The sequence below is a fragment of the Argentina silus genome (assembly GCF_951799395.1).
Source record: "Argentina silus genome assembly, chromosome: 3".
NCBI lineage: Eukaryota > Metazoa > Chordata > Actinopteri > Argentiniformes > Argentinidae > Argentina > Argentina silus.
The window spans coordinates 4,272,448-4,387,788 of NC_139657.1; the positions used below are offsets into that span (position 1 = coordinate 4,272,448).

At 42.3% G+C, this 115,341-nt stretch overlaps 14 protein-coding genes across 21 annotated transcripts; 5 read left to right on the forward strand and 9 right to left on the reverse strand.

The window, feature by feature from the left end:
* Window positions 1-3,488: 3,488 nt before the first annotated feature.
* On the reverse strand, window positions 3,489-7,421 carry LOC310802662 (UDP-glucuronosyltransferase 2A2-like). Its single transcript, XM_083667153.1, has 2 exons — window positions 7,329-7,421; window positions 3,489-6,184 (listed from the first exon to the last, which is right to left on the reverse strand). Exon 2 carries the CDS (start codon window positions 6,154-6,156, stop codon window positions 4,564-4,566), a length of 1,593 nt encoding a protein of 530 aa, XP_083523279.1. The 5' UTR covers window positions 6,157-6,184; window positions 7,329-7,421; the 3' UTR covers window positions 3,489-4,563.
* A 1,179-nt stretch (window positions 7,422-8,600) lies between these two features.
* Window positions 8,601-11,754, reverse strand: LOC310801616 (neuronal acetylcholine receptor subunit beta-4-like; the record flags this gene model as incomplete). Its single annotated transcript, XM_083665682.1, has 7 exons — window positions 8,601-8,817; window positions 8,967-9,815; window positions 10,095-10,275; window positions 10,483-10,592; window positions 10,733-10,777; window positions 11,036-11,181; window positions 11,706-11,754. 7 exons carry the CDS (start codon window positions 11,752-11,754, stop codon window positions 8,644-8,646), a joined length of 1,554 nt encoding a protein of 517 aa, XP_083521808.1. The 3' UTR covers window positions 8,601-8,643.
* A 1,783-nt stretch (window positions 11,755-13,537) lies between these two features.
* LOC310802416 (ubiquitin-conjugating enzyme E2 Q2-like) lies at window positions 13,538-21,731 on the forward strand. Of its 4 annotated transcripts, none has more exons than XM_083666751.1 (13): window positions 13,538-13,707; window positions 14,332-14,436; window positions 14,748-14,870; window positions 15,727-15,783; window positions 15,957-16,115; window positions 16,225-16,309; window positions 16,519-16,579; window positions 16,702-16,792; window positions 16,889-16,947; window positions 17,368-17,416; window positions 17,630-17,725; window positions 18,106-18,172; window positions 18,297-21,731. In XM_083666751.1, the coding sequence occupies exons 1-13, from the start codon at window positions 13,549-13,551 to the stop codon at window positions 18,326-18,328; spliced, it is 1,143 nt and encodes a 380-aa protein (XP_083522877.1). In that variant the 5' UTR covers window positions 13,538-13,548; the 3' UTR covers window positions 18,329-21,731. The 4 variants fall into 4 exon arrangements, with proteins under 4 accessions (XP_083522877.1, XP_083522879.1, XP_083522878.1 ...); XM_083666753.1 differs by having other exon boundaries at window positions 15,957-16,100; XM_083666752.1 differs by having other exon boundaries at window positions 15,960-16,115.
* Window positions 21,732-23,903: 2,172 nt separating this feature from the next.
* scamp5a (secretory carrier membrane protein 5a) lies at window positions 23,904-30,397 on the reverse strand. Of its 2 annotated transcripts, none has more exons than XM_083666948.1 (7): window positions 30,365-30,397; window positions 29,271-29,353; window positions 28,849-28,968; window positions 27,904-28,060; window positions 27,551-27,652; window positions 27,028-27,145; window positions 23,904-26,084 (listed from the first exon to the last, which is right to left on the reverse strand). In XM_083666948.1, exons 2-7 carry the CDS (start codon window positions 29,275-29,277, stop codon window positions 25,890-25,892), a joined length of 699 nt encoding a protein of 232 aa, XP_083523074.1. In that variant the 5' UTR covers window positions 29,278-29,353; window positions 30,365-30,397; the 3' UTR covers window positions 23,904-25,889. The 2 variants fall into 2 exon arrangements, with proteins under 2 accessions (XP_083523074.1, XP_083523073.1); XM_083666947.1 differs by lacking the exon at window positions 30,365-30,397 and adding an exon at window positions 30,215-30,350.
* Window positions 30,398-30,569: 172 nt separating this feature from the next.
* On the forward strand, window positions 30,570-35,974 carry parp16 (poly (ADP-ribose) polymerase family, member 16). 3 transcript variants are annotated; one of them, XM_083665980.1, is made up of 8 exons: window positions 30,570-30,628; window positions 31,469-31,541; window positions 33,557-33,753; window positions 33,991-34,128; window positions 34,361-34,567; window positions 34,678-34,849; window positions 35,054-35,198; window positions 35,705-35,974. In XM_083665980.1, exons 3-8 carry the CDS (start codon window positions 33,565-33,567, stop codon window positions 35,838-35,840), a joined length of 987 nt encoding a protein of 328 aa, XP_083522106.1. In that variant the 5' UTR covers window positions 30,570-30,628; window positions 31,469-31,541; window positions 33,557-33,564; the 3' UTR covers window positions 35,841-35,974. The 3 variants fall into 3 exon arrangements, with proteins under 3 accessions (XP_083522106.1, XP_083522105.1, XP_083522104.1); XM_083665979.1 differs by lacking the exon at window positions 30,570-30,628 and adding an exon at window positions 32,932-33,014 and having other exon boundaries at window positions 31,441-31,541; XM_083665978.1 differs by lacking the exons at window positions 30,570-30,628; window positions 31,469-31,541 and adding an exon at window positions 33,038-33,280.
* A 3,954-nt stretch (window positions 35,975-39,928) lies between these two features.
* On the reverse strand, window positions 39,929-41,659 carry LOC310801617 (uncharacterized protein; the record flags this gene model as incomplete). Its single annotated transcript, XM_083665683.1, has 4 exons — window positions 39,929-39,988; window positions 40,231-40,426; window positions 40,558-40,645; window positions 41,326-41,659. The coding sequence occupies 4 exons, from the start codon at window positions 41,657-41,659 to the stop codon at window positions 39,929-39,931; spliced, it is 678 nt and encodes a 225-aa protein (XP_083521809.1).
* A 921-nt stretch (window positions 41,660-42,580) lies between these two features.
* On the reverse strand, window positions 42,581-46,474 carry eif3ja (eukaryotic translation initiation factor 3, subunit Ja). The gene is made up of 8 exons (XM_083665758.1): window positions 46,386-46,474; window positions 46,161-46,249; window positions 45,446-45,491; window positions 45,248-45,339; window positions 44,851-44,965; window positions 44,369-44,557; window positions 44,173-44,246; window positions 42,581-44,020 (listed from the first exon to the last, which is right to left on the reverse strand). The coding sequence occupies exons 1-8, from the start codon at window positions 46,405-46,407 to the stop codon at window positions 43,886-43,888; spliced, it is 762 nt and encodes a 253-aa protein (XP_083521884.1). The 5' UTR covers window positions 46,408-46,474; the 3' UTR covers window positions 42,581-43,885.
* Window positions 46,475-47,000: 526 nt separating this feature from the next.
* Window positions 47,001-53,202, reverse strand: ctdspl2a (CTD (carboxy-terminal domain, RNA polymerase II, polypeptide A) small phosphatase like 2a). The gene is made up of 13 exons (XM_083665946.1): window positions 53,049-53,202; window positions 51,586-51,795; window positions 51,269-51,404; window positions 50,840-50,986; window positions 50,333-50,563; window positions 50,071-50,164; window positions 49,835-49,946; window positions 49,517-49,603; window positions 49,331-49,393; window positions 49,145-49,224; window positions 48,698-48,824; window positions 48,504-48,599; window positions 47,001-48,332 (listed from the first exon to the last, which is right to left on the reverse strand). Exons 2-13 carry the CDS (start codon window positions 51,769-51,771, stop codon window positions 48,267-48,269), a joined length of 1,425 nt encoding a protein of 474 aa, XP_083522072.1. The 5' UTR covers window positions 51,772-51,795; window positions 53,049-53,202; the 3' UTR covers window positions 47,001-48,266.
* Window positions 53,203-54,148: 946 nt separating this feature from the next.
* sqor (sulfide quinone oxidoreductase) lies at window positions 54,149-58,710 on the reverse strand. 2 transcript variants are annotated; one of them, XM_083667022.1, is made up of 10 exons: window positions 58,454-58,710; window positions 57,857-58,092; window positions 57,475-57,645; window positions 56,983-57,036; window positions 56,641-56,835; window positions 56,299-56,508; window positions 55,887-56,070; window positions 55,681-55,748; window positions 54,958-55,136; window positions 54,149-54,666 (listed from the first exon to the last, which is right to left on the reverse strand). In XM_083667022.1, the coding sequence occupies exons 2-10, from the start codon at window positions 58,076-58,078 to the stop codon at window positions 54,609-54,611; spliced, it is 1,341 nt and encodes a 446-aa protein (XP_083523148.1). In that variant the 5' UTR covers window positions 58,079-58,092; window positions 58,454-58,710; the 3' UTR covers window positions 54,149-54,608. The 2 variants fall into 2 exon arrangements, with proteins under 2 accessions (XP_083523148.1, XP_083523149.1); XM_083667023.1 differs by lacking the exon at window positions 58,454-58,710 and having other exon boundaries at window positions 57,857-58,424.
* Window positions 58,711-59,317: 607 nt separating this feature from the next.
* Window positions 59,318-64,947, reverse strand: LOC310802576 (sulfide:quinone oxidoreductase, mitochondrial-like). The gene is made up of 10 exons (XM_083667024.1): window positions 64,929-64,947; window positions 64,207-64,433; window positions 63,592-63,762; window positions 63,261-63,314; window positions 62,964-63,158; window positions 62,623-62,832; window positions 61,656-61,839; window positions 60,087-60,154; window positions 59,767-59,945; window positions 59,318-59,628 (listed from the first exon to the last, which is right to left on the reverse strand). The coding sequence occupies exons 2-10, from the start codon at window positions 64,420-64,422 to the stop codon at window positions 59,571-59,573; spliced, it is 1,335 nt and encodes a 444-aa protein (XP_083523150.1). The 5' UTR covers window positions 64,423-64,433; window positions 64,929-64,947; the 3' UTR covers window positions 59,318-59,570.
* A 5,377-nt stretch (window positions 64,948-70,324) lies between these two features.
* atp8b4 (ATPase phospholipid transporting 8B4) lies at window positions 70,325-84,372 on the forward strand (the record flags this gene model as incomplete). Its single annotated transcript, XM_083665684.1, has 27 exons — window positions 70,325-70,352; window positions 70,855-70,913; window positions 71,178-71,291; window positions 71,463-71,561; window positions 71,669-71,730; window positions 72,025-72,097; window positions 72,541-72,611; window positions 73,217-73,299; window positions 74,988-75,146; window positions 75,305-75,393; window positions 75,710-75,906; window positions 76,330-76,538; window positions 76,627-76,670; window positions 76,949-77,114; window positions 77,742-77,930; window positions 78,322-78,437; window positions 79,366-79,530; window positions 79,742-79,853; window positions 79,987-80,092; window positions 80,422-80,566; window positions 81,137-81,320; window positions 82,034-82,257; window positions 82,361-82,444; window positions 82,923-83,168; window positions 83,319-83,457; window positions 83,547-83,677; window positions 83,965-84,372. The coding sequence occupies 27 exons, from the start codon at window positions 70,325-70,327 to the stop codon at window positions 84,193-84,195; spliced, it is 3,525 nt and encodes a 1,174-aa protein (XP_083521810.1). The 3' UTR covers window positions 84,196-84,372.
* A 1,184-nt stretch (window positions 84,373-85,556) lies between these two features.
* On the reverse strand, window positions 85,557-90,415 carry galk2 (galactokinase 2). Its single transcript, XM_083667188.1, has 10 exons — window positions 90,195-90,415; window positions 89,901-89,989; window positions 89,684-89,807; window positions 89,309-89,399; window positions 89,061-89,207; window positions 88,665-88,763; window positions 88,244-88,396; window positions 87,773-87,983; window positions 87,129-87,330; window positions 85,557-86,146 (listed from the first exon to the last, which is right to left on the reverse strand). Exons 1-10 carry the CDS (start codon window positions 90,242-90,244, stop codon window positions 85,939-85,941), a joined length of 1,374 nt encoding a protein of 457 aa, XP_083523314.1. The 5' UTR covers window positions 90,245-90,415; the 3' UTR covers window positions 85,557-85,938.
* Window positions 90,416-90,617: 202 nt separating this feature from the next.
* On the forward strand, window positions 90,618-95,520 carry cops2 (COP9 signalosome subunit 2). The gene is made up of 13 exons (XM_083667417.1): window positions 90,618-90,750; window positions 90,917-91,030; window positions 91,133-91,210; window positions 91,386-91,511; window positions 91,639-91,728; window positions 92,227-92,304; window positions 92,731-92,905; window positions 93,323-93,501; window positions 93,750-93,802; window positions 93,932-94,029; window positions 94,462-94,544; window positions 94,627-94,685; window positions 94,891-95,520. The coding sequence occupies exons 1-13, from the start codon at window positions 90,697-90,699 to the stop codon at window positions 95,033-95,035; spliced, it is 1,332 nt and encodes a 443-aa protein (XP_083523543.1). The 5' UTR covers window positions 90,618-90,696; the 3' UTR covers window positions 95,036-95,520.
* Window positions 95,521-96,424: 904 nt separating this feature from the next.
* Window positions 96,425-110,713, forward strand: cep152 (centrosomal protein 152). The gene is made up of 27 exons (XM_083665685.1): window positions 96,425-96,542; window positions 98,164-98,273; window positions 98,506-98,572; window positions 98,690-99,040; window positions 99,447-99,609; window positions 99,763-99,903; window positions 100,019-100,158; window positions 100,580-100,780; window positions 101,273-101,420; window positions 102,005-102,096; window positions 102,663-102,826; window positions 103,127-103,319; window positions 103,830-103,943; window positions 104,241-104,371; window positions 104,701-104,829; window positions 104,937-105,072; window positions 105,164-105,349; window positions 105,494-105,769; window positions 105,914-106,045; window positions 106,184-106,822; window positions 107,073-107,148; window positions 107,336-107,503; window positions 107,634-107,724; window positions 108,160-108,242; window positions 108,603-108,759; window positions 109,115-109,218; window positions 109,538-110,713. Exons 1-27 carry the CDS (start codon window positions 96,456-96,458, stop codon window positions 110,389-110,391), a joined length of 5,133 nt encoding a protein of 1,710 aa, XP_083521811.1. The 5' UTR covers window positions 96,425-96,455; the 3' UTR covers window positions 110,392-110,713.
* Window positions 110,714-115,341: the final 4,628 nt, after the last annotated feature.

The window sequence follows — 115,341 nt, forward strand, 5'->3', positions numbered from 1 at the left end:
ATGGGACCTTTAATCCTATTTCACTGTGAACTCATGTTGGGTAACATAGTCTCACTTGCAATCTGGGAAAAGCACTGGACAATCATTGCCCCTGTGAATTAAAAAAAAAAAAAAAAAAAAAACACTTCTAGAATAGTCCTTATAGCCTTGTTTTTACTTTGCTTTCTGCGATCCCTGGCCATGTCACATTTCAATCAGCTCATGCGCTAGGAGCATGAAATAAAAACATGAATCTGGTTCAATTAAAGATTGAACTGACCTGACTATGCTTATTCCAACTGTATGTCCATAAACTAGTATTAATAGCAGGTGCTGGAATTTTGAGTGCCAGAGCTATTTTACAAGAGGAGGTGAACAAATCTGCTGCCATCTACTGTACAAATAATATTTTACATCACATTCACAATGTCTGTTATGGAAGTACCTTACACATGTCTATTTGATAGATAAGTATACATTTTAGAGTCATTCTATATATAAGTCACATTATAAGCATCTTTTATGTAAGATTTATCTTGATAACTTGTTAGATCAACATCCATACACTTTGGGACTTGTGTTTCCCTCCACTTTAGCCCCCACCCTCATTCATGTCTCAGGGTGAATACATTTTACAGGGCACCATGCCTGTCATCCCCACTAAGCCAATCGGTTGTATAAGTGCAGACACAATGGGTACGCCTTCCTTTGATGTAAACCAATGAGACCAGAAATGTGGCCCTGTGCCTCCAGGGCAAACCTTCCCACAAAAACAGTTAACCATGCATCACTGGACTCTGCATGTTCACAAATGTGCACCTTCTACCAGACCTCTCAGTCGAACACATCTCTTTTTATGTGGCATCTAGTATGGAAAGGAGACAACAATGGCTCTCAAGACTGAAGACTGAATTTGGCAACAGCCCTCTGGTCTCAAATGTTGCTTTTGGCTTCATCCTCATGGGCTTGGAGAAGTTAGTGGAGCTGGAGTTTGAGTGTCCTTGCGATCCTAAATGGAACGGCTTGTTTTCGTCTGCGTTCTTTGTCATTCCTGCCGTGATGGCCATCATGCTGATGCTGATCATACAGGGTTGCAGGTACGACAGAGGGTGTCCAAGAACTGTGTCTATCTCAAGCCTTGTCCCACCCATTGTGTGGATGATCCTGCTGTTCCTCGATGGCCAGTACTTTGCCTGCGCAATGACAGACTGGAGTGGCAGATTTGTCATTGTTGACAAAGCTGCCCCTCAGAAATGGTGCGAGCCAGCCAATGATGATGGCACATTACATGAACTAATGGTTCACTCTCAGGAATTATTTGTTGAGTCTCAGGTGAGAAAAACCCACTGATTGTGTTTGGTTAAATTAATTTCATTTTGTTAGCTGTGGAATTCACAGCTAACAAAAAGGGGCTGCAATGGCTAAAAAATTTTTTTTGGATGCAATGCAAGGAAACCCGAACGAAATCAGAAAAATTCACTAAAGTGTCAGTAATGAATAACTCATCTTTGTGTTTACGTTGTAGCACTACTGCATGCGTCACATGACGGCACTGATTCTGACTGTGTGATGTGTTTCCGTGGCTCCCTAGGTTATAGGTATTGCTCTGCTCATATTCATCTGCGTGGGACTCATAGTGTATGTGATCAGAGAGAGCTGCCAGCAACAAGAGGAACTCCAGGAAGTCAACAACACCTATGAGATGACATGACCTTATCAACCACCATCTTGCCAACATGTGCTGTGTGAAATGATGAACGGTGCACACCAGTGGAGGCTGGTGGAGGAAGAAATCGGAGGACGGACTCATTGTAATGCGGGAAACAGAATGAGGAACGGTATCAAACACACGTGCCAGAAATCGGAGGACGGGCTCATTGTAATGTACCATTGACACCGTTCCTCATTCCGTTCCGTGCATTGCAATGAGCCCGTCCTTCGATTTCAACCTCCACCAGCCTCCCCTGGTGCATACAGTACTACATGTCACCTCAACAATGCCTCAAGATGGCAGTCCACGGAGGACAGTGTCGCGTCAGTGACCCTCTACCTTTTACCTGTAAAATGAACATGGACTTTGTGCTCTTCTGGAGCATGTTTCTTTGGAAGAGTTGTCTGTCTAGCATCAGAAGATATCTAATGCTGTATATAGGCATCTTATGACATTATCAGTCAGTGGCCAAATCCTATTTCAGATTTTCGAATATGCTGCATGCTTAATTAAGGGTATGGTCAGGATGATTCTGCTGTCCCTAGGTCCGCCAAAACCTAGCACAAGTTTGATTGGATAGATTCAAAATATGATGCTCAATCTCTAGTGGTGTCCTAACAGCTTGTTGCGAGTACAATCACATTTGTTGTATGTGTATAATAACTTCAAACATGTATGTTGGGTATAGCGACCAATAAAACTATTTTTCCTCATTTTTGGACAGGTCTGATCAGCACATTTTAGCATTCACCATTTTAACTTAGCTGTCACCCATACAGCTAAACGTGACAGGTTTTTTTTCCATTTACAAATTATGTTTATTTAGTCAGTGGTGTCTTGGCATGTGGTGTCAGCCATGTCTTGGCAGCTACCTCTCTTTGCCACAAAGCTGGTGGTCACACACTATCAGCGCTGGCACACCTTCTGAGGCCCAGCAAAGGCTGTAAAGGTAAATGTTCACAAATTAGTCATTCCCCCTATGATGTCAGGCACTTTATCAATGGGCACAGCCTCAGGGCTGCAAGGGACCTTTGATATTCTTGGCTTGAGGTGCAGATGAACAACTCCTGTAATGCTATGACGTCATTGCCCATTATGTTCACTATGTAAAAGCTGCACCGATTATCTATCTGGAGGTCTTACCATCTTGTCTTGCGCCATCCCTTTGTGATGTATTTTCAGCCTATCCATATGCTTAACCCTGCTCCAGAACCTTTGCCAGGCTCCAAGGATTTTCCACTCTTTGTAGTGCTGAATAGTTTCTGTTTCTGAGTCATTCCGATCCATCAGAGGATGTGCAGAGTTCTCATACATTTCTCTCCAGTTTGAGATCCTATGCAGTTTGTCAAGTGAAGGCAATTTAACAACGATGTAACCCAACATAGTTTCATCTGGCTTGTTTATATCACATGTGTCACTGGACTGTCTAACTGTCTATCTATCACCTCTTGCTGCCCGACTGTGTGCTTCCTTCTGCTCCTGATTTACTACTGGTTCGTCTGACGGTGTGGAAATCCTCCGGCCAGGAGAGCAGGCAGGGCAGAGAGTAGTGGCTGTTCTGCCTGGGTGAGGTCATGAGGTTCTGAAGGCTTGTGAGGTCATCACTGGGGTTTGTACGCACTCTGCATGGCACAGACCTGGTGCTGTAGCTATCAAAGCTCAGGGAATCTGCTCTCCTTCTCCGGGTTCTCATTGACTCAGAGAAAGCTCTCTCGCTGCTTTGAGCAGTGGTTTCGGACCTAGACAAGGTTGCCCAGGGACTGATGTCTGTAGAGATTGACTCTGCATCCTGTTTATGGTCTACTGTGACAAGTCCTTTATTGTTAACCTGGACAGTTGAGGACAGAATAATTACGACAAACAAAATATACATACAGAAACACAGGATGGTTGTGTTATTCATTCCAAAACTACAATTCAAAACTACAACTACAAGTAATGTTGTATTTTGGCACATCAAGATGGTAACAAATTGACTTACAATGGAAGATTTATTTGGGGACACAAAGCTTTCCACCTTCTGGGCAAAAAGCTGAGTTTTCTTCAAGAATACATCAGCATCATCCAAAAAGGATAGCACATCACCAGTAAAATCTGCATGTTTGGTATCCATTTCCTTACCGTAAGTAAAGAGTGAGAAATATTGGATTGGAAAAAAAGCTTTGCCTCATTCGATAGATTAAAACATTTCATATTAGACGAAACGTAGTGGAAAATTACATTCTATCCTTTGAATAAGAGCACTCAATGTTATTCTGATCAACTCAAGGACATTATGCAATCCCATTGTCATTGTCTCATTATCTCTCTAGAATATTACTTAAAAAAATTATGCTGTGAAATGGGCATACCATATGACTTAATATAATTGATACTAAGCAAAATGTATAATTACCTACTGTGCGGACTGTATGTATGGATGTACAGCATGTAGGATGTATGGAATGGTACTCATAACAGAAAATAACATTGCTCTGATATAAACTGCCTAAATATTTCCTTAAAATCATCATCATAATGAACATAATGAGGTCATAAAGAGTGGGTCTTTCAATATCCCTCTGTTACTGTATGAGCAGTGTACAGTACCACAGACAGTGGAGGTAGAAATCAGAGGATGGGGTCATTGTGATGCATGGAATGAAATGAGGAATGGTATAAAACACACATACTTGATACCATTCTTCATTCCATTCCATGCATTACAATGAGCCCATCCTCCAATTTCTACCTCCACGAGCCTCCCCTGGCCTCAGGATACAGCATTGAGTGCTAGAAAGGTGCTAGAAATATTTAATATCGAATACAGTCAGAAGAAATGCACGTTTTACTTTATTGATAATGCTCTGGTCCTAAAACACATCTGTACTGTATCATTCATTCTTTACTTTCTTCCTACAAAACATCTTACGGCACACAAACCTTAGAGCAGTAATGCAAACAAGTGTTATGAGTAACACCGTTGCTAGCAAAGTTGCCATGACATCAACGGAGTGGTATACAATCCAGGACATTTTGTTGGACTCTGTCCGCAGGTGCGGAGCCCCTTTGTGTCTCATAACAAACTCGATCCAGAACACGGCTCGATCCAGTGGTTTCATGGGCTGGTCCCGGTGCAGCCTAGAGAGCCTCTCCATGTTCTCCCTGTAGGACGGCTCGTAGAGCACTGCCTTCAAGGCATCCAAGAAGATCTGTCTGTCTACGTTGGCGATGTCCACTACCTTCGCAGCTCCCCTCACTGTCATCTTGGAGAGGTTGTCTGGCTGATCAAGGACAAGAGGAAGTCCAAGCAAGGGGACACCATGATAAATGGCCTCCTGAACTCCGTTGGTACCGCCGTGAGCAATAAACACTCTAGTTTTGGGGTGTCCCAGGAGGTCGTTCTGCGGCAGCCAGTCAACCAGTAAGGTGTTGTTACCCAGGTTTTTGGGTCTTGGACCAGTGTACCTCCAGATGACCTTCTGAGGCAGTTGGGCAAAAGCAGCAGCAATCTCCTCCGCTATGTCCTCAGGAAGCTGTCCGATTATGGTACCCAGCGACATCATGATAACCCCATGCTCTCCAGAACTCTGGACAAAGTCCTCCAGATCCTGAGGGAGAGGCTTGGAGGGTTTGCACTGAAACCCGCTAATGTAGACTATATTTGGCATAGTGGGTCGGGGAAAGTCAAAGACGAAATCATTCCTCATGAGCCAGATATCAGCTTCTAGGAAAAACGTTGAGTAATCTACATCAGGGCCAAAGTAACGGCTGACCAAAGGTTTGTAATTAGGTTCCGTGATAGACGCCAGTTGGTAAGTTCCAAGAAGATATAACAAAACGTTCATGACCCTCTGGGGAAAGGTCATCTTGTCTGTAAACTCTGATGCCACGAATGGAACATATGACAGTGGCGAGGGGGCAATAACGAAATGTCCTTCACCTTGTATCGTCCATCTGACGTTGAACACAAGGGGAAGACCGAGGCGGCGTGCCAACATTGTCCCTCCTCCAACGCCCGGGTCCGTCAGCATCAGGTCGTACTTTGCATCGTGGAGAGATCGCATTATCTCCTCATCTTCAAACATATGAACGACCATGTCACCCATGTTCTTGTGTAACTCTAAGAACTTCTCCTTCATCTTCATCTCCATTTTGATATGAGCCCAAAAACGAGACCAAAAAGTCATGCCCGTTCTTTTTAGTTCCAGTTGCTGAGACACAAATGAACCGAAGAACTCCTCATCAAATCCGGCAGAATTAGGGATGGTGATAGATGTGTAGTGGGGGGACTTATCCTTGATGTACCAGTTATCAGCTGGCCGTACCACCGTGATACTGTGGCCTTTGGAATGCAGCTCTTCTATGATGACGTTCATGTTCACCCAGTGGCTCCCATCTAATGGGAACACAAGGATTTTCCCGCCATAGACACTGGGTAGAGTGAACAGCAGTATAGCAAATGTAACCAGGGTTGGTTGATGCATCTTCAGAGTGAATCTTTTTGTAGATGTTCTATGGTAATAAAAAAGAAACAGGGGTCAATTAAAGGGCAAATTCATTTGTTATTCCATCTGAAATAATCACCTGCCTTTGTTGTTTGGTTGCTTATGACTCCCTATTTTGATACATCATTCAGGATTATACTGTTGTGTTCATCGGATGAATATTCTACTAATCCACTGAGTTTAGGGGATAAACTTGCCTTTGCGTGCCCTGGAAAAATAGGAGATAGCACAGTGGCCCTGACAGCTGATAACACTTTTAAATTGCATCTAGATTTGTTCTCCACCTCGCTGAGCAACTTAACCACACACACACACACACACACACACACACACACACACACACACACACACGCACGCACGCACGCACGCACGCATGCACACACACACACACACACACACACACACACACACAGATACATGCACACACACACACACACACACACAGATACACACACACACACACACACACACACACACACACACACACACACACACACACACACACACACACACTCCACCCCCATCAATTGTGCCACATCTAGGAGATCTATGGGGAAATTGGAGTGTAATAAAAAACCAGACCAAAACCTGTACAACAACTCTCTTTAGAAATTGCTTTCAGAAACCACACACAAGGCTTTCATTTCATTTGGTTCAACTTTAAATGGTACTGCTGTCACAAAGGAAAAAGTTATACTACTTAACAGAAAATGAAACTAAACTAAACAGAAAAGTTGAACAATACAGCAGTTCGAAAATGTACAGTATGCTGTAAGTGATGCTTAGTGCTGTGAAACATCAAATGCTGCACCTACACAAACATATTCAAAAAGGGTTCTTAATTTGTCACTTTGAAGAACTATTTTGGGTTCCATTTAGAACCCTTGTCGTGTTCCACACGGCACCAACAAGGGTTGCTACAGGGAGAAATAAAACATGTTTGGTGCTTACTGGAACATTTTTAATATGTGATATACTTTTATATATGAAAATTATATTGGATAAATAGCCTACATACAGTTAGTCTTACAGATCGACATAGAATGTGGTTCATATGCAACACGCCAGCCCATGCAACTGTGACCAGAAAGGATTTCAATAATAGCTTTGACATTTCTAACCCCAACCCTAACAAAAGAACAAAAACTTACCGAAAAAAATAAGTCCACAAATAATTTTAAATAATTTTAAACTCAAACAATTGTTTGTCCAACTTTCCAAGTTGTCACCTTCCTTGTTCAGGCAGTGGGTTTTGTACACTACAAGTTGAGGTGATGCTCCTCCCCTCCACAAACAAACTACGTAGCATTGCTGGTGAGTATGCAGTTACCTAATTTGTGCATCCATGTCCAAAGCTCACAGCTTCTGGAATGCAGCATAAAACTCCAGTAAGATTATGTGGGCAACTTGATAACATTGTTTATAAACCCTGTGTTTAGCTCCTCAGGTTCAAGGGCAAACATTTGGCTCACTCTTTTTTGGTAGACAAAGCAGGAACAGTTGTAGGGCAAAGTTGACGCAAGATGAATTATAACATGTCACTGAAGGACTGTGCTGCTCCTGGGATGGTCCCAGTTACTTACTTAACATTGAACAGATAATATCAGGCAGGCAGGTATTACATTTACTGTATTTCATTGTGAAAGAAGGGCAACAGTCTTGGCATGAATGCATAACACTCCATATCTCTCATATATTTAATTTCTTATCTTATATATGAACAGACATTTTATAATACAGTATGTGTCTTTTTTGTAACTGCAAGTCATGGCATGTCATAAAAGATAAACAGAGAGGTCAAAATACAGCTCACAATAAAAAATGTAACATTCAAACCACAAGTGCATTAATTCTAAATTGTTGACGTGTCTTTGTGAGGGTAATTATGTTGCTACAGTACATGCATAGGCTATGGGAAGATGGTAGACAGTGTTCTTTCCATGTCCCCCCCTCTCTTGGAAAACAGTTTTAAATGTTTAGGGTTACATGTTTAACAGTAGCTTGTGAATCCAGGCAGCAACATTTATATATTTTGTCAGTTCCATGTGACCCTCAACTGTAGCCTAGAAAGCAGTATGATTAAGTAGTATAATGACTAGACACTCAACAGCAGTATACATACACTATCTTTTTGTGTCCTACTCACCCCCACCCCCACTGTATGCTTAGAGTCCAAAAGTCCTCTCCCAAAGTGGTCTGTTTTACATAGTCCAGCAGAGGCTGGTGGAGGTAGATATCGTAATGCATGGAATGGAATGAAGAATGGTATCAAGTATGTGTGTTCTATACCATTCTTCATTCCATTCCATGCATCACAATGACCCCATCCTCTGATTTCTACCTCCACTGTCTGTGGTACTGTACACTGTACCACAGACACGTGTTTGAAACCATTTCTCGTTCCATTCCATGCATTACAGTGCATCCTCTGATTTCTACCTCCACCAGCCTCCCCTGGTGAGTCAGTCAGACCATGCCCCGTGGTGAGGTTTGGCTCAGTTGTTGGACCATGGGAACCACCTGGTGCTGAAACAAAGGCTGGAGGAAGAGGAAGAGAGTGCCAGACACACACACAATCACAAAGATCCACAGGAACATCCTGTCCACCACCATGGCCACATACTTCCAGTCCTCAATCACCTGCAGAACACATGGTGCAAAAGAGAGAGAGAGAGAGAGAGAGAGAGAGAGAGGAGAGAGAGAACAAATATTCAGACAAACATTTCCTAACTGTACCCAATCATTGAAGTAAAAAAAAGGAGGATAAAATGAATAAGAAATTCACTCACAGCCTGATCATCGTCATCTCCAATCATGTAGTCTGCAACATACCGCACCCCCTCCACCGCCTCTTGGACGTCTTGTCGCCCCTCCCACGCCGGGGTGGACCTCCCACGCCGATGCAGGTCCTGCACGGAGAGCAGCCCCTCAGGCACCCTCACATTCCTGTTCCTAAAGTAATGGTACCCTGAGGACGAGAGGACTGGAGAGGAGGAGAGAAAGCTGGAAGAAGGGGAGGCCGGATCAGCATGCGGGCCACCCCAGGCGTAGTGATCTGCCCCCGAGGCGCCCATCCCAGCCCAGGGCTGCCTCCGCTGACGGAGACGCTGGCGGGCTGAGTGGTTCTGGGGGCGCCTCATGAAGAGGAAAGCTGGGAGTTTGACCAGGAACACCAGCTTGACCCAGGGAGGCATGGTGTGTGTGCTGGGGGAGCGGTGGTGCACGTTCAGCACGCACACGCTGGTGACGATGGAGAAGGTCAACAGCACCATGGTGAACATCAGGTACTTGCCTATCAGCGGCACATCCAGCGACGTGGGGGGGACGATTTTAGATATGAGGAGCAGGAAGACGGTGAGGGCCAGGAGCACTGAGATGCACAGGGTGATCTTCTCCCCACAGTCGGAGGGCAGGTAGAACACCAGCACGGCCAGGGAGGTGATGAGGACACAGGGGATGATGAGGTTGATGGTGTAGAAGAGGGGCTTCCTCTTGATCAGGAAGTCATATGTGATTTCCACATAGCGGGGCTGTGAGTAGCTGATCGTACGCCTCCCGGGCAGAGACAGGATGTCCCACTCTCCACTGGGAGTGAAGTCATCCATGTTGGCCACTGCTGTCCTGAGGACCAGGTCCACCTTTAACAAACGAACCATGTTTTATTTGCCAATTAATCTTCAATCAATCAATGGTTTGGAATGTGGTATTTATGCACACACACACACCCCCGAGACAACACACGTGCACACCCCCAGGGAGAACAGAGCTCTGGGCTCTGGGCTCTGGGCACAGGGTCAGCCATTTTTCGACGCCCCTGGAGCAGTTAGGGCTTAAGTGCCTTGCTCAAGGGCACAACGGCAGTGGTACAGTGGGCACCTATGATACGACGCCAGCAACCTTCCAGTCATAGGACCCACCTCTGTGTGCCCGTACGTCCAGGAGCGGAACTTCAGGGTGCAGTTCTGCTGGTCAAAAGGGAAGTGTTTCACCTCGATCTTGCATGAACTCTTGTAGAGGGCCGGTGGGAGCCAGAAGATGGAGCCGTTGGACAGTACAATCGCGTTGGTGAAGATTTTCACCTCATAGGTGCCATCGGCACTATGGAGAAGAAGGGGAGGTTGAAAGAACAAACTCATTTGTAAGATTTGGGACGTAATATGCTGAATCAACATTTCAGGATCCAATTCCTTTGACTGAAAATACGTTGTTTTTAACGGATAGCTGGTGTCTAGCTGCATGTTTGCAGAGTAAGATTATTCATCTGGATTTTAAAGCATATACATTTCAGCTTGAGTTGATACTTACTTGTTGTACAGTACAATATCTGGGAGCCATATTTGCTGGGTCGGAATCCGAATCTTGTCAATTCCATCAAATTCTGAAGGGTCCCATGACAGCCTGTGATCAACCCAGTTCTGCAAAGTGAAAGTTGCTGATCAGCTAAGCTAACATAATGAATGCTGCACTGTGATGTTCGGTTAACAACAATGGCTGAAGGTTTCTGTAATCTTAGGTCATGATGTCTTACCTGTCTTACCTGTCTTACCTGTCTTACCTGTCTTAGCCAGATATTGGTGATCATTATTTGCTCCCTCGCATTCTGCAAAAATAGACATACTGTATGTATAACATATGACAAACTTTACATCCAGCTTTGTAACAATTCCTTTTTTTTATTTTTTATTTGTAGACAAGCTCCATGATAATAAATAGTAATATAGCCGACGCTTTTATCCAGTGAGTGCATGCAATTTTCAGTATATATGGTCCCGGTGGGAATCTAACCTACAACCTTAGCATTGTTGGCACCATGCTCTACCAATTGAGCCGCAGAGGACCATGAAAGAGCAAAACTCACCACACTGATGAGCTGTGCTAGGGAAACCTGCAGTTTGATGGTGACCTGTTCAGACCTGTTTACGGCAGGCCTGATCAGTTTGTTGTAGCGGCCTTTACCCAGCAGCCACTTTACCAACCGCTCCTCTGAGTTGACACCAAGTCCACCTGGAAGGACAACACCATAGAGCATATAAACCATACAGAAAATACGTATTATAAAATCTGACACTAGCCTAACCAATGCATGCCCAATGTGTATCTAAGCAGTTACATACTAATATTCAATGTGGATCAGTCGGAAGATTTTTTAATAACACTACATAATGAGTGCAAAGGGCTTCATTACAAAGTGTGGACGTCTTACAGTGTAATTTGAGATGGTGTGAATTGAAAGAGACAGGAGGACGTGGGTTGTTCGAAGTCGAAGATAAGCACACACTATGAACAAGGGGAAACATGATGAGGTATTGCCTAAGGATAAAGGTTGATTCCCATTATTTACTATAATATAATGAGCCGTTTCTGTATTTAACTATGATCTAGTTTTTCTGTAATCGTGATTGCGAGGAGAGATGACAGTATGCCAAAAGTTAATTTCTTGAAAATACTGTTATAAAATGCATGTGTTGTTATCTAGCACAATACCTGATAAAGCTATTATACTGTAAATTACATATTTGTAAACTTACGTTGAATCAAAGTTAGGATGCAAAAGCAGAGGCAGAGAGTCCGTGGCATGGCGGCATAGACAAGTTCTTTCAAGTGATGGATGAATCAGTCCACCACTGTCAGAGGAGCAGGCAGAATTGTACAACCAGTAGCTAATTATAGCATACAGGTTATGTATGATTAACTGAAGATCTAATTGCGGCCCTTCATCACTATACAATATTGAATAAATAAACAAATACAATTTGCATCACATACCCCATAAATGAAAGAGACAAGTAAAGTGAATTGGCAATGTAAAATAACCAAATCAGACCAAACTTAAACAACAGCAAATAAGTAGGATGGTAAGAGTATAGGTACAGACAGTTACAATAAATAAATAATGAATAAACAAATATAATTTGCATCACATACCCCAAGCATCTGAATTGTGGTCAATGAAACTTAAAGACATGGGAGCTCTTACTGCCTGCCGCAAAGGGGTCTTAAATCTTCACTGACCTGACAGTTCTGGGTTGCGTTTCAATGTGAGAATCAGTCATCCAAGCAGAGCAAAGACTTATCCCTGCGCAATTAGTCATTATAAATTATAAATCGCTCTAAATCAATGTGGTAATTGCACAGAACACGTTTTATTGTTACTGATAATCATATTAAAAAAAATGTTAATTGTATCTGCTGCGCTGCTCAATTCCTGCAGAAATAACCCAAACAAGATGGGACAGTTGCTACGCTAACGCTGTGAGACTCCCCCTGGGAAGTACACCACTATTGTATTCAAGTTACTATAGTAACTACATAGTATGGATTAAAAGGCCTTAACACACATAGAGATGCAGCAAGTATAAAATACTGATGTAAATCTAGTGTAGGAATAAAAATGCGACAGGCCTACACTGACATCTAGTGATGAGACGGCCACACTGCATTGAATGCTAAATGTTTCACTTGTCTAGACACTAGTATCAGACACAAGCCTTCTGCTCTTTCAGTCACATCGTAACAGTTGGCCATAACATATCGGGGACCATATGTGGCTGGAGGACACTATTATAAGGTTTATGATTTATATAGTATACGTTTGTTGGTGTTTTTTTTACATTCTCTGTCTCATATACATCTAATTGCCTGTGAGTCAAGTACGACTGTATTTGGACGTGAAGTGAACCCCATAGTTCCTTGTCTCTGAAGCTAAGGGATATGTGAGCCTTAGCAACTCTCATTTATCCCCGTGTTATTCATTCATAAGTTGGGAACTGTGCTCATGTGTAAAAATCCACATCACTGGTGACAACGAATTTAACAGTATTGAATATTGAAACAGAACAGTGACAGGTTTTGAGAAGACGCTACAGGACTACAAAGACGACACACTGAGTATGGATGAATGTCCTTTCTATTTTTATAAAAGTGAAAGAGAGAGAGAGGAATACAATGTTTATGGTAAAATAATAATAAGGCCTACAAAACAAGTCCCTTGTGTCTGTACCTAGTCGAAGTTATAATTGCAGCTGCAACCTATTTAGCTCCTTCTGTTACATTAATCTGACAGGTGATTTCCACTGTATTACCTTTCTGATGATGCTGATGCCCTTTTTCTAAGGCCCTATTTTATATGATGTTGAGATGCAGTCTCTTTGCGTTGAGTAACATGGCATTTTGGCAACAATTTCACATAATTGTACTTTATCCACAGTGCCCATCTCATGATGAAACATTAGGCAACAACTATTGTCTTTCCCACCCCAGTCCAGTCTTTGTTGTTGCTCTCACGCTAACGTGCGAGATTCAGACCAAACTGCGCGGTCGCACTGCCTCCACTTCCCCCTCCCCCGCGGCCTGGCTTGAGATGAGTGGAAGATGTCGGTTTCGGGTCTGAAGGCTGAATTGAAGTTTTTGGAGTCAATTTTTGACCCAAAGCACGAACGTTTCAGAATTATCGACTGGAAGCCCGATGAGCTCAGTTGCCAGTTCAACGTTACCGGGGAAAAGCTGCTGATAATACACTGCAACATCACGGTAAGAAAGAAGCTTGTAGCGAGCTAGCTCAGTGTCAGTACAAACACAGGCCATGGCGAGCGAGCTAGCAGCATAGCAAGCGACGAACATGACGAATTTGCAATTGTACAGACCGTCCAAGCCAGGGAGAGACGCATCAGTTATCTAATGTTTTAGCCAGCCACGTAGTTAGATATTTGAGTTGGCTTTATATATATTTATAGGATTTGGTTGACGATATTCAGTTATTTTGTATAACGTCAATTATTATTTGGGAAGGGTAGCCTACCAGCTAAGTTAGCTAACAATAATCTATTATAGCTAGCAAAATATCGCTGGTCAGCGTTAGCGTAGCAACTAGCTAAATGTTTTGAGTGTGGAAAAACTCAGATAATAGGACGCATTTGCCCGCAGGCAACCTATTATTGGATAGCGAATAGCCAGCCTGAGAGGCTTGTAACACAATAACTTGTCACAACACCACAATGTAACGTGACCTGGGAATTCGGTGTTGCCAACGCAGACTGAGAATGATGGTTCGACACGGTAGATTGCCAACATGGGTAGTTTGGGGCTAGTTGTCGGTTAGGGTTAAGACTATACTACGTTTTGACTGATGGTGTGTCCACCCATCTCATCTCTCAGGAAGCATATCCTTCAACGCCCCCAATATGGTTTGTTGACTCGGATGACCCGAGTCTGACAGAAGTGTTGGAACGCTTGGAGGATGTAAGGAAAGGCAGCACTTTGGTAAGTCACCTGTCTAGTTTTAGGAGGAGAAACCACTTGCGTAGTCTAGACTTGTTGTTGTTTACACCCGTTCACACGCACACATGCTACGTAATCTAGTTCTCATGGAAGGCATAGTACCTCTACCACCTACAACTGGGTCATGTTCACTGGGCACGAAAAATCCAATAACAAGAGTACAGAGATTTTAGTTATCTGTCCACAGAAACGGTTTGCAAAGTAGAGTGCCTCCTGAACAGGACCCTGTTTGATAGGGTTTTTTGAAGAGGGTCTGAACTCTTCCTTGATGTTCATTTGTTTTGATTTCACAGCTTCTCCAGCAGCTAAAGCGCCTCATCTGTGACCTTTGTCGTCTGTACAACCTGCCCCAACATCCTGATGTGGAGATGCTTGACCAGCCCCTCCCTGCTGGGCCCATCAACCAAGATCGCAAGGTAAGCCTAACATCATGCCAGACCTGAGTCACATATACCAAGAAGGGTCAATATCATATGAAATTCTTGCCTTATCCAATGACCCCATTTACACCTTGCCTTAAAATGTGTCCTGTGGTCGCGTCACGTGTGATCTGATGACGATTGGATTTGGCCAGCTTGCATTTACGCCTTGCAGTAAAAATGCGCAGTTTACCTTGACTTCCGTGTCAGCATTGTGATTGAATTTCGTTCAAATGCCCCTTCTCACAGCTTCTCTGTCGCGTGTCTTAATTGAATGTGGAGAATAAATTGAATAAAGTGTTTTTGTTTTTTTTCAAAACTACGCCCCGGGATAAAGGGGCCTCCACAGTAGCCAATAGAGGTTCATTGCTCTGAAACTGGTCATGTATGTAACATGTAATGGTCATGTATGTAACATGTAATGGTCATGTATGTAACATGTAATGGTCATGTATGTAACATGTGATGGTCATGTATGTAACATGTGATGGTCATGTATGTAACATGTGATGGTCATGTATGTAACATGTGATGCCTGGGGAGAAGGAACATTACTGGAACCACATGGTCTCCCTTAATTGAAACAGAATGTGGCTCATAAACTCTGTGCCCGGATTGCATTTTACACTTGTCCGCAATTCGGACACAAGCTCATCCACCGGTGAGGTGGTTTTGCGGATGGCAATCTGATCACAATGTGTTTTTTCTTTTTTTTTTCTTTTTTTTTTACATTTACACCTGACTTTTCACGGGGAATCCACAATCCACAATCGGGATGCGGACAGTATCTGGATACAGGATGCGTTTTAATGCAAGGTCTTAATGGGGTCAATGTCTCTGTCACACTTAATAGCATGGACCAGCAGATGAAGTCACATCTGAGGAGGAGGAGGAAGAAGAAATGGGAGAGGTATTTATCTATCTATCTATCTATCTACCTGTGTGTGTGTGTGTGTGTGTGTGCGCGCGCGCGCTTGCGCACGCTAGTGTGTACCTGTGTGAGCATTCAATAGTAACAAATGATATTGTGTGTGTGTGTGTGTGTACAATACTATATACAATGAAACTGTTTTCTTGTGGCAGCAGGACATCGAAGACCTTGACCATTATGAAATGAAAGAGGAAGAGCCAGTGGATGGAAAGAAGTCAGAGGATGATGGCATAGAAAAGGAGAACTTGGCGATCCTGGAGAAGATCCGTAAGAACCAGAGGCAGGACCACTTGAATGTAAGTGCTCATTCGGTAAGGTGCCTTTCTTTTTTTCCGGGGGGGAAATGGGAACATTTTCTACTCATTTTCTACGGTCTCGAGGGTAGCCTGGTTTTGAACATCTGACTGTCGCATGTTGCAGGGTGCCGTCTCTGGTTCAGTGCAAGCCTCAGATCGTCTCATGAAGGAACTCAGGGAGATCTACAGATCACAGAGTTATAAGACAGGTAAGTGTCTGCACTGCTCAGCTTGTTCTTTTTTTTTTTTTTTTTGATCAAAATGCAGTTTTCATGCTAAACTGTACCACCAATTCATTGCTATGTTGACTGTTTTCTGTAAGTGTCATCATCACCTTTTAGCTTTTGCTGAAAGCTGCTGGGTATCTTGAGAGCTGAGGAGTTACTGTAGTGTAAACCTGTGTCTTATCCATGTGCAGGTATTTATTCTGTGGAGCTAGTCAATGACAGCCTTTATGAATGGCACGTCAAAATAAGGACGTAAGTAATTATATGCTATTAATTTATTATTTATTGTATTAATTACTTAAAACATTTTGCTCTCCATTTTACATGTGACGTCTGGATAATTGTGGTCTAACTGTTCCGTTGACATTTTACAGGGTAGATCCAGATAGTCCCTTGCATAGTGACTTGCAGGTTTTGAAGGAAAAGGAAGGGGTGGACTACATCCTACTTGATTTCTCATATAAAGTGAGTGTGTTTTTGATCAAATTTGATATCTTTATCGATACAACCTTGAAGGCTTTTGGCTAATCTGTGGCTTTTGTTTTTTTTTGGCTTTTGCAGGATAACTTTCCTTTTGATCCACCTTTTGTACGGGTAGTTTCGCCTGTGCTCTCTGGAGGGTGAGTGCCCACTGAAGTCTGGGAATCTTATTTTATATCTCACATCCATGCTTTGATATAATACTGTCTTATTATTTTCCAGTGCATTTTACTGGTCAAACACCGGTTATCAATGTTTTTTAGTAACAGTCCCTACGCTTGATATAACGGTTCTTGATTGGTCTGATATTTAAAATGTTCTTCATTTCTAGAGACAGTGTCAACTCTCCTTCAATGCACTGATAAGCAATGGTGATAAATACTTCTCGCATTGTGACTGCCAATGGCACCTGGTCCTAGCATAGATTTCTGCTTATGATGTCTGATGTGTATAGATGATTCACTTACTTTAGACAAATGTACTTGTGTAAAAGCGTGTGCTAAATGTCAAAAATGTAAATGTACAGTGTAACATGGACTGTTCTCCCCTTTGTATGTCAGTTACGTTCTGGGTGGAGGGGCCTTGTGTATGGAACTTCTCACAAAACAGGTCTGAATACCAAACCCCTCATACAACACTCACCCCCTAACTTAACACAATATAATACAATCACTTTATTTTTCCGATAATGGAACTTCTTTTGTGGGATGGTACGTTAGGTGACAAACAAGTGTCAGCACCATCCACACCCACCTGTCTTTCCAAGTGGCGGAAGAAGCTGAGTAATTGTGTTGTTTTTGTTTCTGTCTTCGGTTCTACCAGGGCTGGAGCAGTGCCTATTCCATAGAGTCTGTCATCATGCAGATAAATGCTACCCTAGTCAAAGGAAAAGCCAGAGTCCAGTTCGGAGCCAATAAGGTATTGTAACACTTCAAACATGGACCATAACCAGAGACATCACTCTTTTTATTCTGGTGCATTGTCTTGCAGTTTGATGTTTCAAGTCAGGAGAGAGTACACTCATACTACTGTCATAGGCTTAAGGTGCTATTCAGAAGATATCCTCCGAAACAGCTGTAGCTGGAGCCCCTCTCTATGTATGGATTTCACTGACATAATGCTCGAACGCCCACCTGAACTCTTCTATCTCATTTTCGTGTAATCTATGGACTCAGATGCTTTTGTTTCCACACAGAACTGAAATGAGTAGAGCAGACATGCTTTGTTAGTCAAATGTGTCTTCCACCTATGCGAGTGAACTGTAAATCTAACACAGTGCATCTCCGATTTTCTCTCAGAATCAGTACAATCTTGCCAGAGCACAGCAGTCATACAAATCCCTTGTGCAGATACACGAAAAGAATGGTAAGTGACCCACCAGTCTTGTGAGTTGCCACTGAACCAGTTGTCACACACACATTAAACTCAAATGATTCTATATCGATTCAACACATCGTTTGTGACGGAGCCTCTTGTGTTTATTTTGCAGGCTGGTACACACCTCCAAAAGAGGATGGATAAGGAGCCACTCCTTTTATGCACTGGGAACATATATGTCCTTGGGTCAAAATTTTCTTTTTTTCTTTTTGAACTATTCTCCTCCCCTCTGACTTATCGGGAGTATATCATCTATCTTGTGGAAACCAACTGGCAAGTTCTTCCATCTCATTGGCCCAGTAGACAAGTGTTTCTCTGCCCCACCGTGGGCTAGACTCTCCTCCTCCTCCCGCATCACTTTGCTTTTCCCCTTGTTGAGGAAAATGATGTGAGGGGACCAGTGGTCCTACATCTTTTAAATGTGCTCATCTTTTTTAAATCTTCACAAAAGCGTTCCCCCCCCCCACCCCCCTTTAAGTGTGGAGAACAGCTTTTTCCATTTGCTGCTTTAACGGAAAGTGGATTTGACAAACAATCAGTTCCTCCTTCAAGTGAAGACGTACATGACACCAGATAGTCTGAAGAGAAGCTGCTTTGTGTCCACATTCTATCTTTTTAGCGCAAGCTGCAAGCTCTTAAAGCCATGGCATGGGATTTTAACAGGAAGCTGTGGTGACGGAGTTTAAAATGAAGATGCCTAAGATGAGCCACCTCTGTCACTTGTTTCGACACTGCTCTTTTCCTCATTTTGTGTACAATTAACTGGTACAAAGATGCATACGTTGTAAAAGAAATTATTATATGCTAAAATTGTACTCACTGGCTCGATTAATATCCCAGAAACAAAATATGAGCCAGGTTCAAAATGGTGAGGATGCGGGAGTCTTGAACTGAGGCTATTCACCACTTGCATATGTTCAAGCTGTTCTGTAGCATGTGGCTATTTTCTCAGTTACAGCATCACAAACATTGTTGGGCTTAAAGTAAAGCGAGTCGATTTATTGTAATGTACTATTGTTGAACTGAGCTCCACATGTCGTTTTGTGAATGGATTCACCTGTTGTAGATTTAACTTAAGATGGAACAGGTGCAGTGGGCACGGACTGTCCCATGATGTAGGAGTTCCTTGGTATGAGAGCAAAAGATTGGTCTCAAAGAAAAGGAAAGGTCTTGTGAGCAATGAGCATTGTGTTAAACATTGTGACCATCCCTGTTTAGAATGTAAAGACGTTTCGTTCCTCACAACTGAGTAGGCCATACCTTTAACTTTCCATCTACCCACACTGGTCGAACAAATTGCGTGGTTGAGCTACAGCTCTTGCCATTGACCTTGCTCTGTAGAGAGTGGTTAGCTCTGTGCTAACAGAATGAGGCCTTATATGTGCACTAAATAGATTACAACTTGCTTTTATTTTGTGGTGGGCCTGCTCGTGACCATTGTTGTATCTCATTTATGGAGCATACAAGGCTTTCATGGCACACAACACTTACACAAAGCCCTCGGGCTTCTGAGGAGGAGATATTGATAAACACTGTGTCCCGATGCGCTCTACCCATTCCTGCGCCAAAATTGGACAACATTTTCTCTCCAAATGATCACCGTAACGGTATATCTCTCTCTCTCCTCTTCAATACAATACATGCAACTGTTACTCTTGTCCCATTTACGTATGTACATCATCTATACCAAGAATACGTTTGGCTATCTCTTTTTTGGTGTGTAATAATAATAAGAATTACAATATTATATTATCTAAGTATAAATTGCTTATTAACTTAAATTTAGAATCTCCTTACCCTTTAGCTTTTGACATGCAATGTGGCCCCCGAATGCAGTGCTGTAGTCCCGTCCCCCGTCCCCCCTCATAACAATACAGATGCTTTACTCAACTGTGGGGTCTTCCTGCAGTACATTTCCCGCCACTTTCTGCAAAAGCAGGTTTGAACTGACAAAACTCAGGTAAACAAACTGTGTATGTTGGAGGGTATGTCTTCACAAATGTTGCGTGTAGTTTTATTGCCATGGTAACTCTTTGGTTTCCCCTTACCAATTTGGGCTTTTGTTCACACACTGATTGTTGACAAGGGGTTGACAATCTTGTGGGTTAAAGGTATGTTTCACTGTTTAAATATATATATATAATAATCCTGGTTTTACATTTAGCATTGGCTCTTATTGATTTGGTTTTATGTAATAATTTTGCTTCCTTAGGTACTTAATAGTAGCCATATTTAGTTTTGGCAATATGGTCCAGTTCATTATAGGAATATGTCTAAAGCACCATACCGATCCAATCCAAAAGTCACTTTATATATAATCCTCATTTTTTTTGTTTAGTTGTGAAGCGTCTAAATTCAAAAGTGTTTAAACCTTTAAAATAAAGTGGCTTTCGCAAGGAACAAGGAACAAGAGTAAGTCTTCAGAAGGTGGTGATAACCAGTTGGGTTGGGTGTGTTGGACAAGGTGTAGGGTGTGTTGGACATCTGTTTAGAATGAATGGGGCCCTATGACTATTTTGATCAAACAAAATGTGGCTACTAAAAACTCTGAGGTAATTAATTACAGCCCAGGTTAGTGTCAAGCCATGATGAAATGTCAGAAAGGTGGAAGATCCCATTAAGGCCCGTGTTAAATGTCCTGTGATGTGTTTCGAGCAGTGCTGGTCAGGGAGTGTAGAAGTGCCGTATTTCTGTTGGGCATGATTTCCACTCCGTGCTTTGACTTGTATCTTAACGTTAAAGTTATCTGTACATGTAAACACATTTTGTCTTCAGCCTCCAAAATACATCAGTTCTACTCTTTCTTTTTTTTTTGTTATGTTTTTGTTTTCAGAGATAGGGAGGACATAAATATCTTTCGCCTGATGGGAAACATATTTGCACAAAATGGCAAGAATGTGCCTAGAGAGGTCAAATACAATAACAAATCAAGTTCTTAACTTCATCTTTTTAATTCAGGAGAAAAGTCTTCCTGAACGAACTGTTTTAAACATTACTGTACAAAGGATGTAACAAATTTAAATCATACATGTTCTTAAATGTCTGGGGATGGCAGGGAGGGGGAGCGGTTGTTGTTTCTCTTATAGAATTGGCCAACAGGTGTGTTTAGCTCTAAATTACAAAAGCCTTGTTCCATTACTGCTCAGAATAGATGGCTAGTAATCTTATGACTTGCAAAGCCCTTTAGGGTGTAATTGTAAGACTCCGTAGAGTAATTTCGCACACATCTATGTAACCGCTTTCCTCCTGAAGCCAAGTCACTGGTCAGAGGGGAACCTTCAGAGATAGTTACACTTTGGATAGACAGTCATGCTGTGATGAATGGATTTGCACGCTTCTATAACTGGACAGTGTTTTGAAAAGGTTCATCTAGACCAATTGTGAATTCTTTTTCTGGCACCAGTATACGGTGTTCAGATGATCAAGTTTTGCACCGTTGGCATGCTTTGGGTTTCGTTTTATTTTTTTCCATTTCAAGATAAATTTTGACCATGTACAGTAATTTGTAAACTTGCATCAAGTTTATAAATAAAGAATTTTAAGATTATTGTTGTTGTTGTTATTACCATCTCTTCTCATAATACGATTAATCTAACAGACTAATCCTCATCATTTTCAGCCGTTACGTCTATGTATTTATTGAAAACAACAGGGGGGCATTATTTCACGGTTTTCTTAACTGATAAAAGATCAGTAGCTGAATTCTACTGACACTAACCTAGACCAACAGTATGAGGCTAGTTCCTGTGTAGGTGGCAGCAATTGGCCCACTGATTTATAAATATGCAAGTCCTCAGATAGATACACTTTTCTTTTTTCAGATTGGTTTCACCATTTAGAAATTACAACCTTTTTTTTTTTTTTTTTTTTTTTTACAGTTGTACACAAACAGTTGTGTGGACAGTATAATTGCAGTCTAGTCTTATGATTAACATCAACACAGACTTGACTACATATTTCTAGTTGTTGTGATTCTGTCAATTCAAATTTTTCACAACAAAGATTGCACCATATGGCCACTCAGTTGGTTGCCATGATGGCTCATTATTGTAGGATGTCTGCCATATTCCTCCTTGTCCTTGGTACATTGATGCTGATAGTTATTGACAATATAAAGGGTTTGGTTTGCTCCTAAACAGTAAAACTATTATTTTGTAATACTAAAAGTACAATTGGTCATGGCCTCATTGTGCCTTAAATATGTTTATTTATGTAAATTGAAAATTAAATTCTACAACTATAGTAGTCTAGTTAGGGTAACATAGTTAGGGTAACATACCCTAACTAGACTATGGTAGTCTAATTAGGGTAACATAGTTAGGGTAACATACCCTAACTAGACTATGGTAGTCTAATTAGGGTAACATAGTTAGGGTAACATGTTATACTATCATTGTTTAACCCTCAGGAGGAATCTACATGATACAAAGCCCTAAAAGCTCATGATGGTAGTTTGGTTTAACGGTATTGATTAATTATCTGAAATTACTATTTGAGATTAATGTTGAGACCTGGCTGGCTATCAGCTCTTTAGATTCAACCCAAAGCATAATAATTGCCTTATATGCAAAACATGCCCCATTCTGGCCCCTCCCACTCCTGGTCCCAGCACCACTATGAGGTCATGTCTCCTAGTGAATTCATCAAGTATGTGCAACACTAATAGCATGCAGGCGCAACCAAATTAAACTCGGACCAAAACACTCAAAACAATACAACTGAATTGTTAAAAGGGTTATAAACAAACAAAAAAAAACTCAGTGACACGGGATGCAACAAGAACTGTTTACTATCCATCAGGGTAAGAGCAAATAATATAAAAGTAATACACAAAAAAATCCTCTAAAACGTATTCTTCACTGAGACACGACCCCCTCGACATGGATATTACCCAACTGATCAGATCATGTTCTTATAGTATGTATCTATGTGTTTTATCCTGACCATGACAACGCATTTGACTTTGTCTCAAGTAATTATATAGTATATCTATCTAAATGTTATAGTACATGATACATCTCGAACACATACACAAGGGTACTAGGGCAAATTGGGTCAATTATAGAGAGCTGTGACACAACATGACCGACAACATGAAATATTGAATATAGCTGTCAAATGGACTGCAGTTCTTGTCTCCAAGTCTACAAAGCATTGCATGGCAAGCTGGACACAGTTGTAACATCAATAAACACACACACACACTGCGCCCTTTGTACACATGGCACAATGTTTGGTTTGATTCACAAATTCACCAAAACCACACGACTTACTACACATAGGAAACAAGCTTTTTTGTTCTGTTGTAACCTTTGCACGTACGACACACTAAGAACAAAGGCTTCAGTCAATCTAACTGAGTGCATATTAATGCAGATGATCATGGCCATGGCCAAAGTGACAGGATTATACTGGATAACTATGTAATTTTGCTGGTGCAATATTGTTTCATGGTAACATAATACTTTCATCAGGCGATGCCTATCACATTGCAACAGGCCCGTTTTGACTTAGGGTCACCCCTTTAGTGTACAGTACAAGTGGCTAAAAACTGAGGGCGTATCTGGGCTCTTTATAATTACTTTAGTTCATTTGATTCATTTTTATGTGGAAAACATATATGGTGAAAGCAGTGAGCACCGAGTCACATTCCACTGTCAGCAAATAGCACTCTGTGTAAAAATGCATTTCTTTGATGATCAAAATAAACACAGTAAAAGCCTTTGAAACCTTTTACCAATGACAAGGGAGAAACAATTAACAGAACTGGTTCACACTCTCTCATACATCATAGAAAATATACAGTAAATACAAGGTCTTTACAAAAATGTATTGGAGAAAAACAGAAAATGTCAAAGAAAATATTGAACATCACACAATCTGACGGGACAATTCACAGGTTTCAAAGTTACCAGCATTCATTTACATTATCTTCACATCTGTTTGAAGTCTAATACTGTATACACATTTTTGTAATATCCATCTATTATTTTAAGAATGTTTGAGCGTTAACTTATGATCAAGAGACACATAAGACAAAACAATTTTACTGCAATGAAACGATTGCAGAGATGCAGCTGTCTCTGTGTGTAAAGGTCGAGCCTCACAAAGCTCAGCCATTTTTTCCAGTTCAAAAGATGTTTTTTTTTAATATCAGTTATATTCTATGTTTTCCATAAATACCATATCACATCTACTCATGTACTAACGTTGACAGCCACATTATGTATTCACTCAAAGTCTAAAATACAGAAATCAGAGACATTATTGTAGTCATTTAAGCATTCGGTTTACATGGTTCACTTCAAGGATTTGTGAAAGGATTGACCAATGGGAATAAACATCCATAACATCTGACAATACTAAATCCACCTACGACAGCAAATATTTCCATTTCCAGTGGGACATTGGGAATACATGATGAAATTTCTATTCTTGCCTTCTGCCACTTAAAGAGGCATTTTGGTTAATTATATGGTTAATGTCTCGTGTTCAGTTGTACAGTATTGACTTGGAATGTTTCATCCTATGCAAACTTTAATACTAAATTGTGTGCTTCAATTGGTAGCATTAAACATCTACTAAACCTATAGTCAACAGAATAGTACAGCATATGCCTGCTCGAAACACTCTCCGAGGCGAGGCTGGTGGAGGCAGGAATCGGAGGACAGGCTCGAATGAGCCCGTCCTCCGATGTCGACCTCCACCAGCCTCCATTGCCCTCCATCATAACCTGAAATTGAAATTTTTTTAAAGAACTAAACACCCAGAATGGCTTATGTGGCAGACAAAGCCAAGTCGGACGACGCTCGGACGACGCTCGGACGATGCTAGGGAGTCTGACGTGTGCCTAAAGGTTATGGTAAAACAAGGTAGACGGCTATCGCGCCTTTCCTGAGAATCTAAGAAATACAAAATAAAATAATAATGTGAGAAATCCTTTTTAAAAGCGGTATCCTTGGTAACGACACGGTATTGTAAAAAGTATAAACAAAAAGCGTTGACGTCTTAGCTCACGCCAGAGACATGTAGTAAGTAAGTAAAAACATTAGTTTAATTAAACAAATACCAACAAAAAGTGGTCAAGCCTGTTGTGAGACTGTGTTACCTTGTATCCATCTTTTTTTGTTTGTTTTAACCCAATGAGCATTGCAGGGCAGTGAAGGTTGCTGGATGTACTTTGGGTGAAAAACGGGATGCTGCCGTATAGTGTTTGACACATGCAGCAGAGAAATAAATCTTATGTGGAATAAATTTGTCATCCTGATCTATGGGTACTGTATGGTTGATGGACTATGGAAGGGGATATGCGTGTGTTGTACTACATTATGTATTTGCAGGCAACAGTGTTATGTTATAACAGTGTTATGTTAGCAGGGTTGCTGTTACACTGAGGAAATAGTTAGTAGCTGCACTGCTGGGTAAGGAATTGAACTGTTTCCTTGTGTTGATGGTTTGAGCAGGTCAATCATTAATAACCATTAGATGATCTCCCTTAAAAATAACATTTTCATGAGGTCAAAGTTAGGTAGAAGTATCCAACCTATGTTTAATGATGCATTTCAAGCTAAATCAATGAATTATTTGACATTTTATCTTTAAAATCCCAGATATGGTGAATGGCACCTAATTCTTAGTTGTGTTATCATATGATCATCCCTTTCCGTCACCCTCACAGCCTCCCTGTCACCCGCCCTCCCGTGCCCTACATTGGGTCGTCGTAGTTGTAGGTTGGTGCTGCTGAGTACTGGGGCTGTTGTTGCTGCATGGCTCCCTGGGCCGCCCCCATGGCAGCCTGCTGGGCTGCCTCCTGGACATGGGGGTTCTTCCAGGCCCCAGTGGTCCATTCCTCCTGGGCTTTGGTCATGCTACCTCCACTTCCACGGTAGAAGTTGTGGACCTACACGAGTCAGAGAGAGAGAGATTGAGTGAGTGAGTGAGTGAGTGTGTGTGTGTGTGTGTGTGTGTGTGTGTGCGTGTGCGTGTGTGAGCAAGAGAGAGTGTCATATTGCCTGAAGTCAAAGTAAGGTCATAATAATATTCCCTTTATTCAAGACAGCATGTCCAAATCAGATCTCCTGTGACTATGCCCATCACTGTTCCTTAGAGTCCCATAGCTTACTGTACGTGGCTGAGGAAATGTACAGATGTGACTACCAAGGCAGACACTAAAAACTCAGATTAGGAAGTCAAGTTTGCAGAGTGAGTGGTTTTTAATCATCATTATGATTATGGTTTACTTTTGTTGAAGAGATACAGTGTATGCTTGTGTCGCTCGAGCGCTTTTCATTGAAAGTTGGTAGAGCATGGCGCTAACAACCCTTAGGTTGTGGGTTTGATTCCTGCTGGGGCCATATGTACCGAAATGTATGCACTCACTGCAATGTAAGTCGCTTTGGATAAAAGCGTCAGCTAAATGGAGTTTATTATTATATTATATTACGGTACCATGAACAGGCAATGGCATATGTGGTTAGTAGTTTCTGTTGCAGTTGCCTGTTCAAACTTTACACCTTTTTCTTTTTTTGTATACAATTCCTCATTCCATTCCATGAATTACAGTGAGCCTGTCCTCCGGTTTCTACCTCCATCAGCCTCCCCTGGCCTAAAGACCTCTATATCCCCACTACCCCCCGTACAAGTTTCTCTCCTGTATTTAAAAAAAAAAGTAATTCTTCCTTCTTCTAGCATTGTGACTGCCAATAGCCCCTGGTCCTAGCATAGATTCCTTTTTCTTATGATGGCTGATGGATAGATGATTCACTCACTTACACAAATGTGTTTGTTGTAAGTCGCTTTGGATAAAGGCGTCTGCTAAATGCCATAAATGTAAAATGTTGTACCTTGGTGAGGGCGATGGTGGACAGCACAGCCACGGCAGTGAACATGATGGTGGGGATCAGCATGACCACAGCTGAGCCAACGTTGGTGCTGAAGAAGGTGACGGTAGCCAGCCAGCCACTGGTGGAAACGGGGAAGAGAGCCAGAGAGTGTCCAGGGGTTAAGGACTGATTAATGATGATGATAAAATAATAACAATATAGCCAATACCCATGTTTTCTGTAACGATTTCTAGGGCATACTTGAAGGTAATTATCCCCAATGTTACATTTTGAAACAAAGCAACCCCTTATTAAAGTACATTTCTCCATCTCTGACATCAGAGGATTTGAGTTTTGCAAAGTAGAAGTTACAAGTTGCTCATTGTAATGCATGGGATGGAATTAGGAATGGTATCAAACACACGTCTTTGATACCATTCCTCATTCCATCCCATGCATTACAATGAGCCCGTCCTCCGATTCCTACCTCCACCAGCCTCCCCTGGTATCTAACCATGCATAGAATTATGCTGTAAACTCTTACCACACTCCCCAGCCTGGAATCCCTACTGTCTGGATGATGCTGATCACAACCTGGGCCATGAAGACAAAGAAGAACGCCATGAAGTTGAAAGAGCTATCAGTCCTGTGAAGAGAGAAAAGCACACTCAGTATAAAATCACGGAGGGCCCGCACACTCAGACGCTCCACCACAACGTACCTTTATTTACGGAAACTAAACAGACAATGTTTCCATCCTACAGTGTACAAGGATCTTCGTCAGGTCACTGGGAGAGGATACTCAAGACTTCTGTTATTGATTCAGCACAAGGGCAGAAGCTAAGTCATGAAGGGTGTGCTCAAAAAGCAATTGTACTCAAAAAGCAATTGGCTTACTTGAAGGCCTTGTAGATGGGCCGGAACCAGCACACGTAGGAGCAGGGGGTGAAGAGGATGAGCCAGAGAATGGCCATGCCGAAGTTGGTGGCCCCGCCCCCGCCGCACATCCATGCCAGGCAGCCAATTAGATTTACAGCCAGAGTGGCACTGTTCACTGTAAAGGCCACAGGTGTGGGAGGGGGAGGGGTGAGGGGCGGGGGAGGGGGGTGAGGGGCGGGGGTGAGGGTGGGGGAGGGGGTTAGGGGCGGGGGTGGGGGGGTTAGGTTTCCCATTCCATTTGGTCGTATTGGTCCTACTGCGGTTAAGTGTATATTGTCCCATACAACATAAAAGCTTTGATCTAGATCCAGCCAAAGTGAAGAAAACGCTAAACTAACGCTACTACCTAGTCAACACACAATACAAAGGCTAGGCTAAAAGGCACAAACTAATGAATAAGTAGCGTAAGTAATGAATTGCTATCACTTCTACAACTTTTTTCAGACAGGACTTACATTTATGCTTTTTCAAATACTCCCCAACCTGAGTGATAATGAAACAGGTTATGCAATTATCCATATTTACACTATTTACTACAACTAGTATTGTTGTCAAATCAAGTACACAGCAGAGGGAATGACAACTATAAACTAACTGATTGATAGAGACCAAAAACACAAAAACATTTGTAAAATGTTGGCTGGGTGCCAGTCTTTAATGATCTGCACAACTTGCTCTACCAGAATTCTTTTGTATTTAGTTCCCATAATATTTTGGGTAAAAACACAGGGGCGATGGGGTAAACTATTAATGTTGTGAGGCAGGCAAGCAGTTTTATCACACTGAATCTGAAAATGCTCTGAGGTGGACCATAACTAAATAGAAACCAGAGTCAACAAGCCAGAGAGTAATGTATTTGTTAGATGTCTGGAGATTTGATTAGTCAATCCTAGCAACACTCACAGATCCATAGGTAGTAAAGCCTCTTGCACATGGTGCGCCGGTTGTCTGGGATATCGTTGAAGTCTTGATGAAAGCATGGCCTCAAAGGGATGAACCGAGGCAGCGGAGGGAAATTGTTTTCTGTGGTGGAAGAACACAGATGCTTTACATCGCTGTTCAGATTACTGGTCATTTCCCTAATAGTCAAACTGTGAATTAAGGTAAAAAAAAAAAGAAAAATCCTATCCTTTAATTATCATTTAACCTTATCAAGCCCATACATAGAGTCAGAGTTTACCATGATTTACAAACATGATGTGAAGCAATCGGTTCCATGCCTACCATACTGTAATTACATAATGAGTAGTAATAAAAGGCCTAATTCATATCCATGTTATGTTGAGAAAGGGCTATGCTGGGACTTAAGGAAGGGCTGTGCTTACCTGCCATGGTGACAATTTAATATATTCTTCCACTGTGGATATTATCCAAACACCTTTAGGTCAGTTTAGCCTTGGAGAAAGAACTGCAAAGAACATAAGCCGTATAAGTACTTCAGTAAGAGAAATAAATCGCTTCAGATGATTCAATGCGTGGTCTAATAATCAAACATTTCCATGAAATTACATTAAAAACGATCGCTCTTCCACTACCCCCTTCGTTGAAATATGGAATTACCATGTAACATTTTAAATCATTTCGACAGTCCATGACTATAAGAAACTGTGCGGCCTACAATCCTGCAATCTGACAGCCGGTTTAACGGATAATGCCATTACCGGGGGATCAATTGTGTAGGCCTGGGTACCACAAACAAATATACTTTATATGTGCGACGGTGGAACTCAAGAATACTGCACGTAGCAGTCTATTGACAACAATTATGTTTCAATTCGCCATTTGATAAATTCCTTTACAACGAATGGACATACAAATCCGACATAGGCTTCACAGAGGTTGAGGCATCCAATATGAAGGGCATTTTTTTCTGTAGGCTATTTATCTTTGGCCACTAAAATAAACCACCAAAGCAGACTGACCATAAACGAGTAGAGACCATCAATGTTAAATGCAATGATGATAGTCCTATATTTTTTCCTATCTATTCAGATGTCCATTCATTTAGAATGATGGGAAGGATGCTGCCCCCATTTGCAGCATCGTGATCACTGTCTATGGAGAAAGCGCCCTTCAAGAGGAATACGACATGATTATGTTTTTTCAGCTGAATGCAAAATACAAGCCCTCGTACCTTAGGCTACCGCAACGTTCTTATGCACAGATACTATTTATTCACAGGATTGCACAAAACGCCTGCTCGTGCGTTTAAATCAAAATGAATGAAATAACAGTCATAGATTCTGCTAAAATGTAGGCTATGTCTTACCTTCTTTTTTTTATGCAGGAATGTTGTTACAATGCAACGCCTTTGAATTGCATTCTATAAATCGCTCGTCATTAAACACGACATGCGTTCATAAGAGCAGGCCCATAGAGGTATATTATTATCAATTCGATTAATTTAGAAATTCCTCACCGAAGGCTTGGGAGTACAACAATCACGTGACGTCACGTTTCTCCTCTTTACGCACATCCCCGTCCTACTAGGAATGGGTTGAGGAAGCTGATTTGCTCGCGTGGAAACGACCAACAAGAAAAGCGCTTACTTGCGATATTTGACTCCCTCGCCCTTAACTCCACCCTTTCCTGCCCCTCGGCAGCTCCGTGGACCGCGGCGGCGGCGCTGTCATAAGCGATTATCAAGACCTTTGACCACTGTCATCGGGTTTACGATTTTTAAGTACGTGTAGTCAAGTCCTGAGCACTTAGAAAACCTGCGACATAGTTTTCAGAAATGTCAAAACGATTGATCTTTCATTTTCTATCATTTTAAGCAAGGATCGAAATGAGGGCTGTGGTAAAGGACCGGTATGGTTTAAACATTTTATTGACGAGGCGACTGGGAGAATATTGACACATCAACTATCATCGAGGCTGCTCCGCTGTAAACGTTTATGGGATGCGTCATTTTCCCGCGCCAGCTTGTCTGTTGTTGTGTGGTCGACGCAGCCTTTATATACCGTTTCAGGCTCATGTAAAACCGCAGCCCACATCCACACTACAGCTACATGATTTAGCAGTATCTAATGGCCTTCTGCCAGCTAGATGTAGGCCTATCTGTAGAATATCTAATGAAGATGGATAAACAAGACTTACTGATAAGAGTGAGATGTGTAAATTATACCAGAGGCAGATTATAGGCTAGAGCCAGGGCAGATAATCATGACAATGTCCAGCAAAACGTTCAAGATTGCTAAAAAAAAATCTCTGATAGCTCAGCAACCTTAGGCCAACTAAGTAATCATTCATGATTTGCATTGCCTCAATTATCAATGTTAACTAATGCAGCAAATAGCCCAAGCTTGGCCTGCACAGCAGAGAGATATGTGGTTGCAGTTCAGTGAAAACACTTAATTTCATGAAAGCAGGAGATGGATTTGGGGGGGTTTTCTCCTCCCCACTCCTGTCCTGTCCTGTCCTGTCCTCTCCTCTCCTGTCCTGTCCTGTCCTCTCCTCTCCTCAATAGTCTAAAATAGCCTTATCTCCTCTCCTCTTCTCCATGTCTCCTTCCCTCCATCAGCAATGACATCACAGAAGTATCCAGGTGTAATTCCTGGTCGGCCTCATCCATATTGCTGTCACCCATCCTGAAGGTGAGGCCATTTAAGACTATTGAGCAGGGGAGGCTGGTGGAGGTAGAAATCGGAGGACAGGCTCAGAGAGAGAGAAAGAAAGAGAGAGAGAGGGGGTTGTGTGTATGTGTGTGCGTCAGTGTGTGTGGGTGTTTGTGCATGGGTATGTGTATGTGGGTCTCTTCCCATCACTTCCGGCCTGTTTCTCTCTCTCTGAGACCTGCACCACACACACGTGAGCACACACACACACGTGAGCACACACGCATGCACACAAACTCATAGACACACACACGCACGCACGCGCACACACACACACACACACACACTGATACACACACAGCTACTCTATACTCCTCACCAGAGAGAGACAGAGAGAGAGAGGACTCAATTGGACTGCACCAATGGAAGGATCAGTTACAGCTATCACAGCTTAAATTTTATAGCAATAGTATGAGATTTTGTTTTGTTTTAGGTTTCAAGCCATATTCTCTCAAGAAGCGACCCAGTGAACAAAACCAAATGAAAATGTGTTCAACCGGGCATCCAAGTGGTACTGATCCTATTCCAACACACTGCCACCATAGTGACTGGTTCCCATAGTGACTGGTTCCCATAGTGAAGTCCTGCTATTCTCACAGGACACGCCACACTATTTCATAAAACTTCACATTTCATAAAAGTCTCGGCCTCGTAGCAGATGTCCTATGCCCACATGCACTGCGTCCAAGGAATCAATAGGCCTATATGACACCGGCACAGCCCACTTTTCTAGAGGTATTCCATCAATAGATTGGGACAATTCTCACCACCCAGTTTCTGAACGAGGCAGGCAGACTGAGGTGATCTTTATAGGTAGACTCTGGGATATGACATCATAGCAAAAAGCATGGGGCGACGCTGCCAGCGACTTTTACAAAAGAAAATTGAGATGCAACAGACTAGAGAAGTCTTGTCCACAGCACTCGACCTAGTCTGGACTAGTCAGCACTGGACCTAGTCTGTATAATACATTTTTTAAAAAGAAGGCTAAAAATAAAGCCCATTGAAAATGAAACAATTACTTCTCTGCTGACCACGTATGTGACTTAAATGAGACTGAATTACAGAAACAAATCAGTCTGACACAGAGCATAACAGTTGTACTTATTCTATTTGTAGATAGATGTGTGAAGGAATGTGTTATCAGAGAATGCGATTGGCTGATTGTTGTAAGGCAAATCGTGATGCGGTTTGAGGTAATGTAGTAGGCCAGGATGTGCCGGAAGAAACAACATACTTTTTAATATAATTATTTCAGATGAAAAACCTCCTTCATTATCAAATTATTTGGTATTCATAACAGTAACAAAATAAACGTATGAACATTGACACACAATTAAATAAATATCGAGATTTTTTTTTTGCCCAGGCGAAGATGTCTGACCAAAATCGAGAGCTACGTCATCATTCCATGTCCGGATGTATCTGTACTATGGTTGAGGGGCTCACTGAGTAGGTTGTTTGTGTACATTTAATGTCACCCTATCAGCTAAGTAATGATACTAATGCAGATACTGGCACCACGGAGACAGTGTCGCATGGCTTGTCTGACATGTTTGCTTTCGAGCTATCATTCGGAGTAGCGTGTGTATTGCTTGTGTAGTGTGGCAAATAACTTTTTTTAATGTTCTTGTCAGAGCTAGCTCCAGCTGTTAGCTCTCTCGTGACGTGTATGTTGTTGCCCGTCAGTCCTGGCTACGTGCAGGGTTTCGGCCCAGGTGTGTGTGATATCTGGTCTAGGCTCGCTATGGACTAGCCTCGCAAACGAGGTTATCACTCAGTCATCGCACAGCTAATGATGCCTCGTAGACGAGACTGAGTGAGACTCTTGAAAGAGCTTGCAGCTAATGCCAAGTCGAGATTAGCTGGAGCAGTCTCGTTTACCGGGCCTGGGTTCCTACAGTCCTTATTGGGATCATATATAGGGGTCTCTCCATTTTTGAAACCCCCTGGTAACGTCAAACTGCTATTGATCTTATCTCATTTGTTTCCAGCGTTGGGAATGCAGCCGCCACTCCCACCCGACACCGTCAGGGAGCTTGTGTGCTCCTGCCTTCATAGAGACCCGGTCGCCGCAGACCTCCGCTGCAGCCTTTTCGTAGCTGCTGCCCAGAACTATAAACGGGATTCCCTGCTGAGACCCTTTCCCCCAAGATACATAGGTGGAGACTGCAAGGAGTTTGATGAGCTGGTGAGAAACTAGACCGAACACTGTCATTTTCAATATTAAAGGAGCAAACACTTGAATTAAACAATTAACTTAAACATTCAGATGCAGGAAACTGAAGCAATTATTTGAACATAGTTTTTTGTTGTTGTTGTTCAGCATCATTGTGTAGCACACCTGTCACTTTGAGCTGGTTGTCAATGTTGTCAATGCTACCAGAGCCATTGGTCTCCTGAATGAGTTCTGCTTCCCTTCCCTCAGCTGACAGACGTGAGCTCTTTGCCTGGTGTGAGGGAGCTGGTGAGGTTGAAGCCCGGGGATGGAGACCACCATCTGGCACTTATACACTGGATTCTGTCGTCGAAAAGCTTCGCTGTGAAGACGTTGCAGAAAGATGAGGTAAAGGCAGACACGTTATTATCACTTTGTATTGTCACTAAATATCTCTATTGTAGTTTTTGACTTTGCAGAAAGATGAGGTAAAGGCAGACACATTATTATCACTTTGTATTGTCACTAAATATCTCTATTGTAGTTTTTGTCAAAAAATGATTGTTTGACATCCCAGTCTGCCGAGTATGACAGTCCTGTCCCTTTCTCTGCTCCCCTCTTTTTGCTAAAAATCCACCAGTATGCCAAACTTTGTAACCTGACGGAGAGTGAGGGGATCTCAACACCAGTCCCAGACTTCCTGTTTGAGTTGGAGTACTGCGACCAGATGAATGCTAAGTTTGAGAAGACGAGGGCAGGGCGGGACCTCTTCTATGCGTTCCATGGCAGCCGTCTGGAGAACTTCCACTCCATCATTCACAACGGCCTACACTGCCACCTCAACAAGGTTAGTGCAGCATGTTTTACACAGTGATTGTAATGTTTGATCACATTAAAAAAAAGAATCAAGGTACTTGTTAGACTGACAGATGGTTCTCTCTGATGGCTTTCCCGTAGACCTCGCTGTTTGGAGAGGGTACATACCTCACCAGTGATCTCAGCATGGCTGTCCTTTACAGTCCCCATGGCAACGGGTGGCGTGAAAGTCTCCTGGGACCACTGCTAAGTTGCATTGCCATGTGTGAAGTCATTGACCACCCAGATGTGAAGTGCCAGGTGAAGAGGAAAGGTAAGTTGGCACCAAATCTAAATCTTAAAGGTCCAGTATGTAACATTCTAGCTTTCTAAAAGCTTCCAAATGGTTGTAATGACTATGTTTAACCGGTAGTGGTCAGGGAATGAGATGTACGTACCTGCTATGTTTTAAACAGATTCAGACAATGTTTTAATTGCATATTCTGGTTATTCAGTCATTTCTTTTAACTGGTTTCAGATTCTGAGACCATTGACCATCAGCGCTCAAGGGCAAGGAACAGTGAAGGAGGGGAAGTACCTCAGAAGTACTTTGTGGTCACCAACAATCAGCTGCTCAGAGTCAAGTACCTGCTGGTTTACTCTCAGAGACGACACCTCTCCAGGTGAGTCACTCACTACCTGTATGGCAGTTAGATATCAGAGGACGGGCTCATTGTAATGGACGGTATGAGGAATGGTATGCATTACAATGAGCCCATCCTCTGATTTCTACCTCCACCAGCCTCCCATGCTGCGTGGATGGGGCTGTATAAACAGTTTATACAGTTTACTGGATACAGTTTTGATATTTAATCATTTACTCGTACATCGCTGCCCCCTAGTGGTATCTTATAGTTTAGCAGAACAATGGTAGAAGGTGCCGGAATTAACTTTTCTGTGGCATGTTATCAACCGCTTCAGAGTTCAATCTAATTACTGCACATACCTTTGCTGTTCTGTACAGTTTGCTGTATGAGAGCTGATCCCTGTAGTATTCTACCTTCATCATAAAGCCCTCCGACGGTGCCAAAGGAATTGGCATGAGATATAATTATCCTTAATTAGGTTATCCAGAAGTCTTTGTTTTGTTTTGTTTGTGGATTTAATGCTTTGACTGATGTCATTTCAGACATTCTCCCGGCACTTCATGGTTGGTGCGACACCATTTTGCCCTCATGATGAGCCTCTACCTGCTGCTGCTCATATTCATCGGTGCCTTCAACTCCACCACATTCCTGTCCTTCTGGCACAGATTGTTCCGGTGACAGGACAGCAAACATGGACCATTCTTCTCATCCATTGTGCCTTCCATAACACAGAGATGGACAATCAGACTGGATACCTCAGCAAAGAGGACACACTATGCACCTTAACACCATTTTCATTTCATAATATTCCAACCGTGTGTGTGTGTGTGTGTGTGTGTGTGTGTGTGTGTGTGTGTGTGTGTGTGTGTGTGTGTGTGTGTGTGTGTGTGTGTGTGTGTGTGTGTGTGTGTGTGTGTGTGTGTGTGTGTGTGTGTGTGTATAGACACGGTTATCCCTGCTACAAGCTCTGCGCTGTATAACTGCAGACTCTATTTGCTTTAGGTAAATGTCACAGTTTTTACATGAAGATTTGATTTTAAGCCATTTCCCATTGTTGAAAAGAGATATGTCTATTCACAATTGTGGACTAAGCAGAATATTTATGTTCACAATTCATACTCAAGTATGGTATCTTAACAGCACTTACACAATGTGCTTGTGCAACAAGTAGCTAGACATGGGACAGTTTTTGTGGTTAGGTAAACAGCCTATCAGGTGAATGCTGTTTCCTGTGTGGATTCTGTCTCTCTCTGGGGATCCTGTCCTCCCAACCAAACCGGTAACTAATGTTACTAACTGATACACAGTAAACTGTAAACTCAGTGTTGGGATCTCAGCACAATCTTCTGTTGTTGGTGGATACTGCTAAGATGGTGGCATTTATCAATATTAGACGAATGAGTGCTCTGTCAGTATGCAGGAATAGGTTATGGCATAGCTTGGATGTTAGGATCTGGTGAGCCATGTTCCCATTGGGCGGCATTAAATGTCTGTCAACTCGTATTCTGAATGTAATCCATGTATATGTATTACTTTTTAAAATGTCATCTTGTGTTTTGTCACCCCATAGTTGGACCAGTTGGACCAGTGGAGTGCTTTCCATGGTTTTGGGTTAACATATGCTTTGCTATAAATGTGGGTCTTGAACTATAATCTCAATCACAGTCATTGATGTAAGTTAAAGATTGTTTAAAAGTCTACGTATTTAAAGAGAGCCAGTGTCCTCCGTAGGTATCTGGAGAGTACTGTATAGGCAAAATGGTAGTTTGGCTCTACACTCTAGTAATGTGGATTTGAGATCAAATGATGAATATGAGGCAACCGTACAGAATGCCATGTTTATGTGAGGTTATGTTCATGCACATCTGTTGTATCATTTAGAAATACAAGCATGTTATAAAAAAGAAGATTATTAAAACCAATAAAAGGCTATACTTTAGCCTCATATTTCATCTTTTGGTGTCAAATCTAAATTGCTGGAGTAAGAAGCCTTATTTTGGTTTAGGGCACTGTATGATATCGCTGTTTTCTGCTTGTGCTTTCCTTAAAGAAGTATTCATCAGATGTTTCCATATATTTCTTGGTACAGGATGGCCAGTGACATCTGTTTTCATATCACATTAAAGGTTATTTTGTATCCCTTATATTAGTCAATAAATCTTAATCAAAACGACTATATTTGTGTGTTTTCCTTTCTTGAGATGTCACTCTACTCTTTCCCAGTGCTTTTATCATAAAACATATAAGTAGGCAAATACTAGTGTGGTAACTGTGCGTTGTGAGACTGCTTGAAAGGTTCCTACCAATAATATAGAATTTAGTTTCTAGTGGTGCATTTTTATGACGATTCCAGAAATACTTCATTAGTAATGTTTGAATCATAATTTATAGTACCAAAAATACCATGTTGGAAATTAAAATGGTAATTACGTAGTAATAACCTATGAATTACTAGTTTATTTATTTGGAGCTCATTATAACAAGCACCACTATAGGTGCCACTTGGTACCAAGCAGATGCCAATTGTGTATAATTATTTAAAGTACGTGCCAGAAAGTACCTACAGTAGTACCACAGAACTTCCTAATCATAGGTAAAGACAAGTGTAAATAGTGCTATAAAAATGTTTACCAACATAAAAATTACTAATATAATAAAGGTCATGTTTAACTTTTCTTCTCTTTTCTGTAAACAATGGCTTGAGTGTAGTTAGTGTGAGATGAGGATGTTGCCCTGAGTGAAGAATCATAAAATCTGTGACACTCCTGTCTGTAACTTTCAGTGCTACTCTTACCGGATTGTGTGTCCCTCTTCCTCTATATACTCAAACTTTAGAGCTGTCTGTCTCCAGGACTCATTTATGGCAGTTGGCACCCTGAATGTGCCTTCTTATCCATTGTTATTATCAGTAAAAAACAACAGGAAAAATATATGGGGCTGATAAGACAGGCGGCTCTGCTTTGTAGATGTTACAGTCAATGAGTACTGAATTCTCAGTAAAAATTAAATTGAACAAATCTTTTAGTTTTTGCTGAAGTTCCTGAGGATAACTGACCCAATACATTAGTTTGTGGAAGCCTGTTGTGTAATCCTCTCTCGAATTACATGTTTATTTATTTACCGAAAACATTTTGTAAGGGGATTTAATTTGATATGATACAATTAACTTTTCCTCAAGAAATGTTCTAGTTTGTGTGCAGTTTTGCAGAACCTTCTTGCGTTTTAGTTCTCATTAAGAGTAGAAAACAAACATCAATAGAAACGCATACTCTCTCTTCCTCTTCTTGTGTGTGGGTGTGTTTGTGTCAACAACAAAAAAAACCTTGACTTTAATATGGTACATTGTGGATGTGCCTGTACGTTATTTTTTTTCAATTTTTTTCTGTCCTCTCACTGTGTGCAGATTTACTAAATGTTTGCATTAACACACACAGTGCACCGGTTATTCTCACTGAAGTAGCCTAGAGTACAACAACAGCAGCAATAGATATCAAAGCTAATTGACATAAACTCTTTTGTCACACTTTATTTTAAGATTTTGCTTTAAGTCTGAACCTTTATTTATAATTTAATTCATACTCAACATTGATGCATTTTATGCTCTCTGATGGTGCACTCTATCATTAACCGTAACTCTTATGATTATTTAACTGTTCTTTAATGAACAGTAAAGTTGTCTCTGATTCTGTGTGAACATTGCATGAAGGGGCAGTGCATCTTATTCATTCTTATCACCTGATGTAGTTTGGCTTCAGAGGGATGAGAAAATCAGAAGCCCTGATATGATGATTGTAACTGTGATAGCTCAGATTGTGGCTGATAGCTTGGCTGCTATGAAGTGAACCATTGTTTGGCGTGCAAAAATGTGTACGTGTGAAAGAATTACAAAGGTTTTTGCCCTGATTAACTACTTATTCTGAAGAAACACCTTTATGCAAACAAGACATCCAAAGGACAGAGAACAAACCTGCCTATTGTTGGTTCAGCTTAAGTCTAACCTTCTACTTGTTCCATTATGGCAGGCTCATAAAGTATCTGTTATTCAGTAACCATCAGGTGTAGGTGACTGCCTCAGGTGCACACTGCTTGCTGGAGGGGATTTGAGAGTTGTTCACCTAACCATCCCCTATATTCACCCTTATCAATCAATGTAGTGCTAAGGAGGTCACCCAGATCAATAGTGTTATTAGCACCCAAAACGATTCTTAACATAAGCAGGGTAGGTAAGGATGACAAATATCTAGACAACTGTATGAATCACAGTGCTATTTGACATATGCAAGTAGTCCATATAAGGCAGATTGCATTCACACAATAAGAAATTGTTTTATTTATGTATTTATTTATTTAACGTAATGAAGTAATTGACAACAAATTATCTTTTACAATAATTACCTGGTTGGTCAAGGAGTGAACATTTGATACAAATGAAAGGACAAAGTAATTAAGAACTGTACAACACTTTAAAAACACAGATAGTGCAAATCACTGCCAGCTCAGGCTGCTAACAACACACTGAGGGTCGGTTATAATTAGCAGGTTAGCTAGGTCAGTTACCATGATATCATTTTACATGTTCTGGAATTCAGTGTAAAGTGTTCTTCTATTCAAATGAATATCAAATCTACTAAGGCATTCATATTTAAAACAAAACAAATTACTGTCAAGTTATGCGAATACTGTATTTGAAAATAGCTGCCATTCAGTATCTGCTACATTCCAGTGAAGACTCACGGGGGCTGGAGGGTTCTTTCAGAGGCAAGGCGTCAGTTCACTGCACTGGGACAGCCGGGGACCAGGCACACAAAATACCCCTCAGTGTTACTCTGTTGAGAAAGGAGAAGGAAAATTCAAAATCGTTAATTAGTGTCTACAACAGTGCCGATGATAGGTGAGGAAATAGAATTCATTCATTCATTCACAGCTTCTAAGATACATCATCTAAGAATGAGAGTGTTTAAGGTGTAACAAATTCAACTCTCAGGGCTGTGCATTACATGTAAGAGAAGAAATGGGTATGATTGGTGTTTTGATTGGGCTAAGATTGGCACTTTGACAAGTTCCTCACCTGTAGGTTCTGGTGGCACACAGGGTGATGGGGCTGTGTCAGGTGGTTCTGCACACACCTCCCAAAGCGGTGCAGGCAGACGGGGTCAGAGGGGGCACATGTACGGGGGCAGGACGGGGGTCTCAGTACCAGACAGCTGGAGCAGGAGGTGTGCTGACAGGAGCCATGGCATCCCTGCTTCTCTAGGGACACTGACCTGCGGCAGACACGGAGGGAGTGCCATTCAAAACGCTTTACTAAACAGAAGAAAACAGGAGAAAACAGAAAACAGTCTTTTGGAGGGGAGGGGAGGGTGAGAACTGAGAGCTCCAGTCCAGATGGACTCACCTGGCTGAGCAGATCTCAGAGGGGTTGGCTTGGCAGTACTCCCACGTACACTCAGGGCGACAGGTCTCCACATCCAGGGACTCCAGCACTACCGTGAAAAACACAAAACACTGTGTAATACAATGAACCATAAACAATGGCTAAATGCATATACAGACGTAAAACGACAATGGGTAGTGAATGAATGGACCACTTTCAGCATCCCATGGAGATATTTTCAGCAGGTACAACATTCATATCTGTCTGATCTCGGATACAGTGGATATGATAATCTACAACAGAATTGAACTATAGAATTGACTATATAGATGCAATTTCTATAGATATGGACGTTCATTTCACCATGGCCAAGATAAGAGGTGTAATTATGTCTCAACTGTTAGGAGAAAGTGTCTTTGAATCAGAAGCCTTGACCGCATTATCACTTTTCGCATTATCACTTTTCACAGCTCATAAATAAGATTAACCTCACTGGTGCCAATTTCTCAATTTCTCCACTTTGCTGCTAAATTGAGTTGCATGTTAGGTGCATTATGTGCACATTGTAATGACTGAATGAATTTGCATCACTCAGCAATTTGCACCATTCAATCATGAATTTCAAGAACCATATACAGTATTATGGCCAGAATGAGAAGAATGGTGCTGCTCCATTGATTCCAATCCAGCACAGCATCATTAGAATGCCTGACACTGTCCTACCAGCCAGGACATTGTCCTTCTTGCATTGACTATAACACAGTGTTTAACATAATGTCATCTGTTTACCTGCTTTGCAGACCCCCTTGCGCTCCGTGTCTGGTGTACCATCTGCAGACTCCTGATAAACACACACCAGCCCCTCGTCACACTTGCCCAGGTATTCCCACGACCCCCCGCAGCTCTCTCCCGCTGTTCTGGCGCATGCCGGGCAGCAGCCACAGATGCCCGTGGTGAGGCCCCCCTTGCACTGGAGCCTGAGGGCCCGGCGTGGGGTGCAGTGGATGCGCTCACAGGGTGGGCAATGTAGCGCCTGCAGGGTCTGAGTCCCAGTCCCAGACAGTGTGTTCTCTGACCCATATACCTGCAGCGCTGCTGCTCCCACCACCACCAGTACCCACATCATTGTTTGACTCATCATTCTGGTGGTATCCAGAGGTGGAAGGACCTGTCGCCACCTTTTATACGTCAGTCCTCGGGTGAACACCACCACTAAGGAGACCTTGCAAGTTTATGAGCCGCCACCTCCACCCCCACTGACAGCCAATGGATGAGGGGGTATTACAGTAAGTGTGTGTAGTCTAAATCTGCTGTTAATTATCCCCAAGCCTTATCTTTACAATCTCTTCCTTTGTTTTCCAATATTTCTTTCTTTTAAGCCCTTTTAGATAAGTTTGATCCAGGTGGAAAGACTGGCCCCTTTGTAATACAAGTCACATGACTACCGAAAGGGGCAATTCAGTGTCTGATCAGATAATGACCTGTTTCTTACAAGGACGAACGGGCAAGATTAGGACATGGGCAGGTTATCTGAACAACACACAGGACTTTTCAGAAGTCTGCAAGCCCTAACTAGCTGTGAGCCTAAATAATACAAATGTGTCAAACCTTACTAGTGTCAATCGAGAGACTTCTGTCTTCGTGGCTTGTGGCCAAGTGGTCTTCTCTAAGGATGTCACAATGAAGCAATATCATGGCTACAAATCAATACGACTTCAATAAACTGCGCTACGTAACAATATCAAGAGCATGCATGCATGCTGCTGCTGCCATTACCTATTCAATAAATTGTCATATTGCTTAAGAGAACATTGACCAACAATTGTTCAAAGGTTCCAATTAGGGGCTCAGAAACCTGTTTCATGCAAGCTCTTCCTCTGGTGATATAAAACGGCACACATCACCCTTCGCAGTTACACTGCTTCTCCCTGCATTTTCTGCTGGCAGTTTTAAAGCTGCACATATGATGCAAAACATATGAACTGCAACATGCACAAAAACTAAGAATTGACACAAATCTATTTGCAGATGATTTTATTAAATTAAATACATAATAAAAAAAAACACTGCAGTCCTTGTCAGTTTCATTGCCAATCCAGAAATGTTAAAAGGTAAAAGAATATGCCAGTACAACCACCTTAATACATTTGGTCCATTCCTTAGTTCTCTTGCTTTACTTGATACAAGCCGTGCAAAGTTATGTCAATGTCACCAATTATGATTGTTCTTTCAACCCCTGGAAGTGATCACAGGTATAGTATGGGTAGTGTCTTGCAGGATGAAAACAATGCCATATTTTCTATTACTACCTTTTTTCTTTTAATGCTACATACCACACTGTTTCCGGCACTATAATTTCTCATTCTCATCAGAATTTCGTAATTCATCATACACTTCCTAATATGCTTACATAATCAGGTGATATTTTTGCAGGTTCAATATTTGCCAAACCCAAATGTGAAGACAATAAAAAACAATGTTCTTAAAAATGTAAATCCAAACTATTGGAGAGAGGTAGGATATGTTCAGAGAACAATCATCCTCTGTAGATCGAACACTACAAAGTAATCAAATTAGGTTTCCTACTTAAGTGGCATCCTTTCAACCACCATCTAAACATCTTGGTAGAGTCTAAGTATTCAATAGAAATATTTTAGAATCATGCAACTATGTAAACATATATTGTGTGTACCCAACATTTTCAATTGCAGTTATGTTGTTCTGAATTAGGTCAATGCCTTTTATGAGCATTTTCATCCAGCAAATACTGTCATGTCTACTCAAAGATAAATATTCCCAATTGAAAAAAAATGGGACAATCACTAACTGTAACTTTGCTGCCTACATTCTTTAAAAAAAAAGAAAAAAAAAGAGAAAGAAATGCATTCCATGTTGGAAAGCCATCCTCCCAAGTACAATCCATGGCGGTAATACATGAGAAAGACAATAGGATTTGCATAGCACACCAAATTTATTTCCTCCTACTTCCAGTCTTCAAACAGTAACAATGCATTTTGATGGGTAATTTCAGATAAAATTTAATTAATTTTAGAACTGGAGAAACAGAGTATGCCGTTCTCAAACTTAAAATTGTTGTGGGCAATACATTTTGAAATCCAGTCAGTCAGCCAGTCTTCTGAGAGCTTCTGTTACTTACTGGTCCATTTGAGGACAAAGTAACCATGATTATTTCTGACAAGGAGAAATAACCATGTTGAGATGCACTTCATAAAACTATTGAACACTTTTGGAATCATGTGTATGTGCGACATGAGGGCTTTCTAGGATGGCTTTGGGCAGTAGAGGAGTGGATGGTTTGAGCAGAGCTGAGAGGGAAAGCCAGTCGGTGTCACATGAAGTCCTCGTAGTCCTGTGCATAACCTCCTTCAAACTCTCCATAGTCTGCAAGGTCATCTTTCATCTTGGCTTTTTGACCCCCTCCAAGAACCGGCCCTTTCTTCTTCTTCTTTCCCTTATTTAGTTGCTAAAAAAGAAAAGAGAAAAAAAGAAAAAGAATAAGTATCTATATATATAAGATACAAAAAGAAAAAGGATTAGCATCTATATATATATATACACACACATATACACATACATACTGGGGATCATTTCTGGGGTTTTCTTTCAATCACTAACCTTTTCCTGTTTCTGTTTCTCACTGAGTAAGACTGTGAGTGAGTTGTGGATCTTCTTTAAGTCCTCCACCTCCACTGCACAAATCAAAGAACATTGGTTTTATAACTTCATGGCAAAACACCAACATGGAGCACCTTTGTCAAATGGTGTGATCAATAACATCTCACATCAATCAATGTCACACTTAAATACTCACATGAGAGGCAGAGGTCCCGAAACAAGGACTCTAGGAAGCTGGAATAGTGTACAGACTTTTCATAGGGGGATATCTTGTCCGTCAACAACTTCTGAAACTCTGTGAAGTCATCTTTAGAGGAGGGGCTTATGGCATCAATTCCTGTTACGTTGTTTGAGACGTTTGAGACGGCTGTGACGGTTGCGACACCTGATGTTGAGAAAAATGTATGTAAGCATTGATCAGAAACATTCCATTTACAACTATTGTTTCCTCAATTGGTAAAACAACAACAACAAAAAAAGCTTTTTTACAGGCAGATTTGTATTCGTCTTTTACCATTTGAACCTATTGTGCATTCCACATGTTATAGATCTATTCATGCCCACGAAAGAGAATGTTAAAGAAATTGTGTTTATTAGATGTCTGACAACATCGTGACAGTTCTATGAACGCAGCCGTTACTTAGCAACACAAGAATCTCTTCCTGCACGTCCTCTTACCAAAAGCATCCTTCGCCAGTTCAAGATCAGCCTCCTCCTGAAGTTGTTTCGCTCTAAGTTTCGCTGCTAATTCATCCTCTGGTGTGAGTTCTGCGCTTTCTTTGGATTCCTCTAACTAGCAAGCAAGTACATGAAAAATTATCATCATACAGATCAAGCCAATGACACATCATTCACACAACAAATCAAAACAATGATCCTGATCCAAGTCTAAACTAAATGACAGATGTGGTCGGTTACAATAACTATAAAATAATTCAAGACAGTACATGTCTTCAACAACCATCATTATAGAATCACAAATCATGAACTTGGCCATCACCCAAATAAACAGGAATAGCTGGCTAGCAGTATGCAAATAGTACACAGGTATGCATAGATTGTGTCAAACACTTACCCTCTTTCTCAACGCTTCACGTTTTTTTCTTTGTAAACTTTCCTTTTCTTTGATTTTGTCAATTAATTTCTTCTTCTCGGATAGTTTTGCCTCTGGAACATGAAACGGGGAATGGGGTAAGTATAGTTGCAACTCACTGGGTGAGAATGGGTAATACATTTAATAGAATTAAAAGTGGATGAAATGTGTTTTTGACACCTGTTTTTTTTTCACCCTTCCCGTCTTCGTCGTCATCCCAATTATCCTGCAAAGAGCAAATTGAGAGATAAAATAACATTTCTGTGAGGGAAGAAACAATCTTCAGTTACATCAGTTGATCCATTTCGAATTTCAGTAGCGTTGGCATAATAAGCCTAAATCTAATGTGCTCCCCTCATCAAATCTAAATCGGGGTGACAGCACCCCTACATTCCCGACGAGCTGTCACAAGAAGCTCACTAGTCGCTACACTGACAAGCCATATGGGTCAGCTAGCTACTTAGCTATCTGGTGTAGCTAGTTGCTAACACCGGCCGCTACTGTAGGGATTTATGACATAAACCAGTTCAAAAACTAAATAGCAAACGTTAGCTAGCTACGTAGTTTCCATAGTCGGTAAAAGAGCAGCTAGCAACGAACAATAGCCAACTAACGGCGTAGCCAACGGGGCCATGAGTTAGTTGGTGCCTGGGCCCACGCCATTAATGATGATGATGGACGTGTCACTAGAAACTTCTAGGCTGCACTCCAGCACAGAACCAGTCCAACATAAGTTAGCCTAACTTGAGAAGAGTTTAGCTCGGTGTTCGTGGGATTAAACTAGCTGGCGAGTTATCCCAATTCGGTTGCTAGTGCCACAGCTAACTCTTTCTAGTTGACATGAGGTAGCAGGCTAGTGAACTGTCAGCTGGCTAAGTTAGCTCGCTAGCGATACCTTCACATCATCCTCCTCGTCCTCGCCTTCCCATTTGTCCAACACTGCCGCCTTCTTGCTCGGCTCGTACGGCTCAAAAGTCTCGGCATCTATGGGACACAATACAAACAGGCATATCACTAATTTAAACTGTCATCATTTGTATTTAAGTTGTCCTATGTTTCCAAGCGAGATGTGACAACTAATTTTAAATGTACGATAATCTACAAACAAGTAGATTCTCACCCCAAGAATCTGCCTCCGCCATTTTGCCTGTATGTTTCAAGCGAATGAATTCCGTGGGTGTATTTGGTTGTTAGATCTTTGGTTCCGTGACAGAGAATGCACTGATAGCAAAGAGCACCTCTGCTGAAAAGCAGCTACCGCCCCATTTCTGGTAGGGGGTGGCCCTCTATAGCCTAGTCCAGCAAAGTGGCTTTTAGATAAAATGATGACTAAAGACCAAATGTCAGCTTTCATTAGAGGGTATTTTCAATCACATTCTAATATCAATTTTACCATTTAGAAAGTGGAAGCAATGAGTTCATAACCGCAGGCGTGAACTCATTCCACACAAAGTGCCTTTATTTCTAAATGGTACAGTAAAATATATATGAAAGTAACCTCAAATTAAAACTTACATTCTGTACTTTTGCCTAATTCTTATTTGATAACCCATTTTGCATAAGTACTGACACAAAATCAATATTTGTGTCCAAATGTAATTTCACTGATTATACAGATAAAGCCAGAGTGTAATTTGATGGAGTGCTGTGGGTGCAGTGTTTCCTGTAAACAGAATAATCAATACTGATGTAATTGATGTAGTCAATAAAGACCAATTCACTAATTTTCATTCATTGTATAAAAATGTATTTATGAAGGAAACCATGGAGTAACACTGAATACAACAGGAGTGACCGTCCAAGAGTCAACAACACGTTGAGTCTTTTATCTGCCAAACTTGAGACTCATACATAATAAAGATTCCACACACAAGACTAAGAACAGCATTGAAAACAAGATTTTTAGATAAAACATGTTGGCGATTTGCTGGTGCTACAATTTCAAAATTTCTTGACAGAACAATTTGAGGTGATAACTGTGTACAAAATTGACAGGATTTTACATGTACTTACATAGGGCTGGATGTTACGGTATTTTTTTTTTTAACAAAAAGTGCAGGACCGCTGAACCCCCCCCCTCCCCCCCCTCCCATCACATCCCAAAACAAGAGTACAGTAAAGGGGTTAACATCGTCTTGGGTGGAATCTCAAATACAAATTTTCTAAATTAATATCAGGCCATCCTATGGCTTAAGGGTACTCAATTGAAACCCTATACTAGTAGATTACATTACATAATAACCTTAAAACATCATGATTTCATAAACATTTCCTCCCAAAGATACATTTTAAAACCGCACCTTATTACAGAGACCACAACTGCATTTAATGGACTAAAGCAGACTAGAAAAGAAAAAAATTGCAGGCAGACAACAGGAAAGCAGCTCTGTAGCATCAACTTCAAACAAAACACACTGAAATATTTTTGTTGGTTTAAAAAGGCAGTCAACTAACAGAGGAATGCATACTAAAATTCATAAGCTAAAGAAAAAGTTTTAAAAACCTTGAAGAAAAAAAATTATATACATGTCATATATACACATGTAATTGGGTGAGTATATTATACTGGTTTGACTGGCCATTCCTGTTAAAATGAGTCTGGAGCCATGAGGTCCTAACACTCAAATACTGCATGACATTCAGTTCCATCAGTTCAAAACTGTAGCTGCAGATGAAATATCTTCCAGAACATCACCTGCTTTCAAGAATAAACAAGTCACTCCAGAAAGAAGCCAGTAAAATACAGAGGACTGCTCTGGGTGTACAGTTCTGTTGGAGTATACAGTTTAGTTTGAGTATACAAACATATACTTATACTCAAACATAGCTTCAAAAAATTCAAAAGATTGAGGTGTTTTGTACAAATTTTCAAGGATAATGGCAATGCTGTAGTTGTAGACAGAAATCCATTTAACATCCCCATTTGAGTCAGTTGATTCTTCTTTTTCGCTTCAGTTTGATGCCTCCATCTCCATTCCGTTGGATTCCATAGCCAGAGTTCTCAGTCTGGGGGAAGAAGGTCATGCAGACGAAACCGCTCTCGGACATGTGGCCTTACATCTTCATTCTGCAGAAGAAGGGAACACAATAATAAAAAATAAAAACAGACCAAAATGACAGCACTGACTTTCACCAAGAGAGGAGAGAGGAGAGGACAGGGTTACACTATACACTACTACATAAAACATGTTGCTATTAGATAGGTAGACGGACAAATGTGTTTAAATTGAGTACCCACCATCTCCACAAGCTTCTCCAGGAAGGGAACCAGCTTCAGGAGTTCGTTGTCATTTCTGTCCATGAACCAGCTCTCAATTGGAATCCCATTGGAGAGCTGTAATGGTTCAACAAAGTAGTTTTGAGTTTCAGTAAAATAACCAGTACTGTGAAAGCTACAGGGATATTAAAAAGAAAAAGTGAATGAAGGCTTACCTGATAAGCAAAGGCTTGAGGTGAATTGTCAATTATTATCGTCTTTGAAAGATCCCTTCCAAGAATGTTGAGGTCCTTGATGTAGTTTCCTTGTACACAAACACAGTGCTCACGAAACAACCTATGCCTGTAAAAGAGAGGAGAAATAACCATTACACTCTTGTCTAGATAATTCACATGGAGTGGATGTTCTCAGAACTAAAAAATAATGCACTACTTACAATGTTGAACCATATATGCCACAACCAATATCTTAAGCTGTTTTTCATGTCTAAACTTGCTTTTTAATGGAACAGACATTCACATCCAAATTAATTTTGTAGACGAATAGAAGACATCAATAGAAGATAAGATCCATTGTTTAAAAACTTGAATCTGTTCAGCTATGATTTACATAAAATCTGAAGCTGTGTTTGTATAGAACAGTAAACTTGTGCTTTCACTGACCTGACCAACTGTTTCTTGGGATCCAGGATGTTGAGCAACTTGTCTGCATACACTTTCTTAGAGGCAGTAAAGAGAATGATCTGTGAACAACAAGACAATGGCGTTAAATTGTGAGCGGGTTGAAGTTCGGTTTTGGCAAGTCTACAGTTGTCTGACACAAACTTGGTTCAATCAGAAGAATCTCACCTCATAAATTTGAGACATGCGCTCCAGGAACTCTCTGAAGAAGGGCCTCAACCGGACATAAACCTTCAGGAAAAAACAAAACAAGAAAAACTTCACTGAGACCATGTCCCAACACTGCCCCCCGGTCAGTGAGTCAGACTGCCCCTCTCGAATGACAATCGCAGAGCATGGCACAGGCAGCAGTACCTGGTATATGACGTCTTGGAAAAGCACAGGAAAGGTCAAGGCAGCATCCTCTAGTTCGTTCAAACTACAATGCACCAACGTTTCATCCTAATGGAACACAACAGGAAAGAGCCTCCATTTAGATAAGCAACGGTTAACTTTAAGATAGTTAAGGAATACTTCAAGGAATTTCTCAACAAACATCTCGAAATGACTCCAAATGAACCTTGTTGATCAAGTGGTATACAAACAAAGGCAAGCATCACTCCCAAATAAAATTACAAAATTTTTCCAAAGGCATGAGATTGCGAATTAAAACCAAGTTGCGCAGTTACTCACCAGGTCCAAGACCAGGGAAAACTCTGGTGTGCTTCGTGTTTTCAGAGGCAGTGCCGGTTTGCGGGTCATCTGCTCCTCTGTCAATGGAGGCACGTGCTTGATGAAGAAGTACCTGAAACAGAGCAGGCGGATATTAGCTTATCATTAGTTAGTTGTCATATCAAAAAATAAAATTAAAAAAATCTAACTAAATTGGTTTGTTTACAAGGTGACTAACTAAATTAAGTTCTACTCACGGATCAAAAACCTCCCACTCCTCCTCATATGTGCCCTCTGCAGGGGCTGCGGGTGGTGCATGAGGATAAGTGTTTTCCGGGGCACACCCAGGAGCTGATCAGGGGACAAAGGCACAAATTATGAGTAAACAAGTCTAACCTCAGCTCTGGCAAATTTTCATACATTAAGTCAAGAGAACAGAGATATTTCAAATGATCCCAGTTCAAAAGTGACCCTCACTCCCTGGCATGGCCACAGAGGAACCTCTGGAACTTCATATACCTGTTAGTGGGGGCATATCTGTTTCGGTGACAATCTCCCCTTCTTCGACAGTTGCTTCTGGGGCAAGTGGAGGCTGTGGTGGTAGAACTACTGGGGCAGTAGGACATGGGGAGATGCCTTCTGTGGATGTGGGAGTACTGGTGGGAATCTCTTCCACCTGCTCCATTTCCAACTGCTTCACAATCTCCTCAGCCTCCACAGCCTGGCCAGGGGAGTCCGACCCAGGAGTGGCTAGAGAGAGAAAGAGGGGGGGGGAGAGAGAGAGAGAGAGATTGGGGGGGGGGGGGGTATTTAAGATGGATGAGGAGAGGACATAGACATGAGATTTTGTTGAGAACATCTTGTAGTTAAAAAAATAGCAAAATAAGGCCTTGATCATCTGAAAATCTTTGCAGCGTTTAAATAGGTCTGAAATCAAGATCAAATATCCAAGTGAAGGGAGAACATAAGTGAGGGTCAGGAGTCAGGTCTTGGATGATGATGATGCACTAGTACAGAGTCTTATACCAGTTTTGGTTGCCGGTGAGAAGAAGTTGAAGACAGGAGAGAAGATGGTCCCCAGCAGGGTGGTGCGCGGTGGGCTGTTCAGTGGCTCCACGGGGGTCTCTAATTTACCATTTGGCTTTAGAGGCTTACTGTTGCACGTCATTGTATCTGAGGAGAAACATAATCCAAATGAGAAATTAGTTTAAATTCACTTGCTCAATTAGCCCAATTAAACACTTTTACATCCAGTGTACACATCTATCAGACATGGATTGAGCTAATTGCATTTTAAGATGTTTTTCTTTTTTTTCGCGTCTAGGATTAGACACGAAAGGCTTAATCTGGCTCTGGGGCTCCCTACTTCATAAACGTGAACAATTCTAAAACGTCATGAGAATTACTGACTTGGCAACATCTGAAATTAATCCTAAAGATTATCAACTGACTCACCAGCTTTATTTGGGCTTCTCCTGCAGGTCCTGGGAATTTTGCTGGGGAGACCTCCAGTCTGCGGCGAGGATGTTATCAGGTTGCTGTCAAGATTACAATCAATACGACTCCTCTTGGCTGGGATGTCCTGCTCCACCTGAGCGTAAGAGAGGGCAGAATAAGCAGGTAGTAAAACACATCCTCAGGAGAAAAAGAACAGACCAAGGTCAGAGACAGCAGAGCCTGGGTCAGAAATCACACTGTACATACAGCCTCATCTTAGGTTGAAAAGCAGTGGGGATTTGTGCCATTTTACGGAGGTTTTTCAGTTCACACACCTTGACAGCATTTCCCCTGATGAACTTCTTGATGGTGGAGAAGAGGCCCGTTTCATTTTTCTGCATCTTGCCTCTGCCTGTAGTGGGGGAAGACTCCACTTCACTGTGTTTCCGTTTAGCCTGGGACGGGCGGGCTGCACGGGCCGGGCTCGGCTGCTGAGAAGCCTTACGCACTCTCAGCCTCATCGTGCTGAGCAGTCACATGAAAGACTAATTGGGGAGAGAGGGGTACGTTTAGGGGTTCAGGTGAAAGGAAAGGGATGTAGAGAACACCAACAGAGCATGATTGAGCATCAACAAATCCATTCCAAATAAGTTGGTGTTAAGTTCAGCCTGTAGCTCTAACCCTAACCCAGCCTTTTTATATTAAAACGTAAATATCCATAAATTGGATAACTTTACCCTTTCAAATCAATCTGAATGGTTAATCTAGCTAATCAGCTATCCAATAATATGTGACCTTAGAGAGAACTCCAACCATATGGAAAAGACAACATTTTATTGATATTGATGATATGGTATTGACATTATGGTTTTGTTGCCGAGCTACATCAATTGCACAAGCAACATGTGCGCAAAGACAGTCGAAGTGCTCGCTAACGTATAGTGGGAGCAACAAATCTGGTTGTGAGCACTGAAAAGTGGGCGGTGTTCATTCAGCTGGCTAGCTAGCGTGCTAACTTAGCTGAAGTTGGCAATGGTCTCGGTTAACGTTAGCTGGCTAGCTAAGTGGCATAGCCTGGCTAAAATAACCGGACCAGATATATAAATTGCCTGGTGGCCAACGCTGAACCAAACACATATACGTGTACTAACGGTTAGCTAACTATTGTCTCAGGATTTTAGGTGGCAAGTCATGGCTACAATTTCAAGTCCACGGCGGTGAACATTAGTTAGCTGGCTAATTGACACTAGCTAGCAAACTGGTTGCGTTATGTAACATCAAAGTCAGTCGGCCAGCTAGCACGGGCTAACGCACAGAGAAATAAGTTAGCCAGTACTAGCTAGCTATGTTGATGTTACCGCTTACGTTAGTTAGCTAGTTTAGCTAAATTATTACACATTGGACACATTGGTGTGTAAGTGGTTAACTATCAATCTGGGTAATTTAAAATTGTGTGCCAGCGATGTGCCTAACCCCAGCAATGTTCATTTCGGAAGCGACAGCTACACTAGCTAGCTAACATAGCTAACAAAACATGCACAGCATGTTAGCTGTGCATGCAGTCTGCATGACAACAGAAAATACACAGTTCAATAGCTCACATATTACAGTTAGCTAATAACATCTTGCACGGATTTCAATGCGCAATAATTGCAAACGTTGTCTAGCGACTGATTTTAGTTCTTAGTTTAGCTACGATAAGCTAGCCAGCTAAATAACAAGCTAGCTCGCTAAATTGGTTAGCATGCTACCAGGGAAAACGGCAGCATTTTCATTAAAAGCATAGCTGATTACTTACCGATGATCTAAGAAACTATCAATAAGTCTAGCTGTTGGCCCGACAACTGGTAGCCGCAACTGGGCGACTACCAGGAGAGGTCTGGTTGTCGTTGTCGCTGCCAGCTGTGTAGAACCATAGACTATCGACTGGATCTTCAGGACGCCATTTCCCGCCTCATCACAAACACAGCAGCGGCGTTGGTTTTGTGCACCAGTTTACTCCCAAAAGACGCACTGTAACCGGGATGCCTCCTATATAGGAGCCGGGTGCCCTGTTACAAAGCACTGTTTGGCTTGGTACAAAGCTGACGACAAGGGGGATGCAAACCTATGTATCATTTTTACTGAATGCAAACATCGGAATAAGCACATGCATCCTGTTTTCAGGTGCAAAGGTATTTTTTTAATGAACAGGTATGACATGTCACTCACAGACATTATAATAATATCACCTGCTTTACAAACGAAAAATAGTATTACATTCTCAAATAACGTTATGAAAATGTGTTTCTAGACGTTCCAGCATGCTACTTAGTTGACAAAGTAACTCGCCACCGGGCGCCGGTGCAGATTTCTATTTCAAAGAGGCCGCTCCGCCCTCCCCGGTTTTGGCCGCTCACCGACACGGGCTGTAGCTCGGTCCAAATCGAACGCCACTACTGGGTGCACGCGATTTACACTCCATGAATGAGGCACATGCATTGGAATGTGGATTCTGAGCTTTTTAGAAATGTTTCACTTACAAGATACACGTACCAGTCCCTGAAGAGATCAAGTTGATGATACATTGTTCTTACGAGTATTAATCTCAGCTAACACATTATAAACTTAGAAACAGTATAGCTTGAATAATCGAATTGCGGAAAGAATTAGCATGGCATGATACGTATGCATTGTTGGCCAGTGTCTTAATAGGCTGCAACAACACATGGTGTGTCATACATTTGGGAATAAACAAAAGTCAATGGAGAAAACTGACAAGCTGGCTCGTCATGCCAGAACACGGACATGTGCAATACATCGTGCACCAAAGTAAATACCTTCATAAAAGCCCTCTGAACATATTGCAGATGTCTGTAATTTCTTAAAAGCGTTCAACATGTACTCATTCAACAAGGCTGAGGTCAAACATTCAATTTAATAACACAGGTCAACATTTCTATAAATCAAATTCTCCTCAAATGAGCCTTTCATTCAAATGAATCAAGTTGTATATCATTCAACACAGGCTATGTAAAACAAAACTGCCTACAGTACCGCACAGCACTTTTGCACATATAATACAGTTTGTGCTTTGTAAAGATTATTTAGAAATTATAATTATAATTATTTCTAATATCAATAATAAATGATCAAAATACCAGTGAATTGCTTATTTTATATGAATGTTATGGAATTGATTGCAGATTGGTGTTGATTGTCAATTATTTGCTGTGTTATGAACAACAGTTATTGGAATGATGAGAATTGAAGATAATGAATCAAAGACAGAAAGGTAAAATATGTGGAAAGTGTTGTTTTGAGGGCAGTGTAGCAAAACCTCTTGTTGGAACAGTGCATCTGAATTACTTGTTAGTGTCTACTTCATTCCGAGATGCATGATCTTCCTGTATGGTCCAGGTCCACCCCATAGCCCCCTTAGGGAGAAAGATAAGAGTTATGTTAGGACTAGTGGAGGTCGGTGGAGGTAGAAATCTGGGGGCGGGCTCCTTGTAATGCATGGAATGGAATGAGGAATGGTATCAAACACACAGTTTTGATACCATTCCTCATTCTATTATATGCATTCCAATTATGTTAAGATACCATTTTTCATTCCGTTCCATTCATTACAATAATCCTGTCCTCCGATTTCTACCCCTACCAGCCCCCTCATTGGGGCCAAAGAGTTACCAATCTACAGGAGTTTTCATGAAAAAACGACATACTTCAGAAGACCGTGCCAGTACAGGTGAGGCATCAGGTGAGCCTTCATGTGGTACATGGTTCTTCTCTCCTTGCTTTGGTCAATGGGGAAAGTCTCCAGGGGTCGGCCATCGTAATCAAACTCTGCCAGAATGACCGTGTTGTAGCTCGTCACCAAGGGGCAGGATGTGTAGCCATCATACTGCAAAAAGAGTGAATATGTTAATGCTGATATTACTGTGTTATTTCTGCAAGCCAAATAAAGAGGTTTAAAGGTGCAGGGTTTAAGTTTATTAGAAATCTGCCACCTCTGGCCACCGCCACGAAATTCAATTAGAAGTTCCAAAAAAACAACATCCTCTCTAATAATAATATCACTACATTGCTATAATAACTAAAATAATATCACAATATCGATTCAAAGAGGCAGTCACCAGAAACAGAAAGGTGGCCACCTTTCCACTCCCCTTGGACACCCCTGGCAGTAACAACATGTATGCAAACCAAGTGCCAGGTACGACACTCAGTTTTAGAAAGCGCTCTTTCCGGACCAAAACAGTGTTTGTAAATGAAAAATGATTTCCCATTCCTCGATTGCTACTGATTATACATAGTCATTAAAACCATTACAAAGCTTTTAGAAAGCTTGAATATTACATACTGGACCTTGAAGTGAAAAAGCATTACTAGGCATGACAGTTTTAGTTTGACTTAACCAAAGCATTCAAATTCTCAAAGTCGCTTACCTTCTTATCTGGCTTGGCGTTTTTCAATACTTTTGTAATGGTTCTGTCGAGCACAGCAGACTGGGCAGCTGAAAATAAAATACACAACATTCAAATAGGAAATCCTATCTACGTTGTCAACCTTGTAAATGAGTAAGCTTGAACCACAAGAGGGAAACAGCACTCAGAGCTGTCTTATCAAAACAAGGCAACCAATCAATGCTTACCCACTGCAGCACCTGTTTTAGATGTGGGCAAGCTGGTGCAGTCTCCAATCCCAAACACATTGGGATACTTCTTATGTTGAAGGTTCTCTTTGTCGACGTCCAGCCAGCCCGCCTCATCAGCCAATGAGCTCCCTTTCACCACCAAATTGGGTCCCATTGGAGGAGTGACATGAAGCATCTCATACTGAAAAAGCATTGTGCCAAAAGAAAAGCTTGATTCATTGAATGACATTGAGTTCATAAAAACGTTTTTATTTATTTATTTTGACCAGTTTTCTATTGTGATTTATCAATGGTTTACTTGTCACAGTATATTCTTAATTCCCACATCATAGTTGTCTCAAGCAATATAAGAAAAGATTGTTCAAGGAGTTGGGCGAAGAAAATGTTAGAGAAAGAAAGGACCATTTACCTCAAACACTTTGGTTTCTCCAGGATTGTCAAGATTCTCAAATACCGCTTCCTGCTTGTCAGCCCGAACCTCAATGAGGTTGTGCCTGAGGTTCACTTGAAGGTCACGACTCTTGACAATCTCCCACAAAGCATCTGCATACTTCTTGATCCCAAACAGCACTGGTAGTGATGTGTTGTACACAATATTGGCCTTTGACCTTTTCCCTGTCTTAGAGAGGATTCAGAACAAACTGTATATATTGAACAGCTGAAAGCTTAACACATATTGTTCAAATTCTATAAATTCATAGTAACACTTAAAGCTGCTGTATTTGATGCATTTTTAATCATATTGTAATACCTTTCTGAGATAAGCATCAGTCAGGTACATAATCTTCTGTGGTGCCCCAGCACACTTAACAGGGGTGTTGGGGAATGAGAATATGGCGTTGCCCTCTTTGAAGTTCTGAAGTGCGCTCCATGTCTTCTCAACTGTTTGCACAGAGTAATTTGAACCAATCTTGGGATGTTCAAAACCCTCAGGAAGGCCCTTGATCTACAAAGTCATCGTGGGGAGCAAAACTTGTCCTCATTGGCAGAACTTAGATCTCATACCATGTAAAAAGTTATTAATTGTTAATAAAAAACAACATTGAAAAAACAATATGCCATCAATTACGTCAACACCATTATGGTGCATTACCTTCTCATAATGAAGTTGTAGACCAAGAGCCACTATCAAATATTCATAGGAGATCTGTTGTAGAGAACGAACTTAAGCTCAGGTAAAACAAATATTATGTCATGCAGCTTACTGAAAAGGTGGCGATTGTGAAAATGGATTTAATCAAGACATTGATGTTCATTGATATCCCTAATGTCCCTTATCCAGCTGCATTTTACCAGATAACTTCCTGCCACTCCCCACAACACTGTCTATCTGTACATTAGACCAGGTTTCATACAATACTGATGAACATCTGCAATACCCAGGATGACACAACCACCGACCTTTGTCCTGTCTAGTTTGAGACCCAACCCAACAGTTCACTTTTATCACTTCAATAAACATAAAGAAATCGAATACAGTCTTTCTAAGTAAACATACCTCACAGTATCTATTGTGCCCAAGATAAGCAGAATTAGAATACACTGACTGACTGTTGTCTTCATCAGTTTGAGACTGTAAACATACCTCTATCCCATTATCTGTGCGAACAGTGTTCGTGTCAGGGTTAATTTCCTGAACTCTGGATTTCACCCACTTCACTCCAGATGGCACAACACTTGCAGTGGGGCGACCGGACGAGGCCACACTTTTCGCCCCTGCGCCAACCAGTGTCCAAATGGGCTGGTAGTAGTGCATCTTAAAACAAAGGATACAAAATACGGCTTGGTTGTGATATATAAGTTGTATGGATAACTTCTCTTCTTACTTCATTCATACATAAAGCCACAATCTGGGATCTGTTCCGCTGTTCCAATGATCAGGGTACAGGGTCAGGGCACACCAAGAGTCCCTCCATCAAGTAAGGACGCCCTGTTTGACAATTAAAAGATTAGTGGTAAATCCTTGCCTCACTAGGTTCCACAATGGCCACATTTCCAGCACCAAATTTCCTCTTCATCCTTGCACTCATTGTGATGCCTCCAGTTCCTCCCCCGAGCACGAGGATCTTGTAATGTTCTTTGGAGGACGCATGACTGCTGCTTGCGTGAAGGTGACAACTCGTGCCAATGCTCGCAGTCCTATGGCACTGCTTCCAAAGGGCTGGTTGCCGATGTAAAAGAGTTGCCATCCCGTTTTAGCCCACTAGATTTAAGTAAGTTAGAGAGGTTTACTGTACATAAACTGACAGGTCATGGTCAATTATCGCACAGACGGTTCGAGAACAGACAAACAGTCAGAGTTCGTATGTTTACAAAAAAAACGCAGTGCTGTGCTTCAAGCTTGGGGCCAAGCGTACTGCGCAGGCTACTCTATCTGCCTACTGCGTACTGTATCTGGCTGACACCCAGTTGTCCAATCCCACAGTTGACATCTACATAGGTAGAAAAAAATATGTGATACGATCTGAGCTGAATACTTTCGTTTAGGCTTTAATAACAAAACATAACCATCTCATAAAATATATATCAGCAACTTTAGCCATATTGAAAAAATGGAAACATACCTAATTTACAACAGCCGCGAAAACAGGATATGACTTGCAAGTTGCTGGAAACACCTCGAATGACACCGATTTCGCAAGACTGAACAACTATGCACACTGTGCACACTCCGCTGGTGCGTTCGGAAATGATTGTGCCCTTGATCAAGGAATTCCTTTGGTCCCCTAAACTAGGCTACTACTAGGCTACTCCTAATACAACCTTCTTCTCTTCTATGACGTTTTGAAAGGTCAAGAGGTGACACGTCACGCACTGTTTTTATTCTGAACGCACCCTCTCGGGAGTCATTTACTGTAACTGCGAAACACGCTGGAACCATGCCACGCTGGCCCCTTCTCCAATCAGACCAATGTTGACATCCTCTGGACATCGCAGGTAATGCGGCTGCTGTTTATCATAGCGTTCAACCAAAGATAATATTTATATATTTTAAATAAACCACTCTGGTTCAACAGTAGCCACTTCAATTATTTGACCAACCATGGATCAAAATATATATACTGGTATATACTGCGTTTGTTTGCAGACACACTGTTCAGTCAGACAACTGTCTACAAAAACAGTTTCTTCACCAGAATAATGAAATATGCGTTTCTTCCACATTAAAGGTGCAATCTGTAGTATTTTAAACTCCTCAATGGTAATTACTAAGGCCCACCATGCCTATGACCTATTCCTTATTTGAGGAATATGTCATAATCCATAATCATTGTTACCGATATCTCTGTAAAGTACCAGTTAAAATATGGAAAAACTACTATTAGCAAAATCAATTCCTTACAATACAGATGTTTACAATAATCTTTATTGTAAATACAAAAATATAATGATAACCAGTTATCAATATGCAATGTACAGTGGCTACCTTTGTGAATCTGATGACCTAATAGCTGTAGCAATCAAAGTGTGTTCTTCAAATGAAAATACTTCATCAATTCAATTACTTAATTCAATTAAACTGTAAAGCTGCAGTATTATGGACTTAATTGTACATCTCAAATGGTACTGTGATGCTTGGAATGTAAGAATCAAACATTATTGGGACAGATCTGTTTTGCCAATGTGCCAAGTACAGTGTAGCAAAGTGTCTATCTGGTTCAGTGGATCTGACCTGACACTCTATTTCATCCCAAGATGCATGATTTTCCTGATTGGCTCTGGTCCACCCCACAGCCCCCTTCGGAAAAGGAGACGAAAGATATGTTAAGACTAATTATGGGACTAAAGTGTTCCATTAAATATACAGTATATCGTTTGAATCATCATTTTCTGTCACTATGTCAATCTACAGGAATTCTCATGAAAAACTACATACTTCAGAAGACCGTGCCAGTACAGCTGAGGCATCATGTCAGCCTTCATGTGGTACATGGTTCTTCTCTCCTTGCTTTGGTCAATGGGGAAAGTCTCCAGGGGTTGCACGGTATAATCAAACTCTGCCAGAATGACGGTCTTGTAGCTCGTAACCAAGGGGCAGGATGTGTAGCCATCATACTGCAAAACAGAAGAATTATTCCACTGATGTGTTATTGCTTAGCCTTGGAGTGAAATGGAGCAAAATTGTGTTTAGTTCCAGGCTAATGTTCTCTCTAAACTTTGATAATATCAAAATTCATCAAATGTTATTTGGCTTACCCTCTTATCTGGCTTGTCGTTTTTCAATACCTTTGTAATCGTTCGGTCCAACACAGCTGACTGGGCAGCTGGAAATAAACGTCAACAAACGTCATACGAGGAAGAATCCCGATCCTAACCTCGAGGCTAACGGTTTCAGCGACGGCAGCGCGGCTATGCTAGCAACGGAAGACAAACGGGCTAAACTGACAAACTGGCTACATCCACCAGGTGGCCTCAGGCAGATTCAAGCGGACCAACAGCGTAACATGGAGGACAACAGGGCCATCAAGAGGTCTACTTCAGCAATAGAAAACAAGCTGACAAACATTCTTGAAAGACTTGACAATGCTGAGGGCCGCCTGACTTCCCCCCCCCCCCCACCACCCCCACCACCCCGCCCTGCAGTCTGAGGTGGAAAAGATCCAAATCTTATCTTAGTGAATAAGCATTTGCAATTTAAAAGTAACAAAGCTTATAAGGATAGCAATGGGCGTGTGCTTATTATTCAGGCTGAGATTCAGGGTAGCCCTTCGATCTTGGGCAATATCTATGGCCGAGTTAGAGTGTAAAGGGAGAGAGAGATGGGAAATGATGATCCAATATTGATGGGAGGGGACTTCAATCAGACCCTAGTAGCCCCTCAATCTCCCCCCATGTAGATCAGTGAATGTGTTGAATAGCACCTGTAAGGATTTGGGACTGGTAGACGTGTGGAGATTACTCAATCCAACAGTGAGGGATTCTACATTCTACTCCTCCCCTCACCAGCTATACTCAAGGATTGACTATTTCCTCATCTACAATCCACTCTCTCTTGTTCATGATTGGTAGAATCATTGTCTCGATCATGGTGAGGTAACCGCTTCAAGACCGCTTCACCCTCACTACCCCCCCTTATCCTAACCCTAACCCCGAGACCTCTTCTCCCCTGTTACCCCCCTGTACAAGTTGAGAAGATGATACCCGCAATTAGAGACCACAAGGGTGCACTTTAAACCAGCACAACAGATATCAACAAAGAATTTTGGGACTTTTACACAAGGCTTTATAAGTCGGAATCTAATGCGGTGAGAATGGATACTGAATCCTTTCTGGCCAGGTTAGACCTACCAGTGCTGTCTGATGAGCAGAAGGAATCACTCGACATCCCCATAACAGTCGAATAAATTCTAGAAGTGATTAAGGAACTACCCTCAGGGAAATCCCCTCTTCCAGATGGCTTCAAAGCTGAATTCTACAAGCACTATGCTATTGAGCTTGCTCCTATGCTGCTGGCCATGTATCTGGGCTCCCTAGGAACTGGCTCCCTCTCGCCAACACTTTCCCAGGCACATGTCTAAGAATAAAGAGCCATTACATTTGTGATTTGTCTTGTTCTATTTCCCCATAATAAAATACTTAGCATAATTTTTATAATAAATTCAAGATCCCCCCCCATAATCATAATTTAACAAATGGTGAAAACAGTGAAGTAAATCGTTATGCAGGTATGCTGTTCCAAATAAAATATGGTGCCTTGTGAGAGCAAAATAATCTCCTGTGTCAATATTTAGTGGTGAAAAAAGAAGGTAACCAAACAGTGCTTACCTACTGCTGCAGCTGTTCTCGCTGTGGGCAAGTTGGTGCAGTCTCCAATCCCAAACACATTGGGATACTTCTTATGTTGAAGGTTCTCTTTGTTGACGTCCAGCCAGCCCGCCTCATCAGCCAATGAGCTCCCTTTCACCACCAAATTGGGTCCCATTGGAGGCGTGACATGAAGCATCTCATACTGAAAAAGCATTGTGCCAAAAAAAAAGCTTGATTCATTGAATGACATTGAGTTCATGAAAACGGTTTTACCAGTTTTCTATTGTGATTCATCAATGATTTACATTTATGGAATTTAGCAGACGCCTTTATCCAAAGCGACGTACAACAAATACAATTGTCTAAGGAAGTGAATCATCTATCCATCAGTCATCATAAGAAAATCTATGCTAGGACCTGGGGCTATTGGCAGTCACAATGCTAGAAGAAAGGAAGATTATTATTATTTATTTATTTATTTGTTACAAATATATATATATTTTCAGGAGAGAAATTTGCACAGGGGGGTAGTGGGGATGAAGAGGTCTTTGGGAGGGACAGTTAAGATGGAGCCTGAAGAGATGGGTCTTCAATCTACGGCGGAACATATACCTGGTACATGTTTGTTAGAACTTTGACAATCTGTTAGAAATGCATAACCCTCTTCACAGTTGTATTTAAGAATATGAATATGTATATATGAATAGAGTGGAAACAGCAACTCATCTTATTTTATTATTCATGTATTAGTGTTATTATTATTATTATTATTATTGTTATTATGTATTCATTGTATTTTTTGATTAAATATGTTTTTAGGGCATTTCTGCTTTATTGGGATAGAGACAGTAGAGATTGACAGGAAGGAGGGAGAGAGAGGAGGGATGACATGCAAGATAGGTCGAGGGTCGGAATCGAACCAGGAACCTTGCGATTCTGGAACAATAGGGAATGGTATAATGTGACAAGAAAAATAACAACTTACCTCAAACATTTTGGTTTCTCCAGGATTGTCAAGATTCTCAAATACCGCCTCCTGCTTGTCAGCCCGGACCTCAATGAGGTTGTGCCTGAGGTTCACTTGAAGGTCACGACTCTTGACAATCTCCCACAAAGCATCTGCATACTTCTTGACCCCAAACAGCACTGGTAGTGATGTGTTGTACACGATATTGGCCTTTGACCTTTTTCCTGTCTTAGAGAAACATAACAACAAGCTGTACATTATCCAGCTTCAGTATACCACAGATAAATGTGAATATTGAATATTTTTGTTAAAAAAATGTAAATGAGTGTGTCTGATTTATACTATTTTGTATCATATACCTTGCGTAGGAAATCATCTGTTAGGTACATAATCTTCTGTGGTGCCCCAGGGCACTTAATAGGAGTGTTTGGAAAAGAGAATATGGCGTTGCCCTCTTTGAAGTTCTTCAGTGCGCTCCATGTCTTCTCAACTGTTTGCACAGAGTAATTTGAACCAATCTTGGGATGTTCAAAACCCTCAGGAAGGCCCTTGACCTACATAATCATTGTGTGTGAGAAGAAAAGATCTCTGACAGAACTGACATTCATATAATTGGACTCAGTAAAAAGTAAAAAGTCAACAATACGGTGCATTACCTTCTCAAAATGGAGCTGTATACCAAGGGCCACAATCAAATATTCATAGGAGATCTGTTATAGAGAAGACATTGATGTAACTTACTTCTTATAAACACAGTATGCAATAGAACATACACATACAATTTGGACATTATTGTCATGAATTCTGGTTAAGAGCCTAAAGGGCATTACAGACCTACTGCACTATAGCAAGAGAAAATTGATCCAGAACTACAAACTCATGCTTCAACCATTCCATTCGAGGACAGTATCTATTGTGCCCAAGATAAGCAGAATTAGAATACACTGACTGACTGTTGTCTTCATCAGTTTGAGACTGTAAACATACCTCTATCCCATTGTCTGTGCGAACAGTGTTTGTGTCAGGGTTAATTTCCTGAACTCTGGATTTCACCCACTTCACTCCAGATGGCACAACACTTGCAGTGGGGCGACCAGATGAGGCCACACTTTTCGCCCCTGCGCCAACCAGTGTCCAAATGGGCTGGTAGTAGTGCATCTACAGAGGATTGATATTGATATTAGACGATAGAGGATTGATATTGTCAGCATCATATACTGTGTGTGTGTGTGTGTGTGTGTGTGTGTGTGTGTGTGTGTGTGTGTATGTATATATATGTATATCAGTGGAGGCTGGTGGAGACAGAAATTGTAGGACGGGCTGCATTCCCATAAATGCACAGTAACACTGTTCTTGCTTCATAGCCTACTCATGTGACTATGAGGATATGAGTTGTTACCTAATATCCCTGTACAGTAAGTCATTGTTTTTCTGCAAACATAAGATATCTGCCTTATCACCGGTGTTGTAACAGGAAAACCAAAGTTTACATCCAGAGTGGATATTTCCCCCAGATTAAAAACATCAGGAGTCAGAATGACAAGCAATAATTGCAGGCCTATTATAATTCCTACATCACTACATCAATAGTGACAATCTTGCCTCACTAGGTTCCACAATGGCCACATTTCCAGCACCAAATTTCCTCTTCATCCTCGCACTCATTGTGATGCCTCCAGTTCCTCCCCCGAGCACAAGCATCTTGTAATGTTCTTCGGAGGATGCATGACTGCTGCTTGTGTGAAGATGACACTTTCCGATACCAACAGTCCTAGGACACTGCCTCCAGAGAGCTGCTTGCAGATGCAAAAGTGCCATACTTCTCAGATCTTTAAGGGGAAATAAATTACATTTTGTTACTTTCACATTGTTATTATTATGTTACATTATTCATAGATGTGAAACAATGATTAGCTTAGCGCAGCAATTTTCACTCATAGGCCTACTGCATATTTTCTTTCACGCATGTTTGCAAGATCTTCAAAGTGTAAATACAAGCGAAGTTTGATTCTGCTATGTTAGAACGACGCCTATATGCCCTTCTACGAAATGTTTTCGTTTTCTTGTTTTACTTGAAATTAATGAATTTAAGCACTTTGAATTGCCTCTGTGTATGAAATGTGCTATATAAATAAACTTGCCCTGCCTTAAGCCAATACTTTGACGTCCAAATGTTTGTAGCAGCCGAAACAGTTATAACAGCCTAATAGGCTGTAATTCCGTAAAATACAGGCTACGACACAGGCAATGTACCTTATAAATGTGATATCCATTATCTAAAGAAAGCGCATGAAAGCAATACCCCTTGAACGTTGATTACTTACCTCCTTGCTTGGTGACGCTTGTCAGTTGTTCCCAAAACTACTGTGACACGGGTAGGACCCATTTTGACTAAGGGTCAGAGACTTTGAACCTACTTGGTGTCCGTTCAGATTCTGTGTGGCGTAGTTGCTTTTAATGGCCAAGGGAGGCCTACTCGTCACAACTCACACAAGTGTCTTCGGACTGAACGGGAATTATTTTATCACCACACCTCTTCACTCTTTTCCCTTGTGACCTTTCCAACCGACCTCACGATCTGTTTGACTTCAAAGTAATAGCCTGTCACAAGAACAGAAACGAGGAGTCTCTCGTAGTTTTCCAAATGCACCCCGATTGCACAAGAGTAGGCCGCGAATTTGGATTGGTTGCAAAAGAAATCTCATGTCATGTCCTGCAACTTTCTGTAAAACATGAAATTCACTTTATGACCCAATGGCTGGCCTGGACTTGGACGGGTCATCCGCAGTAGACGCCTACTCATGATGTCCACACGATGACAGCATTGTTCAAGAAATAATATCCACACACTCAACAAGTGAAGTTTTATTTCTTTATAAGTGTATGCATGTTATTTGTATGTATTTAATGTAAGCATGGCTGCTAACACATATGGCACATGTTCCACTCGCGAGGGATTATTTCATTAAAAATGTATATTTGCTTTCAATCCATGATGAGAGAGACTAAGCATCTTAAAACAAATGTGTAAAGAAATCCACTCAATCTCTTGGGGAGACCAAGGGTATGGAGAACCAACTGGAGGGCTTCAGTTTTAACACGGGGACAAGTTCAGTTTGTGCTCCCACTTCTCCATCTCTCTCTCTCTCTCTCTCTCTCTCTCTCTCTCTCTCTCTGTCTGTCTGTCTGTCTGTCTGTCTGTCTCTAGCTATTTTTCTACTTTGCAGCTCTGAAAAAAGTCTTAGTGATAAAATTACACTGAGGATGAATAAAGCATCAAATCAACAACTGATCAACACTTTGATATTTTGTGTAGGGAGAAAAAATAAGCGTATAAACTGCGTATACATAACTTACTGTAGGCGTATCATCTATAATAACAATCCGTGCTCCTTGCCGTTTTGACAGGCTGATCTAATGCGACACTGGCAGAGAGAGAGAGAGAGAGAGAGAGAGAGAGAGAGAGGGAGGGAGAAAGAGAGAGAGAGAGAGAGAGAGAGAGAGAGAGAGGGAGAAAGAGAGAAAGAGAGAGAGATAGAGAGAGATAGAGAGAGAGAGAGAGAGAGAGAGCGAGAGAGAGAGAGAGAGAGAGAGAGAGAGAGAGCGAGCGCGCGAGCGCGCACACAGATTCGGCCGGACTGGAAATTAACTGGAAATTAAGCAACATGCCTATTTAGCAACATCTGTGGCCTGTCGATTAGAGCTGAATGGACAATGTTGTCGGTGAGTGATACGAATTTTCATTAAATTCAAGTGTTTGTCGAAAATAACGGACCAGGTTTTTAATCTTCATCACTGCCATGTAAAACATCTGCATTTTTACAATTTAACTATCACCGATGTTACCAAGTACAAAGTGCTTCCCTCTGTCACATATGTGCAAGTTATCATTATGAATATTGAATAACAATTTGCAGCATGAGTGTCGGCTAGTACAGAAGATGTGTGTTTACACATTTCTATGGTGGAAACCAGTTGGGAGTGTCATGTTGACTGTTTAAACTATCATCATTTTTATTGGTAAATATGAAAACGTAGAGCACAGCAAGTGAATCCGTTTGTTGTGTGTACTTTCATAAAGTGGAAGTCATGACCAATGATATTGAGAAAGGATGTTTCCAAGAACTATGGATGTGAAGAAATCAGTGAGCGATTTGAAAGCCCTCCAAAAGAGTTTTTTCCAGTTTGCACCTGAGAGAAATTCGTCTATCTTGGCATGGTCTGCATAAAATTACCGATTTTTTTTTTTTTTTGATGACATTTGTCAACCAACAAACGTGTATCTGATTCTGCACATCTATACATTGTTTTAAGTTATTGGAGAGCAATAGAATTTAAAATACTCTACTTTCATGATGCTCTAGGGGACAAGTCACATACTGAATGCACTATGTAATCAATACAGACGTGACATGTATGTAACAGAGGGAGGTCCTTGTAAAAGCAAAGACATAATGTTGAAAAGGAGCCAGCAATTAGATTTTGCTTACCTGTTTACATGGTGCTGACATCAGCAGGGCTTGTGTCTCAGAAGGGAGATGTGCTGAGGAAGCCTATTAAGTTTCCACTGTGTAGAGCTCTTGAGAAAACTGCCTTTTGTACAGTATTAAACCCTCGAATTAACAATGTTCACTGTTGAGTATTTCACTTTAAGCCATTTAGGGATGAAAATAATTGTTTCCCATGAATTGCTGCCTGTATTCATACTGTATCCATTTCCCTTTGTTTTTGTACGCAATTCCAATTGGTAATATCTGCGTTTTCTCCTTCCCTGTGTAATGTTACTGTAGGCTAGTTTGATTTCAGCATGATTTATGCACACTGTCCTCAATTGCCATTGTTTTCTTTCGGTTGATTTTATTATTTCTTCTATTATTATTTTTTAGGGCATTTCTGCTTTATTGGGATAGAGACAGTAGAGAGTGACAGGAAGGATGGGTGAGAGAGAGGAGGGATGACATGCAAGAAATGTCGAGGGTCGGAATCGAACCAGGAACCTTGATGCGGTATGCACATTAGTGTGCTACGCCACTAAGCACCCCACATTCACATTTACATTTACATTTTAGACATTTAGCAGACGCTTTTATCCAAAGCGACAACAAGTACATCTGTCTAAGTAAGTGAATCATCTATACATCAGTCATCATAAGAAAACCAAATCTATGCTAGGACCAGGGGCCATTGGCAGTCACAATGCTAGAAGAAGGAAGGGGAGGTAGTGGGGATGAAGTGGTCTTTCAGAGGGACAGTCAAGATGTAGCCTGCAGAGATGGGTCTTCAGTCTACGGCGGAAGATGGGTAGTGACTCTGCAGTTCTAACAGCAGTACCACTCCAATAACCATATTCTTTTAACACAAGCAGTACTCTTGTTATTTTTGCTTAATGTTTTTCAGAGAAACCCTTGGGTACAGCTGGAGGTCCCCTGATACAATGGTTTATTGGAAGAGAGATATTTACATCGGTAAGAACCAGGGGAGGCTGCTGGAGGTAGAAATCGGAGGACAGGCTCATTGTAATGCATGGAATGGTATGAGGAATGGTATCAAACCTGTTTTCGATACCATTCCTCATTCTGTTATATGCATTACAATGAGACCGTCTTCTGACTCCTACCCCCACCAGCACCCCAATGGTAAAAACATCTGTCTGTTTCTCATGCTCTCTATTTTTAGATTTAAGTGCAAGATTTAAGTTTTAGAAAATTCATGTGTTGCAAAGGAGAAGTTTTATTAGATAGGATTTAATTGAAGATGTCAGCATAAACCTTCTTTACTGACTGGATAGGATAGTTGCACAGAAACCTTACAAGATTTTAGGGTGATTTTCTTGTTGAATTAGGCCATTGGTTGCAAACAGATATAATTCTAAATAACAAACAGTTCAATTTTTCATCGGCCGGTTTTCGAGCACTTTCCATTATTGACCAGATACAACTGTTTGCCTTTTATGGCATAGTGTGAGAGCAGGGTGTGAGAGATAAAGTGAAACAGGATGCCTTGTTGTGTGTGTGTGTGTGTGTGTGTGTGTGTGTGTGTGTGTGTGTGTGTGTGTGTGTGTGTGTGTTGTGTATCGTTATGTGTCAGTGTGTGTGGGTAGGATACCTGTAATGAGTATCTGCCACTGATACAGCCTAACGCCTCTGCGACCTTGGTGCAACACATGGATCATTGAGTGACTAGCCCAAAGGCAACCACAACGGGATGTATTCCTGCAATTCACATTTTTCTCACTGGGCCATACATTCGAACTGGTTGGAGATTATTGTGTCACCTTTTTTCTTGTTCCATTTGGAGAAGGATGAGAGGAGGGATGAAAGTGAAACCGGCAGGTACTACATGACCATTGCCGGATCTGAACACTCTAGGTTCTTGCTGTATTGATTAATATGGATGAATACCAGGGAAACGCAATGATTATCCTCAGGTTATGTTACAGTAACGAGATAGGAGTGAATTTTATGCTGATAAAGCCCCAAAGTGTTTCGATTTGAGCTTGAGAGTCTATGTACGTTCATGATAGGCAGAACATAAGTCCCTTATAATGGGAATGAATGGCTCTGCTAGGCTTGATGGGATCCGTCCCTGAATTGGAGGGCTTTTTTAATGGATAGGTGAAGTGTTTCCGAAAAACACTTTATTAATGCTGTAGGCCACGTAGGCCACTAACCAAATGCGTAAAGATGCTTCAGATCAACAACAATAGGGATTCCTCAATTATTAATCTTCTCAGCAATGGATAGCTTGAGGAAGCCAACGTGTTGAATGAACAGGCCTCTCTCGTGTTGCACTGAGCTGTGTGTGTGTGTGTGTGTGTGCTCTTCCTCCATGAGGTGAACCATTATGTATAATTGAGGAATGATTGACCCTCTTTGAAAAACGTGTTTGTGAATTTGAATTCTGCCTTCAGCTATGAAACGGCTGATGAGTGAAACACAATTGTAAAGTTAGGTGATCTATTAGTGGATTATAGTGGTGTTGTTAAACTCAGGGGTGTTTTCATTGTGGGTTTACCTTGTGTGATCCCATGTCCTCTAGGCATTATTATAGTTCCCTGGAATGCTCTCCAAATGTAGCCAAAACATTGTGTGTGTGTGTGTGTGTGTGTGTGTGTGTGTGTGTGTGTGTATATTTATCTGTCTGTGTATATATTGGCTTGTGCGTCTGTATATATATATATATATATATATATATATATAGGCCAATGTGTGTGTGTGTGTGTGTGTGTTTGTGTGGGTGTGTGTCTTGCTGTTTTTAATTATTGATTAATTATGGAATATTTGGGGTATTTATGAACCGAGGTTAAGCATCCTGTTCTATAAATCTGTTTGATCTGTCTTTGTTTAGTGTTAATTCCTTAGCGCTGTGGTAAATTCCAGGGCTGTTACTACAGATGAAAGCTTCAGTTCTCTCTGAAGAGGGCAAGTGCAGACAGCTTCCACATGCCAGACTCAGTGAGATTACCTACCTCAGAGAGCATAACCAAACAGACGGTCAGCAAACACACCTCGTCTGATGGACATGATGGACATATATTTCTCTTTAAACTTCAATTGAAAATGGTGAAGTGGACATGCATTAATGATGGCCTATGGGCCTTATTGTCTGACTAATATTATGATATTGTTCATACAAGAATGACAGTTGGGAAAAGAGATGGCGGAGAAATGGCTGTGGATGTTAATGCCATGGAGAGAAGGCTGGAGCTGGTGTGGTAAAGATGCTGGACAAGGTAGAGCTGCCAGGAGGTGTAATTGGGGTTACGCTTGATGGGAAAAGGTGTACTTTTCTGGAGACAATAAACGGTTATAAGTGTATGATGTTGCCTGGGTTTGAATATCTACCTACGGTATGCAGCTTTCTGTACATTTCAGTGCTATTTCTGTCTCCTTACTTGAAGATAAGCAAATGGTTTGCTTTTGTAATGATTTCATTTTCAAACTTCTTTTCGATCAAGGATTGTCTATGGAATTGCCAAGTATGTTGTTTGGTTCAAAAGATTGAAACATAATGTCAATGCTAAAGTTCTACAGGTTTGCTTTTGCATGGCTATGAGTTCATACAATGAACTGTTAATGGTTGTTAATCACAAAAGTGTTGCATAATGTTAAGTTGGTTTAAACTACATCAGCAGTAATAAAATGTACTTCTTGAGTATACGCACATAGTATATACTTTAGGTTCCTGAAATCCTAAAATCTTACCCATTGCCGCAAAAGGTTGTCATGATTTGTTCTTGTTTGCTTGTAGAGGAGGAACGCCTTGTGAGAGCCAATGACAAGGACTACAATGACAAGTTTCTATACGCTGTAAGTGAACCATAAAGCTTTTCCTGTCTTCAATGAGATTTGTTCTGTAAAGATAGGGTTTTACCCCAATGTTTACAAACAACAGGAACTTAAACAAACACTATGTAGCTCCAAAATATGTTTAAATCTCCCATGTACTGAACACCCATATACAAAAGAAAACATACACACAGTTGTCTTAATTGAGGGTGGATTTTGGCAGTGGGATCACAGTCATTTCTTTAATGTCGATTATGTTGACCGTCTTGAATTTACTTTTCCCAGGACAATCACATCAAAACCTCAAAGTACAACATCTTTACCTTCCTACCTATCAATTTGTTTGAGCAGTTCCAGAGGGTTGCGAATGCATACTTCTTAGTGCTTTTGATGCTACAGGTACTGTATACCATATCATCCTATTCATTCAGAACCATTATGTTTCCATTTTCATGAAGATGTGATGAAATCCTATAAATTACATCAACTTGTGTACGGCTATTAAATGTTAAATGACAGAGTGTTCTCGTCTTGGACAACGCATTGACACAGTTTCCCTTGTATTTGTAGCTGATTCCAGAGATCTCCTCTCTGTCCTGGTTTACTACCATTGTGCCTTTGGTGTTAGTGCTGGTAATCACTGCAGTGAAAGATGCCTCTGACGACTATGTGAGTACTGGAGTGGGAGTCGTTTGAATTACAACAACTACAGTATCTTCTGTTCATAACAATTGCTAGCAATGCATTACTACTAAATGACACCGTCTGTATTTCAGTTCCGCCATAAAAGTGATCGACAAGTCAATAATCGGCAGTCTCAGGTACTCATCAGGGGCAGGTAAGTTGAAGTAGATCTCTGTACGGTCCACATTTGGCCACTTATAAACTGTCAATAATCGGCAGTCTCAGGTACTCATCAGGGGCAAGTAAGTTGAAGTAGATCTCTGTACGGTCCACATTTGGTCACTTCTAAACTGCACATGGAGATGTGATGGAGAGTTCACTGAATAGAGGAAATGTCATGCTTTTGTGCTTATCAGAATGGTGATTTCAAGTATTCTATCTAACATTCTTTAATCACCTTTATTCTGACCACTGTGGGTGTTCTAAGAATTCATGTGTTCTGTCGTAGTTTGCAGAATGAGAAATGGATGAATGTTCGCGTGGGAGATATCATCAAGCTGGAAAACAATCAGTTTGTTTCAGTGAGTGAAATGTTTATGGCAAATTCAGTTAGATTCAAATAGAAAAGTCACACTTTTTTTTAATACACACGCAGCATATATCACCAGTGACAATTTAAGAATTGTATTTTTTGTTTGATTTGAAAAAGTAACTTACAGTAAAACAGTGTAGTTATTATGCTGATAAGACATGATTTTGTTGATAATCAGATAAATCTGACAATTGATGGGGTATTCTGTAGCTTTTGATTTCAGCAATGGTGCAGACCAGTGGAGGCTACTGGAGTTAGAAATCGGGAGAGCAGGCTCATTGTAATGCATGGAAGGGAACAAGGAATTCCTCATTCCATTCCTATTCCGTTCCATGCATTGCAATGAGCCCGTCCTCCGTTTTCTACCTCCACCAGCCTCCACTGCTGCAGACAGAGATTGATTTATTGCCTTTGCTCCCCTGGTCCCCACAGGCAGACATATTGCTCCTCACTAGTAGTGAGCCCTATGGACTCTGCTATATTGAGACTGCTGAGCTGGATGGGTAAGACTCTTTGATGATATTGCACGTGTCTGCATAGTATTTGGCTCTGTAAGGGCACTGGCACCACAGGAGAAAGTGTGTATCGTTTATGTGAGCTGTGTGATATAACACTTATATGTAATACATAGTGCTAAGTAGATTTCGGTGATAAATAAATTAGATTAGGCTCTTGCTAATGGCTGCAGGTCTCATATTTAGTTGATGTGTGAAATGTGAATTGCTTTTGAACTGAACACACAATGCTACACAAATGAATCATCTCCCACCACAACCGGCACTCAGCGTTCCACTATGAATGCCTCTGGTCCCCCATGGACCAGGATCTACCCCTGCCAGTGGAGGCTGGTGGATGCAGAAATCGGAAGGACGGGTATTGCATGGAATGGAATAAGGAATGGTATCAAACACATGTTCCATTCATTCCATTCCATGCATTACAATGAGCCCATGAGTCCGATTTCTACCTTCACTAGCCTCCACTGACACGTGTGGTTGATACCATTCCCCATTCCATTCCATGCATTACAATGAGCCCATCGTCCGATTTCTACCTCCACCAGCCTCCACTGACTCCTGCATAAATCTGTCTCGGTTTCTCTGCACAGAGAGACCAATCTGAAGGTTCGCCAGGCCTTGACCGTGACATCGGACTTGGGAGCAGATATTGCAAAGCTTGCTGACTTTGCAGGTAAAGATATCTTTCCCTTGTATTATGTATATTAAACCGCTCTGTACCACATTGCCTCCCTTCGCTTGTCTTCCTTGATTTTATGCCATTGTGGTCAGGTCGACCTTGAATAAGCAGCTTTGTGACAGACTCCCTGCAATTTGATCAGATACTTGAGCATCCATTTGGAGGCAGGCCAATTTGACATAAGTAGAGGCAAAGGTTATTTTCTAGGGGTGAGTGTGTGCCGATATTCTGTTGCAGGCATGGTTAATGGAGTCTCTTTGCTGAGCTGCACTTTCCAGTGTAATTACAATTTAGTGAAAGAGCTGCTCTCAATAACCTTCACACTGAAGATCATTGTATGTACAGTATGTTTGCTGTTTGTGTGTGTGTGTGTGTGTGTGTGTGTGTGTGTGTGTGTGTGTGTGTGTGTGTGTGTGTGTGTGTGTCGGTGTGTCGGTGTGCCTGTGTGTGTGTGTGTGTGTCGGTGTGTCGGTGTGCCTGTGTGTGTGTGTTATTTGTGACACTCTTTTTTATATTGCACAGTTTGAAGTTAAGGTTTAAATCAGTGAATTCATTGTTATAGTCACACTTTCACTTTACACTTTACAAAGTTGATCTTATATCTGTCTATACTGTAGTAGCACTATTACTACCGCCCAATATCCAAGCTATGTTGCCTTTCCAAAGTATTAGAGTCCCATGTCAACTCCCAGCTAAGAACCTTTTTATCTTCCCGTTCTATTCTAAATGTGCACCAATCTGGCTTTAGACCTGGTCATAGCACAGTCTCAACGGCTACACTTGTCTTAGATGATGTGTTAAATTGCCTAGATCAGAAAAAACATTGTTGCTGCCTTATTTATAGATTTCCAAGACATTCGATACGGTTGACCATTACCTACTCATTCAGAGGTTGTCTGAAATAGGCCTGGCTCAGGCTTCATGTAGCTGGTTAGAAGATTATTTTACGGACAGAATGCAGTGTGTCTTAACTGATGGTGTTAAATCAAGTTTTCTGGACGTAACAAAGGGTGTCCCACAAGGATCGATTCTTGGTCCGGGTCTTTTTACTATTTACATTAACAATTATGAATTACCTATAAATAATTGTAACCTGCATCTATATGCCGATGACACTGTTATATATGCTATTGCCCCCATGATTGACCAGGCTCTTTCTGAGCTACAGTCTGCATTCGCTGTCTTGCAGAGAGCATTTGTTGGGCTGAAGTTGGTGCTTAATGCTGGAAAAAACAAATATATGTTATTTACCAAATCACAGAAAAATTTAATTTGGGTAGTGCCCCCTAATTGAGCATGTTCCTCTGGTCTCTGGGTAAATCCGCTTTTAGTTGTGGTGCACCTCACTGCTGGAACAATCTACAAAAAACATTTCAGTTGTTTGTTTTGATGCCGCACGGGCAATTTATAAATAATTTTAACTCATTAAATAAAAAATCAATCAATTGCCATGTCATTACATACAGTAGTAATTTAGTAATTGCTTTGAAATTGCACAGTAAAGGAGTTGCATTCTTGTGAATGCAACACAAATAAGGAATACGGGCTGCTTCTGTTGTGTTTGTGCTTTCCTTGTCGATCGTTCCGTACAACATTTACTGTATATCCGGAGTAAACAGAGACGTCTTGCTGCTGTGGTGATTGATGTCCTGTGGTGAACATGTGTCAATTGTCCTCCTCAGGGGAAGTCATTTGTGAGCCGCCAAATAACAAACTGGACAAGTTTCGGGGAACGCTCTGCTGGAGAGATAACAAGTACCCTCTGGATAATGAAAAGATGCTGCTGCGCGGCTGCGTGCTCAGGAACACTGAGTGGTGCTTTGGAATGGTCATATTTGCTGGTATGCTTGGTCCTTTTGCTGTGTTTACATAGTCACCTGCGTCCATGCAGTGAGACCTCTCTCTGAGTACAGCTCATTCATACAGTAGCAAATTCGAGGTGGTTGTGTTTCTTTCGTAACACCCTCCCTCTCAATAATTCTTCACCTGCCTCATTCAGGGCTTCAAACCAAACTGATGCAGAACTGCGGAAGGACTAAATTCAAAAGGACTAGTATTGATAAGCTGATGAATACTTTAGTTTTATGGGTGAGCACTTTCTTGCATTTCATGGTTGTGACATCTGCCAGGGGAATTTGGAAATGCTATTTATATCTTCAATCCAAACGAAGCTGCGGTTCTTACATTTTGAGAGACAGATTTGGATCCCTGTTAGAGCTATGCATGTCAGCTACAAATCCTTCATTTTTATCCTGTGAAGTCCTCACAAAAGAAACTAGACTTTCTGATGATGCAACTCTATTCTTAGTTCATATACGTAGTTATGACAACCAATCAACTGAGTTCTGTACAGGGAATATTTTTGATTAGAATAGAATACTTACTTGTTGATCTCTGCTTTCAGATCTTTGGCTTTCTCATTTGCATGGGGGTTGTTTTGGCCATTGGTAACATCATCTGGGAGCAGAGGGTTGGCAGAAACTTCAGAGTGTATATGCTCTGGGATGAGCCTCTGAGCAGCGCTGTGTTCTCTGGATTCCTCACCTTCTGGTCTTACATCATCATCCTCAACACAGTCGTGCCCATCTCTCTCTATGTCAGGTATGGACAGCAGCAACATCACAGCGTAGCCTCTCTCTGATCAGGGGAGGCTGGTGAAGGTAGAAATCGGAGGACGGGCTCATTGTAACGCATGGAATGGAATGAGGATCGGTATCAAACACGTGTGTGTTTGCAACGCTTTGTTCTCTGGGTTCCACACCAATGGTCTTACATTGTCCTCAATACAGTCATGCTGGTATTATCATTACCATTCCTCATTCCATTCCATGCATCACAATGAGCCTGTCTTCTGATTACTACCCCCTCACCAGCCCCTGCTGCTCATAATGCTACTACCTAAGATCCTACCGAAATGAACACAAAAGATACGAAGCATACAGTCACTGTCATCAGATCGTTGCATTTCCATTAAATGGTTTTCACGACAGTAGAGCTGAACGGTGAGTTCTCTTCTGTTCTCAGTGTGGAGGTTCTTCGGCTGGGCCACAGTTACTTCATCAACTGCGACAGGAAGATGTACTATCGCCAGAAGGACACTCCGGCCGAGGCTCGCACCACCACCCTGAACGAGGAGCTCGGTCAGGTGGAGTTCATCTTCTCAGACAAGACCGGCACCCTCACCCAGAACATCATGGTCTTCAACAAGTGCTCCATCAACGGGAAGACCTACGGTATGCGTCAGAGGATTTAGAACATTTGATTTGGGAAGCGGTCTCAGCGTAGTGTTTAATATGAAGGGTTTTCCCTTTCTTTCCTCAGGTGATGTCTATGATGAATTTGGCCATAAGGTGGAAATTACAGAGGTACAAGTATGAATAAGGAACTGGATAACATGGATAACTACTGTATCTATATACTGCATTTAGCTAATAATATAATATTATTATATATATATATATATATATATATATTATTATTATTTTTTATTTATTATTTATTATTATTATTATTATATTATTATTATATTATTATTATATTATTATAATATATATATATAATATAATAATATAAAAGTAATATATCACACAATACTATAATGTACTGTATGAACCTCCCTGTCTTCTGGTCCTTACACCTCAAGAGGACTGCCTGTGTGGACTTCTCCTTCAACCCCCTGTGTGACAAGAAGTTCAAGTTCCATGACAGTAGCCTGGTGGAGGCCATTAAGCTGGAAGAGCCCTCAGTGCAGGAGTTCTTCAGACTGTTAGCCTTGTGTCACACTATCATGTCTGAGGAGAAAAGCGAAGGTACAGTAGATACTGTAAAAGTACATGATCTAAAAACAATTCTATGTTTGTTGTGTTTGTTTTTTCTGCATGTGTGTTGTTGTTTCTGCTTGGTATACAGTATATAATATGTTTGAAGTTAATACATTTAAATAAAAACGTATTAAAAAAAAAGTATAAAAAGAAAATCAAAGGACAAGACTTATTACCATGTGCGTCATCTCGCCAGAGAATCTATATATATCCTGAGAAGGGCTGTGATCTAACTCAATCTTCATTAATCTTCTCTTGCTGTTTAAGTTTTCTCAGATAAGAGTGATTCATGCTCACTTTAATCCGACATTGATTTTTACAACACCCAGAAACTCCCTATGGTAGACCTCAGGGCAGGCTGGTGGACACAGAAATCAGGGGATGGCCTCATTGTAATGCATGGGATGGAATGCATGGAACACGTGTTTGATAACATTCCTCATTCTATTCCATGAATTGCAATGAGCCTGTCCTCTGATATCCCTCTCCACCTATGGTAGAGCCACCTATGGTAGACCCTATGGTAGAGCTAGATAAATGCCTTACACTGTGCAAAAATCAATCTTTGATGTCTTGTGATGTTGTGGCCTGCTTTCTGGTTCCATTTCCATGAAGGGGACCTTGTGTATCAGGCCCAGTCACCTGACGAGGGGGCCCTGGTCACGGCTGCACGGAACTTTGGCTTTGTGTTCCGAGCCAGAACTCCGGAGACGATCACGCTGTGTGAGATGGGGAAGGCAGTCACCTACCAGCTCCTGGCCATTCTGGACTTCAACAACGTGCGCAAGAGAATGAGTGTCATTGGTTAGGGGCTTCACTTTTAAAAGCAAAGCTCTCGTTTGCTCTCTCCAAAACGTTAGCGTCATTTTGAAATTCATGATCCAAATTATTTGCTGAATATGATTTTCAATATTCGACATACGACATACCATCAGGATAAGATGCATGCTGACTGAATTGTATAGATTATATTAATATTAATGTTGCGCATCTACCTGTTCAATAATTCTGTGAGGTTTATGAGTGCTGTGTAACAGTAACTGAACCCCCAGACTTGAAGTACTGCATCTGTGTGCCATTTGGGTTCACAGCAGTCTTTGATCAATAGTTTTCGATCTGTTCGATCTGAAAATGCCAAAGCTTTGAAAGTCACTTAAAGGTAATGAGTTATATCTCTGTCTCCTTTGTTTCCCAGTGAGAGACCCAGAGGGGCAGATTAAGCTGTACTCTAAAGGAGCAGACACTATTATCTTCGACCGCCTGGACCCATCAAATGAAGACCTCATGAATACTACCTCAGAGCATCTGAACGTAGGTCCTATTGTTTTAAAAATATATACTAAACTAAATACTAAAGGAAATGGGAGGAGGTCTGTGGCCTTCCGTCCTGAAATAGAACAGTCTCTAACTGTGATATATTTAGACACTTGCGGTATCGGTAAATCACATCCCCAAGCCGAAGATTACACTCTACAGCGGGGTGTTTTTTTTCTAATGCATTTATTTAGTTATATGTACTTTTTACATTTTGTACGCACTGTACATTGTGTGCTGTTTATCCATGTTTTTAATTTGCAATGGAAATTGCTAAGAGAAATTTAATGTCCTCATCATTCAGAGAACCAGTTGTGTTGTCATGTTTCCAGCTCATGCAATAAGGCAATATGTTGTCACCTGTGTCTAAAAACAGAAGGTGAAGTGTTGGCTCTGACAGCTCATGAATTATTGAATATTCACATCACAGTGGAAAATAGATAATGCGGCCTTCAGCAATAAATGTCAATGACTACCGATCAACCTTTGACAGGATTTTTTTTTTATATGTCTTATTATTCAGTTAGTGTTATTCAGTTGTCAGATGCAGTTTACTGTGTGCTAGACCTTTATGAAAACAATGCCTCATCATAATGTGAAATGTAAAATGCAGACAATAATACTCGGCCACACCTTACATTGTTTCTCCTATACCTGTGTAGTAACTATGTAATTACTCGAGTAACAACATTGTATTTACTTGCGGTTACATAGTACATCAATAATTTATTTGTCGTTGCATAGTAATGGAGATGAGCTGCACCACTGATACCATGATTACCTTATTAGGTGTAATAACAGTGTAATAACATGTTTATGCAATGTTGTTGTTACACTCGTGTTACTACACAAGGGTGTAGGGACAGCCTAATGAGAAGTGTTACCTGTTGCCCACACAAATAATGATCATTTATCTTCGTTGCAGGAGTTTGCTGGAGAAGGACTAAGAACATTAGCTCTGGCCTACAAACACCTGGATGAAGACTTGTTTGAAGAGTGGATGAAGAAGCTTCTCTTCGCCAGCACTGTCATTGAGAACAGAGAGGACGGCCTTGCTGTTCTCTATGAGGAGATAGAGCAAGGTCTGATGGTAAGACTGAGCAGGCGGTCAGGGCTCATAACTTACAGTAGCTCATAACTACTACATAACATCATATCTTATAAATGGAGGTGTGGATTAGTGCTGACAGTTGTAGCCTACCACTCCACAAAAGAAGTACCCTCATGGAAAAAAAATACAATTGGGATAGTATTGTTTAACTGTCAGCTCTGATCAGTTCTTTCATCCTCTCTCTCCTAAGCTTCTAGGCGCCACGGCAATAGAGGACAAACTTCAGGATGGTGTGCCGGAGACTATTGCCTGTTTAACCCTCGCTGACATCAAGCTCTGGGTTCTCACCGGGGACAAATTAGGTAACCATGGAAACGGATTGGTGTAAAAAACAAAAACAAAAACAACAAAAACCCTGTTTCAATCCTTGATGTCATCAACCCTTATAAAGAGCGCTGATTACGGAGTGTAACACATTTCTGCTGATCGTTGCAGAGACGGCGATGAACATAGGCTACTCCTGCAACATGCTTCGGGATGACATGAACGAGGTCTTCATCATCTCAGGTCACACTGCGTCGGAGGTTCAGCAGCAAATCAGGTAAGAGAGCAACATGTTTCACATGTTTCTCCCCCAGCAGCATTCTCTCTCTATACGTCATCCTTTCACTCCCATCAGCACAAGTTGTTATCCTCTCATCAACAGCTATCCCCAGAGGAAATCTATCGCCATGTCAACCGGTCTCAACAATTAATTATGGGAATTGAAAGTGTCCCACTTCACAACAGTCTGTGCCAATATACTCTGTGTTTTTTAATTGGAGAGGGGCGGGGGGCTGGGGGGGTCATTACTTCCACTGTGAACGGCTATACGTGTGAGGTGATACGGACGTGATCTCCTGACATCTGTTCTCATCACATCCTCCTCAGGAGTGCTAAGGAGCACATACTTGGGCTAAGCAGGGTCAGCAGTGCTCTGGATGTGGAGAAAGCAGACGTGGGCTCCACACAGGACTCCGTGTTTGAAGAGAGCATTATTGCGGAGTACGCCTTGATCATCAACGGGCACAGCCTGGTAAGATAAAACGTAACGTGACGTTGTCTCGAGAAAATCACCCGTCTAGTAACACAACGGGCCTGTGTTAGTAAATGGACGACATAGTAGAAACAATGTTGTTTGTTGAGTATAATCGATTTGTTTGTTTGTTGTTTGTTTTGTTGGCGCTCTTGCGGCGTTGGTTTTTCATTTCCCCAGTGCTGTATCCACATCAGTTGAGTGTTGGTGTGTGTGTGTGTCTGTGCTGTGCAGCATCTCTCTCAGTGCCGCAGAGTCTGCAGAGTCTTTAATGAGGAGAGACCTGGTGTGCTGGGAGTCCCCAGCTCTGTCACATCCCTTTCATTAAGACACACCACCCTGTAGGAGACGACTGCTCCCTCAGGCTTCCCACCGACACAGCTTCACTGCTTCCCACAGAGCTGTGTGTGTGTCTCACACTTGTAGCACTGGTAAAACAGCTACACTGAGCTCAGCTGGCTCTGTAGGGGGGCTGGGATCTGACACTGTGGGATGGTGTAAATTATGTTCTAACAGGTCTAATGTGATGTGACCCCCCCTCCCCCATCAACCCCCACGCCCTCCATGTAGGCCCATGCCCTGGAGCCAGAGTTGGAGCAGATGCTCCTGGACACGGCCTGTCTGTGCAAGACGGTCATCTGCTGCCGGGTCACACCTATGCAGAAGGCCCAGGTGGTGGAGCTGGTGAAAAGATACAAGAGGGCCGTCACCCTGGCCATAGGAGACGGGGCGAACGATGTCAGCATGATCAAAAGTAAGACATGTTATGTTATGCCCAGATTTCAATGCTCACTGTACCGCGGGGGAGGCTGGTGTACAAGACCAGTACATCAGGGGAAGCTGGTGGTGGTAGAAATCAGAGAACGTATTGCATGGAATGGAAGGAGGAATGGTATCAATCAAACACATGTTTGATACCATTCCTCATTCCATTCCATGTATTACAATGAGCCTGTCCTCTGATTTCTACCTTCACCAGCTTCCTCTGATGTACTGGTCCTGAACATTGCGCTAATAACACTTAGGTTATGGTTTTGATTCCCGCTGGGACCATATATACTGAAAAATGTATGCACTCACTTCAGTGTGAATTGCTTTGGATAAAAGCGTCAGCTAAATGGCATACATATTTATACTGTATCTCCCAGCAGAATAACACATTAAATATGTAACACAAAGATAGAGCCTTCCTCATAATGGTGTTGCAAAAGGAATGTGAAATGCAATCCATATGACACTTTGGCTGCACATTCAATACTGTTTACGTAAGATTTTTTATCTTATTTATAGCAGGGGAGGCTGGTAGAGGTAGAAATCGGAGGACGGGCTAATTGTAATGTATGGAATGTAATGAGGAATGGTATCAAACACACGTGTTGATACCATTCCTTATTCCGTTCCATGAGACCGTCCTCCGAATTCTGCCTCCACCAGCCTCCCCTGACGTATAGTTTGTCCACTTCTCAGCTGCCCATATTGGTGTCGGCATCAGTGGACAGGAGGGCATGCAGGCCGTGCTGGCGTCAGACTACTCCTTTGCCCAATTCCGCTACCTCCAGCGCCTCCTACTGGTACATGGCCGCTGGTCCTACTTCCGCATGTGCAACTTCCTATGCTACTTCTTCTACAAGAACTTTGCCTTCACCTTGGTGCACTTCTGGTTTGGATTCTTCTGCGGTTTCTCTGCTCAGGTATGGGTTCAGTACTACATGAGCAGCACACCTTGGAATGTGTGGTTTTTTTATTGTTTAGTTTTTGTTGAATTTATTGCTGCATTTTATCTTCTCTTCTCAGACCGTATATGACCAGTGGTTCATTACACTCTTCAACATAGTCTATACATCCCTGCCAGTGCTGGCCGTGGGCCTATTCGATCAGGTAAGAGACTATCCTATGTAAACTATGATGTGTATAGAGAAGTCATGAGCTATAATGACTCCTAGGAAATACCAACACAAAAAATAATAATACAGTATATGATGATTATAAGACACTTCTTGTCTTTTTTTATCATGGACTAAAGTCCATTTATTTTTCCAGCAGTTTCCTGAGCCATCTGTTTCTTTTCTATTTGGTTTTTCTTTTCAAGACACTGTCCAGTCTCACAGGTGAATACTTAAATTGCCCCTTCAGGACCCTAAACCTCTAACCTCCTCTCCCCCAATAGAAAACCTCAATAACTACCTCTTACCTCACCCGACCTTTACCGATTATTCAATACCATAGTATAGCGCACGCACACACACACACACACACACACACACACACACACACACACACACACACACACACACACACACACACACACACACACACACACACACACCACACTACTCACCTTCGTTTTTTTCCAAAGGATGTCAATGAAAAGAACAGCAACCGGTACCCAAGCCTGTACAGACCAGGTCAGCTCAACCTTTTGTTCAACAAGAAGCAGTTCTTCCTGTCTACGCTGCAGGGGATGGCCACCTCTTTTGTGCTGTTTTTCGTTCCCTACGGAGCGTACTCCCTCACCGTGAGAGACGACGGCTCCCACGTCTCCGACCAGCAGGCATTCGCTGTTACCATAGCGACATCCTTGGTCATTGTTGTTAGCGTTCAGGTAAGAGCACAAACAGAAAATGCCTTCCTCTCGGAAGAAGGCAGGTGAATGATTAAGGAAGTGATGTCAAACGATGTACCCCCCAAAACTTTCCCTTTTCAATCTTTACTTTATGAAATATAAATATGGAACTGAATTATTCCGTTACAGATTGGACTTGATACAAACTACTGGACAGCCGTAAATCACTTCTTTGTGTGGGGTAGTCTGGCTGTCTACTTTGCCATATTGTTTGCCATGTACAGTGATGGCCTCTTCAGCATATTTCCAAACCATTTCCCTTTTATAGGTGAGTCTAAACACAAACACGGTACACTAGGTGACTGTACTGTAACAATATGCCCAGCAGTCAAGAGGATTTGTTCTGTGTTTCTCCAGGCACTGCACGCAACTGTCTGACACAGAAGAGTGTGTGGCTGGTCATTCTCCTCACCACTGTGGTGTGTGTGATGCCTGGGATGGCCGTCCGCTTTCTGAGGACAGACCTCTACCCAACTCAGACAGACAAGGTAAAGGCTATATATATATATATATATATATAAATAAAAAATCATTGTAGATTTGTTTGCTTGTGATAATGTTAAGAAATATAGTTTCCATAGTATTTCTTTTTAATTATTCTGGCAGCTGCTCTCAAATTGAAAGCACCTGTGAAGCACCTGCTGTTGGCTCAGAAATTGAATGTCAGTACACTGATAACAAACATGACATTTTGTGAGGCAGCCCATATCTGGCATACGGACAGGTCAATGGCCAACGGACAAAGCCATTTTGCATTACTGTCGTATTCCCACAGGTGCGCGGCCTGCAACAGGCCAGCCGGAAGCAGCGGCCACAGGAGCAGAACCTGAGGCGCGTGCGAAGGACCAGCTCCCGCCGCTCTGCCTACGCCTTTGCCCACCAGCAGGGGTTCGGAGAGTTGATCACCTCGGGCAAAATTAATAGGGTGACCGCTGCGGCTCCCTCACCTGGGAGAGTCCAAAACAGCTCTGGCTGGATTCGAGAGCATGTTGAAGAGGAAGAGTGAGATCGCCTGTGTGTCTGATGAAGGCACAGGAGCCTCAGACAGCAGCAGTAGAACTGAGCAGCCTCTGGACAGGCAGCACACACAGGCTGAGGGATCAAGCTGATCTCAACCGTCACAGCACCAGGGGAGACTGGTGGAGGCAGAAATCGGAGGACGGGCTCATTGTAATGTGTGGAATGGAATACGGAATGGTATCAAACACGTGTGTTCCATTCCATTCCATGCATCACAATGAGCCCGTCCTCCGATTTCTACCTCCACCAGCCTCCACGGCACAGCACATAGACTGACAACACCAGCACACGGACCCCAAAGAACCAGCCCAGGGATGCATGATGGTAGTCTTATTTTCCTTCAGTTCCAGTGATACACAACCTCATTCTCTTTCTGATCACAAAGCATTGATTTGTGGATATGGAGATCTTGTGGATTTTAGTCAAATGTAGGTGCAAGAGTAGACTTTTTCAACTTTGATGAACTTTCATCACTGAACTGTACTGAATCATGTACAGTACTGTAAGCCTGCAACAACAATGGTGATATATGTATGTACATAGTTACTTGAGGCTGCTCATTTCGAGCATAAGTACATTTTAATCATTGTTGGACAATTTTTTGCCAATGGCATTGATCTTGGACAGACTTTTCTAATGCCAAATGTGTTGATACATTTTTCTGGTTTGCACATACATTAAACTCGTCATCGTTATGAATGAACAAGGATTAGGTCAACAACTACCTCAACAAAAATGAGGTTTATAATGCTTAGGATGAAAGAACCTTCAGTACCTGAATGTTCTCCCAAGATGCTGCACACTTGAATAGGGGATAATTGTGCCTTTCATAGTTCTTACGGTTAAGGGTTAAAGCATTTTTCATTTGTCTAAATATAACCTTCCAGGGGCCGAGGTTGTCTTTGTAAGTGGACATTTCCCTTCATTTACATTTTCATTTTCAGCTGTGTCTCAAAAAACCTCCATGCCCATGTCATTCTCTCTAATGAAGTGGATATGGTGAAGATGATCAAAGCAAATGCCTTTGCAATCAGCTTTTCCCTCTTTCACGGTCACCAATACATTGTCAAACTGTCTGAGAAACTGTTTTACAGACTGTAGAAGACTTATTTTGTATGAATATGTTACTGGTACATTTTTGAGTGCTGAAATTCAAACTATGATCCATCATGTACACTTGTAAATGTTATGAAAAAAACATAGTTATGTAAGCTCATTGCCTTAGAACCCCTTGTTTTGATGCAGTATCATATTTTAATTTTACAAGCCTACAGTATGGATACGTCTCTCTGCCAATGGAAATGGGTTTTTTTAATGGCTGACGATTTTTATACCGCACAAAATATACAACTTGTTAATGTTTTCTTCATTGTCTGTGTTTGTGGAAATAATGCAAGTAGAACAGTACGTATACATGTATAAAATCAATTTACAGAACCCTTCAAAATACTGATTACAGACAACAATATCGATAGAAGGAATGCATAGAATAAGTGAAAAAAAAAATCATTATACTTCTTTTTACTGTAGCACAGTCCCTTAGAATATAAAGTACAGCAAGTAAATTTCCCTTTCTTATGAAAAAGTTGATCTTGAATCATTATTCATTCATTATTCAATTATTTGTAATTGCCCTTGAAATTCCAAAATCATCCACCATGTCACCTTGGCATATGAGAGTCATGACTATGGTGTCAAAAATATTGAGCAGGTGAAACCTGAACGCATTTCATTCTTCAAGAAAAATGGCTGCTCCTCCACCAGGCTTGGACATGAATAGACTCTGTTTTTCCAGCACTGCTCGTCGGGGATCAGGTGCGTAGTACAACTCCCGAACCGTCTGCAGAAAAGACTCCACCTTCTCACTGGGCACCATGGAAACAGCACAGCCTCCCCAGCCTGCTCCTGTGAGCCGCGCACCAACTGCCCCTGACCGCCTACAGCAGGAGGAAACATGAAAAACAGCACACAGGCGTCATCAGTGATCTGTATTTATCTAGTTAAGCTAGAAAGCCCATTTATTTCACTATATAAACATTATTCATGAAACAAACAAAACATTAATCTTTGATTAGAAGAAACCATTGCATATCAACTGACTTTCAGTCACATTCATTTGATGGCAAATGAAGCGGACTATAATATAACAAAGCCTTGTGGGCACAGTGGGGGCTCTGCTCTGACCCTACAGGTTGTTACAGTGGGGGCTCTGCTCTGACCCTACAGGTTGTTACAGTGGGGGCTCTGCTCTGACCCTACAGGTTGTTACAGTGGGGGCTCTGCTCTGACCCTACAGGTTGTTACAGTGGGGGCTCTGCTCTGACCCTACAGGTTGTTACAGTGGGGGCTCTGCTCTGACCCTACAGGTTGTTACAGTGGGGGCTCTGCTCTGACCCTACAGGTTGTTACAGTGGGGGCTCTGCTCTGACCCTACAGGTTGTTACAGTGGGGGCTCTGCTCTGACCCTACAGGTTGTTACAGTGGGGGCTCTGCTCTGACCCTACAGGTTGGCACAGTGGGGGCTCTGCTCTGACCCTACAGGTTGGCAACACACTACACGTTTCTATTTGGGGGGGGGGGGGGGGGGGGTGTTACCGGTTTCCAAAAAAGGTTGGACGGGGCAGGCAGGGAACTCACCTGGTTGACATCAGATTGATTGCATGTCATCAAAATCTCAGATTTTAAGGACTTTGACTTGAGGTCTAAATATCTTCTTTTTTTTTTTACATAATTGCTTATTTTGAACCAAAATTATTGTATATTGATATATTTATACTTAGAACTAAAGCTATTTTCAGCTTAAGATGTTCGTTTTTGACTTTAAATAACCTCAATAGACAACCACGGAATATCAGTGACATGTAACATTGAAATGGCATTGCAATAGTTAAGTGATCTGAGGCATTCTGCTGGACTTACAGACACATTTCCACCAGCTGGTCCAGTTCAGGGCAGCTACATTCATACAGGTCTCTGCAGCTCTCATGGCTCTGTTTCATCAGGTCTCCTAGGAGCTCTACGGCCCCAGCAGGTGCAGCATCACACACACTCTTGAACCTGAGCACCCGTGCCGCCTCGCCATACACATGCCTGGCACGCTGGTGCAGCTTGAAGTGGGCCACTGCCAAACAGAGGGAAAGAGGACGAGTGCAATTGTTATAAATATGCTCTATTTTTTTAGGGTATTTCTGCTTTATTAGGATAGAGACAGTAGAGCTTGACAGGAAGGATGGTTGAGAGAGAGAGAGGAGGGATGACATGCAAGACGTGTCGAGGGTCAGAATCGAACCAGGAACCTTGCGATTGTGTGGGATGCGCGTTAGCGTGCTACGCCACTAAGCGCCCAGACTAGTGCAATTGTTGACAGTAAGTGAAATCAGTCCTCTTTACCAGATTCAGTAAATACATGAGTCTCTAGAGATTCTGTTCGCTTGTAAGAAAAACAAATACAACTCCACATCACCAGAGATAGATACTGTTAATGGTGTACTTTTACAATTGATTTTAAAAATCGCCTTAGGTCACCCCGGGAATGCTGAACACAACCAGTAGTTATCACTCACCATGCTGTGTGTTGGGGCTGAGGAGGTCTTTACAGAGCTGCTCTGAGGTGATGCCAAGGGCCTTGCAGATCTCCTCTCTGCTGTAGGGCTCAGGGTGCAGCACCTCGTCCACCAGGCCCAGCATCTCCTCCAGAGAGGCATCCAGCTCAGTCTGGACCTGGGCCAGTTTCAGCAGCCTGCTCCACTCCAGGCCTCGGGCCTTGGCTAGAATCTGAGATCACACCAGCCCCCTCAGTTCACACTGCATCCCATCTCACTTCACTTGATTAGCATTTGTTTTCATGTGTTATTACAAAACTCTGGGGCACTTACTCACAGCAACTCTGGTGTGAATGTTCTCTGCCTGGCGAGAGTGGCATTTGCATTTCTATTTCCATTCTATTCAGTCTGTAGCAACACAATGCTGAGAACATTGATATTGATGCAGAACGATGACTCATTACTGGGATTACAAGAGCACAAATAAATCACCTTAGTGGCTATCCGGCATTCCACCACACGGATGTTGAAGTGAGAGGAGGCGGCCTTGTTCATCTCCACACAGCAGTTAGAGATGACAAACACGGCCCCATCAGGGAGCCTCACATCAGTGGCCCGCAGAGGGTGGAACTCTATCAGCTTCGCCTGAGACACCACGGCAGACAGATCAAACCCTTACAAACCGGTCAAATTCGACTGTAGCTATTCTGAAATTCGTCCGGAAATGTGGAATATATTGGTTTACACTACAAATGAACACAGAATATTGCCCTTGCTACAAATTGTGTTGAATGTAGGTTTTCTTCTAGGAATGTGGTAACAAAACTGCTCAACGGCAATTACAGTATCATTGTTAACATGTGGAGTATGACTTTAACTGTTCAGAGAGTCATGGATGCTGTTGATTACATACAGTTCCTTCCTCTGCCAGGAATGAGATGGACTGGTCCATGCCCCCTCCTTCTGTGCCAATGTAGTGCTCACACTTGGCACAGATCTCAGCAAGCGCCACCTGGAGGACAGAAGAGAGGCTGCGGTTTATGCATGAAGGGAAGATGCCTGTGAAATACTAAGGAGTCTTAACAGTCAGCAGAAACAATTTTCATAGCACACAAAATAACAACCATTCAATTGTTGTTGTTCAGACCAATATGTGGACACATTTAAATTGAATTGTTAACCGTCCTAAACAATTTACTGTACAGGAATTCTAGGGTTACAGTTTTGAATCAGCTCATGATTATTGAGGATTAGTCACATTGAATTGCAATGACTTCAGACATTCACATTCACATAATACTCATTTTACCTTCGAGAGGGAATTGTGATTAGCCTCCATTGTTAGGAGACCAGCACAGCACACTAGGGCACTGGAGCTAGAGAGGCCAGAGCTTGCAGGGACAGTCCCGTCCACAACACACCGCATTCCAGCCAAAGGATCCATCCCCAAGTGCTCCTGTTAACAACAACATGATATTGTGCAATGCTCTATGTTCATGTCTGAAAAGGTTAATAGCAAATTGCATGGCGAATTGAGATGATTAGGGTCTACTTTACCTGAATGCCTTTAACCCCACAGAGAAAATAGTAATGCCATTGAGGGTTATCTCTGTCTATAGCAATGCCTTCAGTGGAGACAGTGAAATCCCTGCAGGGAAACCACAAGTGAAGCGCCAGCATCAGGTTTATGAGATTAGTGATTAATACTGAAATGTGTGCACTCACTGCAATGTAAGTCGCTTTGGATAAAAGCGCTGGCTAAATGGCATATATTATTATTATTATTATTATTATTATTATTATTACAGTGATTCTTAATTACTGCATATTAAGGGCACTGAAGCTAAGACAAATGCATGATGCTTGCAGATTTTACTAATGAATTGTATGATGAGTCTAAAGGACATATTCATATTCACTATCGAATCTTACTTGTATTGGGGATTTGTGTTGGCCAACTGGATTGTTCGAGAATCATTGACGGTGACAGCTGCCAGAATACTCTGCTCAATAGCCATTGGGAGCACTGCATAGCCACAGTAGTCAATATGTTCTCCTAATAACGAGATGATGAGAACAGACATGTTTTAAAACACAGGCTATTAGGAGTATGTGGAGTGTAATGTAGACATTGGTAAAAGGATGATACCTATTAGATTTACTCTCCCAGGAGCACGTGCATAAAAGAGTGGAGATTCCCCATACTTCTTCTGGAAGACCTCTTTTAAGTTTTTCAACCTGAAAAAGATTAAATGAAGAATGTATTAAATACAAATCAGAGCAGGAGCAATTCAATCAAAGGTATGGGTTGACTAATGAGTACTGCAGGCTGCTGGTATAGTGCTGTCATACACAATAGCATATATGGGACTTTTGGCAAGGCAACCCATTACATTTGGAAAACAAAGTGCAGTACAAGTCAGTTACCAAGCATATATCCCACCTTTCATTTGCAGTTATCACAACCTTTGACTTCGGAGGATGTGTTGACATTTTGTACTCAAATCCAGAACTTGTACTCAGCCTCCTGTTGAATAACCAGCAACTTCAGCCAGACAGAGCAGCAGGACTGCATTCAGTGCGGTAGAAGATTGAATCCCATCGCCAATATTATCAGCTGACTGTCACACGCGAATCCCGGATATTAAAATGCTGTTCTACGATCAGCTCTACCAACATAAATCGTCATGTCACGGATTTCAACACAACAAAGTAACTGATTCCCGACCAGCCCAACGCGACACGATGGAACCAAACGCAAGAATACGGAAGAGTCTGAACCTGGCGTGTTCGGGGGGATCGGGCTGCGTCAAAGCGTTGCTGGGGGATGACGTAGCAGCGTGAACCCTCCCCCTCGCTCTGGTCTTGCTGTGTGATGAAAGTAGCTGCTGCTAGTAGTAGTTAGTCGTTTTAACAAACTTCTGTCTGGGTATTAGTGGCGCAGCATGTCTGATATGGAAGATGACTTCATGTGCGATGACGAAGAGGATTATGATCTGGTAAGCACACAAAATCATTGGGATTGTGTTACTGTCAACTGCTCCCTAGCTTGCTGCTAGCTGGCTAGCTGGCTAGCATATCAGTATGTTGTTGATGTGTCAGTAGCTAGCCAATTTCATCACAGCACCTTATCGCAGCCACCTTAACTGTATTTTGTAATTTCAGGAATATTCAGAGGACAGCAACTCCGAACCCAATGTTGACTTGGAAAATCAGTACTACAACTCAAAAGCTCTGAAGGAAGATGACCCAAAAGCAGCTTTATGCAGCTTTCAGAAGGTTAGATTGTACTGTCCTCCTCTGGACAATGACAGTTCTTATCATGAATGTTGACATGCAATAAAGGCTCTGTTATAAAATGGATGCCTCTTTGATTCCCAGGTGCTGGAACTTGAAGGGGAAAAGGGAGAATGGGGGTTCAAAGCCTTAAAACAGATGATCAAGATTAACTTCAAGCTGGTAAGCACCCACATACAGCACTGTACATGTCAGTAAAGCAACATTATTAAACATTCACATCCTTCTTTTTGCAAAATTACAAATAAAGTGTTGAGAAACACAACTAATCTGAGCAGAAGAGAGAATATTAACATTATCAACATTACCTTGTGTTGTCTTTTTATATGTTTTACAGACAAATTTCCCTGAAATGATGAATAGGTACAAACAGCTTTTAACCTACATTCGGAGCGCGGTTACGAGAAACTACTCTGAGAAATCAATCAACTCCATCCTTGATTACATCTCTACGTCAAAGCAGGTATCGAAACAAATTCATGTGTCATAATGACTCAGTGTCTCAGACTGATATGTATTCATTTTTGGAGGTACGTTCAAACTGTGAAGAATACACTGTAGGCTTATACTTTCACATTGCATATTTACAGATGGACTTGCTGCAAGAGTTTTATGAAACCACATTGGATGCATTAAAAGATGCCAAAAATGACAGGCTGTGGTTTAAAACCAACACAAAGGTATGATGAAATCTGAGGCAAACCACTTTACATATGATGATGATTATGATGATGTGCTGTTTATTTGATCAATTCTATACAATGCAAATCAACTATGGCAGAACATGTATGGTTCTTACTTGATACTTTGTAGTTTCCTATTCCACTCATCCCACCCCCCCCCCCCCCCCCCCCCCCCCCTTCCCTCCCTGTTGTCACTGTGCCCTATGTTTTTCTCCCCTCTGGGGAGTTTTTCCTTGGCTTACTTTTTGAATCAGAATCAGAATCAGAATCAGAATTCTTTTATTTGGCCAAGTGTATTTGCACATACAGGAAATTGACTTGGTGAGGCTGGTGCATGGGACATTGGGGGTCTATGGTTCAGTGTTACAGTCGTTCTTATTGGTTGTATTGTATTCATTGTTTGTATTGTTCTTGTTGTAAAGCACTTTGTGACAGTTTAGTTCGTAAAAACGTGCCGTAGAAATACATTCGCTTGATTGGTTGATTTGAATTTAGCTTGGGAAGTTGTACCTGGAGAGGGAAGAGTACGGAAAGCTCCAGAAGATTCTCAGGCAGCTGCACTCATCATGCCAGGTAAAGAAGCACTCATCGATGCAATACCTAAGGCCCAGTCCCATTTCTTATTTTTACCAATACAAGGGGTGTATCGGGATTGGGCCTAAGTCTTTTCAAAGAGAGGTTTTATCATTTAATTAATTAAATAAATAATAATAATCCTTCCTTCTTCTAGCATTGTGACTGCCAAGGGCCCCTGGTCCTAGCATAGATTTTTTCTTATGACGACTGATGTATGGATGATTCACATACTTTAGACAAATGTACTTGTTGTAAGTCGCTTTGGATAAAAGCATCTGCTAAATGTCAAAAATGTAAATGTAACCATATTTATTAAGCCAATATCGTTACATCTGTATGCCTGGTTGTGGTAATTTAGAATGCCCTGAACTTCACCGTGTGAACTCCATGCTTTTGTTCCATGCTTTGGCTTGGTGTATGTAGACGGACGATGGGGAGGATGACCTCAAGAAAGGAACCCAACTGTTGGAGATCTACGCCCTTGAAATACAGATGTACACGGCACAGAAAAACAACAAAAAGCTGAAGGCTCTCTATGAACAGTCCCTGCACATCAAGTCGGCCATCCCTCATCCCCTCATCATGGGAGTGATCAGAGGTAAAGAGCAGAGACATTTTCCATGTGCCCATGTACCCCTTATACAGCAGTGGAGGTAGAAATCGGAGGACGGGCTCATTGTAACGCATGGAATACATTTAATAAGGATAGTGATTCCATTATTAGACTGCGATCAAAGGCAGAAAGTTAACCAGCTAACATGATGGCTGTATAATCCAAGGGAGGCAGAAATTGGAGGTCGGGCTCATTCTATTGTATTGGTGTCACACGTGTTTTATACCATTCCTAATTCCATTCCATGCATTACAATGAGCCCGTCCTCCGATTTCTCCCTCCACCAGCCTCCCCTGTTATACAACATGTTAAATACTGCAAATAATAGTTGCACGGTAAGTTACCCTCGAGCAACAGGATTCAGGGAAATGATCCCTTGCCATGTTGTTTGTGCTGTTTCAGAGTGTGGAGGGAAAATGCATCTCAGAGAAGGAGAGTTTGAGAAAGCTCATACAGACTTCTTTGAGGCTTTCAAAAACTACGATGAGTCCGGGAGTCCTCGGAGAACCACCTGCCTGAAGTACCTGGTTTTAGCCAATATGCTGATGAAGTCTGGAATCAACCCATTCGACTCCCAGGAGGTATTTTACACAATGACAATAGTATAGACAATAATAAAAATAATAATAATAATAATAACAACAGCAATAATTGGCTCCTAAAAATTCACTCTGGAAAATACTTGCTTATTCAAGCAGGTTCATTTCCATTCCAACATGAAAGTAATACACTATATTGTATATTGTAAATCATATTGGTAGTAGCTAGCTATTCCTCAATTTCATTATTTTTGACAACATTTACTTATTCGGAAATTTGGTTCCGCTAGGCAAAACCGTATAAAAACGACCCAGACATTCTTGCTATGACAAACTTGGTAAGGTAAGTCTGTGTATCACATTAACCTTTCTGACACTACAATCTCTCTACTGGAATAGTTTTGTTTTTGTTATTTATTTACACGTCATACGGTATGCATAATTGTTGTCTGAATTACTTTTTTCACCCTAGTTCCTACCAGAACAATGACATCACTGAGTTTGAGAAGATTCTGAAAACGAACCACAGCAACATAATGGATGATCCCTTTATAAGGGAACACATAGAAGGTATGTTTTTTTGATGCGTTATGTTTAGAATGGGACGTTTTACACATACTGAGACTGCACTTTTTATTTATTTATTCGATTTTCTAGATAATGTATTCAGTTATATTAATGCACAAGCAGTGTATTGGTAATCAAAAGCTTTTTTTATATGAAAACTGTCCCTCCTAAAGACCTCTTCATTCCCACTACCCCCCTGTACGAGTTTCTCTCCTGTAAAAAAAGAAAAAAAAAGTAGAAGTAATTCTTCCTTCTTCTAGCATTGTGACCGCCTATGGCCCCTGGTCCTACCATAGATTTGTTATGATGACTGATGGATAGATGATTCACTTACTTAAACAAATGTATTTGTTGTAAGTCGCTTTGGATAAAGGCGTCTGCTAAATGCCATAAATGTAAATGAAATAACCTCTTCCCTGGCTTTTTGTCTTTCAGAGTTGTTACGAAACATAAGAACACAAGTGCTTATCAAGTTAATCAGGCCTTACACAAGAATACACATCCCTTTTATTTCAAAGGTAGGTTCACTAAGTTCTGTATGTTCTTTTGACAAAGCATTCTATCTAGATACATGTCTAATATAAACCTTGTCTCCTATAGGAATTGAACATTGATGTCGCAGATGTTGAAAGCTTGTTGGTGCAGTGCATCCTTGACAGGTTGGATAAAAATGATTATTTATGTGGTGTAACTTTGTTTTTAATTCATCATTGATTACGTAATGTTTCCTCTTCCAATGATTCAGTGATTGTACTGTAAGTGTTTGGCCTCCTATGTTATGAGTATATAGGCTACAAAATATGCGTGGACATTTGTCTGATTTGTTTTTGTTCTGACTTCATCCCGTCCTTTTGTATTTCCCAGCACAATCAATGGCAGAATCGACCAAGTCAATCAGTTGTTGGAGCTGGATCACCAGAAGAGGGGAGGGGCCAGATACACTGCTTTAGACAAATGGACGAATCAACTTAACACTTTAAACCAGGCCATCGTGAGCAAGCTGGCCTGATCAATGCATACATACCAGTAGAACATTCTCAAGATGACAGTGGATTGATGCAGAGTTCAATGGTAGACTAGCAGTCACCCATTGATAAAACGGAGAAGGTGCTGGCCAGTTTATGTTTCACTGTTTCTGTGTCTGAAGACCGACAGATTTAATTTCCCCGAGTGAATAAAACTGGAAATCGTACGATCAGAGAGAAGACTTTTTAAACCGCACTTATTTACTCTTCCTTTTTATTGAAATATGTTTACCAACGCACATTCCTGTCAATGGAAATGTGAACACACTTGAAGTATAACAAGAAACTTGAGCTGAGCAAGATGATGCCAAAACCAGCATGCCCTGTTCTGCAAAATGTACAGTGTACAGGTTGCGCTCAAATCAATATCTCATCAATGGAGCCTGCAGATCACAAACAGTACAGTGTATACTCAGTACCTCAAATGTTTTGTTACTGAATACTGTATTAAACGGTGTTAATTGCCTCACGTTGTGTGTGCGCCGTCTTTGTTTATTATTTTTTTAACTGTTGAATATAATGCAGATTAACTTAATTTTTATGTGACTAGTAAAACCCCACTCATCCCCGTAACGTGGAGTGGGCAGCGCTGCAACATCTGGAGGGACGGCCGCGCCTGGTTGGCTCGTCGGCTCGTTGAAGAACCAATCAGCTGCCGAGCGCCTTGCCGCTGTTTAGGCGCGCGAGCTTTCAAGGGGCGGCTTCCAAACACGGAAGTCAGTCAGCCAGAAATAGCTAGTTAGTCAATAAGCTAACTGTTTTTCTTACGCTTTAACACCACATTGTGCCTTTTTGGGCTTATTGGCTCATGGTGACACAACTGCACTTCTATCAGACTATAGAGCTGGGGCTGTGAAAATTAGCGAAGTCGCATGTCAGACTTTGTTTTCTCTGGTTGCCATGCAGGGTAGCCATTTATGATTAGCTTGCTAAAGAAAGTTAGCTTACCAACTGGTCAACTAACTTGCCGGCGAGATCTCTGACTATCCTGCAGTTTGTATAGCAAGTAGCCCGTCTTCTAAGTGAATGTCTTCACTCAGGTGTCGGCTAGCTCCCTTGCAGTTGCAGCACAACAACAGCTAACCTCGGACATCCTTTCAGCTCATTCATAGCTAGCTGCGAAAAGGTAAGTTCAATCACAGCCCTTTGCTCTGGCCGAAGCGAGTGGGCGGTTTGTCTCATAGGAAACGTTATCTGGCCAGTGTGTGTTTACTTTTTTGCCAACCAGCCAATTTTGTGGGGTAGTTGTCTTGGTGTTCTGAATTTGATCAAGGTGCACATGCTGCTCTGTCTTGATGCTGTGATTAAATGCAAATCATCTCAGTGTTATGATGCTAACCAAAATCCTGTATACGTTTTTCTGTTTTAGGTCCTGCCTCACAATTTGCACACTCCGACCTGATCATGTCCATCGACTTTGACAGCGCCGCCCTGCAAACTCAACATGAGGAAGAGGAGTACGACCCGGAGGACTACGCCAGAGAGCAAGAGGTGAGCGGATTTAAATCTGACCCAGTCTGGTGGATGTTGACCCCCACTGTGAATGTTACATTGCAACCAAGCTTTCAAATACTATAATATATCCAGTGCAAAGCTTCCTTCCAGACCTTTTGTGTTGCATTTGTAGCCTACCTATGTTGTGTATATAGTAATTAAACCGCTCTTTAATGTTGTGTTTAGTTTATTTAAAGCTAAATTACAATACTGTTCTGTTTACCCACTTCATAGGCTACTATCTGTGTATCTATCATTGAATTTCATCATTGATGTTGAACATAATTTACATAGACGGTGATATTACTGAAAGATAGTGGTTTTACCTTATGTCCTTGTAGCTTGGTAGAATCTTCCTGTGAAGGGCCCTTCTTTATGTCTGGTACATCTACCAGGACCAGATTAATTTTAGCCCTGGGATAGGCTATTTCTTTCTTTCTTAATACTCACCCTCTCCTCTTTTGGTACTGTGTTTGTATTTGTGCATATCAACGGTGTGGGGAAGCCCGTGGGGTGTAACCTAGGCGTTTACCTGTCAGGTACTCTGCCTGGCCTCCTCCAACCAGATGTTGGCATGCTGTTACTCACCTCTTAGCTATCTGCCGGATCCAGAACCTGTGCTCTAATTGGTTCAGGTGAAGGGCCGTCAGGTGTGTCGCACAGAAACTCGTTCAGCCCTGTGTTTTCCCTCAGTTTAGAGCGTTGTTGCATTCAGCTAGAGCACACATGTTTGGAACGTGTGGCTATTGAGGCATTGAATGGATTATCAGTGGACAAGATTACCTTGAGAAAATCAACTGGAAAATATATATATATATTTTTTTTTTACATCAAATGGACATTTGTGCTTATGTTGTATATATGTGCTGGATACATGGGCTCAACAAGTCGGTCAAGTGGAAAATGTTTGTCACTGGTAATCAGTAATGTTTCTGCTCCAGTTAACCAGCATATATGGTCCGTCATCCAAACAATAGGGTGCTCTGGGACTAAAACAACAAAAATGCTAAGGGTGGCCCGAACATGCCATGCACATTTTGGATGTTTCACACAGACAGTCGTCTGTGCGAAAGACTGACAGCTTGTGGCTCAGTAGCTGAAGTCGCTGTGCCTTCTCAGTTGGTAAATGCTCGAGCGGGACATGGGTCCTGTGGTTGAGGACACAGTGGAGGCTGTGAGACAAATTCAACAGTCCTTATGGGAAGTAAGTCCAGCTGGCTCTGCCTGTTCTGTCATCCAGGGCTCTCTGTAGTGTCAGTGTGCATCAATAGCTGTCAAGGAAACCTGTTGTGGAAGTATTGATTGACAGTGATTTATTCAATCTGCTCCTGACATTGAGGACAGTTGGTGCTGTTGGGCAGTTGGTGCTGTTAGAGAATGGGTCAGGAGGAACTGAGCTTTTCTGTTTTTTCAAGGCTTGTCATGCATTTGTTTCATTGTCAAAAGAGAAACTATGACTAACTATTTTTTTTTATTTTTATTTTTTTTAAAGAAAGTAGTTTCTCCTACTAGCTCCTGTGGCTGCGATTGAGCGCCTGCCCTTACTGTTTTTCTGTATACTGTATAACCCTGTTGCTGAGCAACCTGGGTGAGTCATCACCACGTGTTTGTTTTGCAGTTGCACAAGCTACTAACAGACCTTCCGGATGACATGCTGGAGGACAGCAGGGACGACTCCTCTCCAGAACTGGATTACACTGCCTGCAGCAACCAAGACACCGGCAACAGGTACAACACATTTAGATTTTGGCACATCTTGGTAGAACAGGCTAAAAAAAAAAAAGTTGGCTCTGTTGCCTCTAAACACGCTTTCCTGGTTAAAGGGGCAACTTGGGATCCCCAAAATATAAGCCTGCTTTACTCCATTGTTGGTATGTTAAAATCTCGATCTTACACACTTGGTTGGACTGAATGGTGTGACCGCATACCATCCTTGTTTTATTTTGTATTGGTCTCTCAGACAACAGCCCACATGGAACCAAAACGCTGAGTGGCCAGATCAACAAAGACCTGCCTCTCACGAAGAGGTAAGGTGTTTCACTATCAGTGTCTAATGTTTGATGTTATGTCTGCATGTCTAGGCCGCACATTAAGAGTGCCAATCAATGATGGAAGGAACTAATTGAATTATGCTGTCTTTTTAGAACTATGACGATAATTATGACCAAGGCTCCTACCATGGTGAGTATCCTTACGAGGATGGGACTGCACAGGTCAATGGTGACGACAGTCACCCTCAGCAGGGTCAACCCCTCCCCCATGCCTGGAACCAGCAAGGCCAGGAGTACCAGTACAATCAAGGGGGCTATGCATACACCACTGTGGGTACGGACATGTCTGCGGCCAGCAATGATTTCTCCACTGAGCAGGGGTATGAGCATGAACCATACCCACATGGCGCCGTCAACCCAGGGGTGGAATATCATCAGGGAGTTGGGGGACAGAGGAACGAGCAAAACTACGGGGATCAGAACCACACCAGAAAACAATTTCAAGTGAGTGAGGTTTATCTTTGTGTTTTGGACTAAGCATCGCCATCGCCATGACAAAGTAGATTTAACTTTCATAGGGATGTTCGTTTTCATATGGTTATGTTATGATCAAGGAACCTAATGTGACTGCAAGGTTGTATTTTGTCAGCAATGATATATTGAAATTCAGCCATAGCCAGCTGAGTTATCACAACAATACGGTACATTTACTCTCTACGCTATGAACGTCTGTACGTCACAAACAGCAGAATGTTAACAGGAGACATTTGTCATGGTTGGAGACTGACTCTCTTTTGCTAGCAATCGTAACGATGACGGTATGGTTTGGAGACGCCTGTCTAACATTCTGCAGTTTGTGTCTTTCATAGCGTATTGATTACGGGATCTCATTGTTGTTTTCCTCCTATAGAAATTTGACAGTGGGGGATCAGGGGACAGACAGGTGGATCATTACAAGACCAGCTGCAACCCATACCAACCTGCCAACCAGCCGGTAATGTTCAACTCCGAGGCCCCCCACCAGAATGGCCAGTTCGACCAGCTGCAGAGAGACTTCCTGGACTCAGTGCAAAGTGAGTCTTCTCATGTTGTCTTTGCTGAGGTTGAGGACACAAATTGGCAGATTTTGGAAGATGTTAGAGTAGATTGATTGACAGTTCTGAGGGTGGCTTACTTTTGTATTACCTTTTAGACTCAGACACATTCTAACATTTGCTGCGTTTCAGATTCCAACGACAGCCAGCAGCTTGCCCAGCAACTGATTTTGAACAAGGCCCAGCTGAGACAAATTGAAGACTTTGAGCGCAAGCTTGAGGATTCGAGGCGCAATATGAGATACCTTGAGCATCAGTTTGCAATCGTCAAAGGTACGTTGCTCAAAACCGTATGCCTGCTCACAGGCTACACGCCCATTCCATTGACCCCCCCCCCCCCCCCCCCCCCCCCCCCACAAGTATATCCTCATCTGTTTTATTTCGTAAGATGAGAAGGAGGGTCTGGCGGTGACACTGAAGGAGTCCAGTCGGGTGCTTGAGGAGGCCAAGGGGCGAGAGGTTCAACTGCTAAGCAACATCAAGTCCCTGGAGCTGCAGGTTCAGGCACTGACTGAAAGAGATCATGAAGTGAGTGATCTGGTCATTTAGATTAGACAGTAATGGCAGATTCAAGACTGAGAACAGAGACTGTCTACACTGTCTAGACTGACTGTAACAGGCAGTTTAGTTACAAAGAGTCAATGATAAAGTTTGTGTCTGTGTGTGTGTGTGTATGTCTGTGTGTGTATGTCTATCTGTCTGTGTATGTATGTCTGTCTGTCTGTGTATGTCTGTCTGTCTGTGTGTATCTGTGTGTGTCTGTCTGTCTGCCTGTGTGTCTGTCTGCCTGTGTGTGTGTGTGTGTGTCTGCCTGTGTGTGTGTGTGTGTCTGCCTGTGTGTGTGTGTCTGCCTGTGTGTGTCTGCCTGTGTGTGTCTGCCTGTGTGTGTCTGCCTGTGTGTGTCTGCCTGTGTGTGTGTGTGTGTGTCTGTCTGCGTGTGTGTTTATAGCACTTGAAGAAACAGAGGGTGGCAGATGCGGAGGTGGACTGCATTAAGCAGCAGATGATGGAGCTGTGCCGTTCTGACAGCCTGTCCAGGGCGCGGGAGAACCACGACAGGGACCTGTCCTCTGTGAGGGAGCAGCACGAGGCCAAGGTCTTAACGCTGCAGCAGGAGATCGACGCCTGCACTCAGGCCTTGGAGGAACAGGTCGGTCCGCTGCACGCTCAAGCCACACACTCAACACTTGAGTGCAAGGATGTAGAATGAGATTATAATGAATGGCATTCGTGGAGGCTGGTATGGGTAGAAATCGGAGGACGGGCTCATTGTTATGCAATGGAATGGAATGAGGAACGCAATAGAACAATCCAACACAATAGAAATGAGCCCGTCCTCCAATTTCTGCCTCCCCCTGGATTATACAGTCATCATGTTAGCCGGTTAACTGTCTGCCTTTGGTCACACAGTCCAATACTGGGATCACTATCCTCATTAAATGCTAGGAAGAACATATAAGTAACATTTTCCAACGAGTCCAATCTGCCAGGACGCCACGAGCGAAAAACACAAACAAGGCCTCGCAGGTCGGGGGTCATTTTCTGTGCGTCTTTACTAAAACGTAGTCAAGTTGCCGTGTAAACATTGTGTAAACATTGTGACAACAAAAGGCTGCGTGCTGCTCTGGTATGGTGTCGGCAGGGGGACGCTGGCCAGAGGCTCCGGCAGCAGGTGAGGCAGCTGGAGCGCCGGGGAGAGGAGGAGCAGGTGGAGAGGGCCGGCGTCATCAATGCCCTCACTCAGCGCCTGGAGGAGAGCCAGCAGCAGTGTGCCAAACTGCTCCAGACAGGTGGGTGTTTGTGTTTCCACTGTCGCCACCTTGGGGGGATTGCTTGTTTATGTCGTATTGATGTCATTTTAACCTGCTGCTGCTTTGCCAACAGTGCAGATTAAGGGAGTGAATGAGAACGGAATGACGTTGTGTGTGTGGGGACTGGTTGAATACAAATGCTTGTGTATGTAGCCCAGTCTTACAGTGTAGCCCAGTCTTACAGTGTAGCCCAGTCTTACAGTGTAGCCCAGTCTTACAGTCTTACAGTGTAGCCCAGTCTTACAGTCTTACAGTGTAGCCCAGTCTTACAGTGTAGCCCAGTCTTACAGTGTAGTCCAGTGTAGCCCAGTCCTAGAGTGTAGCCCAGTCTTACAGTGTAGTCCAGTGTAGCCCAGTCCTAGAGTGTAGCCCAGTTTTAGCCCAGTCTTACAGTGTAACCCAGTCTTAGCCAGGTCTTAGCCCAGTCTTAGAGTGTAGCCCAGTCTTAGAGTGTAGTCCAGTGTAGCCCAGTCTTACAGTGTAGCCCAGTGTAGTCCAGTCTTACAGCGTAGTCCAGTCTTTGCATAAGCCAATACTTTGTTTTCTCATTTTGTGTTTCCCAGGTTCAGTGCAGGAGATGAGCCAGATGCAAATCAAGCTACAGCAACTCCAATCTGCCAAGACCATGAACGAAAACATGAACAAGGCCTTGCAGGTTGGGGACATTTTTATGCCTTTTTTTAATGCATTTGTATGCCTTTTCCCCCAAATTGCCTATTATTTGGCAGGATTCCATGCATATACTGCACATGAACAGACTCAACGGCCAGCGGAGTTAATAATATATAATAATACGCCGTTTAGCTGACGCTTTTATCCAAAGCGAGTGTATGTTAATACCTTGACCCTGAGCGCAGAGAACAGAATCATTCCATGACAGAATCCTCGGTAAAGAAGCCGTTGGTAGATTTAAATCGACGAGAGAACGACCAAACATAAGTACCGTCTCTTTTCCATGACGGTACCAAAAAACAATATAATATAATAATATATAATATGCCATTTAGCTGACGCTTTTATCCAAAGCGACTTACATTGCAGTGAGTGCCTACATGTTTTCATTATATACGGTCCCAGCGGGAATCAAACCACAACCTAAGAGTTGTCAGCGCCATGCTCTACCAACTGAGCCACAGACCATGAACAGGGTTGTTGGTAGAGAATTTTAAAGGTGTGTTAAAGGGAGCTAATCCCTCCCTCCCTCCCTCCTGATGTATTAAGGAGGACGTGAATGACCTGAAGGAGCAGATCACTCTGTATGAATCAGCAGTGAAACATGGAGTCATAACGCCGGACACGAACGGGGACTGGGAGAACCAACTGTCAGATTCCTACGTGGACCTGGGCATCAAGAAAGTTAACTGGAAAAACGGACGTCTCCACGGGTATGCAGTGGCACATTTCAGCGTTGCGCCCCTACTTATAACACTGATGATATGATTTGAAGTGTCTGATGGTGGAATAAATATATGTATAATCCTCATCGATTCCATCTAACAGTAATGTTGCGTGTATTTTGTATATGCCTGCCTATGGCCCCTGGTCCGAGCATTGATTACTTTATCTTATGATGACTGATGGATAGATGATTCACTTACCTAAACAAATGTATTTGTCGTAAGTCGCTTCGGATAAAGGCGTCTGCTAAATGCCATGAATGTAAATGTGTATTTTTGAATTGGCAGCGCCGTGCTGGCTGATCTGTCTGACCCCAAGCTGCCCAGAGAGGAGGTGTTGAGAGAGTTGAGGACAGAGCTGCAGCGTTGCCTGGCCAGTCTGAAGGGGAAGAGGCTGAGGATCAGTCAGCTGCAGGAGGAGCTCCAGCTCTCTCAGGGCCGTGTGGACGAGCTGCAGACCCAGCTGGACAGAGACACCATGGTAAGGACCAACACAGACGTGTACAGTACACAAGGTCTGTAACCCTCCCCCCTCCCCTTCAGTGATACCAGCATGGTACCTTCTGTCACTAAGCACCCTCCTGAATAAGTCAATGAGCTTCAAATAGTTTATAGCTTCCTGGTTAAATGTCCTGATTTACCAAATCTAGATATTTCTTTATTGGACTAACAACCAGTTGCCTGGCAACATGCTCCGTTGGTATAACGTAAACAAACCTTTTGGCGTTGGCCTATAGAAAGTGTACCCCTTCATCTATGTACCCCACTCTTCTAATACACCACTCTGACCCATTTTTTACATTTACATTTATCAAAAGCAAAGTATATTTATCTAAAGTAAGTGAATCATCTATACATCAGTCATCATAAGAAACAGTCTATGCTACGACCAGGCGCTATTGGTAGTCACAATGCTAGAAGAAGGAAGGATTACTTTTTTTAAAAATATTATGCTGAATGAGTGTGTTTCTTCTCTCTCCATGTCCTGCAGGTCAGGAAGAACAGTCTGGAGAAGCATCCGGACCAGTCCCACATGACTGCAGCTTCACACACAGAGCTCTTGAGGCTGCAGGAGGACAAACAACGTTTACAGGAACGTGTCGAGGTTGGTTGCTGGCCTGGGTTGGCTTTATCATTTGATCAATTGTCTTATCTGTTTTCCTGTTAACGGAGCACCCATTACCCAGTCCAGGTCTTGCTTTTTGGGGGGTCTGTGGTCCGATGTTAGTTAAAATTGTTTGTATTCTATTTAGAATTGTTCTTGTTGTGAAGCACTTTGTGACATTTGTCTATGTAAAAAGTGCTATACAAATACATTTGATTGATTTCTTTTAATAAATGAGCCTGTTTTGTGATGAATTGTCAAGATGTTTTTTTTTCCCCCCATCTGTTCCCAATCCAGACACTAGAAGAGAGGAACAAGGAGCTGAAACTGGGCGAGGAGAAAGTAAGGTCTGCCAACTCAGAGCTGTGCAAGAAGATGAGGGAGATGATCCAGGAGCTGGACCAGGAGAAGCAGGAGGCCGCTGAGAGGTAGGTTAGCTGTAGAATGTGGGTGGGTGGGTAGGTAGGTAGGTGTGTGTGTGTGTGTGTGTGTGTGTGTGTGTGTGTGTGTGAGAGAGATGTCAGCATTGTATCACATCTCTCTCTCTCTCCTTCCAGCATTGTGACTGCCTATGGCCCCTGGTCCTACCATAGATTACATTGTCTTATGATGACTGATGGATAGATGATTTACTTACTAAAACAAATGTAGTTGTTGCGAGTCGCTTTGGATAAAGGCGTCTGCTTAAATGCCATGAATGTAAATGTAACGTCTCTGTGTACTGATGACGAGTGTGTGTCCCTGATGTGGCGTTCAGGTCCGAGAGGACCCAGCAGCAGTTCAGGGATGATGTGGTGAACCGGGTCCGTGCAGAGCTGACCCTGGAGCACACAGAGCAGCTTGAACTGCTCACAGCTGAGCACCAGCTGCAGATCCAGCAACTACAGTAAGAAGAAGCCATACGGCTCGGCTGCCTCAAATGTAGCCTCAGGATCCTGAAGCTCTCTCTCGTATTCCCCCTATGTGGAGTCACATCCCTCATTCTCTACGCAGATCCAAACTGTCTGAGGTCACGGAGGAGATGCTGACCGTGCAGGAGTGTTACATCTCCGTCTGCAAGGAGAAGGACAGGCTGGACGACAACCTGCAGAGCAGAACGGAGAAGGAGGCCGAGATGAGGGAGAACGAGGTGTGTTGTGCTACGTCTCTCCTTCCTATAAAGACGGCGCGGGAACAGAGGATATCGGTTTTGATATTTGTGGTGTTCTCGTCATTCTCAGCTGAAGATAAGAGAGGAGAGCAGGACAGCGCTGGAGGAGCTGAGGACGGGCCTGGAGGCCGAGCGCCTGGCAGCAGTGACCAGCCTCAAAGCTCTGTGCTCCAAAGAGAAGGAGACCGAGGTCCAACAGCAGGTCCTCTCCCGGGTGGCCTCGGCCAAGGCTACATGGCAGGCGGAGCAGCAGAAGGCAAGAGACGTGTGTGTGTGTGTGTGTGTGTGTGTGTGTGCTCCCTCCAGCTGCTCTCCTGTTGTCATGTGTATGTCAGCTCAGTACTGCCCCCTTATGGACGAGCAATGGTACACCCCTGTGATTTGTTTCCCTTCTTTGTAGATGGAGAGGGCCTGGGCTCAGAGGCTGGAGGAGGCAGTGGAGGAGGCCAGGATAGGGACACACACCGAGACCCTGGAGGAGGCCTCTCAGACAGACCCCACGGAGCCCAGCAGCACTGAGAGCTTCAGCAGGGAGGAGCTGGACTCCAGGCTCAGCGCTCAGAGACTCCGGCTGCAGCAGGAGGCAGACACGGCCAAGCGCAGGGCAGTGGAGGAGGCAGGGAAAAGAGTGCAGAGAGAGCTCCAGGAGAAACACCTAGGGGACATGGCCAAACAGGTTAGGGGCATTTGAGAGTTTGTTTTCTGTTATATTAAGTTATTTGTCATTAATTTATATGGCATGTCCCCTTGTCCCCACATGTCCCTTTTGTGATGTGTTGTTGGCCCTCTGGGAATCATTGTGCTTGGTTCTCTCTGGCAGGTTGAAGGTGCAGTAACCAGGGCTTACAGCCGCTGGCTTGAGGACTTGACATCTCTCCCAGAGTACAAAACCAATCTCCGGAGAGAGCAAGAGAAGTGGGAGAAACAGCAAGACCAACATGTTGAAGAGCAGGTAGCTACAACAGTCACTTTTCAACTGAATTATTTCCATTTCCAATTATTTCTCCATTCCAGTGTTCAGATAAAAAGTAGTGACGTACTTTGCTTAAAGCTAAAGCAGATTGTGATCATTTGTCTCTGAATGTGTCAGCTCTCCCTGGCCCTGAGGGTGGCAGAGGACCGGTGGCAGGAGAGGCACCACAGAGCTCAGCTAGAGGAGCAGGGTGAAGGAGCCCAGAAGGTAGAGGAGCTCCAGGAGGAGGTGGCGTCTCTGCAGAGCCAGCTGCAGCGTGTGAGGGAGGAGCAGGCTGCCCTGCTGAAGGCCGAGCTGGCTGTGGCTAGAGCAGCCTGGAACAGGGACAAGCAGCAGGAGGTCTCCTCCATCCAGACCCGCTACCAGCAGGACCACCGTAACCAGCTGGAGCAGACACTACAGCAGGCCAGGGAGGAGGCCGACCGCCAGAGGAAGGAGTTGACTCTGCAGAAGGAGGCTGAGCTGCAGCAGGCTCTGAGGGCCAGAGAGGAGGAGTGGAGGGGCCTGCAGGAGAGCAAAGGCCAAGCCCAGAGGCAGCAGGGCAGGGAGGAGGCGCTGGCTGAACTGCAGGCTGGACTAGCGGAGGTCCAGGCCCTGCTCCTCAGGGAGACTACCCCCACGGAGCGGCAGAGTGGTGGGGAGGGGAGGAGGGCCAGCCCCACCGCCCCAGAGGGCACCATCAGACATATCCTCCAGTCAACATGCAAAGACATGCTCTCTAAAGCAGTAGCCAAGGCCAAGAGGGAGTGGAAGAAGGTGAGTGTTGTTGAAGGTTGACCTCGGCATAGGTCACCTGAAGTTCGTAACGTTTGTTCACAATTTGTTTGTGAAGTTGCCCTAAATGGGTCTGGTTCTAATCTGTTCCAGACAACAGATGAGGTGTACCGCCATGTTGATATGCTGTACTGCATAACTGTTGATAGTCCTCCCTCAGATAAACACTATCTGTACTCCGAAGTGTCCCTGATCTGACACTGTGTTTATGGACGCGTTTCTCCCTCCTCAGATAGGTGACGACAGGCTTGGTCGTGTGCTGAAAGAAACCCAAGAACGCCACGAAAAAGACATCAACCAGATCCACAGTATGTTAGCTTTCATTTAAGCTTCATCTATTCTACAAGTATTTGTATTCGATGTATCAGGCATTGTTAAAACACATGTTTAAAGTACATTCAGTATAATTAATAACACAAATTATTAAATGAATCAGATTGAACCCCGTTGTATTTAGGAGTAACACGGTTGTTGTTCACACGCGTTCGTTTTCAGACTCTGTTGCGCAGAGACGGGAGGAGGCGCGTTGCGGTAAGCAGTGTGCCGAGACCGTGGGCAAGCTGCAGAAAAGGACCCAGGACCTGCAGAGGCACCTGGAGAAGGCCTGCCGTCAGCTCCAGCACACAGTCAGGGAGAACAAGGCCAGCATGCAGCGCCTCAAAGGTAACTTGGCCGACTTTGCTCACCTTTTTTGGCACCTGCTAGGCTGCATCACCACGGTGCTGAGGAGCTGGATGCAGAGTTTGAGTGAGATTAATGTTGCGTCCTTGTCGCCCTCTCCTTGGCGCTTTAGATGAGCATGCTGACGCCTTACGAAAGGAGATAGAGGACAACCGACTGAAACTTGAGGAAGTGAAAAGATCTTCTTCCAAAGAGTCATCCAGGTGTGCTCACATAATGTCCGCTATGAAATGGTTTGCTCTACTCGAGGCCCGGCATTTCAAAACTTTTAATCTGGATCAGAATATTTTTTTTTTTTTTTGCTATCCAGGGTCAGATCATCTGGCAGATTTTGAGTCGTATTGGGGAAATCAGCCAAATCAACCTGATCCTGGGTAGCAAAAAAATAATCAATCATAATTTTTATCCAGATTAAAGGTTTTGAAATACTGGACCCTGATGACTCCAGTGAGATCTGCAGCGTTCTCCCCCAAAGAATGTAAGGGTGGCACTACTTTTGATAATGCAGTCCGGTGCCATGCAGTTCTAATATCCTGGGGAGAACCCTGGATCTGTATTAAATACATACGTCATATTTGAATGACAATTGAATTGTGACGAGACCAATGATGTAACAATGAATAAACTCTTTACTGCAGATGTTCGGATGATTCGCACCATCTTCAGGCTGGCCTTGAAGAGATGAAGGAGCAATACATGAAGGCTGTTGAAAAAATCAGAGGTTAGTCACTGTCCTGACCTGTACGCCTAATGCAGGCCTTAGGGACTGTGAAGTTAACACACAACTAAAGATTATCCAGGATTATTATTATTATAATTATTTACGAAACTTTGATGACATCAGACTAGCCGCCCATTACATTTATGGCATTTAGCAGACGCCTTCATCCAAAGCGACTTACAGCAAATACATTAGTTTAAGTAAGTGATTCATCTGTCCGTCAGTCATCATAACACAAAGTAATCTATGGTAGGACCATGATGATCACTAACTCCCGTAAAAGCCCTGCCGTTGCCTGGGGCTAAAGTGGGGACCGTGCTGCGCACACACCGCATCCTCACTCTGCGTTTCGTTGGACAGGAGACATGCTGCGCTACCTCCAGGAGAGTAAGGAGCGAGCGGGGGAGGTGATCCGCGTGGAGGTGCTGCGGGAGAGGCAGGACACGGCCAGGAGGATGAGGCGCTACTACCTGACCTGTCTGCAGGAGCTGCTGGAGGAGGGGGGGCAGGCCACAGGGTGAGGGGCCTCTGTGGCTAACAACGCTTAGGTTGGGGGTTTGTTTCCCGCTGGGAATATATATATATATATATATACTGAAAAATGTATGCAGAGGCCTCTGTGGCTCAGTTAGTTAGAGCATGGAGCTAAACAACGCTTAGGTTGGGGGTTTGGTTCCCGCTGGGACCATATATACTGAAAAATGTATGCTCTCACTGCAATGTGAGTCACTTTGGATAAAAGCTTCAACTAAATGGCATATAAATAAATAAAATAAAAAGAGGCCATGCTCATGTCCTCCCATCTGTTCATCCTTCTCTGGTCTGTTACACTAGGGCCAACGGTTTATCCTTTCCTTCCCTCTCTCCCGCAGCGCTGAGAAGAAAATCATGAATGCAGCGAGCAAATTGGCGGCAATGGCCAGAGTGCTGGAGACACCCACCAAGAGGAGATCAGGGAAGAACCACAGCTTACAGAGTAAGTTACTATGTTCAAATGTATACGCTGTGAAAGTCCATACGTCAGGAACTGCAGAATGTAAACACAACTGTTTACAGTTGTTGTTATTTTTGGAGACGGGCAGTAACGTTACGATTGCCTCCAGGGAGTCGAAGCGGTTGCTAATCAGGCTAAGTTACATTTTTAGCTAGTAAACTTTGTTAACCTTTGGGTGAAACTATCCACAGGCAAACGTTGTTAACCTTCTGGCCAAACAGTTTATGACTTACAGACTTTCAAAGTGTATTGGGGGGTGAAAACATGGTGTTAAACATCTAATTAAAAAAAGGTTTTAAAGTTTGTCTTGAATCAACAGGTCCGTCAACAAAGACCGACTCTGCATCTGACAGCAATCCAGGAGGTGCTTCAGGTTCTGCCTCAAATACGAAACACTTTCCTGTAACTCATGTCCCAGAGGCCAGGCCTGGTGAAGAGAGGACTGGAAGGAGCCAGACGCACACTGAAAGTCTTTACAAGACCACTGGAGCAGTGAGGACCAGGGTGAAGGCCCCAAAAGACACTGCATCAAAACAACCCCATGTCCCTCCGGCACATTTCCTCTCACACAAGATGGTGGATCACGCATCCTCAGTTGATGGTTACCATGGTGATTTCACTGCAACCAATGTTACCCTGAGGAACCAGGGTAGAGAGATGTACCTGCAGGGGATGGACTCGGGTCAAGCAGACGACCACTTCACCTCAGAGTCTCTGAGGAAACCCTTCCTGATCCAGGAGCCTCCCGTCAGAGACGACGGACAGAGTGACTGGAGTTCAGTCAGCAACGGCTCACAGGTAGACAGCCAAACCCCAAACCCCGACAGCCAAATCTTCTCCTCCTACCCTGGCAGGAAAATGGAGGCAGTCAAACCCTTCTACCTCGGTGGTCCTTCAACACCTGGTGACCGACGGGGTTTCGGAAGCCTCACCGCTGACAATTCTGACGTGACTGTTTACAAAGAGATAGTGAACATTCCGTCTCACACTAAAGCCTTAACTTTCCCCAGTGTGAAGGCGAGTACACACAGGGAGCCCATCCCTGGCTCTGAGGGGGACAGGCAGCACAGATTGTGTACTAAGAGTCTGTTCTCTGAGCTGAGGCTGTGTCAACAGGACAGTGGGTTTGATAGCCCATTCTCTCACCAGAACTAGAGAGGGGAACGGCGTAGGTTTGAGTATTTCAAGGGCTCATCCTCCCTCAGCTCTTTTGTGAAATGAAAATCATAATTTACGGCAAATGTTTTCAAGAATTGAAGTTCAAGAACCAATGTCTCTACAGTAGGTTGATTTATAGAAGGCCTGTGTGTGCAGTGAGTGCTTAACAAATGATAAATATCTGTCTGTTGATGCAACCCTAGTTTTACATGTTTACCAAATTTCTGAATGTTACAGTTCTTGTGTGCCTTATTTTTTGTTTGTTTTTTTACACCAAAATGTATTGATGCGTGGATTTTATCTCAACATATTGTTTTAAATTCTGTTTTGTGTTTTAATTTAAAGTATTTTATAAGTTTATAAGTTATGCTGTGCATATACATTAAATAAACGTCCCATACTAAATATTTTTTACACTAAATCTCTCTGTGGCTCAGTCGGTAGAGCATGGCGCTAACAACGCTTAGGTTGTGGGTTTGATTCCTGCTGGGACCATATATACTGAAATATATGCACTCACTGCAATGTAAGTCGCTTTGGATAAAAGCGTCAGCTAAATGGCATATTATATATTGTTATATTAATATAATATGTTTTTTGGTACCGTCATGGAAAAGAGACGGTACTTATTATGCAGGTTTTAAGGATGAACCGAAGCAAAAAATGTTTGGTCGTTCTCTCGTCGATTTAAATCTACCAATGGCTTCTTTACCAAGGATTCTGTCATGGAATGATTCTGTTCTCTGTGCTCAGGATCAAGGTAGTAACATACACTCACCCAGGGCTCTCAAGTTTTGAGTTCAGAGTGAGATTTTGTCGGCGGCGGCGGCGGGGGTGGGGGTTTGGTTGGGGTGGGGACGGGGGTCTGATCTGATAAATGACACATAAATTCATACAAATAAAAATATTTATTTAATTCAGCATTTCTTAGTGCAGGTGTTGTTCATTGTAGTTGTTGGTGAGTTAGAGATTCTGGTCCATAATGACATGATTGCATCACGCAATTCCTGCAGATTTTTCAGATGCACTTTCAAGCTGTGAATCTCCCGTTCTACCACATCCCAAAGGCGTCCTATTGGATTCAGATCCGGTGACTGGGAAGGCCACTGAAGAACACTGAACTCATTGTCATGTTCATGAAACCAGTTTTAGACAACTTTTGCTTTGTGACATGGTGCATTATCTTGCTTGAAGCAGCGATTAGAAGACGGGTAAATTGTGGCCATGAAGGGATGCACGTGGTCAGCAACAATACTCAAGTAGGCTGTGGCATTCAAGCGATGACTGATGGGTATTAACGGGCCCAAAGTGTGCCAAGAAAACATTCACCTTACCATTACACCACCTCCACCATGAGAAGGTGTACAGGTGTTCCTAATAAAATGTTCAGTGAGTGTATAAAAAAGCATTAGTACGCCTGTAAGGAAGACGGCCAAGAGAATGCAGGCAGTTTGTCCCGCATCGTGGCCTCTACTTAACACTCGCACGCCCACCTTTAAATCAGATAAATTAGATAAGAGTTGATAAAACCGCTCGTAAACGTGTATTGCATGATCATGACAATCTTGCAGCTCTAACCTAATCATGTTCACATGGATGGTATTCTTGGCGTTTTCTTATAAAAGATGGCCAATATATAATTAGGACCTCCAAAATCGGATAAGCGAAATCTGGAGAGAAAAACTACACACAGACAGTTTCTTAGATTCTGTAAAGAGGCATCCGGATAAACCGTTTATTCTTTTCAATTATGTAACTTACTCGTACTTGGCTGCTGATCATCAGAACAACAGAGTTGCACGAGTCTTATTGAAGCACAGTGGCCTCAAAGAGGGGGCTACTGTTGCACTTTTCCTAGGAAATGAGCCGTTTTATCTTTTAATCTCGTTAGGTTAAGCTAAAATAGGATGTGCCGCCGCATTTCTGAATTACAATATGAGGTCAAAATCATTGTTGCATTGCTTTTCCTGACGTGGAGCAAACGTATTGATTGAAACGTATTGCTGCAGCAGGTATAATATTCGAAGCGTTTACAGTCGGAACATAATACTCACATTCTTCCAAATGTTTGTATATGTTTACCTCTAAAATTACGTAAAATCATTTTCAACGTCTGGTAGCAAAAGTTATGATCTAAATGTCCACAGAGTTAAAAGAAACTGTCATGGAGATCTTGCCAACTTAATTAGAGCAGAACGTTTCTGTATTCATCCTGTCTGACGAATGCCCAACGCTTGGCATGGAGAGCTTAATCGACAAGGTCAGTCAAGCCTCATCTGAGCCATTACCAATTGATGTGAGCTCGAATGTAACATTGGGGAGTCCTACTGTGTACATATACACCAGGTACAACAGCTAGGCTTCTGTTGATTTATTATGTTGAATAAAAGCATTGAAACAGTCATTATGGAAAGTGTTTTTTTTTTTTTTTTGCTCCCAAAGGCAGCAATGGTAAATTATCAAAGACTCTGGGCTATGTCTTTCCTTCAATCCATAGCTGGTGCGTGCTCTAGTGATGTGATCTGTATTAATCTCCCTCTCTATCACACTGCTGGGTTAATTGGATTTACTGGGGCCATCGAGAGAGGTATGACTGTTATCAGCCACGGTTTTCAACTTGATCAAAGTCTGTCTTTGTGTGTCGTGATCTACTCAACAGATGGAAGGGAGAGAATGTGTCTGCCAATGCAGTGTCAGATACTATGACAATGGCACCTTCTATTGATGAGGCAAGTCCCAAGTTTTGTCGTTCATTTTGTAATCTCCTCTGCTATCTGTTCCAAATCGCATATCTAACCTAAGCACAGACCCGCATTTGCATTGAATGTCCAATGTCTTTGTGTTTTGTCCATGACTCCCTAGGTCAGAAGGGTAACCGTTTGGCTGCACTGGCATATTTATGGTCCTACTCGACACTCAATTTGCATATAAACATGTTATTACTGCCAGCGGTGTTCTGGGAGAGCGGACTCACAAATGTCCGCTTTTCTGTCTCTGGTGGCTGCCTCTTCGAATCGTGGACGCAGCTCATTCAAAATGAATTTCCCAGTTATGGCAGATTTCTGACAAACTTACACCCTGCTCCTTTAAAGGGGACATCTGGGATCGGTACATCCAAAATATAACCTTGTTTTACTCCATTGTTTGTAAACAATGTAATTGTAACCAAACATTGTATATCTCATGATCTCACGGATGGTCAGTCTTTGCATCCTTCCATCCATTGGTTAGATTTCTTCAGCCCCATCCCTCAGCTGCTTACCCGAAAAAGTGGTGGGGTGACCGCTTTGTTGATGTTTGGATCCCAGATTGCCCCTTTTAAAATGTCTAGAATGAGTTATCCCTCCAGTGTCTCCTATTCATTTCAAGTATGGTGATTGGTTCTTTGGCAGTGGCCGGTAAGTTCAGGAAGGTGAAGGTGAAGTTGGTGAAGGAGGGATTCAACCCAGATGTAATGATAAACCCACTATGCTTTCTGGATGAGACAGAGAAAATTGACATATCACTAACACAGGAGATATACAACTCAGTTGTATTGGGGAATATCAAACTTTAAAATAATAAAATAATAAAATAATATGATCTCACTGTTTCTCTGGCTCCTTTGTCTGGATCTGTTCTATACCTGTCCTGAGTCTGCCGTCACACACACACACACACACACACACACACACACACACTCACACTAGCCTCCAGATCCACCCTCATGGACAACGACTGTATATGGTCTTACTAATCTCGTCTAGGTTCCCCACGCCGCCCGTCCCACCGCTGGACACTGTGCCCATGACATCATGGTATTATGGCATTATGCCCAGAATAGAACGCTCTGCCTGTTCCCATCTTATCAGATATCATATTGCGAGTTTTTTATTAGTTTATTATGTTACTTGTGTATTTGTCAGGGACCATGTACAACAAGATGTGCAAGATTTGCAAGATTTAGCGAGATAGCATTTATAATTGTTTTGACTGCAATGGTCGACTGTCTGCAATGGTCGATTGCAATGGTCGACTGCCTGCAGCAGTGGGGAAGTCTGTTCAGAGGCCAGTCTGTTCAGAGGCCAGTCTGTTCAGAGGCCAGTCTGTTCAGAGGCCAGTCTGTTCACACCTTTAGGACATGTTGTAAATACTCAGTGGAGTTGGAGAAATGCCATTAACATTTTGTTCCTTTATTTCCCTCTTTTAGATGTTATTTTTTTAGATTTCTCCTGTTCAGTCACTAAGGGATGTTTTATTGATAATACTATCAATTGTGTATGTGCATAGGCCTATTGGAAAATGAATTTGTTTTAAAAAAAAAAAAAGTTTTTTAATGTTTTATTGTATTTTGGTTTTCATCTGTGTATGTACATTTTTTGGGGGGAATAAAAACAATATTGATTAAAGGACACTTTATTAGTGGAATTATGATCTTGAACATAGGTCATACCAATGACTTACAACCCCATTGTATAGATTGTTTGGATATAGATCAGTGGGTCATACCTGTATATCATCAATGGGTCATACTCACCCAATTACCTTTGACACAATAACATACTATTGTAAAATTGTATCTTCTTTTCTAATCACACTCAACTATTGCATTGATTTCCCAACATTGCCTTGATTTCTTCTCATTCAATTCATACTATTATCTTGCAATTTCAGTCAAGACTCAAGAGTGCAAACTCTTTCACATGTCTTACCCAATCCGCGAAGGAATAGTGTGTGGTCACATGAACGCCCTCCTGTACAAAGGTTGAGGTACCTAGTGGTTGCCATGTTCTAAATGTCTTCGAGTTTCGGACACATTCTATCAATGGAGAGTGAGGGGGGAGGGAGCGTGCGTGTGTGTGTGTGTCCGCGGGCCTTCCACCACCATGTTCCGATCATGTTATTGAATAAAACACTCAAACATTGTGTTATGTGACAGAATATAAACTGTTTTCAGTTGGTGCTGCA

Bases quoted from the DNA above. Each gene is read 5' to 3' on its own strand.
- LOC310802662 (XM_083667153.1), bottom strand. From the start codon at position 6,156: ATGCATCAACCAACCCTGGTTACATTTGCTATACTGCTGTTCACTCTA.
- galk2 (XM_083667188.1), bottom strand. From the start codon at position 90,244: ATGTCAACACATCCTCCGAAGTCAAAGGTTGTGATAACTGCAAATGAA. The intron at 87,984-88,243 runs GTGATTTATTTG...GTGTGATCTCAG, and splicing joins AATGCCGGATAGCCACTAAG to ATTCTAGCCAAGGCCCGAGG. The intron at 86,147-87,128 runs GTAAGTCCAGCA...CTCCTGCTGTAG, and splicing joins CAGCTGGTGGAAATGTGTCT to GCGGTCAGGGGCAGTTGGTG.
- sqor (XM_083667022.1), bottom strand. From the start codon at position 58,078: ATGGCAACTCTTTTACATCGGCAACCAGCCCTTTGGAAGCAGTGCCAT. The intron at 56,509-56,640 runs GTATTACAATAT...ATCCTCTCTAAG, and splicing joins CTGATGCTTATCTCAGAAAG to ACAGGGAAAAGGTCAAAGGC. The intron at 55,749-55,886 runs GTAAGCATTGAT...TTTTATTTTCAG, and splicing joins TAAAACAGGTGCTGCAGTGG to CTGCCCAGTCTGCTGTGCTC.
- cops2 (XM_083667417.1), top strand. From the start codon at position 90,697: ATGTCTGATATGGAAGATGACTTCATGTGCGATGACGAAGAGGATTAT. The intron at 91,512-91,638 runs GTATCGAAACAA...GCATATTTACAG, and splicing joins ACATCTCTACGTCAAAGCAG to ATGGACTTGCTGCAAGAGTT. The intron at 93,502-93,749 runs GTATTTTACACA...TGGTTCCGCTAG, and splicing joins ACCCATTCGACTCCCAGGAG to GCAAAACCGTATAAAAACGA.
- eif3ja (XM_083665758.1), bottom strand. From the start codon at position 46,407: ATGGCGGAGGCAGATTCTTGGG. The intron at 45,340-45,445 runs GTGTCAAAAACA...TTCATGTTCCAG, and splicing joins GAAGGGTGAAAAAAAAACAG to AGGCAAAACTATCCGAGAAG. The intron at 44,558-44,850 runs GTAAGAGGACGT...TCTCAACATCAG, and splicing joins ACTGGCGAAGGATGCTTTTG to GTGTCGCAACCGTCACAGCC.
- cep152 (XM_083665685.1), top strand. From the start codon at position 96,456: ATGTCCATCGACTTTGACAGCGCCGCCCTGCAAACTCAACATGAGGAA. The intron at 102,097-102,662 runs GTTGGGGACATT...TGATGTATTAAG, and splicing joins ACATGAACAAGGCCTTGCAG to GAGGACGTGAATGACCTGAA. The intron at 108,243-108,602 runs GTTAGTCACTGT...TTCGTTGGACAG, and splicing joins GGCTGTTGAAAAAATCAGAG to GAGACATGCTGCGCTACCTC.
- ctdspl2a (XM_083665946.1), bottom strand. From the start codon at position 51,771: ATGAGGCTGAGAGTGCGTAAGGCTTCTCAGCAGCCGAGCCCGGCCCGT. The intron at 50,165-50,332 runs GTATATGAAGTT...TCCCCTGATCAG, and splicing joins AGATATGCCCCCACTAACAG to CTCCTGGGTGTGCCCCGGAA. The intron at 49,604-49,834 runs GTGAGTAACTGC...GTGTTCCATTAG, and splicing joins TTTCCCTGGTCTTGGACCTG to GATGAAACGTTGGTGCATTG.
- parp16 (XM_083665978.1), top strand. From the start codon at position 33,187: ATGTTCTTGTCAGAGCTAGCTCCAGCTGTTAGCTCTCTCGTGACGTGT. The intron at 34,850-35,053 runs GTAAGTTGGCAC...AACTGGTTTCAG, and splicing joins GTGCCAGGTGAAGAGGAAAG to ATTCTGAGACCATTGACCAT. The intron at 35,199-35,704 runs GTGAGTCACTCA...ATGTCATTTCAG, and splicing joins CAGAGACGACACCTCTCCAG to ACATTCTCCCGGCACTTCAT.
- LOC310802416 (XM_083666751.1), top strand. From the start codon at position 13,549: ATGTCGGTTTCGGGTCTGAAGGCTGAATTGAAGTTTTTGGAGTCAATT. The intron at 14,871-15,726 runs GTAAGCCTAACA...CACACTTAATAG, and splicing joins CCATCAACCAAGATCGCAAG to CATGGACCAGCAGATGAAGT. The intron at 17,726-18,105 runs GTATTGTAACAC...ATTTTCTCTCAG, and splicing joins TCCAGTTCGGAGCCAATAAG to AATCAGTACAATCTTGCCAG.
- scamp5a (XM_083666948.1), bottom strand. The intron at 28,061-28,848 runs GTGAGTGTTGCT...TGGCCTTTACAG, and splicing joins GCTTTACTACCTATGGATCT to TGAACAGTGCCACTCTGGCT. The intron at 26,085-27,027 runs GTACAACATTTT...TGACTCGTGTAG, and splicing joins CCACCATCGCCCTCACCAAG to GTCCACAACTTCTACCGTGG.
- LOC310802576 (XM_083667024.1), bottom strand. From the start codon at position 64,422: ATGGCACTTTTGCATCTGCAAGCAGCTCTCTGGAGGCAGTGTCCTAGG. The intron at 62,833-62,963 runs GTATATGATACA...TGTTTCTCTAAG, and splicing joins CAGATGATTTCCTACGCAAG to ACAGGAAAAAGGTCAAAGGC. The intron at 59,946-60,086 runs GTAAGCCAAATA...TCTGTTTTGCAG, and splicing joins ACGACAAGCCAGATAAGAGG to TATGATGGCTACACATCCTG.